Source organism: Dermochelys coriacea, chromosome 2 (genome assembly GCF_009764565.3).
Source record: "Dermochelys coriacea isolate rDerCor1 chromosome 2, rDerCor1.pri.v4, whole genome shotgun sequence".
In the NCBI taxonomy this organism is placed as follows: Eukaryota; Metazoa; Chordata; order Testudines; family Dermochelyidae; genus Dermochelys; species Dermochelys coriacea.
In genome coordinates this window covers 54,480,899-54,608,581 of record NC_050069.1, presented here as the reverse complement: position 1 = coordinate 54,608,581, position 127,683 = coordinate 54,480,899, and the positions used below count along the sequence as shown (strand labels likewise).

The 127,683-nt window shown below is 41.1% G+C and overlaps 1 protein-coding gene and 1 long non-coding RNA gene across 4 annotated transcripts; one reads left to right on the top strand and one right to left on the bottom strand.

Annotated features, from left to right (window-relative positions):
* The first annotated feature begins 53,545 nt into the window (after positions 1 to 53,545).
* ZC2HC1A (zinc finger C2HC-type containing 1A) lies at positions 53,546 to 115,111 on the top strand. Of its 3 annotated transcripts, none has more exons than XM_038393067.2 (10): positions 53,546 to 53,611; positions 76,404 to 76,480; positions 77,754 to 77,870; positions 79,724 to 79,865; positions 82,341 to 82,489; positions 83,897 to 83,993; positions 84,946 to 85,054; positions 98,901 to 99,020; positions 104,750 to 104,860; positions 105,743 to 115,111. In XM_038393067.2, exons 1-10 carry the CDS (start codon positions 53,596 to 53,598, stop codon positions 105,927 to 105,929), a joined length of 1,125 nt encoding a protein of 374 aa, XP_038248995.1. In that variant the 5' UTR covers positions 53,546 to 53,595; the 3' UTR covers positions 105,930 to 115,111. The 3 variants fall into 3 exon arrangements, with proteins under 3 accessions (XP_038248995.1, XP_038248996.1, XP_043363621.1); XM_043507686.1 differs by lacking the exon at positions 53,546 to 53,611 and adding an exon at positions 58,803 to 58,824; XM_038393068.2 differs by lacking the exon at positions 98,901 to 99,020.
* LOC122458648 lies at positions 103,464 to 113,677 on the bottom strand. The gene is made up of 2 exons (XR_006278753.1): positions 113,548 to 113,677; positions 103,464 to 104,450 (listed from the first exon to the last, which is right to left on the bottom strand). It is a non-coding gene; the product is annotated as an uncharacterized LOC122458648 (long non-coding RNA).
* Positions 115,112 to 127,683: the final 12,572 nt, after the last annotated feature.

Genomic DNA, 127,683 nt, shown 5'->3' with positions numbered 1-127,683 from the left:
CATTAACTATGATGCAGCCACTGTTTCACGTTAACATTGGTCCCATGTGTTCTGCCTCCCTTACCTGGGTATGCTGCACTAAGGATTCTGGCCCCCTTTTTTTTTTTGCTCCCTTGTTCAGTTCTTTTATGTTCTCCTTCCTGTCTTTGGTTTTGTTTTTTCCATGATTCCCCCATCTCCCTCTGAAATAGGAAACTGTGATGCAGTGGTAGAGATGGGGGCTAGATGACTTGATTGGTCTTTTTTTTTTTTTAAAACTGATTCTCCACCTTCTTTGTAGTGGGTGGAGAATGCTGTACCACCTCCTTCCTGTGACCTGTACACCAGGAGACATGCTTTGAAGTATCCCCATGGGGTGTGGATATGAAGGAGCTGGGACACAGGGGAGCATGAGGTCAAGTAATAGATGCTGTGGTCACCAAAGAGCACACACCAGCAGCTGGAAGGACGCCAGCTCCTCTTAATGATACCCTTATTAGGACCTTATGCAGAAAATTATATTCCCCAGAGGCGTAGTGGATAGTCAGTGTGACAGACTGACAACACCATGTAGTATCCTGAACAAAACTTAAGGAATTAAGATAAACTTTAGTGAGGTAAGTTAGCCCTTATTGAATAAGGCAGTGGTTCTCAACCAGGGGTACATTTGTCCCTGGGGGTGTGCAAAGGTCTTCCAAGGGGTACATCAACCTATCTACATATTTACCTAGTTTTACAACAGGCTACAGATAAAGCGCTAGTGAAGGCAGTATAAACAAAAATTTCATACAGACAATTACTTTATACTGCTCCATATACTATACACTGAAATGTAAGTCCAATACTTATGTTCAAATAGATTTATTTTGGAATTATATGGTTAAAAATGAGAAAGTAAGCAATTTTTCATTAATAGTGTGACACTTATATGTTTATATCTGATTTTTGTAGTTTTATGTGAGGTGAAACTTGGGGGTACACAAGACAGATCAGACTTCTGAAAGGGGTACAGTAGTCTGGAAAGGTTGAGAGCCACTGGTGTAAGGGTTAACACCTTCAAGGTACATCATATTCAAAATGCAATTGTGTACGTGGTGTATGTGTTTTCACCTTCTCTAGTAGGGAGGGAGATGCTAATGAACTTCCTCCATTAGCAGTCTTTAAAGCCACCCTTTGGGGACATACATATTCATTTGTTCAAAGTGGATTCTCCAGAGACCAATAGCCAAAGAAAAGACTTTTAGATACAATCCTAGGTTGTAAACTGAATCAGGACCTTCTTCCTGATCCAGCAAACGGACAGGACCCTGGGACCACAGAGGCCTTCAATTTTTTGAAGAGGATTGGAAGGACTTGGTCTACTGAGGCCTGTTGTATTCATTTAATTGGAATAAGCAGGCCAAAGGTGTTAATGTAAACCAGTCACTCTCCAACAATAAACAGTGTTAAACAAAGTCTGGGGTTTGGTTTACAGAGACTTCAGCCTGCTTAGTACTATGGCAAACACACCATAAAAAATCTCTTTAACCTTCTTAAAGATACTAAGTGTTCCATCTTTTCTGTATTTGAAAGGCTTTAATTTTAACAGTTCTCATGTCCTTTAGTTTTGACTGTCTCTTAGTTGGTATCAAAGATGGTAACAACTCTCAGGGGAAAAGAAGAAGTTGAGATGAGCTGGAGTTGCTGCTGCTGCTGTTAAAGTCCAATCCTATTTAATCCGAGATGGTGTTTGGGATTCAACTGGAGCCAGTGGAAGTGGCAAATGATCTGAGTCCCTCTCTTTGGCGTGGTCTGGTTTGAACCCATTTCAGAATTAGAATGACAAAGGCTTAGGGTCACAGGAGATGGGAGAGTGGCATTTTGCTTCAGTAGCTTTAGTTCTCTTGCATCTTTTCCACTAAAGTCTCTTTAAGGACCCAAAAAGGGAGTGATGGTGGAATAGCTCATGTCATTATTTGTCCACCAGTTAGGCCTAATATACATTTATTTGGTTCATTAATTTCTGGTCCACATCTTCTGTTTTTACCAACCATCATTTCAACACAGTCCTTAAGATATATCAGCAGGACTTTTTTGTTTAGACTCGTTCAATCTGTCTCCCTTACCTAGCTTTTCCCAACACTTGCTATAGGTTATTGTGACATTTTATGAACTTTCATATACTTCTGAGCTCACAATGAGAGTGAATTTGTAGGCCAATTATCACAGCAGGCCCCTTAAGACTGGATGCTTGTTCTGAGCTGAAGCTCTGACAAACTTGTAACCATAAAGAAACCCTTAGAGTGATGTAATGTCCACTAAGCTTATTAGTATGCATGTAGGTTCTTTTAGTGTTTTAAAATGTTTTCTCTGTAGTGCTTTTTATCTTAAGAATAAAGAAGGAACATGCATAGGAAGTAACTTACAACTGGTGAAAATTACTCGCTCAGTCTTGGAGGGGAAAGCAAGCAGACAGACTGTCTTTGCTGGTCAGGAGGGAGAGAAACAGGTCTCCACCCAGAAAGGCAACAGGTGTGGAGCTGCAAGCTGAGAGTGGGTGCCCTTGCTGAACCCCTGAGGGGACATACACATGCAGTTGCCTTGAACTGTGACAGGGATGTGGCAATGTTGGGTGAGGGGACACCTTTCATGATTAAGCTGATATATGGACCTAAGACTTGCTATAGGTTTTTTAACCATAATTGTGATGTGCTCCATGAGAAAAGCCTTACTGCAACAGTGGGAGTATGATGCATTGCAAAGAAGAATGAAACACTGAGGCTAGATACTCTTAAATGCTCAGGTTTTAATTAGATCAAACAAGAATATGCTGTAAATTAGAATTGTAGCTGGAAACTTTTCCTCAGTTCCTGCATGCTTGCTGACTAAATACCAAACACAATCCTGTTTGCCTTTATCCTGAATTTAAAAAACAACAACAACAGACCTTTGGTCAGTTGATTCTAAATAAAAAAAGGAAAAATTAAAATGAAGACAGATGGTGAAAGTGTGTAATAAATATTCCACTTATGTTTATTCATGCTAATTACTACAACTATTTTGCTGTACATATTGAGGGTCATGTAAATCGCACTATTCAAACAGAAACAGAACTATGGGGTAGTGCACTAATAGCTATTGTACGTGACCATATTTCACAGGATGTCACAACAACTTTGAATTTCAACAGCTGTTTGAACAGGAATCTAAATCTCTCTCTAAATTAACTATTATATATAAAGCAAATAATTAAATATAAAGGTTGAAAATAGTACAGCTGCTGTGGTGGTACCAGCATCTTTTGGAAGCAGCAACACTTCGTCCTTTTGCGGTATGTTCTATGCACATGGTGGAAAGATGGGGTGCGGAAAAGGAAAGGCTAAGTCTTTGATCTCACACACATACACACACACACACACGTCTCTCTCTCTCCCTGCCACCCCAAGACTTTTTTGATAACATTTTATGCTTCAACACAGCAGGGTATCTCAAATGTTTGGAAAAACTTACATCACTATGTTCCAGAGTAGCAGCTGTGTTAGTCTGTATTTGCAAAAAAGAAAAGAAGTACTTGTGGCACCTTAGAGACTAACAAATTTATTTGAGCATAAGCTTTCGTGAGCTACAGCTCACTTCATCGGATGCATTCAGTTGAAAATACAGTGGGGAGATTTATATACACACACAGAGAACATGAATCAATGGGTTTTATCATACACACTGTAAGGAGAGTGATCACTTAAGATGAGCTATTACCAGCAGGAAGGAGGAGGGAAAGGAAGAAAACCTTTTGTGGTGATAATCAAGGTGGGCCATTTCCAGCAGTTAACAAGAATGTCTGAGGAATGGTGCCGGGAGAAATAACATGGGGAAATAGTTTTACTTTATGTAATGACCCATCCACTCCCAGTCTCTATTCAAGCCTAAGTTAAGTGTATCCAGTTTGCAAATTAATTCCAATTCAGCAGTCTTTCGTTGGAGTCTGTTTTTGAAGTTTTTTTGTTGAAGGATAGCCACTCTCAGGTCTGTAATCGTGTGACAAGAGAGATTGAAGTGTTCTCCAACTGGTTTTTGAATGTTATAATTCTTGACATCTGATTTCTGTTCATTTATTCTTTTACGTAGAGACTGTCCAGTTTGACCAATGTACATGGCAGAGGGGCATTGCTGGCACATGATGGCATATATCACATTGGTAGATGCGCCGGTGAACGAGCCTCTGATAGTGTGGCTGATGTGATTAGGCCCTATGATGGTGTCCCCTGAATAGATATGTGGACAGAGTTGGCAACGGGCTTTGTTGCAAGGATAGGTTCCTGGGTTAATGGTTCTGTTGTATGGTGTGTGGTTGCTGGTGAGTATTTGCTTCAGGTTTGGGAGCTGTCTGTAAGCAAGGACTGGCCTGTCTCCCAAGATCTGTGAGAGTGATGGGTTGTCCTTCAGGATAGGTTGTAGATCCTTGATGATGCGTTGGAGAGGTTTTAGTTGGGGGCTGAAGGTGATGGCTAGTGGCGTTCTGTTATTTTCTTTGTTGGGCCTGTCCTGTAGTAGGTGACTTCTGGGTTCTCTTCTGGCTCTGTCAATCCGTTTCTTCACTTCAGCAGCTGGGTATTGTAGTTGTAAGAACGCATGATAGAGATCTTGTAGATGTTTCTCTGTCTGAGGGGTTGGAGCAAATGCGCCGATGTGCATGGGCTGAAATTGTGGAAAAGCAGTATCACTTGCCCCATAACCTCAGCCGTGCAGAATACAATACCATCCATAGCTTCAGAAACAACTCTGACATCATAATCAAAAAGGCTGACAAAGGAGGTGCTGTCATCATCATGAATAGGTCGGAATATGAACAAGAGGCTACTAGGTAGCTCTCCAACACCACTTTCTACAAGCCATTACCCTCTGATCCCACTGAGGGTTACCAAAAGAAACTACAGCATTTGTTCAAGAAACTCCCTTAAAAAGCACAAGAACAAATCCGCACAGACACACCCCTGGAACCCCAACCTGCGGTATTCTATCTGCTACCCAAGATCCATAAACGTGGAAATCCTGGACGCCCCATCATCTCAGACATTGGCACCCTGACAGCAGGATTGTCTGGCTATGTAGACTCCCTCCTCAGTCCCTACGCTACCAGCACTCCCAGCTATCTTCGAGACACCATTGACTTCCTGAGGAAACTACAATCCATCGGTGATCTTCCTAAAAACACCATCCTAGCCACTATGGATGTAGAAGCCCTCTACACCAACATTTCACACAAAGATGGACTACAAGCCATCAGGAACAGTATCCCCGATAATGTCACGGCTAACCTGGTGGCTGAACTTCGTTACTTTGAACTCACCCATAACTATTTCACATTTGGGGACAATGTATACCTTCAAATCAGTGGCACTGCGATGGGTACCCGCATGGCTCCACAGTATGCCAACAGTATGCCAACATTTTTATGGCTGACTTAGAACAACGCTTCCTCAGCTCTCGTCCCCTAATGCCCCTACTCTACTTGCGCTACATTGATGACATCTTCATCATCTGGACCCATGGAAAAGAAGCCCTTGAGGAATTCCACCATGATTTCAACAATTTCCTTCCCACCATCAACCTCAGCCTGGACCAGTCCACACAAGAGATCCACTTCCTGGACACTATGGTGCCAATAAGCGATGGTCACATAAACACCACCCTATATCGGAAACCTACTGACCGCTATTCCTACCTACATGCCTCTAGCTTTCATCCAGATCACACCACACGATCCATTTCTACAGCCAAGCGCTACGATATAACCGCATTTGCTCCAACCCCTTAGACAGAGACAAACACCTACAAGATCTCTATCATGCATTCTTACAACTACAATACCCACCTGCTGAAGTGAAGAAACAGATTGACAGAGCCAGAAGGGAACCCAGAAGTCACCTACTACAGGACAGGCCCAACAAAGAAAATAACAGAACGCCACTAGCCATCACCTTCAGCCCCCAACTAAAACCTCTCCAACACATCATCAAGGATCTACAACCTATCCTGAAGGATGACCCATCACTCTCACAGATCTTGGGAGACAGGCCAGTCCTTGCTTACAGATAGCCCCTCAACCTGAAGCAAATACTCACCAGGAACCATATACCACACAACAGAACCACTAACCCAGGAACCTATCCTTGCATCAAAGCCTGTTGCCAACTCTGTCCACATATCTATTCAGGGGACACCATCATAGGGCCTAATCACATCAGCCACACTATCAGAGGCTCGTTCACCGGCGCATCTACCAATGTGATATATGCCATCATGTGCCAGCAATGCCCCTCTGCCATGTACATTGGTCAAACTGGACAGTCTCTGCGTAAAAGAATGAACGGACACAAATCAGACATCAAGAATTATAACATTCAAAAACCAGTCGGAGAACACTTCAATCTCTCCAGTCACAAGATTACAGAGCTGAGAGTGGCTATCCTTCAACAACAGACTCCAAGGAGAGACTGCTGAATTAGAATTAATTTGCAAACTGGATACACTTAACTTTGGCTTGAATAGAGACTGGGAGTAGATGGGTCATTACATAAAGTAAAACTATTTCCCCATGTTATTTCTACCCCCACCCACTCCCCATTGTTCCTCAGATGTTCTTGTTAACTACTGGAAATGGCTCACCTTGATTATCACCACAAAAGGTTTTCCTCTTTCCCCCCCTCCTTCCTGCTGGTAATAGCTCATCTTAAGTGATCACTCTCCTTACAGTGTGTATGATAAAACCCATTGATTCATGTTCCCTGTGTGTGTATATAAATCTCCCCACTGTATTTTCCACTGAATGCATCCAATGAAGTGAGCTGTAGCTCACGAAAGCTTATGCTCCATTACTATGTTCATGATTCAGATTTTTTTTAAAAAATAGCTCTCTGTTGTACTATATGTATTCAGTCCCTAATGGCACTGAGAACTTATTTGGTGTTTGTTTTAAAAAAAATGAATATAATAGTTCAGACACCATACTCTGATACAAAGTTGTCAAATGTATATACGAAGAGCTGTCACCCCCATCTCTAAACCCAATGGGTATTTACAACAACAGAACACCACCATTCAAAATGTTTTAGTATCCTTCCTTGCTGATGTAACATTTCTCTGTTGTTAATAACTAATTCTTCCTTGTCAAAGCAGTCTCACTTCTATTCCTTAAACTGGATCCACACTGAGATATGCAAAGAAATGCTACTTCCACATGAGAAGAAAAGTTTCTGACCATGGAAGGGCCTGCAATGCCACAGGTTTTATTTACAAAGAGATGAGAGGCCAATCCAACAGTAAATAGAGGGAGAGTGGTGGAGCCCTCCAAGTCTACAGATACGTGTTTTATATCTGCAGATGCCCACGGACGATGTTTGCGAATCAGATGTGGCTACAAATTTTGTATCCGTGCAGGGCTCTAGTCATCATTAATTCAGATTGCCATATTGTTACATCAGTTTGGTCAAGGAGGGAGAGGCAGTCTCAGTGACATTAGGCCCTGCCCATTGAGAGCTTTGCAAATGAGTATCAGGATTTTAACCTATTTGTTATACAGGTGATAGGCAGTGGGCCTATCAGATGGAGGTACTCTGGGCAGTCCGTGTGTGTTAGCCAGGGCTTGCTCCACTGTGCAACAGTTAGAGTTTCTTTAGCATCTGAATTGACTCCCATTGCAGTCATCCGGCCTGGAGCTCACAAACACATGGATCGGTGGTTCTTGTGTGAGCTGAAGGTTTAGGGTTCCTGCCTAGGCAAACAGGAAAATGATATTTTTGTCTAACAATGATATAATTTCTAGAAATACACATTTTAAGGAAGTGCTTTCTGGAAATGTACAAGCTATCATTTAATTTTATATTTATTCTTAATCTGTGTCATTATCAGGATACTGCTGCTTGGATACCAATGGTCCCTCTAAAGATAGAAACTAGCACAAATATCAGTTTGTACATGTTAGCAAAAATGTTCCTTTGTCCCAATGAAGATTCATGAGGGTTTTTTTAATTGTTGCTTTGAAGTTAAAATAACTAGCATGGAGACAAAATTGTAGCCATATCTACCTGCCTTGGAATCTATATGTCACTTTCACCATGCCTCATGTTTCCTATTAGTACCACCAGGTACCACCCTTTGCCTCATAAAATAAATTTAATCATATTTCTGTAGTCTACCCTCTTATCTATACCATTTCCTCAAATTCCCAGCTTTTTATCTGTAGTAACACTTCCTTTGGGATATGTAAGTTAACACTGCAAGTGTACTCATATACTTTACACCGGCTTCATTAACATATACTAACTGTAGAACTGAGCAGAAACTACAAACCTACAAAAACAGAAGCAATTTTGAACTGTCATTTCTAGTGCACATGCAACTTTTGCACAGCTGGTTGAGAAGGGTCCGAGAAGGGCTTGTCTGGTCATTAACACTGATCTGTAACTTAGCGACCCTATAAAGTCCAAATGGTATTAAATACATATATCTATTTTAAGAGAGGGTACTCAGTGCCCAAGTGATATCTTATATCAACATGCCCGACATTGCTTTAAATCTAGTCTTTAGGGGGGATATATCTTAGTTGTTAGTGCTTTCAAATAGGCCACCAAAGAACTTGTACAGATGTTATATTTAGATTTTAGATTGTAAATCCTCTCAGACAGCAACTGGGTCTTCTGTGTTTGTACATTGCCCAGCCAACTAGGGCCCCAGTCCTAGTTGTGCCCTTTTGATGCTACCACAATATAAATATTTATACTCCTAACAGATAATCTCATCATAATGTTATATTTAATTTTGTAGCAAAAGGGTATGGTCTCCCTCAGAGACTGACAGCAAGGGAGAGCCAGATGCCCCCTGGGGTTGGAACCAGGAAGACCTAGGCCACTATGTCAGAAGCAAAAAGGCGGGACAGGAACAGGAAGTATAAAAGGAGGGCCCTGCAGCTCATTTGAGTGGAAGCTTCTGAGGGAGGTAGATGCTTTTTGTCTGCTGCTGGAATTGGAACTTTTGGAAGATTTCTATTGTTTTAAGGACACATCCCAAGTACCAGGACTGCTAGATGTGCCTGATGCTGAGGAGCTGCTGGGAGTGCTACTGCCAGTGTACCCTGGGGAGATGGAGGATGACCTTGGGGGTTCAGGTACCCTTGGAAGGGAAGGGAAGGGAGGAAGTGGCCCAGGGACAGCTGATTGCTGTCTGGCTATGGTGCTGGCTGACTCTAGGTCAGGGTGTTGTGGCTGGATCCCTACTGATCCAGCGGCAAACTGCTCTGGCACTGTTAGGGCCCTGGGCTGGGATGTGGAGTCAGGTGGGCCTGTGTGTCCCCACCACCCCACCTCAGGCCAGGAGGCCTGGCCTAGTCTACTGTCTGGGTTAGGACTGTAGATAGTTTGTAGTGTGCTCATCCCCTGCTGATTCTTTGTTTGGTGCCCTGCCCTAGTTGAGGGCCTGGGCCCCTGAACTATTTGTGGCTCTGCCCTGCTAACTCCTGCCCTTTATTTAGACTGTTGTTTCAGGAGTGTGTCAGAAAAGAGGTGTGGCCTCCCTCAGAGACTGACAGTGAAGGAGACACCACCTGCCTAGATGCTTACAAATCTATGTAACTATTTATAGTGCTGCTTACTCATTTTATTGATAAAGGGGGTTACATATAAGATGCATTTATATTTCAATGAGCTTTTTTTATTTCACAACCCTACATCTAATCCTGCATGAAGTCAAAATGTAGTCTTTGTAACTACTCATTATGTTCATCATTTGCCTAGCAACAAACTGATGTCCTCAATCCCTTATAAAATGTACTTCAGGGAACAATGCATGTTGTCAGGGCAAGGGATGCACCAAATAATTTAAGTCTTTCTATCTGTAATTTCTAAGATTCTTCCAGAGAATTATAACTTCACTCTGGGAGCAAGCAAAAGAACAAGCAACTTGTAACGATAACAGGAAGAACATTTAAAATACCCCCCTGTACTAATAATTTTATTTATTTATTTTAGAAAATTTCCCCCACCCTAAAATTAAACTTAAATTTAAAAAAAATAAGGGGGCAAGGACAAGAAGAACAAATGGTCATAGGCGAAAAGCTCTCCTACAGTGCTGACCTAAACAAATCTGAAGATTTTGAAAGTTTTTTGTTTAAATGTTGTTAAATCAGTAATAAATCTGGAAACTAATAGTTGATTAACAAAACACATCTGCCTCCTGGTGGCCATCTGTAGCATTTTAAGTAGAAGAATTTAGAAATAAAATCCATCTGATGGTGGAAAGGGATATCTAAACTAAAAGGAGGATCCAGGGGGGAAAAAAATCAAGACTAGCTGAAATAATAACAAAATATTGTAAGCCATTTGTCTCTTGTATGTATTCCTTTACCTGGGTCTGATGCCTCACCCAGAGTTTTTCTTTAATAAATTAAAAGATGAAGTCTGTCTCAGACCATTCCCAAAAGTTTTATTTATTTCCAAAAAGGAAGAAACCTTTGCCTCTAGCTTAGGTAGCTATACTAAGTTCAGGAATCTAACTGTTCTGTCTTCATACAGGCTATTGACTGCCAAAAGGGATGACCACAAAATTCAATCCTGCATTCTCTCATCTAACAGCAATTCTCCTCAAATTGCTTTCTTTCTTTGCCACTCTCCCAGCAATCCTTAGGCTTTAGGTACAATGCTGATAGCAAGTTATGAGCTGGTTTTGATTTACCTACAATAGACTTAAAATAAAAGTTTTCCATTGCAATAATTGGGAGTAATGAGACTTGTCATTGGCAGGTAGCTTAATCCCTGACTTCTGATAAATACATAAGTACCATGAGAAATTCTAAATAACAAGCCTAGAAGACGGAAGCATTATTTCAAGAGTAGGATACACTAGAGTGCTGATAAAGGACTGATCTCTATTTCCTTATCCTGGTCACGTGACCAAGATCCAGGTTACAAAAGGGTATATATCTTCCAGACACAAAGTAGCGGCCAGTAATTCTATGGTTGCAAACAAAGTTCTTAAGCAAATCCCTCCATGATCAGTTAGGGATGAGTTTGGAGACCCTCCCAATTTGGATGAGGTACACAATGCCACCAAGCAGATAAAGAACAATAAGGCAGCAGGTCTAGATGGGATCCCTGCTGAAATTTTTAAAGACAGCGGACCAGAGCTAATTTGGCAGCTTTACCTGCTTATCTTTAAAATCTGGATAAAGGAGGAGATACCCAGTGAAATGAGGAATGCCCTGATTGTCTCCCCCTTCAAGAAAGGGAATAAAGTGGACTGTGGGAATTATCGTGGTATCTCCCTCCTAGCCATTGCAGGCAAAGTTCTGGCACAGATCCTTGAAACCTGATTTCTGCCCCTGTCAGAAGAAATCTTATTGGAGTCGCACAGTGGTTTCCAACCATGTCATGGAATTGTGGATGTGATCTTCACAGCATGGCAGCTGCAAGAAAAGTGTCGGGAGCAAAACCAACCATAGTACATGGCTTTTATTGATCTAACTAAAGCCTTTGATTCAGTGAACTGCTGTTCCTTCTGGACTGTATTATCTAAGATTGGATGTCCTGATAAATACATCAATGTCCTAAAATTGCTTCATGAAAGCAACTGTTCTGAGAAGCACTGGCTTCCAGAGTGAACCTTTCAAAGTACAAACAGAGCTGTATCATTGCTCCAACCATGTTTGTAGTTTTTATTGCTGTCATTCTTTACCTAATTGCTACAGAATGAATGGAAATGTTCAGGCTTAGCAGGCTGAAAGCCAAGAGTCACACAACATGCATCCGATGAAGTGAGCTGTAGCTCACGAAAGCTTATGCTCTAATAAATTTGTTAGTCTCTAAGGTGCCACGGGTACTCCTTTTCTTTTTACAACATCTATTGTGGCACTTCAGTATGCTGATAACGCAATCTTTGCCCACTCTGAGAAAGATCTTCAAACTATTTTGAATGTGTTTGCCGATGCTTACGAATGTCTTGGTTGCACTCTTAAAATATCAATTTTAGTCTTGATATTATCAGCCCTCTCTAAATGAGGTATTACATTCCCCATCTATCAAAATCAATGGAGTGGCACTGGAGAATGTTGATTATTTCCTCTACCTTGGAAGTAATTTCATCCAAGGCAGATATTGATGCAAAATTTCAATATTGCCTGAGCTGTGCTAGTGTAGCTTTTTATTGTTTACAGCACAGGGTTTTTGAAGATCACAACATTCGAACAGACACCAAGCTTCTTGTTTATCAAGCGGTTATTCTCCCAACACTGTGGGTTGGACTTTGGGTCCAAAACTTGGACAACCTACAGATGCCACTTGAAAGTCCTTGAGAGACACTATCAATACTGCCTTCATAAGATTCTGAAGATCAAATGGGAAGACAGGTGCACCAATATTGGTGTTCAGGAAGAGGCAAAGACTACCAGTATTGAGGCAATGATCATATATCAGCAATTCTGCTGGACTAGTCATGTTATTGACCGATGTCAGACCATCACCTCCCAAAATAGGTCCTTTTCTCTCAGCTGAAAGAAGGGCACCATAATGTGGGTGAACAATGGAAACATTATAAGGGCTTGCTGAAGGACAACCTGAAGTGTAATATTGACATCAACACTTGGGAGACACTTAAAATGGAGTGAAGTCCTACATGATGGTCCCCTGCATTTTGAACTTGTTTGCCAACAAGCTCAAGAGGAGGAAGGAGAGACTGGTTTCCAGTTATGGTCAACAGCCTCCTGTTGAGCCTGAAAACATCTACCCACATTACAATAGAACTTGTGGTTCAAGGATTGGCCTTATTAGCCACCAGAGGACCCATAACACCCATGAAAAATGCTCACGCACAGTAACGAGTGATTGCCTATCATCAAGGGCCAGAATCCATTGACTTCAGGGGCACCATGCCCACAAGAGAGCAGCTCCTGTTGGGGCAATGAAGTAAAAAGGGAGGTATGTGAGTGCAGAAGGAGAAACTAGGTCATTTTAGTCATTTAAATCAGCCATTGTATCAGAGGTGCTCAGTGCTACAGGATCTAAGAGATGCAAAATGTGTGATTTGACTTATAAAGAAAACTATTAATAGTTCCAGACATGTCACAACATGAAAACAGCAATTGGGTACCTTTCAGTGTGCAATGTAAATACAAAAGTCTCTGCCAAACTATTTATTTCCCCAGGGCTGAACAAAGTCATTCAAACTAATACTAACATCTACTTTGGATCCCTTCCACTTTCTCCACCTGTCCTGGAGCAAAACATCTTTTGCTGACTCATGCACTCGCTTCAGGATCAGCTAAATGTCTTGCCTTTCCCTCTGCACAAAAAAGGAAGAGGCATTTATTCTACTTGCATCATAAAAGACCAAGGGTCCTGAGCTTGAATGTTGACCTCAAGTGGCAGAAACAATTTGTACACTACAAGAAATTCAAAATGGAGTCTCTTAAATACATGTTGGCCACCATCAACCTCTGGGAGTGTCTGGACTCAGACGGAACTTTCCATTGTTTGTCTCCAGTCACACAAACAGTTTTTGAGGGTCACTCTTAGGTCATGGTAATATAATACCAGTACTTCTCCCTTTTGTTCAGGTGTGGGCCTCTTGCATTTTCATCAAGATTCTGACTGTGGTAACTGCAGCTCTGGAAAAGTTCAGGATTCCAGGTGATCACCTCTCTAGATGACTGGCTAGTGAAGGGGGTGTTTATCTCCCTTTTCCATACAACGTAGCTTTTATTGTAACCCACAACCAGTGTTGTCTCAGCTCTGGTGTTTTGTTTTTAATGTGCATCTGATACCCATGCTTTTATTTCTGTTAGAAAATTGTCTGGCCTTGTCCAAAAGTTCTGTGTCTGACACCACTAAGGAATCCCTCCTCACACAATGTGTAATGTCTCCACAAAAATGTCTCTTTTTTGACAATAGGGTCACATGTCTTCAGGGCCGGCCCACAACATTTTTGGCACCCTGAGGCAGGGAGCTCCAATGGTGCCCCCTCACTTGGGCCAAACCTTTGAAAGGTCTCAGTTCTGCCTTCTTCCTGTTTTTACTCCTCTCATGGTACTGCTCTTCTACCTACCTCAATAAAGGAGAACTAACAACTTAAAATGCCTTACTTAAAATATTTAAACAACACTAACTTTCAAATGCCTGAACAGCAAATGTAACTTTTCCTGTCTGCAAAGAAAACACTGGCATTTTTATCTGTTTTGAATAATCAAAGTACCTTCTTGGTTGCAAAGATGTGAACTGCTTCTTGAAGGTACATAGTGTGGACCAGCTCATGATCTATTTAGATGGTTGCAAGGCTGACCAGCCTCTCCTGTGTCATTGTGGAGTGTAGATGTGTGTTTAACTTCAGCTTGGAGAAGCTGCATTCTCCACTAGCAACTGTTACAGGAAGTGTTAGAAGTATGTGCTGAGCAACAGAAGCATTTGGAAAGAGGGTGGTCATATATTCCAGAACAGCCTTTGGAGTTGATCCTGCTGAAATGTCTCTTAAAAGAGCTTTCAGTTATCACCTAAATCACTCGCATAAATATCGCACATGTCATCATGTGTCAACACTGTCTCTAGTACCCTGCATTGCTGGTGTAGGTCTTCAGGTATAGTGAGATATTTGGGAATATCATATAACATCCCAAATATAATGCTGTGTTCCTTGAGCTGCCTGAAATGTTCTTCAGCTGATTGTATTGCACAATCTAGCAGCTGGTTAAATTCATTTCTGAATTGTTTGGGGTCTCTTATGGGATTATCCCGTGCCTTGTAATCAATGTCATCTTCAGTGACTCTTGTATTCTTGAATGGATGGGAAAACCACTTTCAGTGTGAAGTTCCTCTGCCAACTTCTGTGCATTTTTCAGTACGTTTCGTAATCCCTCATTTGACCGCTCGGACTGTAGTATGACTCTGCTTTGTCCAGTTCGATTCTCCAGATATATCAAGGTCAAAGCCTTGGAGTCTCTTGCTTACAACACTTATTTCAAACAGTATGTCATGCCACAACTAAGCAACACAGAAATTTGAAGTTATGTATGTTTCTGGTGATTCCATTTCCCTCTGCCACTGTTCTCCCACAAACAGTTCCTGTCATAGCATTGGCCTCCATAATGGCAACTCCGGCATCATCTATCTTTCCAATTTGGTGTTTGAGAGGCTTTATCACCTCCACTCGACTTTCCCATCATGTGGCACTCAGTGGTTTCAGTGTCGGAGGATGTTCCCAGGTGTGGCTTCAAAATTTGCTATTGGGTTGATGCAGAGAAATTCTAGATGCTTTGAATTACATTTAAAAAAAAAAAAATTTAGCCTCACTAGAAGCTGATGCTACATCACTGCCAACCAAGTTCAATGAATAAGAACTGCATGGGACAAAAGAAGCTCAAAGGTTTAACTCTCGGATCTGTGTCTGCACTCCTCTGTTCTTTCCTCTCATGTCAGCCATCACAATTCCCATATCTTCCAGCTTTTTAAGAAGCACATTTGGCATAACAGCTCCTGTAGTAGCAATGTCAATGAAGCCTAGAAAAGGCTCTGACAGTCACCATTGCAGGGACATTTTCACTAGGTTCCATTACAAAATGCACCATTACAGTCCTGTTCCATATGGCTGATGTCAGGTGTGCAGTCCAGAATAATAGAGTAATATGTTGCTGACTTCAGATCTGGCACAATCTTCTGTTTGACTTTTGTTGCTAGTAACAATATGATCTCATTTTGAATTGTTTTTCCAAGATAGTGGTGGGGTGTAGGTGTGTGCATTTCTTGGGTGGTGACTCTTCTTGGATGCTCCTGGAGTACAGCATCAAACTCTGCCATCAGCTCCACAGTTTTAAGGGAGTTTCCATTGTTTGGCACATAGCTTGCGACCCAAAACCTAGCACTGCATGGCACTTCAGGTCAGCTTTCTCACAATGGTAATAAGCCTTTTCAGAATACTTTGCCAGTAAAGAGACTCTGATGCAATCTTCTCTTGATGCTGATCATCTATGGTGGCCTTTAACCTTAGTCTCATCTCAAGCTCTTTCCACCTATGGAATGATCTCTGGTGATCTGCCTTCTCATGGCATGCCAGATTTTTCCAATCCTTTGTTCCTGTAGAACCCAATGTGGCTGGAACACTACACTGGAAGAGTTTGCAACAAAAACAGTATGCAGCATTCTGGTTTTGAGTACATAAGCCATGGCCTCTCCACTTTGTCACCACTGGGAATTTCACACCAGTAATGTGTTGGCTGGAAACTTCTATTTTCATTGTCGTTTGGGGAAAATAAAGTGGTTTTTCACTTGCGGTGGTCCATGCAGTACAAGGAAGTCCCTCAAGCTACTGCTCAAGTGGGTCCACAGTCCTGGATCACCTAGAATTCAGGAAATAAAACTCGGCAGTAGCTGTTTCTTTCACCTCCACCACACTCTTCTCTGACCTACACTTTTCTTCAGGAAAGTGCATGGTTGCATCCATTTGAGATGGAGATATGGATGCTGCAGTAGCTGCCAGGTCACCTGCACTCTAACTGGAAGATCAGGTATCTCCTCGCCACTCACATCCTCACTGGAGGCCGGAAGGCTCACCATGAATATTTTGTGTCTATGTATCTCAGAAGAGCTCCTTCCTACTTAAAGTTTCCTTTGCTTTCTTCTTCTGAATGCTGCTCCAGAGGGGCGTCTTTCTTCTTTCACTCATGACTGCTGTTCTGTGACAGGTATAGTGGCTTTCAACACTCAATTGAAGGGGACAAATAAGCAGGCTTGTAGAAGGGCCTGAGTGAGGGAAGATATCAGCGTCTTAAGGGCCTAACTGGCTCCTGCTACTTCAGTTGACTGCCTGTTTTTCCTCAAGTGGGTTCAGGGAAGCAGCAGGAAACAGGAAGCTCCCTGAGAAGCTGGTGTTAATCAGCCCAGGTTCCTGGGGGTGCTAGAGAGGTACATAAGAGGCTCATCCTACTCTCTCTCTCCCTGCAGCTCCTGCTGCTTTGGTGTTCCCTCTCACCTTTTTCTCCTGCCTGTTATGTCTCTTGCACCCTCCTTCCTCCAGCACAGCACTCCACCATCTCTCTGCATCTAGAGCAGAGAGAATACATGTGCACCAGCAACACACACTTTGGGTCCTAGTGGGTTTCCCCCTCCTCCTCCCTCCCCCCCCCCCCCCCGGCGCATTCACACTCACTCACACGCAGTCTGGCATCTGAGGTGGCTGCCTCAGTTCACCTCCTGGTAAGGCCAGCCCTACATGTCTTTAGGATTGTGAAATGGTCATTCAAAAGAATTGGTCAAATAGAGAAATAAACTTTACGTGGCAGCCACTATGTTTTAGCAAATTCAGAGTTCCCAAAGATTAAAAGACTACAGTTTGACAGTAATGGTTACTCCTTCTATAACAGTGTCCCCAGATGTTATGCTTAGCCCACTTTCTTGGAAGACAAACATCTCTTAATCAATTGTTACCTTGCTGAACTGGTGCCTATTTTTTGTATTTGAGCACGTGCTTAACGTTATGCAATGGAATTGCTAATGTACCAAAATGTATGCATGTATTTAAGTACTTTGCTGATTTGAGACCCTGGTTATTTTCTTTGACACATTTCAGTCTAAAATATATTGTATTTAAATACAGAAAGCTGAACACACTTTAAGTAAAAGCTCCCAGGTATCTTGACAGTGTGGAAAAAAAAAATATATAATGGATTTTAAATAGTTCAAGCTGTTCCTTCTGCTTTACAAGTAAACTTAATACTCGAGGACTCACTGAAAAAGTAGACCTATTCACCATGTGTGCTGGCCTTGGTGCAAAATCCTTCCACATACTTCGCTATATAACACAAACAGCAGTAAAAACGTTTAATGTCACAGCAGGAAACTCTGCAAAATGTTGCCAAATATTCTGCTGAAAATGTCATAGGTTCTGCTCCTTTGGGTGAATTAACCAGCCTCCTACTTCCCTAGAGATGTTATTTCAAAAGACTAAATGCCTTTAATACAATTGTCTGCAAGAGTAAACAAGGCCTTAAATCAATGTAATTATCTTTCTAGGAATTGCATACAAAGATAATTGTATACATGCTGCTTCTATCAGTATTAGACCTGCAGAGACCTGCTTTCATGTCAGATATTCAAGTGACTATAGAGAATCCTACTAAACACTCACCAAGGAGAGGCCAACAAGGCTGTGAGTGTATATATTAAATAGATTTCCCTCCCCCCCCCCCCCACCCCTTTTGGGAGTTTTGTTTTCCTCTTCTAAAAATACTTCAGTCCATGTCATTTGGGAACTGAAGTCAGAAAACATTTGCACCTTGCCATTTTTATGTAAAACTGACTGCTTTGGTGCTGAGGATTTCAGTGATGCAATAAGTAGCATTAATGCATAATGGATTTTCCTTAACATTTCAGTAACCTCAGTACCTGATTCATTGCAGCACTATTCCAGTTCTACATCACTGGAATTCCAGTGAAAGATATTACACTGGTATAAAACTAGTGTAACACAGTGGTGATTCAGACTGTTGGTGTTTATGGACTCATACCTGCCAACCTGTACTTTAACCCCCAATTTACACAATTAACCCTTAAGCAAGCCAGGTCCATAGGAAGACAGTGCCACATCCAAACTATTTCTGCCAGTCTGGAAGTATGCACTAATTTTTACTATTTTTCCCCATTATGCATAAAAAAAAAAAAAATTGCTCAAACTGGTGTGAACATTTAAGATTTGACCACTATACTTAGTGCTCATGTGAGTAAGGACTTGCACAATGGGGTCCAATCCTATAACTTTGGCTGAAGTGTTGTTTGACAAACCTAGCCATCCTGGCATAATTTTAACGGTGAGAAACTTCTGAGCTTAGTGACAATGGGACACTTCCTCCTACAGCCTAGGTGAGTGCTGTAACCACAGCTGCTCTTCTGGCCATTATGCAACTCCACCTCCCCCCACACCCCCTCCCAAAAGTCAAAATGTTTCAGTAATATCAAAATGAACCTTTTTTTTGTTTGTTTTTCAACTTTACTGAAATACTTTGATTTTTGTCAAAGCTATTTTGTGCACTCAACATGAATTTGCAAATAGTTTTGGATCAATCTGCATTTTTTAGCAGATAAACTGTTCCCTGAAACTTTTTTTTTTGCCCAGCTCCACTGCCATAGTGGATTAGACTACCCTGGGGTAATCCGAACAAAATGCTGCATTACAGGTGAGTGTACATCAGTTAATATAATGACACTAAGATCTTCATTATTATTTTCCATCCCAACTTTATACAGACTAATTTTTTTTTCCATTTTGATTGGTGCAATGGTGCACCTTGAATGGGTGGAGCAAAGGGAAAGGAGGGTGAATGATCACCCCAGGTCCTACCTGCGCCTCTGCCCAACCCTGGGCATCACAGCAACTGCTCCAGCTCCTGCTTTCACCTCCAACATCCCATGCTGTGTGCACAATTAGTGCCTCCCCATGGATAGAGGCATGCCCTGCCCCCACCACTGGCAAGGACCTGATTGGCTGTTTGGGAGATGAAAGCCAATGGGAAAGCAGTAGCTTGAGGTGGGTGGCATGGGGCAGAGCAGAACACATAGATTAGCCCTCCTGCAATAATTCTGTGCCTGGGGTGCTAGTCCCCTGTTTCTGCTATCCCTGGACTGGTGCTGCATGCTTGAATTGAGGTCTTCAAAATGACAATGACTCTTCTCTTGTTTGTTGTGTTATAATCAGCGTGGTGAACTCAAATTATTCCTTCCACAGTGCACTGATCTATATTCATCATTGTGTTTCATCTGCCATGGTATTGCCCATTCCCCTAGCTTTTTGAGGTCCCTCTGAAGTTTCTCAGTCTCTTTTTTTCTAGTCTTGCACAGCCTGAATAATTTGGTGCTGTCTGTAATTGTTTTGTTCTGTTTTTTTCCAAATTACTAACGTTTTAGACAGCACCTGTCCTGTTACAGATACTGTGACCATCCCACTGTTAGCCCCTTGCTCTGTTCAATCATTCATTCATAGTCATTATTTTGTACACCATGGTAGAACTTTCCTTTTCATCCCTTCACTACATAGGGCCAGATGTTGGTCCTGGTTAAGTCTTCTTTGCACTGCTACAGTTGGACAAGGAGAGACTTAAAGGTGCCTTAATCAAGCAGTTGAGGACTTCTTTAGCATAGCAGTTGAAAACAGGTTGTTATACCTGAAGACTTGTAACTAATCTCTGTTCAATTTAAAAAAAAATCCCATAAAAAGATGCTATGTTCATTCTCAGCATTAGAGACCAGTGAGCTTGTCATTTGCTCACCCCACTCTTTCAGTGTAGTGGGCATTCCAAGCCAAGGAAAGTGTCTGAAGACATTGGGGGGGGGGGAGGAAGGAGATTTGGAGCATGTTTTGCCCTGGCAATTCTGGGTCAGGTAGCATACCTTAGAAGCAGCCATCTTGCCACTCTAACCTTTCTCTGTGGTTGGCTTGGCCATTAGCTGCCCTCAGGATCAAAAGGGATGGAAAGGTACTTTAGAGCCACCTTTTCTTCCTCCTTTCCCTCAAATGGACCGAACGTGAGTTCAGCACAACCCAAATCTAACCCTAGATTTCCATAAATAACCTCTTGTCACAGACTCTTTCAAGGGCTTTTTGAAAGTCCAGGTAAAATATCTCTCAGTTCTCCTTTATTCACTATGTTGTGGACATTCTCAAGGAATCCTAGTAGTCTGTGTGTGGGGAGGGGGGGGCGGGGAGTGTTTTAAAAAAAAAAACAAAACAAAAAAAACCCTGTGCTCCCTTCTCTTTTGACTGCTCAGCTCTGACAGGGCTTCATCTTTTTTTACCCAGCATTTTCTTTGATGAAAATGATGCAAAGAAATCACTTTTTTTTTTGTTTTGTTTTTTTGGTGTCCTTGGTATCTTTAATTCCTCCTAGCTAGCACAGTAGATCTACAGTTCTTTCATCGCATCCATATTTTTAAAGAATATCAAACATTTGTATTTTTGTATCGGTCTCTTCAGATTTCCTCATCACTCTCTCCTATTTTTATATCTTATGTTACCTGCCAGAGTTCATACTTTCTATTGGCCTCATCATGTGGCTTTCCATTTTTTGAAGGATACCTGCTGAGCTCAAATAACCTCTTCCTCATCATTTTAACCATCTAATTGGGGTGGTGTAGCCTTCCTTGTGCCATTCTGGTATGTTACACTTAAATTACCTTCTGACTTCAAGAAGTTTTTTTAATTTTATTGCTATTGATTTCAAAGTCTTTCTGGCCTGTTTACTTGCTTTTGTTTACTGCTTCCCCCTTTCTAATGTCCTCTGTTTATCTAATGAATAAGTATATAGTGCAGGAAGGGTCAGCACATACTTTGTATCTTCTCCCTCACCACCCCCTCCCCCCAAGTGAGAGCTCAAATGTGCAGGTCAGATTCCATGACCATTCTCAGCCATCAATTTATTCCAGCTACATTAAACGGTGGTGGTATTTTGTGATGTGGAAACTTGTCTGTTGGGACAACCAACCCATTTCATTAAATAAGGTTTTGGTCACCATCACAGCGTGACTGGGTCCTGTGACTAAAGTAGGTCCAATGTCCTTGTGCCAGAGCAGGGGCTCCCACTCAAGATAAGAGATGGAAGGTGATGCACAGACTGAAGCTGCAGGGAGAGAGGTTCTCCTGCAGTGGTCCCTGAGGAGGAGAGTTTGGTAAGAAAACTCAGTTGAAAGTTTTCTTCTTCTTTTGGGAGAAGACAAAGAAGGTGGGACAGGCCATGCACTTTCTCCAGCTGCTCAGACAGCAAGACAGCAGGAAGGGACAGTACCTCAGGGAGGAATAGTTGTGCCCAACTTAAGGCTCAGTGGAAGGCTGTTTTTTTTTTTTTTTATTCTTTTGTTTTGTGTGGGTTTTTTGGTAACTGTTACAGAACTAGATCGCAAGGAGACCTGTGTTTGGATGAGAGACCCTCAAGTTACTAAGGGGTTATGCTTCTAGGATGAAAGAGGCAGGATGCTGCAGAGCACCCTCTGGTCACAAGGTGGTGTACAGGAGGCTGCTACAGTCACTAATGGCCTGTACTAGATATTAAGAACCAGTAAACTGTTAGTGAAAAGCTCCCCCTCCCATTGCTACCCTGGAGCCATCCACTCCCCTCACTAAGGTGATATTTTAGATAGAATTGTTTTGAATGGAATGGTACAGTCTCTCAAATATGGCAAATTGGTCCAGTCAGTAACTACAAAGCATGCAACAAATGACTCAATCCTTATTTTTTTTTCCAAGTTCTACAACAGGAAAAAGGGATAACTTTTGTGCTAAGCATTAAGGATCATAACAGTGTTAGAGAGGCTCAAACTTTTGTCTTTATTTTACTTAAGTGCTTATGCTTGAATAAATATACCCTGTGAAGATATGGGGTGTTGAGCCCTTGATTTTGCATATACATTGCAGTAGGTAGTATACAATCATACCAGCCTAATGCATGTACATTAATGATGAGAAGGCAATTTTGTTTTGAAATCTTTCCAAGCTGTCAAATCACAGCATGAGAATGAAATATGATTTCCACAAACTGTTCTGTGAGGCTGTACCCCTAAGAAATAGGACTGTCAAGTTAAAAAAACTAATCCTGATTGATTGCAGTTTTAACTGCCTTGTTAAATTTCAATTGGTATTCTATTAGTTTTTTGGATGTTTAGGAAAAAAACTTTCAAATTATATGGATCTGTGTAATTGAAATCAAAAGTGTACAGTGATCACACTGATGCTCATTTTTAAAAATGTTTGTTTAAATTTGTGACTGAACTCCTTAGGGGAGAATTGTCTCCTGCTCAGTGTCTTACCCATATACTGCATACATTTCATGTTATAGCAGTATTGTATGATCCAGCACATATTGTTGTGTGGGTTTTCACAAATCTGCAGTGATTAAACACAAAGAAGGTACCAATGTGAGATTTCTAAAGATAGCTACAGCACTCGACCCAAGGTTTAAGAATCTGAAGTGCCTTCTAAAATCTGAAAGGGATGAGATGTGGAACATGCTGTCAGAAGTCTTAAAAGAGCAACACTACGATGCAGAAACTACAGAACTTGAACCACCAATAAAGAAAATCAACCTTCTGTTGGTGGCATCTGATTTGGATAATGAAAATGAATGTGCCTCAGTCTGCACTGCTTTGGATAGTTATCAAGCAGAATCTGTCATCAGCATGGAAACATGTCCTCTGGAGTGGTGGCCAAAGCATGAAGGGGCACATGAATGTTTAGCATATCTGGCATGTACATATCTTGCACATCAGCTGCAAAAGTACCATGTGATTGTCTGTTCTCTCTTTTAGGTGACATTGTAAATAAGATGTGGGCAGCATTATCTCCCCTATATGTAAAACTTGTTTGTCTTGGTATCAGGGCCTAACCGTGTTAGTCTGATTCCACAAAAACAACAAAGTGCGGTGGCACTTTTCTTTTTTTTTAAAGACTAACAACAACTTATTTGGGCAAAAGCTTTCATGGGTTAAAAACCCACTTCTTCAGATGCATGGAGTGAAGATTACAGATTCAGGTATTGTAATATATGAAGAGAAGGGAGGTGTTATACAGGAGGGGAGTTGCAGCGCCTGCATAAGTGGAGAACCAGTGTTGGTTCTCCACTTATGTTGGTTCTCCACTTATGCAGGCGCTGCAACTCCCCTCCTGTATAATACATGAAGAGAAGGGAGGTATTATAATCTTCACTCCATGCAGCTGAAGAAGTGGGTTTTTAACCCATGAAAGCTTATGCCGAAATAAATCTGTTTAGTCTTTAAGGTGCCACTAGCCTACTCATTTTTTGTTTGTCTAAGCAATTGGCTGAACAAGAAGTAGGACTGAGTGGACTTGTAGACTCTAAAGTTTTACATTTTGTTTTGAGTGCAGTTATGTAACAAAAAATTGCACTTTCACAGATTGCACTACAGTACTTGTATGAGGTAAATTGAAATACTATTTTTACAATAGAAATATTTGTAATAAGTGAGCATCATACTTTGTATTGTATAATCAATATCTGAAAATGTAGAAAAATACAAAAGTATTTAATTTCAATTAGTATTCTATTAACAGGGAAAATAACTGATTATGATTAAACTTGAATTAATTGTAGGAGTTAACTGATTGATTTAGGTGGATGCGTGAGCAAGAGAAGATGTTGTGCACAGCCTTGATGGTCTACAAACACTAAAACATTAGGATCTTTTTTGCTACCACTTGCTTACTCGTAACCTCACCTACACACATTCTGAGTGTGGTAACCTAGATGACTTTTTTGATTATTTTTGGTTACTTTACTATTTACAGGAGTGAAATGAGTGTTTGCTCCAAGCCCCTATTGAGCAAAGCACTTCAGCTTTGATCCAACCTTCCCTACAGCTAACTGCCTCCCATTGACATCAGTTGGCTTAGGGTAAGGCCCTTATGCAGTTGTTAAAGTCTCATTGGAGTTTAAAAATGACAGAACCATGAAAGGGCCAGACAAACACTGGAGATCAGGGCTGGAGTTCTAAGAGCACCTTAAAAACAGTAACATCTATGTTTTAGTGTAAAGGTTCTCAAACTGTGGGTCAGGACCCTAAAGTGGGTTGCAACCCTATTTTAATGGAGTTGCCAAAGCTAGTGTTGGCCCTAGGCCCTAGCAAGTCTGAAGCCCAAGCTACCCCCCTCCCCCAACCTATCCAGGGCAGAAACCCTTGGGCTTCAGCACTGGGGGACCTCCCCACCCAGGGCAGCAGGGCTTAGGCAGGCTCAGTTTTCTTCCCCCCGTCCCCCGCTTTCCACACCCAGGGTCATGTAATAATTTTTGTTGTCAGAAGGGGGTCACAGTGCAATGAAGTTTGAGAACCACTGTCTTAGTACACAGTGATATTGAAATCAATTAATACTAGCATGCTCTAGTGCACTGGAGCTGCTCTTTGGGCCTGTACAAAAGGGGATGTGGCCATAGCCTAGTCTCCCCACTCCCATTAAGGTGTCTTGTGCTAGAGGGATGTGACTGAAAGGAGGTGCCTGCTCTCATGGGACCACAGTTGTGCCTAACTGCTGTGCATCTGTACAGCAGATGGGTACAACCTGGTCCTATGCCAAAAGGTCATCTCAGCAATCTTTTGGTGTCAAGGAGATTTCCCATCTACTTAGCACTGCTTTTTAAGGCCCTGAGCAAAAGCAGCAGAGTGGGCTTGCTTCCAAAACCCTCATCAGGGTATGTCTATGCTGCAGGTAGGAGTATGCCTTCCAGCCCAGGTGGATGGGCATGTGGCAACCCTGCTTGAGGTAGCATGCTAAAAATAACAGTGTGGATGTTATTGCACAAGAGGTGGCTCAGTAGCCACCCAAATAAAAGCCTGCCTGGGTCCTTTTCAGAGGGCTGGCTGATGCCACAAACCCCCACATTGCTATTTTTAGTATGCTAACTTAAGCAGGGCTAGTGTGTTTCTGTCTATCCGGGCCTGGAGCCACACTCCCAGCTGAGGTGTAGACATATCCTTACTGTCTTCCTAGGAACTCCCTTGATGCAAGAGAGCTAGGCTCCCATTCCCTCAAGCATTGACCTTTGAAAGACAATGGAAAATAGCAAGTTTACCCACACACACTCCCTGCAACAGGAATATACATTTATTGATAGCTATCATAGACACATTAAAATTAATTGATTATCTAAATTGTGAATTTCAAGTGTGAGCTGTAGCTCACGAAAGCTTATGCTCAAATAAATTTGTTAGTCTCTAAGGTGCCACCAGTACTCCTTTCCCTTGACTCCTTATCTCTGCACTGTTTGGTAGTATGTATCAGGTTAGAAGGACAAATCCTACTGTTGGCTACGTTGGTGTAAATCCAGAGCAGCAGCACTGAAGCGAATGTTTCATAGTTTTTAAGGCCAGGCAAGACCAATATGATCATGTAGGTATAACACACAATCTCACCCAGGAATTCCTGCATCACCATTAATCTAGGCTGTAATTCAATTTTATCTTTTAGAAAGACTTAAATCTTAATGTAGATCCAGAGCAAATGAACTAAAGTCAGTGTTGTTACTCCTGATTTACACATGGGTGACTAGGAGCATGATCTGGCCCAAAGTTTTTTAGGCCTCAATCGTGCAATCTGATCCATGCAGGCTGACACTTACGCCCATGTAGAGTCCATTTTGGGACCCTATGTGGGTGCCAGATGGCAGGACTGGAGCCTCAGTTTAATGATTCCATGATTTCTATGTCCTTTAGTCAGGTAATAGACTGACAAGGAGCAGCTTCTGTTTTTAGAGTCCACAGAATAGTTTCTTCAGTGTGAATGCCTACCACACCGAGGAACTAGTCTGTGGACTCTAGAAATGGAAGCTCCTGCAAAATAGATAAATTATATAGCAAACCAAATAGATCTTGTTTCAGAGCCACCAGAGGGCTCAACCATTGGGTATGATTTACTCTTAAACCAAAAAGTGGTTACTTTAAAAAATAAAATAATAATAATAAAAACCTTCTCTCTAGTCTTATCAAGCTATTTTAGGGCTAACTTCTTCTTTTGGGTACCTGCATGCACTATAGTTCACTGCTTTCTGCATGAGAGCTGCATGCAAGTGTGCGCATCTGCAAACAGAATATGGCTCTTAAAGTCTGATGTTCTAACTGGTGTAAAAATTAGAAACCTTCATTCAAAACTTGAACTGTACTTTTCTTTTCTCTTTTTTATTTGCCATTCAGTGAGGATACATTACAATGAATTATGGGAGAATAAAGATACTGCAATAAAACACTGGCACAGCATCCTTTTTATTTGCTATTTATAAATACAGGACCCGATTCTGCAACTTGTATTCACATAATAGCACTTACACTAGAATGTCCTGTTACTTCCTATGGCAATGGCCCTTGATAAACAAATATTAAAATATCCACCAGAAGAATTTTGTTATAGATGCATAGACTTTAAGGCCAGAAGGGACCATCAAGATCATCTACTCTGAACCAGGCCACAAAACCTCACCCACACTCCCATAATAGACCCTTAACCTCTGCCTGAGTTTCTGCAGTCCTCAAATCATGATTTAATTACATCAAGTTACAGAGAAGCCACTATTTACACTAGTTAAACCTGCAAGTCGCCCATGTCCCATACTGCAGAGGAAGGCAAAAACAAACAAACAGGGTCTCTGCTATATTTGGGGTCAGGAAGGTATTTTCCCTGGTCACATTAGCAAGCAGTTAGACCTTGAGCATGTGGGAAAGACCCACCTGTCAGAGACCTGGGAAACAATGTGCTGTAGTAACTCAGAGCCCTCCCCATCTAGTGGCCCATCACTGGCCATTATAAGATGGCTAGGGCAAGAAGTGCTGTTATACATAGTCTTCCAAATATTTTTCTTAGCATGAGAGCAAGTGTTCATCCTTAGGAAGGTAGGCAGTGTGGTACTGGTTTGGTTATTTAAGATTATGGTTAGAGGGAGCCATGCAGGCAGCACAAATAAAACTATTTCCCCTTGTTTATTCCCCACTCCCCCTCAGATGTTCTTGTCAATGGCCCACCTTGATTATCACTACAAAAGGTTCTCCCCCCTACCCCCACTGGTAATAGCTCACCTTAAGTGATCACTCTGGTTACAGTGTGTATGGTAATACCCATTGTTCTCTACGTCTATAAATCTCCCCACTGTATTTTCCACTGAATGCATCTGATGAAGTGAGCTGTAGCTCACGAAAGCTTATGCTCAAATACATTTGTTAGTTTCTAAGGTGCTACAAGTACTCCTTTTCTTTTTGTGAATACAGACTAACACAGCTGCTACTCTGAAACCTCACACCTTCTTCTCAACTGTCTAAGTGGGCCATCTTCATTATCACTACAAAAGTTTTTTCCTCCTGCTGATAATAGCTCATCTTAATTAATTAGCCTCTCACATGTTAGTCTGTATTTGCAAAAAGAAAAAGGAGCACTTGTGGCACCTTAGAGACTAACAAATTTGTTAGTCTCTAAGGTGCCACAAGTGCTCCTTTTCTTTTAGCTTCTCTCAGTTTGTATGGTAACTTCCAACTTATCTGTTTATATATTTTCTGTAAGAAAAAAAAGCACGCTTCTAAGTAAACAGCAGAGTCTAATATTTTAATATGGTCAGCTGTACTTTTATTATGGATTTGTCTTTATTTCAGTTTTATTAGGAAATTAGAGCAATAATATGGTCTATTACAATAATGCATTTACATATTATTCATAACATTCAGTCCTTTTCTGTCAGGTAGGTGTCGATGCTCGCGTCCCAGCTTGTTGGAAGTAGCTGGAATGAATTTAAGCGGGGAGGGATAGCTCAGTGGCTTGAGCATTGGCCTGTTAAACCCAGGGTTGTGAGTTCAATCCTTGAGGGGGCCATTTAGGGATCTGGAGCAAAAATTGGGGATTGGTCCTGCTTTGAGCAGGGGCTTGGACTAGATGATCTCCTGAGGTCCCTTCCAATCCTGATATTCTATTCTGTGATATTCATAGAATCATAAAATCATTGAAGATTAGGTTTGGAAGAGACCTCAGGAGGTCATCTAGTCCAACACTCTGCTCAAAGCAGGACCAACACCAACTAAATCATCCCAGACAGGACTTTGTCAAGCCAGGCCTTAAAAACCTCTAAGAATGGAGGTTCCACCACCTCCCTAGGTAACCCATTCCAGTGCTTCACCACCTTCCTAGTGAAATAGTGTTTCCTAATATCCAACCTAGACCTCCCGCACTGCTACTTGAGACCATTGCTCCTTGTTCTGTCATCTGCCACCACTTTGAACAGCCAAGCTCCATCCTCTTTGGAACCCCCCTTAAGGTAGTGAAGGCTGCTATCAAATCCCACCTCACTCTTCTCTTCTGCAGACTAAACAAGCCCAGTTCCCTCAGCCTCTCCACGTAAGTAACGTGCCCAAGCCCCCTGATAGTTTTCATTGCCATCTGCTGGACTCTCTCCAATTTGTCCACATCCTTTCTGTAGTGGGGGGCCCAAAACTGGACACAATACTCCAGATGTGGCCTCACCAGTGCCGAAAAGTGGGGAATAATCACTTCCCTTGATCTGCTGGCAATGCTCCTTCTAATGGAGCCCAATATTCCGTTTGCCTTCTTGGCACCAAGGCACACTGCTGACTCATATCCAGCTTCTCATCCACTGTAATCCCCAGGTCCTTTTCTGCAGAACTGCCACCTTTTCTGCATAACTGCCGGTCGGTCCCCAGCCTGTAGCAGTGCATGGGATTTTTCTGTCGTAAGGGCAGGACTCTGCACTTTTCCTTGTTGAACCTCATCTGATTTCTTTTGGCCCAATACTTCAATTTGTCTAGGTCACTCTGGACCTATCCCTATCCTCCAGCATATCTACCTCCTCCCCCGGCTTCGTGTAATCCGTGACCTTGCTGAGGGTCCAATCCATCCCATCATCCAGATCATTAATAAAGATTTTGAACAAAACCAGCCCCTGGGGCACTCCACTTGATACCTGCTGCCAACTAGACATCGAGCTGTTGATCACTACCTGTTGAGCCTGACAATCTAGCTAGCTTTCTATCCACCTTATAGTGAATTCATCCAATCCATACTTCTTTAACTTGCTGGCAAGAATACTGTGGGAGACTGTATCAAAAGCTTTGCTAAAGTCAAGATATCTCACATCCACTGCTTTCCCCATACCCACAGAGCCAGTTATCATAGAAGGCGATCAGGTTGGTCAGGCATGACTTGCCCTTGGTGAATGCATGTTGATTCCTCTCCAAGTGCTTCAAAATGATTTCCTTGAGGACCTGTTCCATGATTTTTCCAGGGACTGAGGTGAGTCTGACCGGTCTGTAGTTCCTCAGGTTCTCCTTCTTCCCTTTTTTAAAGATGGGCACTATATTTGCCTTTTTCCAGGATCTCCCCTGATCGCCATGAGTTTTCAAAGATAATGGTCAATGGCTCTGCAATCACATCAGCTAATTCCCTCAGCACCCTCGGATATATTAGATCCTGACCCATGAACTTGTGCATATCCCCCTTTTCTAAATAGTCCTTAACCTGTTCTTTCACCATTGAGAGCTGCTCATCTCCTCTCCATACTGTGTTGCCCAGGACAGCAGTGTGGGAATTGGTCTTGTCTGTGAAGACTGAGGGAAAAAAAAATATATATCATTGAGTACTTCAGCTTTTTCCCCCCACAATATCAGTCACTAGGTTGCCTCCCCCATTCACTAAGGGTCCCACACTTCCCCTGACCTTTTTCTTGTTACTAACATACCTGTCAGGTATTCAACCCCTGCCAGGTGAGCTTAGGCAAATCATGTCCATGCTCTGTGCCTCAGTTTCCCCATCTCTAAAATGGGGATGATATTGACCTACTTTGTTAAGCACTTTGAGATCTACTGATGAAAAGCACTATATAAAAGCAAACTGTTATTTGTAGTTTATCCATCTCTTTGGTGCCTGCTATTTTAGTAGCCATAAAGTTAAACAATGGTGATATAAACCAGATATTTCTAAATTGCTTCTGAAGCCAGGAGAAAAACCTACATTCCATGAATTACAATAGCTGCTGTTGAAAAAGGAACAAATAAGTTTGTTTTGACATTCAATGAAGTTGTGTAGCTATGTTTTGCATTTTGTGATAGGACAACATTAAACTAATTCTTTATCAATTTGCATTTTACCCAGACTAGCAAGTGTGTATTAAAGGGTATAATTGCTTTTGTACCACTGTGTGTCACTGGGCTTGTCAGACTTCATTTCCCTCTGATAGTTTAAAGAAATTGTATTTAGATGAATTATGAACAAAGGCAGACTTGTCTTTCTGAAAATGAAGTTAATACCTTAAATTGTCTGTCTATATGCAGGAGAATTGGGTTCGTTGTCTCCCATTTCCAATCTTGGGTGCAATTCTGCAATCTGATCCAGTGACGTGGACTTCTGCACCCATTCAGGGGACCATTGAAGTCAATACTGTTCCACAAAGGTCATGCTGGTAGTCAGTTATAGGATCAGGACTTTAGTTTTCCGTTTGACGCTAGTATAGAATCTCAGCCTCAGTTCTGTTTTAGCACTAGTTTAATAGTCAGTAAGATAACTGTTAAAGTGTCATAGTGAAAGAAAGTGTCTAATATTAAAACAGCAAAACTCTTCTTTCAAACTGGGAGCATCTGTAGGTGAAAAGGCTACAGAATAGGGTAGGCAATGCAACCTGGAAGGAAGAGATTTGCCACAAGCCTATGAGGACAGCAAGGATGAGTTCTGTCTTGGAAGAGTGGGCATGCAGCATTTAAACTGCAAAAGGCGAGTGCCTAAACTTGCAATACAGCAAGGAACAATGTGGATATGCAACATGCATTTAGAGTTACTGTAAACTAGTGCATGAAGTCTTTCTTTTACTGTCACAGTTATGCAGTGGTTCTCAACCTGCGGCCAAATCAGCATCCAGCTGCAGTCCGTGTGACATTCTCAGTGCCATGGTAGTATATATATTGTGTGGCTGCAGCCCACATAACACAGAGAGCTACATATGTGGTGCACAATGTTAAATAGATGAAGAACCACTGGTTTAGAGCAACTGTGCCTGTATTTTCCGTCAGCAGTCTATCAAATGCACCCAGTCTCAGGCTTCCAGCTCCCCAACTCTCTCCTTGGGCCCAGACCAATGTTTCACTCTCTTCTGACTCGGGTATGTCCAGGCTGACCAGTTTCCAATCCCTGCCTTTCCCAGCAGACAGGTTGCCTGAGCTGACCTGTTTGCTTCCTCTTCCAAGAGGAACAACAGAGTGATTGCTACAGATATAGTTTCCACATAGGCTGGCTTAGAAAGAGCTACTTCATTCTTAAGGGGAAAAGCATTACAGAAAAAACAAACAAAAAAAAAAACCACAATAAGAGAACCTACACATGCTAGTGAATTTACAGAGTTCATCCTAACATGGATTCTGGAAGGTCTAATCCTTACAATTCTACCTTAAGATCTGTGGCACTCCGTAAACCAGGAGTCCTATCTGTTGGCTGGATCAGGAAGTCATGAGTCAGTTTAAATTCAGGCTATTTATCCAAAAGTCTTTGTTAGTCTCTAGAGAATCCAGTTTGAACTAGTATGTGCATATCTCTGGAAGACTAGGGAAAAGGAACTTCAAAGGCTGCGTGGTGGGGTGTGCTGTACTCCCCACATTGGCCCTGCAAGAACTGAATTGGCCAGCTGGGCCCAATTAGCTAGTTAGGCTGCAAACGAAGGAGCTTTAGGCTGGGGGCAGCTAATTAGAGAGGCTCACCTGTGAGAGACAGGCAAGGGTTCTACAAGAGACAGGAAATTGGAAGTAAAGATGATATCTGCAGTCACTCCCTTGAAGGTGGGCTAGAGAGATGAGTTGCCTAAAGTTACTCCCTGGGAGGAGGGAATGAAGAGATTGGCAAGCCCAGAAGAATGGAGAGATCGAGGAGTTATAGAAGCGGCGCAGGGAATAGACCCTGGCTGCTGTGCAGAGGGTCCCTGATCCAGAATACAGGGTAGAGGGTGGGCCTGGGTTTCCCTGCCAGGGAGTGGCACTGTGAGGCAATGAAGTGGTAGACTACCCAAGACTGCTGGAGAATAGGAACTTCGGTATTCTCCCTAAGGGGAAACCATCCATAGTGACCTGGCTGGAGGGCTGAGTCACAAAGCGACCCATCACTCTCACAGATCTTGGGAGACAGGCCAGTCCTTGCTTACAGACAGCCCCCCAATCTGAAGCAAATACTCACCAGCAACCACACACCACACAACAGAACCACTAACCCAGGAACCTATCCTTGCAACAAAGCCCGTTGCCAACTCTGTCCACATATCTATTCAGGGGACACCATCATAGGGCCTAATCACATCAGCCGCACTATCAGAGGCTCGTTCACCTGCGCATCTACCAATGTGATATATGCCATCATGTGCCAGCAATGCCCCTCTGCCATGTACATTGGTCAAACTGGACAGTCTCTACGTAAAAGAATGAATGGACACAAATCAGACATCAAGAATTATAACATTCAAAAACCAGTTGGAGAACACTTCAATCTCTCTGGTCACTCGATTACAAACCTAAGAGTGGCTATCCTTCAACAAAAAAGCTTCAGAAACAGACTCCAATGAGAGACTGCTGAATTGGAATTAATTTGCAAACCAGATACAATTAGCTTGAATAGAGACTGGGAATGGATGAGTCATTACACAAAGTAAAACTATTTCCCCGTGTTATTTCTCCCCCCCACTGTTCCTCAGATATTCTTGTTAACTGCTGGAAATAGCCTACCTTGCTTGTCACCATGAAAGGTTTTCCTCCTCCCCCCCCCCCCCGCTGCTGGTGATGGCTTATCTTAAGTGATCACTCTCCTTACAGTGTGTATGATAAACCCATTGTTTCATGTTCTCTGTGTGTGTATATATCAATCTCCCCTCTGTATTTTCCACCAAATGCATCCGATGAAGTGAGCTGTAGCTCACGAAAGCTTAAGCTCTAATAAATTTGTTAGTCTCTAAGGTGCCACAAATACTCCTTTTCTTTTTGCGAATACAGACTAACACGGCTGCTACTCTGAAAAGAGAATACTGTGGTTCCTGGAGTGAGAGAGGTGCTGCAGAGGAGAAACTGCTGGGATGCAACTGCTGGAAGGAGCATTGGCCTGACCAATTTAATTCCCAGAACCTCCAGGAGGAGGTGCTATACCTGCAGCGAGAAGAGCACCTGGTGACAAGCTGATCATGGAGGAAGTACATTATGTACCTTTTCTAGTAGGGAAAGGGATACTAATGCCACAAACATTATCTTTAAAATGCAATTGGGTAACTTTTAATTCAATGAAATGTAATTCCTTAAGGTTTATTCAGGTTATTGTCATTCTGTCACATTTAGCATATCCACTCCCACAGTTTATCCTGCAAGCTGACCTTCCAGGATCCGTTTCCAAGTGGAAATGAGCCACTTATGCCCTGTTCTTGGAACTTAAGAAGCAAGCACAGCAAGAAAAGCAGCAAGTCCCAGATGAGTCATCTACTAAACTGTAGTAATTACAAAAATATGTATGTGGGCATTGTACTTCAAATGGCCCAGCTTTTGGACCTAATTTTTACACCCATTTTTAGATAAGCCTCTCACCTCCAGGTGTTCAGGTGAATTTTTTTTCAGTTTAGCATCCCCTCTGGTCACTGGGGTTCCACAGCAATCTATCATTTTGCATGGCTTAGCCCTCCAGTCAGGTCATTACTCAGTTCATTGCCCTTCCTGGGTAATGAGAGTCTAAAAGTAAACTCAAAATCTAATGACTTTCAAATTCATTTTCTAGAGTCTCTTGACAGCCATGCATCCTCTCCAGCTTCCAGCCCAGCAATCCTCTTCTGTAGGCAGATAGAGATTTTTTTTTCCTTCAGTGCCTCTGCCACTTCCCTCAGTTGCTCCTCCCTTCACCCCATTTGTTGACATCTTCACTATGTCTCTTGACTCTGCTATCCTGGATCTGTGGTTCCCCCTTAACCAGTTAGGAAGGTGCTTTCTTGAAGATTGCTCCCCACCTTTCTCTGCAGCACCTGGGCTGTATTGCAAGCAGTCCTCTGTCTCTCACCTTCAGAGCAGTTGATATCTCCCTCCTCCAAACAGGAGTTCCCCTCAGCCTGGGGTTTGTGTCTCAGGCCTCTTGCCTCAGAATAGTCAGCTGCAAGGCTTTTGCCAGCTCCCATCAGCTGAACACACTTTCACTTTGTATTCACACACAATTAGAATACAAATTGTATTATCCTACTTTTCAAATGCAACTAAAACTGTTTAAGATAAACAGTAATAATATCTCAAGCTTGGACGGAAGCACCAAAATAATGTAATGGAAATTTTTATATATACTTTTATAGCATATATCAGATTATTTCTCTTTCTCTCTATATGTATTGAACCCTGCAATGCTACTCTGGTACTACAGGACAAATATCATTTCCTTCTCTATTCCTACTCCTTCCCCCAATTTTAAGTAGACCTTTCAAAGTATCAGTTCTCCAAATCATAACTATTTAAATAGAAACAAGTAGAGAAAGCAATGGGGGGAAAACAGCAACATGTGTCAGCAAAACATCATTTCTTTGTGCAGTATTACTAAAGCATGACCTCTATGACTTTTCTGCATTTTTACTTACTGCACTTGGCACTGTGTAAAAATTGTTTGAGGTCTTATTGCTCTAGGCAAATGAACATGAAGCTCTAGTTGAAAAGAGAAGTGAAAATACATGGGAGGGAAGGGAGAGAGACAGGAGGCATATAGCAGGAGATATGCATTCACACAGACAAATTAAAATGTGTATTAAAGAGATTATGCACTACTCATTTTACTGCATTTGCCTGAAAGGTTATCATTTAATATCATATACTTTGGAGAGAGAATAAAATAGAAGCCTGGCTTTTAAAAGAGACATAAAATATCATATGGCCACATTATTAGCCAAACAAGCATATTATTTATTCAATATAGTTATTAATTTTGCAAGGTGATTGTGGGAGACAGTCTTACTAGTCAACATAGATCACTCATCTTAGATATGTTTTATAAAATAAAAGTACAGAGAAAATCAAAAAGGGTAACACCAAAGATAAGGAGGCAAAAGCTACAGGGTAAAGCTAAGAAGGGAGTTGATTATGAAAAGAATGAGGTCAGCACCCTATGCAGAAGGAGTGAATAAATGTTGCGATTTTATGGTGACAAATATTGGAGAGTTCTAAACAAGTTGTGGGTGAATCAAAAGGGAAGACTTTTTATTCAAAAAGAAACTTGGTGGTGGAACAAAGAAGTACAGGAAGTGACACAAGATCAGAGAAAAAATTCTGGGAAAGGAGTAGGAGCAAGTGAGGCACAGAGAAATAGAAGGATGTGAAGTTATTGGCCTGGAATGTAGTTCTGAAAGTGAAGATCTCAAGGACCTTAACATAAGACTTGTGGAAGGGGCAAAAGAAGTGTATAGACTAGTGAAAACACAGGACAGAAGTACTAAAGACAAAGGAAGTGAGGCTCATCAAAGAAGAAGCTTGTATGATGTTGACTGAGAGTGACGTAAAGGATCAATGGAAAAGGTATTTTGAACAGCTCTTAAATGAAGAAAACCTAAGAGAGCAAGGCGACTTCAAAATGCTGAACTTTAGTATATTGAAGCTTATAACACCAAATGAAGTGGCAAATGCTATAAAAGAAATGAAAAATAAGGTCTTAGGCCCAGATGGAATCCCTGTTTCCATCCGCTGATATCCCTGCCCAATTCAGTCATAGCAAACCTCCCACTGATTTCAGTGGGAGCTTTGCTTGAATAAAAACTGAAACATATGCATATGGAGATCACCAAGGCTGAGGAAGGAATCCAGCTGGGAGGACTGCAGTAGCATTACCAGGAGAGGAGAAAATGACTCCTTTACATAAATAGTGCTCCATCCCTGCTCCCAACTCATCATCCACAGAGATTTAAAAAAAATGGTACGCAACCCTGGCACCAAGGGATGAGGTATCTTCCCCCCAAAGATGGAGGAGGAGAAGCTATGTACCCCCAAAGGGAGGAGGATAGCGGCCACTGCTCCCAAGAGGAAACGAAGCATTCATCTGCTGGCCCAATATGGCACCCCGGGAGGTATGCTACCTGCCAGGGCTCATATCTGAGGCATTATGCAAGAATTGCCAAGGATCATCCAGCCCTCTGACTACTACCCTGTTCTGCTCATCCATGCGGGCACTAAAGATACTGCAAGGTATGAGCAGATCAGAAGTGATTACAGGGCTCTGGAAGTGAGGATGAAGGAGTTGGGGGCACTCATTGAGCCTTCTGGTCAAGATAGGGGCCCAGACAGAGACAGACACATCCTAGAGGTGAATGTGTGGCTATGCAGGTGGTGTCTCCAGGAGGGCTTTGGCTTTACATATAAAATGATGGGGTCTAAATTATTTGTTACCCAGGGCCGGCTCTACAGTTTTTGCTGCCCCAAGCAGTGAAAAAAACTGCCGCTGCAGACAGCAAAAAGAAGAAGCTGCCGCTGATTTCCTGCTGGGGTGGGCAGAACACAGAAGCTGCCACCAAATTGCCACTGCGGCCGGAGGAACAGCTGCCCCTTTCGAACTGCCGCCCCGAGCACCTGCTTGGAATGCTGATGCCTGGAGCCGGGCCTGCTGTTACCACTCAGGAAAGAGATCTTGGAGTCACTGTGGATAGTTCTCTGAAAACATCCACTCAATGTTCAGCGGCAGTCAAAAAAGTGAACAGAATATTGTGCATCATTAAGAAAGGGATAGATAAGACAGAAAATATCATATTGCCTCTATATAAATCCATGGTAGGCCCACATCTTGAATACTATGTGCAGATGTGGTCACCCCATCTCAAAAAAGATATATTGGAAAAGGCTCATAAAAGAGCAACAAAAATGATTAAGGGTCTTGAACAGCTTCTGTATATGAGGAGAGATTAACAAGACTGGGACTTTTCATCTTGGAAAAGAGATGACTAAGGGGGGGTATGATTGATGTCTATACAATTATGACTGGTGTGGACAAAGTAAATAAGGAAGTGCTATTTACTCCTTCTCATACCACAAGAACTAGGGATCACCAAATGAAATTAATAGGCAGCATGTTTAAAACAAACAAAAGGAAGTATTTCTTCACACAGCGCAGTTTCAACCTGTGAAACTCTTTGTCAGAGGATGTTGTGAAGGCAAAGACGATAACAGAGTTCAAAAAAGAACTAGATAAATTCATGAAGAATAGGTCTATCAATGGCTATTAGCCAGGATGATCAGGGATGGTGTCCCTAGCCTCTGTTTGCTAGAAGCTGGGAATGAGCGACAGGGAATGAATCACTTGATGACTACCTGTTCTGTTCATTCCCTCTGGGGCCCTTGGCATTGGCTACCATTGGAAGACTGGATACTGGGCTAGATGGATCTTTGGTCTGACCCAGTATGGCCATTCTTATGTTTCTTGACTATGGGATGCTGTTCCGAGAAGGACTATTGAGCAGAGATGGAGCCACCTATCAAGGAAGGGATAGAGTATCTTAGGATGCAGACTGGATAACCCAGTGAGAAGGGCTTTAAACTAGATTTGACAGGGGCTTGAGGCAAAAGTCCACAAGTAAGTCTAGAACATGAAGACCTTGGTGATTGGTTGAAATCTGGGGGAAAGCAGGGACAAAGGAGACACAAGGGAATATAGAAGGGCAATCTAATGCACATCTTAAATGTCCGTATACTAATGCAAGAAGTATGGGGAATAAACAGAACTAGAAATACTAGTGAATAATCATTATTATAACATAATTGGCATCACAGAGAGTTGGTGGGATAATTCACATGACTGGAATATTGATATAAAAGGACAGGCAGGGAAAAAGGGAGAATGTGTTGCCTTGTATATCAAAGATGTATATACTTGCACTGAGGTTGAGATAGAAGTGGGAGCCAGACGTGTTGAAAGTCTCTGGATAAGGATAAAAGAGGTACAAACCTAGGGTGATCTCATGGTAGTACACCACCTAACCAGGAAGAAGTGGATGAGGCTTTTTTAAAACTAATAAAATCTTGCAAAGCACAGGACTTGGTGGTGATGGGGAAAATATACAGGAGGGCATAAACTATCCAACAGGCTCTTGGAATGCATTGGAGACAACTGTTTGTTACAAAGGGTGGAGAAAGTGACTGGGGATAAGCTGTTCTACATTTGATTCTGACAAATAGTGAGGAACTGGTTGAGAAGTTGAAGTTGGAAGGCAGCTTGGGTGAAAATGATGGAGATGATAGAGAACATGATTCTAATGAATGATAGGAGGGAAAACAGCAGAATCAGACAATGGACTTCAGAAAAGCAGATGTTAGCAAACTCAGAGAACTGTTAGGTAAAATCCCATGGCAAACAAGTCTAAGGGAAAAAAAGAGTTCAGGAGAGTTGGCACTTTTTAAAAGACATTATTAAGGGCACAAGGGCAAACTATCCTAATGTATAGGAAAGATAGGAAATATGGTCAGAGACCACTCTGGCTTATCCAGGAGACCTTCAAAGACTTCAACCTCAAAAAAGACGCTTCCAAAAAGTGGAAACTAGGCCAAAATATGAAGGATGAAAAAAGGCAATGCAAGCAAATAGGGACAAAATGATAATAAACAAGCTAGGGACATAAAGGGCAATAAGAAAATGTGTTACAAATACATTAGAAGCAAGAGGAGGACCAAGGACAGGGCAGGCCCATTACTCAATGAGGAGGGAAAGACAATAGCAGAAAATGCAGCAATGGTCAATGTTAAATGCCTGTTTTTGTTTTTCACCAAAAATGTTAGTATTGATTGGACAACTAATGTACTGAACATCAGTTTAAATGGGATAGGATCTGAGGCTAAAATAAAGAAGTTGAGAATTAATTAAACAAGATAGATGTCTTCAAGTCAGCTAGGCCTGACAATATACAAACTAGAATACTTTAGGAACTGACTGAAGAGATTTCTGAGTCATTAGCGATTATCTTTGAGGAATTATGGAGGACAGGAGAGCTACCCAAGGACTAGAAAAGGGCAAATATAGTGCCTATATATAAAAAGGGGAATAAGAACACCCAGGGAATTATAAACCAGTCAGTCTAACTTCAGTACTTGGAAAGATAATGAAGCAAATAATCAATTTGCAAGTACCTAGAATAAAATAAGATAAGTAATAATCAACATGGATTTGTCAAGAGCAAATCATATCAAACCAAACTATTATTTTTCTTTGACAGGGTAACAAGCCTTGTGGTTTGGGGGAAGCAGTAGATGTGATATATCTCAACTTTAGTAAGGGTTTTGGTACTCTCTCACAGGACCTTCTTATAAGCAAACTCTCATGTTTTGTTCCAATTGCTAAATAAAATACTTTGTTTTAAGAAGGCTGTTGGTCACTATATCACTGGTCACAGGTTCCCGAAGGAAGGAAATGCAGATGCCTGAAAGCCAGTCAGACCTGCAGGCTGATAAGTGTACACAGGATAGTGTACTGGGTCCTAACTAAGAGTAGAAGAATTAAAAGGTTCAACCCTGAGACATATAAGGGCAAGAGACTGAGCCTTTAAGATGGCTGCGCTTAGAATACCAGAAAGGAAACTGAGGCACTATTAACCCCATAACCATGGCAAAACATAATCTCCAGGGAAGAAGCTACAGTGTGGTGTGTTTAAAAAACACAAACAAACAAAATCTCCACTCTTTCTGGGATTCAATTTCATAAAATATTTGTTTGTTGATATAGCAAAACTTCCATTTTTGAAACAATCAGTAATTATAGACTTAATTTTAATGATCATTTAAAAGTTTCCATTTTTAAAATAAAATGTACACAGGATGATATTCCTCTGTGTGCAGAAAACTTGGCAATAGGACCTCAACATAGTGTTTAAATGGTACCCAAATGAAACAAAAGTCTTGGGTGGGACCTCTGCACATTGGTGGATTTCATCCATACTGTGTTCATTGCATTTTAGCAATATATAGAGGGAGCCAACTTTCACATCTTTACCAAAAAAAGTTATTCTTCTGAGTAAGCAAGAGGAGGACTCAAGCACACAAAATGCTTTGCAGACCTCACTCATATGAAAGAGCATACAAAGGTCAACTGTATTACTATTGCTTTGCTTCTCTCTGTAATGTTTCAGTCCTTCTAACTTGTGTCATAACTGAGAAAACAAAGCTGTATCCTAAATAACAAGGCATAACAAGCTTCAGAGTGGGAGTGTATCAGAAATAAAATATAAAGTGTTCATGGCTGAAAATCTAAAAAGGAGATTATTGTAGCTCATTCTGTTCACTCTTTAGCTTACATGTATAAAGTCCTGATTTACATATTAATTATTTTTATATAACTATAATACTAATAGAATTACATACAAAAAACTATGCTGAAAGTATAGACAAGACCTTAATGTCTGTATTCATCTTTCCAGCTTCAATCTATGAAGCATTGTTTAATTTCACACATGCAGACACACGCTACTTGGTGTTTACAACATCATGGTTCACCATGATGATGGAGCTGCTCACAGGACAGGACATCTCATTTAGCATAAATATTGGAAGTCAAATCCTGAGGAAAACTGAATGGGGTATAAACTCTGGCAAGTCAAGTGTAAAAGTATAATTAAGCAGGCCAAAGAAGAATTTGAAGAGCAACTAGTCAAAGACTCAAAAAGTAATAGCAAAAAAATTAAGTAATCAGAAGCGGGAAGCCTGCTAAAGAATCAGTGGGGCAACTGGATGATCAGAGTGTTAAAGAAGCAGTTAAAGAAGACAAGGCCAGTGTGGATAAGCTAAATGAATTGTTTGCATCACTCTTCACTGCAGAGGCTGTGAGGGAGACTACCACACCCAAGCCGGTCTTTGTAAGTGACAAATCTGAGGAACTGTCCCAAATTGAGGTGTCAACAGAGGAGGTTTTGGAACAAATTGATAACTTCAACAATAAGTCACCAGAACCAAATGGTATTCACTCGAGATCTGAAGTAACTCAAATATGAAATGGCAGAACTACTAACTGTGTATGTAACCTATCACTTACTTCAGACTCTGTACCAGAAGATTGGAGGATAGCTACTATAATGCCATTTTTAAAATAAGGATCCAGAGACGATTCTATCAAGCCGGTAAGCCTAACTTCAGTACCAGGCAAATTGGTTGAAGATATAGTAAAGAACAGAATTATCAGACATTAGATGAACACAATAGACTTTTGTAAAGGGAAATCATGCCTCACCATTCTATTAGAATTTTTTTAAGTGGTCAACAAACATTTGGACAAGAGTGATATAGCGTGGATATAGCGCACTTGGACTATCAGAAACCCTTTCATAAGGTTCTTCACCAAAGGCTCTTAAGCAAGGAAGCAGTCAGGGGATAAGAGGGAAGTTCCTTTCATGGATCAGTAACTGGTTAAAAGATAGGGAACAAAGGGTAGGAATAAATGGTCGGGTTTCAAAGTGGAAAGAGATAAACAGTGGGGTCCCCCAAAGTTCTGTACTGGGACTGGGACCGTTCAGCTTAGAAAAGAGAAGACTAAGAGGGGTATGATAAAGGTCTATAAAATCATGAATGGTGTTGAGAAAGTCAATAATAAAGTGTTATTTACCCCTTCACATAACACAAGAACCAGAGGCCACCCAATGAAATTAATAGGCAGCAAGTTTAAAATGAATATAAGGAAGTACTTCTTCACACAATGCACAGTCAACCTGTGAAACTTGCCAGGGGATGTTGTGAAGTCCAAAAGTATAACTGGGTTCAAAAAAGAGTTAAGTTAATGGAGGATAGGTCCATCAATGACTACTAGTAGCCAAGATGGTCAAGGTCACAACTCCAAGCTCTCTGTGTCCCTTTTACTCTAACTGCTAGAAGTTGGGACTGGATGACTCAATAATGGATCACTCAATAACTGTCCCTGTTCTATTAATTCCCTCTGAAGCATCTGGCATCAGCCACTATCAGAAGAAAGGATAGTGGGCTGGATGGACGATTGGTCTGACCCAGTATGGCCATTCTCATGTTCTTATCATTTGGCTGCCCCACAGCAACCCAATCAAAACTCTAAAAATTCATTGAGAAAAACTGACTTGATAAACTGATTGGCAGCAAAATCACAATACTCCAACCCTGAATACAAATCAGAATTATAACAAAAATAAAATAGCACTTTTCCAGTTCATGGTTCATAAGTAAATCTAGATCATTCAAGGAATTGAATAGAATAATTATTTTAGCATGGAAGTAATAATTCTTCTCTATAGCCCACAATTAGCTTTAAATGTAAGATTTTTTTTAATTGTAAAATCCCCCTAGAACAGGCATATCTGATGCTCCAGGCTGGTTTCATTGCAATAGTATCAATTAGTATTCCACTTTGGGAAATCCCTCCCTATGCAATATTCATTATTAACGTAAAAGTTAAAAGATGTTGAATAGCTCATGATTTTTAATAAAAAAATTAGTCATTACAAAGAATCAGACAGTGAAAGAGAGCATTTGAAATGTTAATTGGCTGTTTATTCTTACTGGATGTACAATCTCTGTGAACATTTTATGCTCAAATGTATGAATGGCACAGCTCTGCAAAGATCCAAAACAAGTTACTGTCAAACACTAGGTACTAAGGCCAACCATTTCAGAAATAACTGATGATGTTGGGTGCCTCAATTTTGGGGTTCCCAATTTAAGGCTCTGTAAAGGGACCTGATCTTTTGAGGATGTTCACACAGCACTTTCTGAAAATCAGGGCCCTTTCAAAACTCAGCTTGGACATCCAAAATCTCTAGTCAGTCTTTCTCACAAGGTGATACTGGCCCTTTAAGGAGGGCCAGTGTTCCTATGCCACATCCACTGCCTCCAATTTGGGCTTAAAAAAGGGAACCTGGGCCCTAGTGAAGTGAAAGGCCTGTTGAGAGAGACTTGTAGAGTCAGGACTGTCTATGAGGAGATTTGAGATGCCAGAGAGCGTGTGTGGTTCCTGGGGAAAGGTTGGAGAACTGCAAGATGTGTTTGCTGGCTGCCATCCCCAAACCAGAAAGTCAAGGTCAGAGAGATGGAGAGGGTGGAGGGCCAGTGAACAGCAAAAGGAGTTGCTTACTGGCTCTGAGTTGAGGAGCTGAAGCCAAGGGCAAAAGGCAGAGGAGCTGTATAAGCACTTGTAACCATGCCTCCGTGGGTCACAACTGCGAATACCAAATTCAGGACAAACTGCTGAGAAATAGGGGGGGACACACCCCAAGCTAGTGATTATTCTCCCATGAGATATACCAAACCAGCAACAAAAGTAAACTTCTATTTCACTACGCTGGCTAACAAATCATAAAAACAGTTTCCTTAGGCATTCTAGTCCTTGACTCACCACCAAAACCACTAGATTTAAAGATGAGTGGTTCTTTAAAACCAGTTTAATCAAACAAAGAGTTCTTCTGATCCAAAAGAACCAGCCACACACCCAGGTCAATAGACAGCTCAGATCTTACCCAAACATCTCACTGTTGCCAATTCTTTAGTATCTAATATCTAAAGGTTTATTTATTAAAAAAAAAAGAAAGAAATGTGAGTTAAAATTGGTTAAAGGAATCAAATACATACAACAATTGCAAAGTTCTTGGATCAGGCTTGTAGCAGTGATGGAATAAACTGCTGTCTTAAGTCAAGTTTCTGGTTGCTTCCAAATCATTGAAAAGTCCTCGATCCCTTGGTTAGAATGCTCCCATTAGTATGAATCCATAATCCAGAGGTTTGAGCAGGAAAGAGGCAAAATGGAGATGTTTCCAGCACCTTTTATAGCTTCTGCCACATGGAGGGAAACCTATTGTTTGAAACAAAGCCCTCAGCACAGCTGGTGGAAAATCACAGGTGACAAGATGGTGTTTGGAGTCACATGGACACATCATATGTCCATACATGATTCTGCTTCGTCACAGTAGAAGTCATTAGCTATACCTCAAACAGCACGTTCACAGGAAAGTCCAGTCAGGGTAGGTGGGCGTCTTTCATTGCGAGTTAAATGTTCTTTCGATGGCCCACTCAATTTGAATAGTCATTTGAACAGATGTGCTGGCTAACTACCTTGTGGGTGCTACCCAGGAGTAAACATTCTGAAATACAGGTATAGAGCCAACAGTCATATTTCAAATACAAAAATGATACATACATACAAATAGCATAATTATATTCAGCAAATCATAAGCTTTCCATAGACACCTTACTTGACAACCTTTGTACAAGATTTGTTGCTATTATATAACAGTTGTAGCAACAATGATCTACATGATCACATTTTAATCAGATAACATCACAGCAGTTACCTGCTTACATCTCCAGGACAAGATAGCTGGACCCAGAGGAACAGGGAGAGGACTGGGGGAGTGAGGGATGCTCCCAGCAGACAGACTGCGGAGGAGGGTTTGCATTCCAACTGGAAGGGTTAGGGTGGCTCTCCAGGGATAGAAGAGGACTGACCAAGAGTCTGGATGTGACCAGAGGTACTGGAGAGTATGTATGTTACCTGGGATTCTTTCAACCCAAAGCTCTTGGTAACTTTTACTCTGTGCGAGGTGGAGTCAGGAAATAAATCAGGGGAGAAACGGCCGTCCGACCAATAGATGGCTGGCACAAACAGGACAACACAAGAGTGCTTTCATTTAAAGCTAAACTTTACTTAGTCTCAAGCACTAACACACATCCGCAAAAGGTTAGTAAAACACCCCCAACTCTTGATAATTACCAAAGCTGAGTGTGGCTCTTGAGTGGCACAGCGACAGGCTTCCGTTGGCCAAATCTTCCATCTGCCGGTGGGGACTGCAAGATGTATCCAGAGGGAGAGTCCAAAAAGAGACCAACTACCTCAAACTTTCCCCCCTTATTTATACATTAGTAATAGAATGACATGGCCCTTAAAGAAAACTTGTTAAATAAGCAGTTTCAGTAGTCAAGCAAGAGGTTCCTTCTGAATATCGATTAACCAGGTGTGGGTTTTTCCAGAGTTTGCAGCCTTGAGGCCCCAATCGATATTGCTGGGGCACATCCTGCTCTTCGAAAATGCATGTATCAGCCACTTCAACACAATTCTTATCAGGAAGGACGCGCGGGGTCAAGCTGTCCTTTCTGTGGCACCCAAAACTCCCGCCCACCCCCCACCACTCCTGCCTTGGTCAAACTGAGAGTGCTGAATGGCCAATTTACAGCCTGCTGACTTGGCTGCTTTTAGCAATAAGCCATAGTGGTTTCAGGCACTTTACTGGTTTGCCAAAGTCTCCCCGTACATGTAGGGCCTTGAGGAATAAGATATCAGGTGTTCTTAATAACTGTTTGCAGTGGGGGTGATAAAGGGATTTTATGTTGGGACTTTTTTTATGAACTACTTCCATGAGGTTTACTAATAATTCAGCCCCCAAAGAGGGATATTATTGAGAGAGGAGAATTTGCATGAAGTTATTGTTTTACCTGAGAGGGGAAACTCAGGCAGGAGGCCGCTGACCCTGTTACAGTCTTGAAAAATTTGGACTAGAGGAATAAAAATAAAAGACTCATGTGTAAATTGTGACCAGGCCTAGGTATGTTGGGGGAAGATTGTAAGGCTCTTCATAACTTAATGTCCCCCTACTTCTCCAAACTTGTATCTTCTCTCATAGGCCCCAACCCTCTATTCCTCAACCATGCCAAAATTCACATTCATTTGTCTGCTTTTCCCCACAAGTACCTATAAAGCATAGAAAGCCCTCTATGAACTATTCAATAATACTATGATTCTGTCCCGCATCAAGTCCCTCCTCAAGAACCACTTCTACCATATTTATGGGAAATGGCCAACTGATAATGATTAGATAGATGGCAAATAGGAGTTTCTGATGTTTATCTTATTATTTGTGTTTTATTCTGTGCTTGTACAGTGTCTAGCAGAATGGGGCTCCAATCCTGACTGAAGAAATTAGGTGTTACCATAATATAAATTTCCAGAATTGAAGCCTACACTCGAGTGCATTGCCAACAAACTACATGTGAGCAAGTGAAAAATATGATTGTGAGTATAGATAGATCTCTTATCCTTGATATATTTGATCCCAAGACACACTTATGTATACAATTAAAATATACTACTACTATCATTTGTGTATTAATTTATACACTTTTTATTATATGGGCAGACCCAGAAGTCCTATTGAAGGGGGTTTTCCATACATGAGAAACTTATTAATGCTATGGAGAGTATTGCACACTTACAACAAGAGGGCATCATCCTGGCACTAAAGACCACTCCTACTATTACTAGCTCTGCGACAATCTCACTCTGTGATGTTGGATGATTCACTTAACTTCTCTGTGCCTGTCTTTTCCCCATTTCTGTAAAATGGGGAGTAGAGCACTTTGAGATCTACAGCTAGTGTGTGCTAGCTGAGTTTTAATTATTTCATCTTCTGTTGTATAATGAACATGTTACTGAAAACAGTGTGCCAATGAGATTGTGGATTTTAAGTGATGTACATACAGTGCATTAATGGATTATTTTAAAACAAAATACTATATGATTACTAATGAAGTAAAGGTATCTTCTCAGTATAAAACAAGTACTGACATGGTTCCTGTGATCTGAGCCAGACTGCTCAGTGCAGTCATTTTCTATTGCCTTATCAAGACTTTGCAGGCAAAGGAGTGAGCAAGATGCTAAGAATTATTTTGTGTTGAGATGCTTTTGTGGAAAATTTGTGGAAATACTATATTTTTCTTATGCTTACTAATGTGTTAATGGTAAACATTCATGTCCCTTATAAAGAATGCAAAAAGAAAAGAAGTTCTTGTGGCACCTTAGAGACTAACAAATTTATTTGAGCATAAGCTTTCGTGAGCTACAGCTCACTTCATCGGATGCAAGAATGGTTACATATAATAACTGAGGTTCTTTGAGAGGTTGTCTGTGCAGATCCCCCTCTAATTGTAAATGTGCCCCACACACAAGATCAGAATCTTTGAACAGCAGTGTCTATTGGGCCCTGCCTGCACTGTGTATGTCATTGTGGCTCTCTACACAATAGCATAAAGGGCGGAGTAGCCACAACTGTCCTTCAGTTCACTTGCTAACTCAGAATGCCAGATAACAACGACTGAAAAAGTGGGAATGAAAAGTAAGTCATGGGATCCATGGAGATAACAAATATCTGAGACCCACAGTTACTGAAAGGTAAGTAACCATTCGTATTTCCATCAGCGATAGGGAAGTGTTATTACCATTGTACAAGGCACTGGTGAAACCTCATCTGGAATACTGTGTGCAATTCTTGTCTCCCATGTTTAACAAAGATTATTTCAAACTAGAACAGGTTCAGAGAAGGGCTGATCACAGGAATGGAGAAATTACCTTACAAGAGGAGACTTAAGGATTTTGGCATAGGTGCTGGAACGAGGGGTACAGGGGGTGCTACAGCACCCCCTGACTTGAAGTGGTTTCCGTTATATACAGGGTTTACAGTTTGGTTAAATAGCTCACAGCACCCCCACTGTAGAAATTGTTCCAGCACCCCTAGATCTTGGCTTGTTTAGCCTAACCAAACGAAGGCTGAGGGGAGATATGATTGCTCTCAATAAATACATCAGAGGGATAAGAATGAGGAAGAGAAAGGGGCTATTTAAGTTAAGGGCCAGTGGTAGTACAAGAACAAATGGATATAAACTGGCCATCATCAAGTTTAGACTTGAAGTTAGATGAAAGTTTCTAACCATCAGAGAACTGAAGTTCTGGAAGAGCCTTCCAAGGGGAGTAGTGGGGGCAAAAAAACTAACTTGTTTCAAGACTGAGCTTGATATGTAGGGATATCAAGCAATTAAAAAAATTAGTTGCAATTAATCAGTTTTGATTGCACTGGATAAAAAGCCATTATATGTAGCTATTGCAAAGCTAAGTTCCAATACCATCAAAGTACTTCAAGTCTGCAGTACCACCAACATGCTAAACATGCTTTCACCTCCAGTTCTTGTGCTACAGATAACCCACTGACAGCAAATGAATCCCACAAGCTGATACAGAGTACTCTTACAGAGTTTCAGGATCGCTACAAGCCCATGGATCAAACAAAATACAACAGCTTAACCAATTCTATTGCAAAGTGGATAGCTATGGACAGCAGACCACTCAACACTGTAAACGACAGAGGGTTAAGAGATGTTATTCTAATTGAATCTTCCAATCAATCATACTGCTTGTCCTCCTAAGGAACCATTGCATCACAAATACATGACCTATATCACAACGAGAAGAATACACAGTTGGAGCTTCTGAAAAATGCACTAGCTGTTGCTTGGACTGCTGTTTACAGGACATCCTTGAGCAATCACAGCTCTCTTGGAGTCACAGCACACCTGATGGATGCTGCATGAACACTGCAGTCATTTGCTTTAACAGTATACTGAAGAGAGACATTATGCTGAAACACAGAGCATTTCTTGGAATTTGTGAAAGAATGGAATATTTAAGAAAAGGTAACAACAACAATTAGTACTAATGGTGTGATCAAAACTGCGATTAATCACGATTAATTTGTTTTGTCTTAATCGTTAAGTTCATTGCAATTGACAGCCATAGTGCACACAATGCTATTGGAGGCACTAGAGATCCTATGTCCAAGTGTGGTTTCTGTAGATTTCTGGGTGACCAGGCTACAAAATGGCAAATGAAATTCAATGTTGATAAGTGCAAAGTAATGCACATTAGAAAACATAATCCCTGTGATGTTGTACCCCATAATGCTTTATAGAAATATGCTTATGAGTGTAAATATGACATAACTGGAATATGTTTTATGCTAGATATGCCATGTAACATATCTTTGCAAAGGTTATGTTCTTCTGCATGTATTCATCCTATTTGTATGCATGTATCATTTTTGTATTCAAAGTTATGAATATTGGCTATGTACTTGTTTGATTTTAAGTAGCCTCAGTGAAGCATTTCATCAGCTTCTTGAGAAAAGACTATTTTCAGTAAGTGCCCAATCAAGAAATACTTAATCTGATAGATGCCAATCCACATCTGAGCTTTCCTGGGAACATTCCTATCGAGTTCTGAGTCATGCATGGACATGTGACTTGCCCATGTGACTCCAAACCTCCATTTTGTAGCTACACAAGGGGGGGGGGTTCCACCCAGAAGAGAGAAACTATATAAAGTCCTGGGAGACCCCTCCATTTTGTCTTCAGCTGGCTCAAGAGAGAACCTCTCCACCCCCAAAGGATACCTGAAAGAAACTGAAACAAAGGACAGTAACCATAGAGGTGTGAGTGATTGCTGGACCCAGACTAGAAGGAGACTGGCCTGTAAAAGAAACTTTTTGGAACATCTCTGAGGGTGAGATTTCATCTGTAATCACTTTCTTACTGTATTAGGTTTAGACTTGCGTGTTTTGTTTTATTTTGCTTGGTACTTCACTTTGTTCTGTCTGTTATTACTTGGAACCACTTAAATCCTACTTTTTGTATTTAATAAAATCACTTTTTACTTACTAATTAACTCAGAGTATCTATTAATACCAGGGGGAGGGGGGGAACAGCCGTGCATATCTCTCTATCAGTGTTATAGAGGGCAAACAATTTATGAGTTTATCCTCTATAAGCTTTATATGGGGTAAAACAGAATTATTTGTGGTTTAGATCCCATTGGGAGCTGGGCACCTGAGTGTTGGAGACATTTCTTAAGCTCTTTTCAGGAAAGCCTGCAGCTTGTGGGGGATGTGGTTCAGACCTGGATCTGTGTTTATAGCAGGCTAGCATGTCTGGCACAACCAGGAAGGGTTCTGAAGTCCCAGCTGCCAGGGAAAATGGGCTTAGAGGTAGTCTCAGCACATCAGGTGGCAGTCCCAAAGGAGTTTCTGTGATCGAACCCATCATGATCCCAACTATACATACAAAATGATTGAGTCCAAATTAGCTGTTACTGCTTAAGAGATCTTGGAGTCATTGTGGATAGTTCTCTGAAAACATCTGCTCAATGTGCAGAGCAGTCAAAGAAGCGAACAGAACGTTAGGAATCATTAGGAAAGGGATAGAAAATAAGAGAAATATAATACCACTATAAAAAGTGGGTATGCCCCCACCTGGAATACTGTGTGCAATTCCAGTCGCCTCATCTCCAAAAAAGATATATTAGACTTGGAAAAAGGACAGAGAAGGGCAACAAAAATGATTAGGGATATGAAACAGCTTCCATGTGAGAAAAGATTAAAAAGACTGGGACTATTCAGTTTAGAAAAGAGACAACTAAGGGGGATATGGTAGATATCTATAAAATCATGAATGGCAGAGCCATCCCTTGGGTAGGGCGAATCGGGGTGATCGCTCTGGGCCCTGCGCTTTGGAGTGCTCCGCAGGCTGGTGTGATTGGCAAGCGCGGTTGGTCCCAGAAGACATAGGCATGGGAACCAGGGGAGCAGGAGGTGCTGCAGTACCCCCATGCTCCCGGCTGCCAGCCCCGCACCTGGGGTCTCGGCTGCCGCCCCGTGCGCCCAGCCTCCCAGCTGCTGCCTCACACGCCCAGGGCTCTGCTGCCACCCCATGCGCCAGGGTCTTGGCTGCCACCCCACTCCTAGGGTCTCTGCTGTCACCCAAGATTGCTGCTGCTGCCCTGCGACCGGGGTCTCAGCTGCCGCCCTGCGACTGGGGTCTCAGCTGCCACCCCGCACCCAGGATTGGCTGGCTCCATGTCCAGAGTTCTGAGGCCATTCTGTGCCTAGGGATCTGCTACCACCCCACACCCGGGGCTTTGCACCCAGCCTCAGCTCGGGGCGGGCGGAGTAAGGGGGCTGGCTTTCGCCCCCCATATTAAAAATTTTCCAGCGCCACCGCCAAAAAATGAACCTGTCACTTCTGCCAGGCCTGCTATCTTGTTGGCAGTTAGCAGAGACAGCACCCAGCTCATCTGCTGGCATTTTGGTGCAATGAGTCCCCCACCCCAGCTGGAGCCCTGAGCTACCATAGGGCTATGGCCAACAATGGTCCCGCGGTAGGCACCAGCAACTGCCAGCAGCAGTAGGTGGCCCAGCACCAAGCTGGTTCCATCCCGCCAACCCAGCCGCTGATGCAGAGCAGGGCCCCCAAGAGAGCTGATTTGTCCCAGGCCCTGAACTTCCCTAGGGACAGCCCTGATGAATGGTGTAGAGAAAATGAATAAGGAAGTGTAATTTACCCCATCACATAACATAAGATCTAGGGGTCACCCAATGAAATTAATAGGCAGCAGGTTTAAAACAAACATAAGGAAGTACAGTCAACTGGTGGAACTCACTGACAGGGGATGTTGTGAAGGCGAAGACTATAACAGGGTTCAAAAAAGAACTAGATAAGTTAATGGAGAATCGGTGCAACAACGGCGTTTAGCCACTACGTCACGGACAAAACCCCATGCTCTGGGTGTCCCTAAACTTCTGACTGCTTAAACGCTGGGCGTGGATGAGAGGGGATGGTTCGCTCAGTACACCTCTCTGTTCTGTTCATTTTGTCTGCAGCATCTGACTCTGGCCATTGTCAGAAGACAGGATACTGGTCTAGCTGCACTATTGGTCTGACCCAGTATGGCCATTCTTATGTTAGCAGTACTTATATCTTTTTCTACAGGTGCATTGAAATTCATTATCAGTCTTTAGGTACTTTTCTGATGTCTGTAAATGTAACAGAAACATTGCTAAAATGAATAAAGGAGGGAGAGGACTGAAAAATATCTCTGAAAAAAGGGGATTCTGTAGTACCGTGATTTTCCAGCACCTTCAGATAGGCTGTTAGCACTTCCCACATTCTCTCTAGATTTTTAGCCGCTCCAAGAGCATTAATCATAATTAATGGATAACATGCTGCTGTAGAGGGATCTGTGGTGTGAAGCAGGAGGGAGGAAAATGATGTAAGGAGATTTGGGATGGAGTGTATAAGACTACAGGGGGATTTGAGGGTAGAGGGAGAGTTGACACAAGGCAGGGGTCAAAGTAAAATTGAGCTCTTACCAGTACAGGGCCTGCTCTGCCTCCCCCACCCCACTCCACTCCACTCCCCCAGAAGGGGCAGGGCTTCTGGTGGAAGGGGCCTGGCCTGCGCTGCCCGGGGCTCCTACAGCGATTAAAAGGGCCTGAGGCTTTTTAAATCACAGCCCCCAGGGTAGCTACTTCTTTTCAGAGGCTGCGGGGGAGGAAAAAAGGGCAACAACATTAAAGGGTACTTTGCAGCAGGGCCACCGATGGGGGGCGCAAAAGGGGCAGTGAGGTTAAAAGCACTGCCCCGGCAGTGCTTTAAACTCAGCCGTACGGGCCGGTACTGGTGGCCACTTTTTACCGGTACTCTGTACTGGACCGTACCTCCTTACTTTCATCCCTGACACAAGGGGACAGAAGACCATAAGGACGGCCATACTGGGTCAGATCAATGGTCCCTCTAGCTAGCACAATAGCCTATCTTCGGACAGTGGCCAATGCTTCAAAGGGAGTGAACAGAACAGGGCAATTGTCAAGTGATCCACCCCGTCATCCAGTCCCAGCATCTGGCAGTCAGAGGAAACTTGGGAGGTATGGGAAAGAGTAGCAATGTACTGGGATTTGGGGTGGGGGGGTGCAGTAAAAGATATACAGGGATCTGCGGGAGGATTCAGGAGGATGGAAGGTAAATTGGATTTGGGGACAGCGGGACTGCAAGGAAATTGGGGGGAGGAGGCAGGGGTATTTTAGGAGATCGGGGGGAAATCAGAGATGCGGGAAAGCTGGGGGGCCACCAGGGGGATTTAGAGAAATTGGGGGCCGTGGGGATTTGGGAAGGACTTGGAGATGGAGGGGGACTAGAGGTCAGGGGCATTTGGGGAGCGATGAGAGAAGCAGCAGATTGAGGTTTGCGGGGTGGGGAGGCGGCGAGGATGCGGGGGTATTTGGGGAGAGCTCAGAGGAGCAGGGGTAGGTGGCCAGGGCTAGGGAAAGGCGGCAATCGCGGGGCAGCAGGCAGCGCCCCAGCCCGGCCAGGCCCGACGGACAGGGGGGCTCGGTCTCCCCCTCCCCCTCCCGCTCCCGCACTGCGCGCCGCGCCCGCCCGGGGAAGCCAATGGGAGCGGGGGATGTTAGCGGTCGGGGGTGGGGCCGTGTTGCTACGGCAGCGGCAGCCGGGGCCGGAGCGCGCCATGGAGGAGCTGGAAGGTGAAGGGTGGGGCGCGGGGATCAGAGACCGCAGCGGGCCCCCACCCCGGGCCGGGCCGGGCCTTTGTGTGTGTCCGGGGGTCTGGGAGGGGAATATGAGACCTCAGCTCCGCCTTGGGCAGCGCGTCCCTCGCCCCCCTGTAGGGAGCCGCGGGGTCGGGACGAGGGGCCTGGCACCCCGCGCTGGCTGGGCTCCCTGTCAGCTGGCTCCGGGGTAGCAGAGCCCGCGGGCCGGAGCTGCTGCCTGCGCCTGGGCGGTGCCGGGCAGCGAGGGGCGCTGTGTGCCCGCAGCGGGGATTCTCCGCGCCCGGGGACATAAACCAGCAGAACAGCCTTGTTCCCTGCCCCCGAGAGAGACTTCACAGCCGCCAGGGCGGCACCTTCCCCCCGTGAGGGGGGTTTGGCAGCCAGGCTGCGAGTGCTCTTAGTAGCCAGGTCACCCCTCCGGTGTCTCTTCCCCCCCACCCCCCCGTCACCTTGTCGGGCCAGTGCTGGCTCCACAGCTGAGCGCTCAGTGTTGGTCTCTTGTGTTTAAACGTAAAAAGCGGAGCAAGTCCCTGATTATCTCTGCAGCCTTTCAAGTTCCCAACATAAGGTTCCACCTTGCTGATGTGCTGCAGCGGGCTGATGGGGATGACTACTGCATTGTTTTGGGTGGTGCAAGCATCCTTGTCTGTCTGCCTTTTTTAACAAGAGGATTGTGCTAGATCGTATTGCAGGCTTTAAACACTCGCTTCGGGATTGCCACGGTGACTAAGTATTTCTCAGATATTGTAAATGGTTGGTTATGCACTGGTCTGCACTACAAACTTACGTTGATATAACTATGTCCACACTCCTGAGCAACATAGTTATACTGAACTAACCCCCAGTGTAGATGGCGCTAACGCTATAGTTACTTGCGTCTTGGGAAAGTGAAGTACCTACGCCAAATAGGTAGTGATCAATGGCTCCATGTCTAGTTGGCAGCTGGTATCAAGCAGCGTGCCCCAAGGGTCAGTCCTAGGGGCCGTTTTGTTCAGTACCTTCATTAATGATCTGGAGGATGGCGTGGACTGCACTCTTGGCAGTTTTGCAGAGGACACTATACTGGGAGGAGTGGTAGATATGCAGGAGGGTAGGGATAGGGTCTAGAGTGACCTAGACAAATTGGAGGATTGGGCCAAAAGAAATCTGATGAGGTTCAACAAGGACAAGTGCAGAGTCCTGCACTTAGGACAGAAGAATCCCATGCACTGCTACAGACTAGGGACCCAATGGCTAGGCAGCAGTTCTGCAGAAAAGGACCTAAGGGTTACAGTGGATGAGAAGCTGGATATGAGTCAACAGTGTGCCCTTGTTGCCAAGAAAGCTAATGGCATTTTGGGCTGTATATATAGGAGCATTGCCAGCAGATCGAGGGACGTGATCATTCCCCTCTATTCGACATTGGTGAGGCCTCATCTGGAGTACTGTGTCCAGTTTTGGGCCCCACACTACAAGAAGAATGTGGAAAAATTGGAAAGAGTCCAGCAGAGGGCAACAAAAATGATTAGAGGGCTGGAGCACATGATTTATGAGGAGAGACTGAGGGAACTGGGATTATTTAGTCTGCAGAAGAGAAGAATGAGGGGGGATTTGATCGCTGCTTTCAACTACCTGAAAGAGGGTTCCAAGAGGATATATCTAGACCAGTGGTTCTCAAAGCCGGTCCTTATTCAGGGAAGGCCCCTGGCGGGCCGGATCGGTTTGTTTACCTGCTGCGTCCGCAGGTTCGGCCGATCGTGTACACTGTAATGTTCACTCTTAAAGTATTGCTGTCATTCTTAAATATGATCCTGGTATTTGAAAAATGAGTATGGCTAAATCATGGTGTCTCATGCTTTATCAAATGATGCCCTTTTGGGCACTAAAAACTAATTAATAAAGCTAAGATTTTGTTACGGATATTTTTAGTAAAAGTCACAGACAGGTCATGGGCAACAAAGAAAAATTCACAGAAGCCTGTGACCTGTTCCTGTCTTTTACTAAAAATATCCATGACAAAATGGGGAGCCAATGTGGGGCGCCTGGCTGGGAGCTCCAGAGGCCCCCACCACATGTGGGGGTCTTGGAGCTCCAGGGTTCCTCTCCCCCCGCAGCGGTGGGAGTTACGAGGGCTGGCCAGGAGCTGCGGGGTCCCCCACCATGTGGCTCAAAGCCCCCCAGTGCCCACAGCAGCCAAGAACTGCGGGGGTCCGCCGCTCCACCCATGGCAGCCAAGAACTGCGGGGGTCCCCCTCGCCACCCACGGCGGCTGGGAATTCGTGGGAGCAGTGGAGGGCCCCTGCTTCCCTCTGTGGTGGCCAGGAGCTCAGAGGGTGTCCCCACGCTGCTTGCGGCAGCCAGGAGTTCCTGGGAGCTGCAGGGGACCCCTGCCATTTGCAGCAGTCAGGAGCTCCAGGGTCACCCCTGCTGCTCATGGTGGTGGGGAGCTTTGGAATACCCTGTGCCATGTGCAGCAATGGGTAGCTGCGGGAGGCCCCCGCTGCCCATGGCAGCCGGGGGGTAGAGGAAGTACCCCTGCTGCAGGTGGTGGCCAGGAGCTTGAAGGGGGCCTCCGCCTCCTCAGGTGGTGGGAATACCCTGCAGCTCCCATCTGCCTGCCCGCTGACGTCATGGAGGTTTTTGTAGGTCATGAGTCCATGACTTCTGCCACCTCCGTGACAAAGTCTTAGCCTTACTCTTTAAACCTTTCTCGCAGATACTTCTATGGCCAGATTCTGTCTTCACTTACACCTGTGGCAAATTTGTACCTTCCTAATTTGTGAGCCAGTTGGGGGTTTCATGCAGTGTTAATCATGGTAGAACATTGCCAACTGTCTCTCCATCCAAACTAGTTTGGGATTGACCGGAAACAAAAATGTTTCAAATTTTTCAGCGACTTGGGAAAAAAAATCATTCGGTCTGAACAAAATATTTCATTTTAGATTTTTTTCAATTTGTGTTTTAAATACAATTGAACCAAATTTCAAAATGAAAAGTTTTAATAAAAACTTTGTTGTTTAATAATAACAACAATCAAAACATTTTATTTAGAAAATGTCAAAACAAGAGTTCTGACTTTTTTTTAAATTTATTTTATTTTTTTCAGAATTTTTTGGTTCCCCCCCCACTGAAAACATTTGGCAAATTTGGAAAATGTTTCAGTTGACTCAAATCTGCGTTTTTCAGATCGGTATTGTTAATTTTTTTTAAAGTTACTTTTTGAAAACAGTATAAGACCTGACTTTTAGAGGTGCTGACTAAGGACATTCAGCTCACGTTAACTTCAGTTGGAGTTGTTTATGCTCAGCACTTCTTAAAAGTAGGTCCAAACTTCTTCAGAGTCAAAGATGGAAGTACTGTTTGGCAGAACCCTCTATCAGCTAGGGAGCAGAAAGATTTTTATCATGAACTTCATAAAATGTTTTATGAATGCTGACATGCTTGCATTTCAAGAATTCTTGTGCCATCTTGAAGGGGCACTGTCAACTTGAAATCTAATGAGGTTTAAAACATGAGTTTAAAGTATTTTCATGTAAGACACTGGCCCCTGAATCCTCTTCCAATTTTTGTGGGTTTACAATCACATTTTTCTTTTTAAATCTTTCCCTCTTTCTGTTGCTGCATGAAAGACCCACACAAACATGAGAAGCTATATGTACAAGAGAAACAGCTAAACTGACAAAATGCTGTCAAATGCACAAAGTTTTTAAAACATAAACAATTTTTATTTAGTTTCTGGTTCATAATAATTGTTTGCAGCAATAGTAGGTAAAATATTTTCAGATAGAAGTGTGTGTTTTGTTTGTTTTTTAAAGCTGATTTTGTCCCTTAAGTGAGAGAGAGAAGTCTCTGCACTTTTATAGTGCAGTGGAAGACAGTTATGGAGTTCAGTTTCAACAAGAGTTTTAAACGGTTATTTTGTAAAAATCGCATTGAAGTAGCAAAAAGAGCACTATATGCATTTTTCATGGATTGATCAAATGGAATTGATTAAAAAAAGAGTTTAAAAATCACCAGTTTTTGCAATTTTTCACATTTATCTCACTTTTCTTGCGAAAGGATAACAAAGAAATATAAAACACTTATCACAGATATTATTCTATTGTGTAGAATACTTTGTGTAACACACTGGCAAAGTATGTCAAGTTTTCCAGTGGCTGGTGTAGAAAAGGACTAGCAGTTACTCCTGAAGCTGAAGTGGTAAGGGCTTCTCAAACCCTGCTGCTGATCTTTGTAGGGGATTGATACAGTTAAAACAGATTCTGTACTGAAAAGCTACGATCTGTAAATTGTGTGTAAATCAACAAAATATACATTTTTGTTACACATCAGAAATTATACAAATACACATATCAGAAATCTGTCATGTATTTTGCTTGTGTGATGCTATGGTCAGTTTGTATATTAGAATCCTCCTCTTGCTTGTATGACGCCATGGTCAGTTTGTATATTAGTCATCCTCCTCTGTGCACAGAAGATGTGAGTCTGTGACAACTCTCATTTTGAGGGTCAGGCTCATCAGTACAACCTCTTTAGACACATGCTTCTAACTCTGGCAGTCATTGGTTCAGTCCCTTATGGTGGCTGTTGCACAGATGTCCAACATTGGTATGTTTGTACGCTTCATACTGTCAGACGGGGCTTAGAGAAATGTGGAGCACAATAGGCAGGCCTGCTGGTGTCATGCAGGCACATGCATGCTGTTGCTGCAGCCACTTGTCTGTATTCAATTTCCAGAGGGTCATGAGAAGCTACAGAATGTTTTGGGAACTGCACTGCACTGAGCGATGACACAGACTCCTTTGCAAAGGTTCCCTCCAACTGACAGGTTACACTGTAACTTTTAAACATGAAGAGTTTTTACTCATTACTAAAAAAGCAATAAATATCTCAATTTAATCAAACTTTACACTCTGAAACAAAACCTTAAGTGACCTCAGCAGTGTTAAGGTAGCATAATTCCTGTCACAGGGTAGTTGGCCTCTTTAACGGGAGTCAGGGCCCAGTCTACCCATTATTGGCCTTTTTATAGCAAACAACTCCATCTAGCAGTTAATTAACTAACGAGCACCTGGGCCTGATAAAATGCCATGAGAGCTCAGTTTAGAAGAGTTGCTCTTAGCAACCTTGAGGGGAGCACCTTGAGACTCTAGCAGCGAAAGGATGAAAGAGGTCTGTTAACCCCTCCAAGCTGATAGATGAAATGAGTGAGTAAAGAGGAGAAGCTGATTGAGGATTACAGCTGGCCTGAAGCATAACCCAGCTTTGGGAGGAGGGTTGGGGACTCCTGAACTTGGGAGAGGATGCTTGTTGGCATGAGCACCAGAACCAGAAGAAGGGTTGGACTCGAGGGGCCAATGAAGGAAGGGTTTTCTTGTATTCTGTAAAAGGAGTCAGTAAATGAGACACCACGAAGGAAACATCTCGTTCTCGGTTCCCAGTTCTGAGTACATCATTGCCAGACCAAAAGAGGGGAGCAGCCTTGCAAAGCCCCGTTATGTATCAAGAGAGTGTGCTCGTAGGCATCAGCCTGTCTTGCTTCCCCAGTGCATGGAATATCTGACAATCAGATGTGCTGATTTGTGGATATAATTATTTTAAAAGCATATGGGGTCAATGTAAGGGTTTTGCACTAGAATTGCACTAGAAGCTGAGGTATATATTGCTTTTTGGTATCTGTTGGAGATGGAAAGGAAAGCCTTATGGTGTACTGTAGTACATTATCAACTGCACTAGCAATATGAAGATGGAAAGGAATGTGTAAGTCCTTCCTCTTTTGAATTCCATTCTTTTCAATTTTGGGTGGATAAAGTATGCTCTGCTACTAACATTTTGTTTGCTAACTGCATTCTAAGTTCAAAGAAACTGGCCCCTAACTAGAAGTATTAAGGAAGTATTAAGAAAGGATGGGTATTGAGAAGAAAGAACTTATTGTGTTTGAAGCATGCTGGCTCTTTGAGCATTTATGCATCTAACTTCTGAGGCAATCTAGTGAATAGTTTATCTAAACTGGAATGATGGCCTTAATTAAATGAAGTATCCGCTTAAAATTTCCAGCAGCAGCTTAATTGTAACTAACAAACATACTTCAACAAGTTTCAGAGTAGTAGCCGTGTTAATCTGTATCCGCAAAAAGAAAAGGAATACTTGTGGCACCTTAGAGACTAACAAATTTATTTGAGCATAAGCTTTCGATGCATGCATCCGATGAAGTGAGCTGTAGCTCACGGAAGCTTATGTTCAAACACTTTAACAAGGTATCCACTGTTGTTAGTTACAGCATACAAAGGATTTTATATTCACACCTTCTCCCTCTGACTTGATCATATTCTACAAATGTAAGCATAGATAGCATATGTCTATACAACATTCAAATGGAGAATTTGAAAAATTGGCAGCGCAGTTTATTAGGCCCAATCAAATTCACGGTCCATTTTGGTCAATGTCACGGTCATAGGATTTTAAAAATCATAGATTTCATGACTTCAGCTATTTAAATCTGAAATTTCATTGTGTCATAATTTTAGGGTCCTGACCCAAAAAGGAGTTGTAGGGGAGGTTGCGGTACTGTTACCCTTACTTCTGCACTGCTGCTGGCAGCGGTGCTGCCTTCAGAGCTGTGCAGCTGGAGAGTGGTGGCCGCCAGCAGGGAGCCCAGCTCTGAAGGCAGAGTCGCCGCCAGCAGCAGCACAGAAATAAGGATGGCATGGTATGGTATTGCCACCCTTACTTCTGTGCTGCTGCTGGTGGGGCACTGCATTCAGAGCTGGGCACCCAGCCAACAGCCGTCACTCTCTGGCCACCCAGCTCTGAAGGCAGCGTAAAAGTGAGAGTAGCAATACCATGACTCCCCTAAAATAACTTTGACACACACACCCCACAACTCTCTTTTGGGTCAGAAACCCCACTTTGAGAAAGCTGGTCTCCTCTGTGAAATCTGTGTAGGATAGAGTAAAAGCACACAAAAGAACAGATTTTTACAGGGGAAGACCAGATTTCATGGTCCGTGATGTATTTTTCATGGCCATGAATTTGGTAGGGCCCTATTTATTAGCCACCTTTAGAGAGTACATCCCTCATTTTAGTCATCTTAATCTTTTAAACGTTTAAATATGCCTTCCCAAGAAGTGTTTTGCAGATGGCATATTTTACATGTGGTCACATTGTCATTTTTGTATGACTATTGCTTGTGCTATTAGTCAGTCTCTGCTTCTGTTACATAATATAGTAAAATTATAAATAAAAATGGCATCCCAGACAACACTGATCCATGGAAATTTTGGCGCTCAAGGGACTGTTGTCTGAATCAATATCACAAGATCACAATATCTTTTCAAATCAAAACAATCTGAAGTGTATAAGCACTGAGATTCCTCCCCCTCCCCCCCACAACTCAAGTGGATGGAATACTAATAATAGCAGGGAAAAATGCAAATGTTTTGGAAAAATTATGTGAGGAAGCAGTGAAATTTGAAATTGTGTGGGAATACTCTTGTCAGCCCTTGCATAAATGTTTGTGAATTTTTAGAGATAATCTGATGCATCTACATCATATAAAAGGAAATGTTTATACTAGAGAGTTTCTGCAGGTTTGAATGGAGTTTTGGTTGCCACAAGTGACCAAGATTTTATGTCAGCACAGCAGATGAATTTTGAAGGATAACCTATGGCATTTCACACAAATGTCAAACTGCTACTAATAGATATAGTACATACATTTTTTTCAGTTTAGACAACAAATTTTATCTAGGTTTGCGGACAAAATTTTAAAAAGAGAAAATTTATAATACAATTTCAATTAAAAATTAGGGCTGTCAAGCGATTAAAAAATTAATTGCATTAATAGAATACCATTTATTTAAATATTTTTGGATGTTTTCTACATTTTCAAATATATTGATTTCAATTACAACACAGAATACAAAGTATAAAATGCTCATTTATTTTGATTACAAATATTTGCACAAAAAACAAAAGAAATCGTATTTTTCAATTCACCAAATACAAGTACTGCAGTGCAATCTCTTTATCATGAAAGTTGAACTTACAAATGTAGAATTATGTTAAAAAAAAAAAAACCCTGCATTCAAAATAAAACAATGTAAAACTTTAGAGCCTACAAGTCCACTCAGTCCTACTTCAGCCAATCGCTCAGACAAACAAGTTTGCGGGAGATAATACTGTCCACTTCTTGTTTACAGTGGCACCCGAAAGAACACGGGTTTCCATGCCACCGTTGTAGCCGACATCACAAGATATTTGTGCCAGGTGTGCTAAAGATTCATATATTCCTTCATGCTTTAACCTCCACTTCAGAGGACATGCGTCCATGCTGATGACGGGTTCTGCTAAATAACGATCCAAAGCAGAGTGGACTGATGGAGTCTCATTTTTGTCATCTGAATCAGATGGCACCAGCAGAAGGTAGATTTCCTTTTTTATTGGTTTGGGTTCTTTAGTTTCTGCAGCATAATGTTGTTCTATTAAGACTTCTGAAAACATGTTCCACCTCGTCCCTCTCAGATTTTGGAAGGCACTTCAGATTCTTAAACTTTGGGTCCAGTGCTTTAGAAATCTCACATTTGGTACCTTTTTTGCCTTTTGTCAAATCTGCAGTGAAAGTGTTCTTAAAATGAACAACATGCGTTGGGTCATCATCAGAGGCTGCTATAATGTGAAATATATGGCAGAATGCGGGTAAAACAGAGCAGGGGACATACTATCCTCCCCCAAGGAGTTCAGTCAGAAATTTAATTACCGCATTATTTTTTTAAAGCGTGTCATCAGCATGAAAGCATGTCCTCTGGAATGGTGGCCAAAGCATGAAGGGGCATACGAATATTTAGCATATCTGGCACGTAAATACTTTGCAATACCCGCTACAAAAGTGCCATGCAAATCCCTGTTTTTACTTTCTGGTGACATTGTAAATAAGAAGAGGGCAGCATTATCTCCCATAAAGGTAAAACAAGCTTGTTTGTCTTAGCGATTGGCTGCACAAGAAGTGGGACTGAGTGGACTTATAGGCTCTGAAGTTTTATTTTATTTTGTTTTTGAGTGCAGTTATGTAACAAAAAAAATCTACATTTGTAAGTTGCACTTACACAACAAAGATAGATTGCATTACAATACTTGTATGAAGTGAATCGAAAAACACTTTTTGCTTATCATTTTTACAGTGCAAATATTGTAATAAAAATAATACACACTTTGATTTCAATTACAACACAGAATACAATATATATTAAAATTTAGAAAAACATCCAAAATATTTAATCAATTTCAATTGGTATTGTATTGTTTAACAGTGCGATTAAAACTTTGATTAATTCCGATTAATTTATTTTAGTTAATCACATGAGTTGACTGCGATTAATCGACAGCCCTAATAAAAATTTAATGACACCGAAGATGCTCCTCCCAAGTATCAGATCCAGCCACTGGAGGTGAAACACGTTTGAGAAGCAAGCATTTCTGGTTATTGCTGCGGTAACTGGAGGCAGCTGAAAATTTGGGGAGCATTCTCCAAACACAACTGACAGAAGATCTCCTGGAGCATGAACTTTTATAAACCAATGATGATATAGCTGCTCTAAAACTATCTCTGATTTCTTTTACCCAGACAGCCAACGTCTTATCTAGGTAGAGCTCAGCCAGCTTATTCTTTTTCAGGAATCAATCTCTACCAGGTACTGGGAAAACCAGGTGACTGTACAGTTTGGGTTCAGTGAAATGGAGATTTAGAGCTGTGTGGCGTAAGCATAGTGGTGCCACTTCAACCCGAATCATCTTGCTATTTCTCTCCAGTGTCCTGCATAAATCTTGAACAAGGTGGGTCAGGATGGAACATTGTAATTCTCTACATGAGATTACTTCAGATCGATAATTTCTACTCTGTCCTCTTGGAGAGAAGTATATCAAGTCATTTAACTCTGACTTTATTTTCTTCTACACATTGCAGATGTGTTAACTGTTTGTGGTCCATGGTATCAAAGGAAGCTGATTGCAGATTTTTTAAAAAAACATCTAAGATGCTGGATCTTTATTCAACTCCTGGAGATTAACCAAGGAGACTATTATAGTCTCCATACCATTCCCAGACCTCAAACTAATCCGAAAGGAAATCTGAATGCTCTAGTATTGCCAGAATTGCCTTGCTATACCCTCACTGATCCTTTTTAAAAAAAAAAAAAAAAAAGAGAGACAGACAGACAGTTGGAATAAGGACCTGGTTTCTCCAGCAGGATCGTTCATTTGAGAGATTCTGCTGCCCTCTCATCCTCATGCAAGGGATTGGTAATATTCAGCAATATTGAACAGTGTTTCCCTGTTTGATTTTGTCAGTAAGGAAGAACATGAGTCTTTCATCTTTTTATTCTGTGTTTGTATAGAGCCTAGCACAATGGGATCCTGGCCCATGACAGAAAATAAATTATAAATCTTAACTTATGGCAAAAGCTCAGATAAGGGTTCTGTATTTGTCCTCCTTTCCAGGTAGAAACTTGATCTCTCTGAATTTCTGTGTAACCATTTTGCTTCAGGCTGTGCTGGGAATAGAGACAATAAAGATGAGATACTTTCACAAGTAAAATTACAATATTAATGGCATAATATACTATAATCCATGTGGAGATAAAGAAACATATACTGCAAGATATTTTAACATTTATACAGAAAAAATATAAGTAGACATTAACAAATCACCCTCAAAAAAATCTCAGACACAAATTATAAAATTTTAAGGGTAACAATTGAGACAGTGAAATGCAGAAAACTTGCAGAGAGCATGATTAAGAACAGGGAGAGCTCAAAGGTGTTTTGAATTTCTGAAATTGGATCCAAATAGTCTTAGAAAAGATGGCAGCATATCAGCAGTGAACTATATCAGCATATAGCAGTCCTGCTAAGATGCAGAGAATTGAACTAGAAGTTCCACTAGAAAATGCCTTCCAACTTAATTTAGTTTGTGATCCATCAATGTTTCATTGATTCTTCTCATTTTTAATTCCAAACACTCCTATGAAAAGTACTTCTTGAGGAATTCTTTGCCACTGAGCACATGAAGAATTCATGTCCCATGCAGATTTTTTTTTCTCTGCAGAAAATACATTCTGCTGGAGAAGTATTGAAGTTATGCCTCTTGCCCACCAGGGGCTGCTGTGGTGCAAGCACAGAGGGTAGCTGCTCACCAGCCATAACAGTCAATAGGGAGAGATCAGAGACTGCGCCCTGCCCACGGGACCAGGTGAAGAGGCACATGAGGGGTGGGGACAGACTGGAGTGGGGGTGCAGAGCGACATGAGGACAAGTTGGGAGTGCAGGGCCACATGGGGACAGGGACAGATGTGCCGGACTGACTGCAAGAGGTTAGGGTTTAGTAGCTTCCTAACAATCCCTGCCTCACACCCCTCCAAAAACCCCTGTTTCATGCTTCTCCCACCCATACCCAACAACCAGGTTCACTCCCAGGCTTCTCAGCAATTACCTCCCTCTCCCTCAGCTCCTTCATTACCTCTGACTCCCCGAAGCCTTTTCAGTGCTTCTGAGAGGTGCGGGAAATTCATTTCTGTATTGTAGTTTAAATGAATTATTGCTCGAAGTTCTGTATTATTAAAGAATTTGTCATAAAAACCATTTCCTGAATCTTTTTGATCGTCTGTTGTTACAGACGTACTTGTTGACAGCTATTTTGAAATAAATTGCCAAAATAATTGAAACTGGTGTGATTATATTGTTATTTTGACAAATAAAATTGGCAGAATTTTAAAATATTGTGTGCAGAATTTTAATTTTTTGGCACAGAATTCTCTGCAAAGTAGAGAAGATACAGTATCACTGGATAGTAATTTTTTTTGGAAGATAGCACAAGTAATGTGGACTGTAATATAGCACAGAGGCTGATTTCAGACCTTACTTGTATGTTGTGCTCTATGCTCTCTAGAAAACAGACCCATTGGTAAAGCATGTCAAGTGCCCTGATAGCGCCTCATGCTGCATCACTGAAGTCAGTAGGAGATTTGCCTTGACTTCAATAGAAGCAGGCTGCTAGCGAGTGGTCGTGTAGATGAGACACTCCTTTATGTTAAGTGGTAGGAGTCTGTGCTAGGGATCTGAAGTAAGTGGAATTGATTTAAATCACCAATTTTAATCACTATTTAAATAATCATTTTAAATTTTGTTTTGCATTTGCACTTTTTAGTTATGTTTCTAAAGAAAGGTTGAGTTTAATTGGTGAGTAACCATTGAAACACGTTGATTTGCAACTAAATACAGCCTTTACTCTAAAGTTGGTACTACTTCTTGCTATCCAGGAGGTTACACTATATCAATACACATTTATTTAAGCAGTTACATTGCTTAACATACATTTATTCAGATTCTTAATTTTTACATGTTTGTATTATGTTAGAAAATGGTGAATGATGCATTTCTTTCTTAGATTAGTTTTTTACTTGTGATTTGTGTCAACGTCTATTTGGATGAAATTTGGAATTCAATTAAAAAATGTACGAAAACATAACCTTTAATATCAGTTAATAAAACTACTTTAAATGTGCTGGATGGTGGAGGGGGAGAAGGAGTTTCTCAAACCATGTGTGGTGCTAGGCAAGTCCGAAAACCAAACTTATCACAGGTATACACTAATTGTGTTCCTTATTTTCGAGCGCCTGATTTGAGACCTGGGGCCTAATCTGCAGAAGTGCTTAACACTCACTGCAGCAACGGAGGTCAATGGGAGCTATGCTTTGAACATAGAAAGTGCTACAGAATGCTAAGTACTCTGAAAAATCAGATCCTAGGCATCTCAAATTGGGCACTCAAAACGTAGACATTTTCAAACGTAATTCTTAATTTCTTTGTCCATAAAACCATGTTTATTACACCCAGTTGCATTTACACAGATTCTACAATGCAGCTTTTATAACTTCTATCATGCTTTAACTTTCTGTACTATTTTCTTTTATGCTATATTTTGAAAAGTGTTTATAAGCATTGGTTATTGTGATTAGTATAAAATATTTAATAGATGTCTTTAGCTTCAAATTGTAAATGGCAGGTTGTAAATCTGAGGTCCATTTTGGCCAAAAGGCAAAAAGGGGCCTTATCAAAAACAAGACACAACTTTTGTATAAGACACCAGTTATCAAGATGATCTTTGCCTTTTGGAAGAGACAGAAAAAGCTTAAGATACTTGTTTTAGAAAGAGTCCTTGCTTTAACAGAATGTAAGAATGTTCTTTTTATGAGCAAAGATGGCTGTGGTGTCTGTTTATTTAGCTTGTAAGCTCTTTGGAGCAGGGACTGTCTCCTTGCAGAGTTTTTCTATATACGTCTTAAGGCTAAGCTGTGAACTGTCTCCCCGGAACTTTCCCTAGAGACCCTTCTTCCTAGCAGGTTTCCCCACTGTCTTGTCTCCCCTCCCCAGGGACTCGGACAGCTTCTCTCAGGGGACCTCCCTGCTTCTTATAGGCATCAGGGTTCTCTCAGAGTGTCAAACTTCCTATTCCAAGCACACAGAGAAAAGCTACCCAGAGGCCAATTACAAGTTCATTTTATTGAAGCTAATATCATAGATCTGGCACATTCTGGAATGCAGCCAGGGCATGGCATCGCTTTAGTGGCAATGACAGATGATCTGTCATTGGATAGAGGGCAGACATCCATTCATATCCTCCTGGACCTCTCCGCAACATTCAATATTCCATTAATACATAATGCTGTAGTGGCAGCTCTGCACACTGCCCCATCCGCAGGCAGTGCCCCTGGAACTCCCATTGGAGCCCGGAGGAGCCTATTGGTAGGTGTAGGAGCCAGAGCTGTGAGAGTTTAAGCATTGTCAGGTAACTGATTGATTACCCAATTAATATAAAAATTCTGTACTCAAATGGCTTCTTGCATTAGTTACCAGTTATAGCGAAATCATTAGGCTCCATAGTGGTACAGTAAAAACCTTACCGTTTACATAACAGTGATATTGGGAAGTTCTTGGATTAGCTGATTACATTTAAATGATAAAACACTTGCAAAAGTATATCTCAAAAGAGATTTTATGCTATCTTTAAGCATCTAAGGAGTTACAAGATTTGGACTATTGAGAGAAAATGCGTTAGCAGAAGTAAATGACATCTTCTGTAAAACATTTTTCAACCATCAATGTTTTTCTTAAAGTTTGAAGGCCTTAGAGTGCTTGTAGAAGAAATTATTTTCAATAAGAATTTTTTAAGGGTTTAATTGAGGTTTTCGTCTATGAAGGTGGAAGGGGTGGGCAGAAAGCCCATTTTTATGACTTTGACACAACTTCTTATTAGTAATGATTCGTATAGTAGTATCTAAGGGTCAACTGAGGATGGGGCCCCAGAGTAATAGGCGTGGTACAAACCAGACTAGTAGACAGTCCCTGCCTACTAATAGGGATCCCCTGCCTCGTTCATTACACACCTTTTGATTTCTCCAAGAGATGAAGCAGGGGTCCTTCAGACAACAGTCTCCTTTGCTACAGAACCAGGACTCATCCCTAGTGCAGGGCCATCCCTTGCACCCAGTAAGGCAGGTGTCATATGGAAAAACTTGTATGTATATTTCAAGTGTGCCTCATAATGCATAACAAGGGGATGCAAATTAAGATTGCCCAGGCAACCTTAATTCTAGCATTTCCTAACTTCTGAATGCTTGACTTTGCAATCTTAATTATGTTGTTTTAACACAGTTATTTTTTGTATAATTTCTTAGGTTTGTAAAAAGGCAAACTGAAAAAACAAATCCCATCAAGTGGCTTCATATTGACACTCACTTGGTTCCTCAGTAGGGTGGAGCCTTTAAATATATTGCACAGTTGTCTGCCACTTGAGCTAATGGAATAAAAGATAACAATAAATAGTAGGTGGTCATCCTCTGTGAACTAACACCAGAGAACAATGAGACTTTTTGTCAGAGAGTAGGACACACATTTGCTGACATCAGAGGAATGGTGAGATCTTGGGTTCCATTCCAGGCTCTGGAGGATAGTATATTCTAGTGAGCACACTCTTTTGCCTGTTCCCTCACCAAGGTTGATACCTTCTGCTTTGTCTCTTCCAACTTGTCCCTGCCTTGCTCCTGGTCCCTACCCCAGTCTCCACTCCTCAGGCTTCTTATCTCAGAGCCAATCTCCTTGTCCAGTCGGTCCTAGCCTCCTGCGCCAGGCTTTCTTTCCAAGTATGGTCCCTGCCATTCCCAGTCTCTTTGCCCAACCAGTCCCAGTGCCCTCTTGCCTTGACTGCTTGTCCCCAGTCTCCTTGCCCACTGAGTCCCAGTTCTTCACCCCTTGGCTCCTTGTCTGATCTGTCTCTCCCCTCCGACCTAGCCCCCAGCCCCATCTTCCTTCCCCCCTCCAACAGGCTCCCTGTCAGTTTTTCTCTTCCATCCATTCCAGTCACACTGTCACACACTGAGGTGTAGGTAGTGAGATCTAGTGGTCAGAGCAGGAGTCTGTCCTCGTGGTTGGAGCGGAATCAGATGGTAGAATTGGAGGCTTGGTCAAGAGACAAGTCTGTGGTTGGAGCCTGGTTTTAAGAATCAGGAGATCAGAGGTAGGCATGGACTAGGGCGGTAGTGGAGGAGGCAAGCGGTGGAGCAAGGGCTTGTGGCCCATAGAAGTACTTTACTAGCTATTATATCCTACTAAGCCAGCCAGCCATATCAAATAATATGTTTCTCTTTTTGAATTAATCCATTTCATATATGATTTTAATATTTTATCAGTATTAACTCCTATGAAATTAGGATGTGTTGAGGCATATGATGTTTCTTAATAATTATACAGAGAATAAGTTTTGCTGAAATGCAAGAAGCCTACTGGCCTGTATCCGGTAAGATCCGTTAAATAGCTAAAAGTATAATCAGTTAAGAATAAGTCAGCATAAAAGCGGGCAACCTTTGGCACAGATAGAAATGGTCCCTGAACTTTGGGGAACCAAAAGGAGGAACTACACACAACACTGAACAGATTTATCCGGCATCTGCATCCGGTTGGTAACCGGAGGGTATACCACAAACCTGGAAGTTGCCAAGAAACCCTAGGTTGGCAGTTTTTGGAGTAAAACAATCCTTATTAAAATTTAGAAATTAAGTGCCATAATCCACTAACCTATAGGATAAGGGTACCCATACATTTCGGAAATAAGATTTGGTAGGTTGGGCTTGAATTACATAGCATCAGGATCCTATAACATGTAAGGATATCTTAGGAAGCTCTTTCTTTTCTATCTTCTATCACGCTATCAGCTCAGCTTGTGTAGTATAATATAACTACTCAACATTGCTAACTATTGGGGAAGCCAGAACCATCGTGTAATCAGGCATGCCAGGCATAAGGCTGGTCCTTCACCTCCTATTACCGGGTCCTCAAGGAAGGGTGTGAGTATGTTAAGTTAAGGTACTTATAATAGGAATGTTACCACCAGGAGTTTTGGAATTCTTTTACTGTTTTGCAGTCATAAGTTTCATAGCATTTATTATTGTTTTGTTAATCTCAATAAAGTTGTATCAGTTTGGTATTGTCCTCAGTGTAAGTATTTTTGCCAAGCACCCCGAGAGTCCTCTCCCGATATAGAACTCTCAGACTTCTCAGATCCTGTAGTCTGAATTGGACAAGAACCTATAAATCTTCTGGTCGCATGCGATCGGTGGTGAGCCATAACAACTAACCCATAAAATTCAGGTGAACAGGCTAGACAGGAAGCAGGTCTGGCGCTGCTGCAGCTGTGGAATGCATTGAACAGTCACTGTGCTGCTGTTGTTACAGTGCTTAAATTGTGATCTGTTGGCTCTTCTGACCAGTCATGGAGCACAGTAACTTATTGGTCCCAATGAGCTCATTGGGTTTCTAGGCAACTAAGCAGCTGAGTTCCTGACACTTACTAGCAATTTGTCCCAATGTGTTCTTTTCCCTTTAATTGTTGTTCCATGCCTGGGTCGAACCAGGCATTGGAACTGAGGGGAGGGAGCCTGTATCTCTTGTGCTCTCAAAGGGTATGTCTACATCACAGTTTAAGACTAGGTGGTTCAAGACGAGCCCAGGTTCAAGCCAAACCCCCCTTGTGTCCACAATACAATTGTACTAACCTAGGGCTCAAACCCAGCATCCCAGGACCCTGCAGGGTCTGAGATCCATGTTAAACTGGGATCCAGGGTTTCCTGTTTCCCCTTAGCCATGGCTTGGTCAGGTCCCAGGAGTTCTCCAGGTGTGTCCACAGTTTCTGGCAGCAAAGTAGCAGAGCTGCAGGCAGCTAGTGCAGCTGGCTGGAAGTGCCATTATTGTCTGGTCGAGCTCATTCCCCCTTCCTGCTCCTTCTGTGGCAGCAGCTCCTGCTTCTCCTCGCTGCTGCGTGGCACATGGCCAGAACAAGGAGCAAAGTTGCCAGGTGGGAGGCAGCTCCTGACTGCTGGGATATTGGGGGTCATCCCTCCCCGGGTAGGGTTGAGCCAGGAACTCAGGTGCTCCTTATGGAGTCCCATCAATAGCACCATCATTGTTAGGAAGCAGGGTGGGCAGTAGAGTTTTCCCACAGTGCACCATGTTCCTAGGGCTAGAGTGTCAACATGGGGGTGGTGCTAGGCACTCTGGGATGCAATTACTTTGACTTGGGTCTGTGCACTGCAGTGTGAATGCCAGAGCCCTAGGTTTGAGCATAGGCCAGAAAATTCTTATCCTAGGCTTCAAATACAGTGCAGATGCTCAGGTCCAGATTTCTCTGACACCAGTCAGCTGACTTGAGTCCCACTAACCCTAGGCTTACATTGGTGTGTAGACATAGCTGAAGGGACTAGCACCCAGGATACATTGAGGAAGAAGCTGTCTGATTTGCATGCAGAGGGGACAAGAGCCAGACTGGGGAAGGAATTGCCTGGTCTACCGGGACAAAGTCGGGTGGAGCATGTTTCATCATTCTCTTGAGGTGGCATGTGTGCAATTCTGTTAGTTCACAGGAATTGTGAGGAAATGGAGCATGCTCAATGATGGAAAAAATTTAAAGACTTTTCAAGACTAAAACGCAAGTCTCTACTGAATATGTGCATATGAACTTTTTTCAAAGGCTTATTACTTGCAAACTTTGGGTGGATTTTTAGTGTCGACAAAAGACATTCCTGATACAAAGGCTGCCCAATGCCAAATTGCAAGTCTCTGCTTCAAATCATGGGGGCACTAGAACTTTTGAAAGTCAAAGACACTAGATTTTTTTTCAATTGCAAAGCATTGTATTTTCCTCTAACCTTGTTCTCAGAAACAGCAGAACTGTTTTGGCTGAAACTTTAAAAAATCATCCCTCCTGAGGCAAACACCTGGCATGGAAAACTTCAGCCCTAAAGTTTAGTTTGTCAGAGTTACAGCTGAAACGAAGTCTTATACTGGAAAATTTTGGGCATCCTTAATAATAGGTGATGCTACCAACCGTGCCTATAATACTTCTACGTCAAATTGTTTTATGTACTGCTAGTGTTAAATTTAATACCTTACGTCACTATTGGTGAAAGGGATTAAAATATCTTTTATCAAGTTTGTTTGTGTGGATTTGATAGCACTTATTGTCAGCCATTTTTCCCTATTGTTGTGTGGGTCTTTCACATAGCAACAGAGAGATGAAAACATTTTTAAAAATAGGAACGTGATTATAGTACCTCAAAAATTGGAAGGAGACTCCAGACATGTTTGTTTTTAAGTGACTAGATTACAAATTAATGGTGTGTCTAACCTTTGTCTGGGTGGATAGTAGAGCTAGTAGCTCGTTTGAGATAAGTCTTCTTAAAAAAAGACAGGGACAGAGAAGTGGGGTGTAGCACACTGAGATGAGTGGGAGGACATATGCAGCACAGTTAGTTGTAAAGAGGCTGATCTATCTACTTCAGTTAGAACTGTGATCCCCAAACTGTGTGGTTTTCCCCCCTAAGGGAGCGTGGAGGAATGTTTGGGGGGATGTTGTCGGGCCTGTGCCAGCCCCCACGGGGGCCAAGGAGGGAGCATCACCCAGCCCCACTTTCATAGAATATCAGGGTTGGAAGGGACCTCAGGGGGTCATCTAGTCCAACTCCCTGCTCAAAGCAGGAACAATCCCCACTTTTTGCCCCAGATCCCTAAATAGCCCCCTCAAGGATTGAACTCACAACCCTGGGTTTAGCAGGCCAATGCTCAATGAGCTATCCCTCCCCGAGCACTTTGCCCCCCGCTCTGCTCTGGACCCGCCCCCAGCCACAGCACCGGCTCCTGGTCCTGCTCCCAGCCTCGACCCCTGACTGCAGCCCGCCTCAGTTCCACTCCTGGCTCCAGCCCCAAACACGGCTCTGTTCTCAGCCCCCCTCCTAACCCCAGAGCCGCCTGCAGCTGTGGACCCAGCTTCGGCTCCCTTACCTATATCACCCCCCCTCCCGGGGGGGGGGGAATGGGGACATAACCCTGAACATTTTGGGGCTCACTGAGTTAGAATATCTGGAACTTTCCCTGCTAGTTTAAAAAACTGCATTTTTGTTTTCTGGGTGATTTTTGGCAAAAGAACTTGCTCTTGGGAAGTATTTTTATTAGTTGGGTGTCTAACAGCAGCAGTGAAATGTTAAGAATGCTAGAAGGAAATTCACTACTACTGATTCTGCAGCTCCAATGAAGAATAATTGGTGTTCATTATGTAGAACTATATTATCATTTTGCCATGGGCTTGTAACAATACTTCTAGGTTCACTGAGTGTGTCCAACCTAGTCTGTTATTTTTGATGGTGAATAGTTGGTTTCTGAAAAGTATTTGTTCTGCTATTGGGAAATATGGGGTGTGGGAGAGAATGAGTGGCTCAGGGGTTTTTCAAGGGAAAACACAGTATGACTTCAGATTTACTGATTGTTATTTGCTGCTGCTGACTTATGTAGGAAAAATGCTGGTTTCATTCCTTTTCCTGGGGGAAAACCACCCTCACATTTGGCACTCTTGATGGCAATTTCAGAAAGAGACTAAGGAGTACATTGGAATGTGGACTTTCTCACAATTTCCTTGGTCAGGGTTGAAGCACCTTGGCAGGAGTGGGAGGGATAGTTCAGTGGTTTGAGCACTGGCCTGTGAAATCCAGGGTTGTGAGTTCAATCCTTGAGGGGGCCATTTAGGGATCTGGGGCAAAAATTAGGGATTGGTCCTGCTTTGAGCAGGGGGTTGGATTAGATGATCTCCTGAGGTCCCTTCCAACCCTGAGATTCTATGATATGAGGAAATCTGAACTGTGGCTAAACAGAGGACTTCAATGTTTTGTGCTGTCAATTAGATTAATTCACTAAATTAAAAAAAGATCAAAGGGAAATGAGGCTTGTATTTTCCATATTATTGACTGAGATTCTGGGGAATGGAGAATAATCTATATAAAATGGCTTCGCTGCCTAGCTCAATGTGAAAAATGACAAGGGCTAATCAAACCATCTAGACTGCATATAAGCAAGTTATGCATGTTTAAGGATCAGGCCCTTAAGTTTGCAGCATCAGGCCCTTAGAAAATTGACTAAAATGATTTGATTGATAGATGTGAAGACAATTTTCATCCGATTTGCAACAGTATTTTTTAATCAAAATCAAGCATCCTAGTTACTGTTGTTGCTGTTTAAGTGTTATCTGATGAGAATACCATGCTACTGTGTGGCATTTGAGTGATTTGGCTGAAATGCAATTATATATTTGTTAAATGATGGAAAAAGTAGTTTGAGTATGACTTATGTCATTAAATATATCTCAAGATTGCTGTCAACATTAGTTTTACAATAGGAAATGTGGGTCACATTATGCTGGACCTGCTTGTGCATGGTGCTCAAAAATATTGTTTCTTTCTGAAAAGTGGCAAAAGTTAATGAGCTAAAAATGTGAAATATAGAATCGTAGACATGTAGCACTTAAAGGGACCTCAGTAGGTCATGTAGTCCAGCCCCTTGCACTGAGGCAGAGCTAAGTGTTATCTAGACCGTCCTTGACAGGTATTTGTCTAACCTGTTCTTAAAAACCTCCAATGATGTAGATTCCACAGCCTTTCTAAGTAATTTGTTCCAGTGCTTAACAACACTTACAATTAGGAAGTTTTTCCCTATGTCTAACCTAAAATCTCCCTTTCTGCAATTTAAGCCCATTACTTCTTTTCCTATCCTCGGTTATTAAGGAGAACAATTTATCACCCTATTCTTTATGACAGCCTTTTAAATATTTGAAGACTGTTATCTTGTTCCCCCTTCTCCATGTCCCCTTTAAGTCTTCTCGTCTCCAGACTAAACAAACCCAATTTTTTCAATCTTTCCTCCTAGGTCATGCTTGCTAGACGTTTAATCATTTTTGTTGTTTCCTCTGGACTGTCCCCAATTTGTCCACATCTTTCCCAAAATGGTGCCCAGTACTCCACTAAAGCCTTATCAGTGCTGAGTAGAATAGAAGAATTACTTTGTGTCTTCCTTACAACACTCCTGATAACACATCCCAAAATGATATTTGCTTTTTTTTTGCAACAGCATTATATTGTTGACTCATATTTAGTTTGTGATCCACTATAACCCCCAGATTTTTTTCTGCAGTACTCCTCCTTAGGCAGTCATTTCCCATTTTGTATTTGTGTAATTGCTTATTCCTTCCTAAATGTAGTACTTTCCATTTGTCCATATTGAATTTCACCCTATTTATTTAAGATCATTTCTCCAGTTTGTCCATATCATTTTGAATTCTGATTTTGTTCTTCAGTGTGCTTGCAACCCCTCCCAGCTTGGTATCGTCCGCAAATTTTATAAGGGTACTCTTTATGCCATATTCCAAATCATTTATGAAGATATTGAATAGAACCGGACCCAGGACAGATCCCTCCGCAACTGCACTCGATATGCCCTTCTAGCTTGATTTCGAACCATTAATAACTACTTTCAGAGTATGGTTTTCCAACTAGTTGTGCACCCACAGTATAGTAGGTTCATAATCACGAATGGCTCAGAGATCTCTTCAGCCAGTTCTTTAAGTATTCTAGGATGTATTTCATCAGGCCATGACAACCTGAAGATATCTAACTTGTCTAAATAATTTTTAACTTGTTCTTTTTGTATTTTAGCCTCAGATCCTACTCCCTTAACACTTATGTCCACTGTGTTGGTCATCAGATGGATATATTTTATCTACAAAATAGTCTTGATATAATGATTAACTGTCCCTAAAACATCGTGTGCCCCAAATTGGTAGAATAGTGTGAATAAATTTTGCCTTTTTCAGCTGCCATCTGTATTTAATGTTCTTACCAGAAATCACTTTAAAAATAGTGGTATTGACTTTACACTATTTTATTCTCTTATTCAGAACTTTCTAAATTACTTGAAACATGACGGTTGGATTCTGCTTGTGCTCCCATTGAAGTCTTTGGAAAATTTCAAATTGGCTTTCATAGTTTCCCCTACTGATACAATGGATAAAGTGATATTCTAAATCCAGACACTAAATCTTCTCTTTATTAAAGAGCAGTGAAGCGAATTAGTGTTCTGACTTAAAATCTCTGATATGTTTGTAGCTTTCTTTCTTTCTTGAGTTTCAGCTATTGGATTGCCAAAAAGAAAAATAAATTCAAAATAAATTGTCTTGTAATTACAGTGTTCTCAACATTTCAGATGTTTTTGTATAATGAAAATGTTGCTTAGTATTTAAGGTCAGCGAGGTCTGGAAATACTTGGTGGAAGATAAGATATTTACATAACTAAAGTTGGCTAAAGGTTGAAAAATTCAGTTTGCTTATAATAAATATACATGTTTTATTTTAATTTTTGTTAGAAAATGATGATATACTGCCAGCTGGAGATCTGTTACCATGCAAGATTTGTGGAAGGACATTCTTTCCAGCAGCACTGGTGAGTAAAGTGATCATTTTTTCTATTTGCTTTTGGAATGGGTATATCAATCGGAGAACCCTGTATTGATACCTCTGACATGGTCAGTGCCGCGAAGCATCTCCGTTTAAATTTTCAAAAGTTACTAATGATACTGAGTTCCTGAATTTTTTAGGGTGCCCAATTTGAAACACCTTAAAGGAACCTGATTTTCAGAGTTGCAGTGCCCAGCACTTCGTGAAAATCAGGCCTCTTTAAAGGCACTTATAATTACTACTCACTTCTGAAATGTTATAGCAGTTTTGGATGATGACCCAGCACATGGTCATTTTAAGAACACTTTCACAGCAAATTTGACAAAAGGCAAAGAAGGTATCAAATGTGAGATTTCTAAAGCTAGCTACAACACTGGATCCAAGGTTTAAGAATCTGAAATGCCGTCCAAAATCTGAGAAGGACGAGGTGTGGAGCATGCTTTCAGAAACCTTAAAAGGGCAACACTCTGCTGCAGAAACTACAGAACCCAAACCAACAAAATTGAAAACCAAACTTCTGTTAGTAGTATCTGACTCAGATGATGAAAATGAGAATGCATTGGTCCGCTCTGCTTTGAATCATTATTGCGCAGAATGGTGGTTGAAGCTTGAAGGGACATATGAATCTTTAGCACGCAAATGTCTTGCGACGCTGGCTACAACAGTGCCATCCGAAAGCCTGTTCTCACTTTTGGGTGCCATTGTAAACAAGAAGTGGACAGTATTATCTCCTGCAAACTTGTTTCTCTGAGCGATTGGCTGTAGTAGGATTGAGTAGACTTGTAGGCTCTAAAGTTTTACATTGTTTTATTTTTGAATGCAGGATTGTTGGTTTTGTTTTTTTTTTTTTACATTCTACATTTGTAGGTTCAACCTTCATGATAAAGACTTGCACTACAGTACTTGTAATAGGTGAATTGAAAAATACTATTTCTTTTGTTTTTTACAGTGCAGATATTTGTAATACAAAATAAATGAGCACTTTACACTTCGTATTCTGTGTTTAATTGAAATAAATATATTTGAAAATGTAGAAAGCAGCAAAAATATTTAAATGGTATTGTATTATTAACAGCGCGATTAATCGTGATTAATTTTTTTAATCACACTATTTATCACGATATATTTTTTTATAACTTGACAGCCCTAGTTATTTTTTGTTTCATGATGAAATAACTGATAAGGAAGAATTTCATGTTGTTCTCTATCCAAATGTAAATATTACATACAATAGATTTTTCCTCTTCTTCTTCTTATAGAAAAAGCATACACCCATTTGCCAAAAAACTGCTAGTAAGAGAAGGAAGACATTTGATTCCAGCAGACAGAGAGCAGAAGGAACTGATATTTCCACAGTAAAACCTCTAAAGCCACGGGTAGGTAGATAACCTCTGAATATTATCATTTTTGACAAAATACCATACATGGGCATGTATTATGTGGTTAATTAATTGCTTATGTGCAAGGAATGCCCCTGCTGGTAATGGGTATCTGGTAAACATAGCTAAAACATGCAGTTAGATCAAGAGACCAGTAATAATTTTAAGGTCCACTATCTTTCAAAAAATTTAAATTAGATATAAAGTAGTAACCCTGTGGCATTTAATAAGACATTGGCGTCTAAAATCATATTGGAATTGAAATATAGGAAGAAAAAGGTTGTAATCAGAATGACAAAATTCTGAAATCTAATGGACCAGTACAAATGTTTTCAAGATTAGTGTACTATTCAAAATGCAACAGCCTGTCCCAGTTTCCCTCTGGATGGCTATGATTGGACCCAACCACTGGGTCCCACATGTCTCTAAGCTAACTGGGTCTGGGCAGATTCTGGTCACTATTCTAGGTCTGGGTCTGTAAGACACGCTCTGAAGTTCAGATCCCTTGTCTGAACCCTACCTTAAGATTCGGTGACTCTCTAATCAGCTGCCCCAGACTCTGGAACCAGTGCCTCAGAGTTTCACCTAAGTGTGGGCAAAAACCTTTCAGGGATAAGATTACAGGAATGCAAGGAACGCTGGCTTAGCCAAGTCACTTTTCTCTTAAAAAGTATTAGAAAATTACAAATCTTTGCAAAATAAAAAGTCCTGAGGTGCATCCCTGCTCTGATCTCCCCCTTCTACAAGTCCTGTCAATGTTTGAGGTTAGGCCACATCCCTCCTGCCTTCTTAGTGGATGTCCCCTCTTAAATACAGTCTCTCTACTTTTGCCATGTTCTCTGCTGAGCAGCTGCAGATCTACTGGCCATGCTGATGCTCCTGTGTAGAAAATCCATTGTTCCATGGAGTTGGACCAGCAATTGAGACACAATCAAAGTTGCTGGTCCTAGATTGCTCTGTGATGGCTTCTCCATGACAGTCCTTGAACAAGATGACAAGCACCTTTCCTGGACAGGGTACATCATAATAGACTTTCCTTGGGGAAAGTTATACATGTGTTTAGCACATAACACATAATAGAACAGGGGTGGCCAAACTTACTGGCCCTCCGAGCCGCATACAACAATCTTCAGAAGTTCGAAAGCCGGAGCACACCTGCCGGGAGCTGGGGTTTGGGGTTTCAGCTCCACTCCTGCTGAAGCCCCGAGCCCCAGCATGTGCAGCCTGTAGGCCTGAAGCCATGAAACCCTCCTCACTTCTGGACAGAAGCTCCTGCCCTACCACACTTGTGCAAGGCAGAGATCCTGAGTTCGCTCCCCACCCCAGCTGGTAGATGGAGAAAGGGGGAGCGGAGAGGGCTTGCAAGCCACACTTTAATGGTAAAAAAGACACATGTAGCTCACGAGCCACAGTTTGACCACCCCGTAATAGAAGTTACAGTATAAAATGAAGTTGGTATGTTGCTGCAGACATATCCCACTATGTCACACTAAACATTGGTTCTGGACTAGGGATCAGAGAGAAAAAAAGAATATCAGAGATCAAGTTTTCAGGAAATAGCAATCATGTTGCTGATAAAATTATTTTGCTGTTTATATATCTGAAACAAAATCTTTTGCCATCCTTGTGCTGAGACTGAATATCCAAGTCTCTTTTTTTTTTTGTCTAAGGTGTCAGCCGTACTCTTCTTTGTAAACCTGAGAGCTATTTGTCTTCCTTAGCTTTAGTGTCAATTGGGATTTTAAATATAATCGTATTAAATATTGCATAATAAAATCAGAAATGTATTTATTGTAAAATGAAAGAACCCAAAACCCATAACAATGGTTTTTTTTCTGTTGGCTTCTTAGCCAGAACCCCCCAAAAAACAGTCCAATTGGAGACGAAAGCATGAGGAGTTTATAGCAACTATACGAGCAGCCAAAGGACTAGATCAAACTCTCAAAGAGGGTGGAAAACTTCCTCCCCCTCCTCCACCTTCATATGATCCAGGTATGTGAAATAGTGAAGTGCTGAAGATGTTTGTAAATAATTTTGATATGTTGTATGTGTTGAATTGATAAGTAATGTATTGGAATAAAATGTTAATGAATGCGTACAGAGAACTATCATCTGATAACAGCTAAGCAGCTGATGAGTTGTGGTTACTTATTCTGACTGGCTAAGAATTGTTTACGTCCTATTATTTTTGTTATCCCATTTTCTCTGACTTTTCTTTTCACTTTTAACATGTATGTCAAAGTGTTATTGAACAATCCGGCAGTTGGCTAAGGAGCTGAGGGAAATAGATAACTTTTATGAGATTAGTCAGGTTTTTGTTTCCTTTCTTTGGAAAAGAAAATCTTCCTTTAAGAAGTAGGCCCCCCTACAAAATATGAGGATCATACATAGATCTCATGCTGTTATACCTTTTTTTTTCTTTTCTGATAGCTGCCTATAGTCAAGTGAAGACTTCACATTTATCTGATAATATATGTGTATGTCCCAAGATTTGAACTGATATGTTATATTCTTCTGGACTACTGTGCCAAATTTAAAGTCAAGAAAATTTTAATTAACATTATGGATAATGTACATCTTGTTTGAAATTGAGGTCATGCAGAATATCACTGGTATAGTCCTGTACTAGTGTTTTGTTGTGGTCCTTTCAGCAAGCCAGTGAACAATAGCCTGATGGGGCTGAAAAAGCATCTTTATTGGAGCTATTTATTTGTATCTGCATCAAATCTGGGGTGTGCTTTGCTGCATATGTTTATGTCCGCTTGTTTTGATTAAGTTACATGTCGAAAACCCACATTCAACCACTGCAATGCTACAGAACAATGAGAACTGTATTTCTCCTAGCCAGGTGGCTTGTTTGTTAAAAACTTCAAAAAACAAACCAACCAATTACAGTTTGGAAAGGATACAAACCCTGTTTCTTAAGGACTTAAGCTAACCTTTAAGGTTCTGATTTAAAGCCTATTGAAGTAAATGGAAAGACTTCTGTTGGGTTTCAGATCATGCCCCCTCAGAGGAGGTTGGGAAGAATTCTTCCCTGTGAGTAGTTTCTTCTATAATTACTCATTCAGAATTTCTGGCACCATCAGTACTGGCCAGTGTTGGAGACAGGACACTGGGCTAAATGAAGAGCTAGTTTAATCCAGTATGGTAATTCTTATGGTACACAGCTTGGGCACTGCCATCATTTATTGTTGATTTGATGGTATTTGTGTAATTTTAAAGGTAAGCACCGATGCAGGACACTCTCCTTTCCTTCCTCACTCAGCACTTATGTGAAGAGGCCTACCAGCCTGTTAAGTTGTATGTTGCTATAATGGACTAATCTCTTTTTATTACCATTCCTCTGTGTAAGGTCAAAACATTGAAGCTATGTGAACATTGACTGCTGTAGCCTGTTGAGTCTGGCATCCATATCTCAAAGGGTAGTTTCAGACATGCTGAATGTTTTGCAGCTTTACCTCTAAAGACCCAAGTATAGTTGCTCCTTGAAATTTACCATCTCTAAGGAAACATATTTGAACATAGAAGCCAGGATTGTCTTTCATTGCTATAAATTTTAGCGTAGCTCTTCCTAGCTTTTGCAAAGCTAACAAAAGTTGTTTTTGTAAAGTAAGAGAGACTGTAGTCACAATGGTGATTAAGTTTATCCTGAATTACAACACCCCCACAAATTAGCCTGTTTAAGAATGACTCTAACGTGAGCTACATTTTCCCCTTGATTTAGTTTCCCCTGTTCCATATGTGACCTCATTCTTTGGTATTGCCTTCAATATGCACGGTGGATTATTCACTTGCCTGAAAGCTATCAATGAAAACTTGAAATTGCAGTTGTTATCTTTTGGAACATAAGTAGTAAAGGTTTTGAAAATGTATTTCAAACCTCAACCATAACTAAGGGCCTTCAAATGCAAAGGGGCGTACTGGCTGCAGGGCAGCTGTAGACATGATATATCTTGAATTTTAAGTAGGCTTTTGACACAATCCTGTAGGGCGGTGTTTCCCAAACTTGGGACGCTGCTTGTTCAGGGAAAGCCCCTGGCAGGCCAGGCTGATTTGTTTACCTGCCATGTCTGCAGGTTTGGCCGATCGCGGCTTCCACTGGCCGCGGTTCGCCACCGCAGGCCAATGGGGGCTGCGGGAAGCGCCACGGGCCGAGGGATGTACCAGCTGCCACTTCCCTCAGCCCCTATTGGCCTGCAGCGATGAACCGCGGCCAGTGGGAGCCGCGATAGGCTGAACCTTTTGACGCAGCAGGTAAACAAACCTGCCCGGCCCGCCAGGGGCTTTCCCTGAACAAGCGGCGTCCCAAGTTTTGGAAACACTGCTGTAGGACATTCTGATAAGCAAACTAGAGAAATATAGTCTAGAAGAAATTACTATAAGGTGCGTGCACAACTGCTTGAAAAACCAGTCATTGTTCATGTCCCCTTTTTCAAATTAAGGTGCTTTTTGTTTTGTTTTAAGATTACATTCAATGCCCATATTGCCAGAGAAGATTTAATGAAAATGCAGCTGACAGGCACATCAATTTCTGCAAGGAACAGGCAGCACGTATTAGTAATAAAGGAAAATTGTCTGCTGATGCAAAAGGGAAGCTGCCTGCTCGAACACAGGTGAAATATAATACTTTCTTTGACTGGTGATTTATGTCTTTGTGATTGTTAAGCCAAGTCAGTTAATCATTTTAGGTGTATCACAAAATGCTTTATAGAGTTAAATAATACAAGTCCAGAATAACATAGCTGTGGGAGAGAGAAATCAAGAGGCGTAGACAAGGGAAAAGTTTGGGTTTTTGGATGAGAGTTAATCAGGTGTAGAGATGCAGAAAGACTTTCCCAGATGATAGGAGTCAGAGAAAAGAAAGCTGTATCATAAATATAGGTGGAGATTATGGGAAATGGCAGAGAAGTAGCTCTCCAGACTTCTGCATAAACAAATTACTGAAGGTTCGTGGAAGCATTAGGGTGATGAGTACAGAGAGGCAAGGTTTGTAAACTAGGTTGAAACAAGTTCATAGAACATCATAAAAACAAGAAATGCAATTTTAACTGGATTCTGAAACAACTGGAGAGCAAGTGAAGGTACTAGAATATGACAGTTATGGTTCTGCTTCATGGGACATATGAGAAGTTGGAAAGCAGTATTTTATATATCCATTGTCTGTGTAGCTACTTGAGCAGATTACTGAGATGGGAGTTGCACTTAGTTATTGGGAGGAGATGGAAGACCTACAGTAAGATTACATTCGGTGCCCACAGACACACAGTAAGAAAAGTAACTTACATATACTTGGTTGTCTAGATGATGATGGGCAGATTTCTGGACATGAGAGATATAGGCGGAGAAGGAAAATGCTAATGGTCAAGAACGATGCTAGGTTTACAGTACAGGAAGCAAATGGGAGATCGGAGTGTATGTATTATGTCTTGTTCTTTCTATAGTACCTTCACCATGGGAGCTAGGTGCTTTAAGTTCAAAGGGTGAAATTCAAAATAAATACAAACTAAAACAGTTAATAAAAAGCTAAATAAAATTAGTGAATCTTGCATTATGTCCTGAAGGTGACTAGGCTCCAAGTCTGTGCAGAAACTGGTCCACCATCCAGCTGTGTGAATGGAGTTTGGAACAAAGAAAAGAGGCTACTTTCCTGAGCACTCTGCTAAGAGAGGAAAATTTTAGTTGTGGCGTGATAATATTAGGGATTATTAAAAGAGATGAGCAGTGGGAGATATTGGGGGAGGGGAGAGATACAATGGGGTACAATTTAAAAGTTTCTACCAGTTAGAACTGTTTTTAATCTTTTCTACAGTATTTTACATTAAATGGATAGGAAATGTCTTTTTCAAACCAGTAGAAACAATTTCTTCATCCACTGTTCCAGAAGCAATGCTGACTGATGATAATTTCAGGAACTGGGGTGGGAAGACAGGCTAACAAACTTTCATGTTACATTTAATTACTTGATTAAACAGCTAAATAATTAATTATGTTATAGTTGAGTTTTATGTCCATTGTTACAGTACAAGCCTGCTACAGTTAAAAAGGCACCTTCTGCAGGATCAACACCATCCTCATCACGCTTACCACAGCCAACTAATGTTAGCAAAACTGTTGTAGGTATGAACTGGTATTTTGAATTATGCAACTACTTTCTAAATAACTAATTTCAAACTATGAAATCAAGATAATATAATTTTAGTAGCTGTAGAGTTCTGCAAGTGATGCACACAGAGAAAGACAGGACATAAAAGTTTCTTATGGGGAACTCATAGAACTCAAACAGTAGCACATAAGTGAATTAAATGGCGACTGGCTTTTACTTGCATACTACTTCCAGTTGCTTTTACTAGTTTTTTGTAATCTCAGGCCTTTGGCTACATTTGTGATGAGCACATATTATGATGATCATTTGTAAAGTTATTTATGCAACAAAAATCAGTTAAAGTAAAGATTTAGTAAATGTTCTAAAATAGGGATTTCAGTCTCAGTTCATCAAGACGCTTTAGCACATGTGTATCTTTAATCATTGTTCTAGTGAGGTCACTGGGACTGCTTTCATGCTAAATTACACATTGGTTAAGTACTTTGTTTAACTGGGACCTCTGTGAACTGATCAGATTTGAAGTCAGATTTTTCTTTTAGTTGGTAAATTCTCTAATAAATTTGTACACTGCATATACTAGTAAAGAATTAAAAAATGTATGTATAGTAAAAGCAAATTCTATAAACATTGGGCCCTATTCTAGTCGCAAATAGGCACCTAACTTTTATATCTGTGAAATTCATTATTGCAGTTATGCAGGCCCTCTGCATTATAGAATTTTCTTAAAATGCAGAACACACCAACCAATGCCCCATATTTTAGAACACAATAGACCTTATTGTCTCAGAGTGCTTCTGTGAATTTTCTATGTAATGATTAGTACTTTTGCTCATGCCATTATATATTCAGAAATTATTTTTACGTAGTAGTGTAATGATTCCAAAGTGGGCAGTACATGTTGTTATACAAGAATACTATTTTTGCATCTAGGAGCAAAATCTAATATTAGCTTCTTTATATCGTAAGGTACACCTACGAGTAAAGTGTTATCTACAGGTGGGCCTTCTGGAAGCAAAATTCAGACCTTATCTCCAGCTCATAAAAATTCAGTGAGCATGACAAGCCCACAAGCAGGGTAAGTCCACATTAATTTTATAGTTAACGTTTGATTTGTCCCTGGTGATAATTTTGAAAATGTTAGTTGTTCACTGTGCTATCGATATAATTTAAACTAATTACTATTCTTTCTATTAATGATAGAGATGAAATGGGCCAATTTCATCCCTGATTTAACTCTGTTGACTTTTCTGTGCATGAACCATAGATGAATTTGGCATGGTATGTTTACATAGCACGCTATGTTTACAGTTTAGGAAGTGGTAAGTTTAAGGGCCATCAAGCTTGACAAATGCCTCCTTGACTATGTAAACAAAAGGATATGATGTTGAGAAGGCTTAGCCCCCTATGGATCAGCTCAGTTCCCAGCCATTTCCATAGCTCCATCCGCCCGACCTACCTCAACCCAGCTTCTCCTCCCCTATTCTGTGGCATCCTTTCCTAGTTCTTCCCTCGTCCAGCAGCTAGCTTTGTGGGCTCACTGTTCTCTGGAGTGTTCCTGTCACAGCCTCATACAGTTCAAGAAGCAGGGTAGGTGTTTTTTGTGTATGCCTTAAAGGAAAGGATAAGCATGTACAGTGAGGAACATGATGGGGGAAGCATGAAGGGATGTGTGAAAGAAAGAGATGGGAGGTAAAGACAAAGAAATAAGTACGGATACAGGAAAGGGTAAGAAAATAAATGAGAAGTAGAAAGTTGAAAACAGAAATATGAAGAGAAGAGAGAAGAGGAGAAAGAAATAAGGAAATAGAAGGAGAAAAAGAAAAGGAAGAAATGATGCCAACTGTAAAGTTAGAAATTGTTGCTTTTATATTATTATTATTTGTATTATCATAGTGCTTAAGAGCCCCAGTCATGGACCAGGACCACATCATACTTCGCACTGTAGAAACACAGAACAAAAAGACGGATTCCACCCCAAAGAGCTTACAGTCTAAGAGATAAGACGAGACAGTTGGATACAGACAGACAGAGGAGTACCAAGAAATACTGAGACCATATTGGTCAGCATGATAGGCAGTGATATCCGCACACTAGTGGTCTAACTGTTGCAAAGTTTTTTTTGTAGGCATCATGGAAAAGGAGGGTTTTGAAGGAGGATGGGCAACATGGGAGAAAGCATGAAGGTGCTTCTTTGAAAACTTAACAAGTGGGCAGTGAAAGCTGATATCTTAGACATTTTGATAGTAAATGAGAGATGACATACTCAGAGTAATCATCAATGGTTTGCTGTCAAAATGGGGGGGCATATCTAATGGAGTCCTGCAGGATCAGTCCTTGGTCTGGTACTAGTCAATACTTTAATTAATGAATTGGATAATGGAGTGGAGGATATTTTTATAAAATACGCAGATAACACTAAGCTAGGAAGGATTACCTGCACTTTGGAGGACAGGATTAGAATTCAAAAAGACCCTAACAAATTTGAAAATTGGTCTGAATTCAAGATAAAATTGAGTAACAGACAAATGTAAAATACTTCACTTAGAAAGAAAAAAAAATCAAATGCACAACTACAACATCTGGGAATAACTGGCTAAGTGGTAGTACTGCTGAAAAGGATCTGGGGGTTACAGTGGATCACATATTGAATATAAATCAACAATGTGATTCATCTGCAAAAAAGGTTATCATTCTGGGGTGTATTAACAGGAGTGTCATATGAAAACATGGGAGGTTAACTGTCTCACTCTGCTCAATGCTTGTGAGGCCTCAGCTGGAGTACTGTGTCCAGTTCTAGGCACCACAGTTTAGGAAAGATGTGGACAAATTGGGAAAGGTTAAAAAAGCCAGACATGTTTAGTCTTGAGAAGAGAAGACTGAAGGATGACCTGATAACAGTTTTTAAATGTGTTAAGGGCTGTTATAAATCAATAAATCAATTGTTCTCCATAGCCACTGAAGGTAGGACACGAAGTAGTTGGCTTAATCTGCAGCAAGGGAGATTTAAGTTAAATGTTAGGAAAAACTTTCTAACTATAAGGGTAGTTAAACCCTGCAACAGGCTTCCAAGGGAGGTTGTGGAATCGCCATCATTGGAGGCTTTTTAAAATAGGTAGGACAAACACCTGTCAGGGATGGTCTAGGTTTACTTGGTCCTCCCACAGTGCAGGAAGTTGGGCTTGATGATGTTCCAACAGTACATTTCTATGATTTTATGACAATAAGTAGGGTGGTGATAGGCCGTGTAGGGCCCAGGAAGTAAAAATAAGTAGCTTATGTCTGATGTGGTGGAGAGAGGATGTCATTGAGGAGATTCATATAGAGGGTTGGCATTGTCAAAGCAATGGATGAGGAGAATCATCTTTGCAGTAGTAATCTGAATGGATGTGAACGACGCAAAGTTGGATTTGTCAGGGCCTGAGAAAACGGTGTTTGTTGTAGTGATCAAGACATGAAATGATGCAAGCCTGAATGAGAGTTTTAGCTGTGTGAATGGATAAGAAAGGCAGTCTCTGAAAGATGTTATTCAGAAAGAATCAAGAAGACTTTGACATAGTCTATATGTGATGACCTAGAGTGAGAGGTCCAAGTCGAAGGTGACACCCAGGTTATTGGTCTGAGTGACATGCAGGAAGTGGTGTTGTCCACAGTGATTATGAAAGTAGGTAGCGAGGAAGACTTAGGATAGGGGTGGGAATATTGGGAGCTCTGTTTTAGCCAAGTTGAGTTTGAACTGATGGGTAGACATCCATGAGGAGATGTCAAAGACAGAGAGGCTGAGATTTTAGTTTAGATAGAAGGAGACAAGTCTGAAGTAGAGAAGTAGATCTTTATTTCTCAGCATGAATGGTAGTTGAATTTATGTTTGCAGATGAGATTACCCAGAGATAAGATGTCGAGGGAGAAGAGATGGGGACCAAGGACAGAAGTGTGTGGAACCCTCACAGAAAGTTTGACAGTGGATGATGACGATCCTCCAGAGGACTGAAGGAGTAATTAGAGAGATAGAACAAGAACCAGGAGAGGGCAGAGTTACAGAAGCCAAATGTGTCAAAAGCAGCTGACAGGTCTAGGAGGATGGGGATGGAGTACTGGTTCTGAACTTCAGCTAGGAAAAGGTCATTAGAAACTGTGACGAGAGCAATTTCAATGGAGTGGAAGGGGTGAATGCCAGATTGGAGTGGGTCTAGCATGGAATTGGAGGAGAGGAACTCCAGACAAGGATGGAAAACAGTGCACTCAGTGAGCTTAGAGGTGAAAGGGACATGAGGTGGTGGCTGGCAAAGGAAGTGTGGTTAAGGTTTCTGTTCTTTTTTTCTTTTTTTTTTTAAGAAGGAAAAATTCTACAGCATGTTTGTATTGTGAGGGGAAACAGCCAAAGGGGTTATGATGGGAGAGAGGGGCAAAATAGTTAAGGGTAGAGAAGAGTGAAACATGGAAAGAATCAACAGCCGTGGAAGAGGTGGGGAGAGAAAGCGGAGAGGAGGGGACTGAGAGGAGACAATGAGCCATCAGTGCTGAAGGACTGGAAGTCATGGAAAGGCTGACTGACAGGACCTGAGAGCAAGGGTTGGTATGGGAGGAATACTGCTGAAAGAGACCAGGTGATCAGTTTGGAGAGGGGGAACTCAGCCACAGAGAGCTCAGAGAGAGAGAGAGAGAGTGCACCGTGGTTGGTGAAAACCAAGTCAAGTGAATGGCCTTCTTGGGGACTGGAAAAGTTGATCTATGGCTGCAGGTGGAATGAAAAGGTTGAGGGAACAGCCATGGGCTAAGGAGGGTGAGGAAATGTGCAGCTAAGGGGTCAGGTGGGCCATTAACATGGAAGTTGAAGTCACTGAGGATGAATGTGGGAGACTGTGCGGAGGAGAGAGAGCCAGGAGTTGAAATTAGGGAGAGAGGCTGAACATAAGAATGGCCATACTGGGTCAGACCAAAGGTCCATCTAGCCCAGTTTCCTGTCTTCTGACAATGGCCAATGCCAGGTGCCCCAGAGGGAATGAACAGAACAGGTAATCATCAAGTGATCCATTCTCTGTCACCCATTCCCAGTTGTTGAGAAGTTTGGTGGGTGATAGATGATGGCAGCATAGAGGAAGGAAAGAAGAGGAGCCACAGAAGTGATGTTCAGAAGAGGAAAAAGAGTGGGAAAGGGGAGGAGGAGAGTGTTGGAAGTGAAGGAATGGGAGAGGAGAAACCCAGTACTCCCTCCCCCCCAGTATGATCCACATCAGGGAGTGTGTAAAGAGGAGAGGGCAGCTGCAGAGGCAGTACCAGTCAAAGGGATCCAGGCCTCTGTGAGAGCCAGGAGCTGAAAGGAACAAGATATAAAGAGGTGGTGGATAGCTGTGATTATTTTAGAGGTGGAGTGGGCATTCCTGAGAGAGCAAGAAAAGGGGACCAGTGAATGGGGATCAAGGGGCCTAAGTGTGAGGTTAGGAATGGTGGAATGAGGGGGGTCACACATAGTGCCAGGAATGAGTGTGGGAGACGGAGTGATGGCTAGGGTTGGGGCAAATGTCACCAGAGGTGAGGAGGAGGATGAAGATGTAGGACCTGAATTTGTAGTGGTGGGAGGCAGGAAGGAGTTTGGGATGGAGAGGGGAATAGGAGTAGCCAGAGGTGGTGGAAACTGTAAAGGAGGGTGGATAACCAGGGAGGGGAGATGGAGCCAGTGTGGGGAGGGAGGAGGAGGATAGATGCCATGATGCAGAAAAGTGGTATGGTGAGTGGCAGATGGACAAGATTACAAAATAGAAACACTCACAGAAGGTATGATCTGAGCCTGGCTCTGAGTCCCTCTGTTTGCAATGGTCCTCTTCTATGGGCAGAGCTTTCCAATTATAAGCTCTCTTGGTGATGAGGTAACAGGTCCAGGCAGTGATAGAGTGGCTATGATGGCTCCTGACTCAGCACTAAGCCCAAGCTATCTGTCAAGAGGTCCCCTGCTGTGGGCAGAGCTCCCCAGTCAGTCTCTATTGGTAAGGTGACCAGATGTCCAAATTTTATAGGGACAGTCCCGATATTTGGGGCTTTTTTTTTAATATGGGCTCCTATTACCCCCCACCCCTGTCCTGATTTTTCACACTTGCTATATGGTTACCTTGTCTATTGGTGACGAGGGGGTAGGTCTGACTCTTCCATCTTTAGAATTCCCAGTTGAACTAATTTCCCAGTTCATTTGCTTACTGAGCATGTTTCCTTCAATCTGTCTCTGCTTTAGGAAATGTAGTGGGGAAAGGAAGAAAATAAAGGAAAACATCTTCCATTTCCTCTTCTGATACTTAGGGCTTGTCTATACTTATGGCTAGATCTGGACTGTTACGACTGATTCAGCGGTGTCGATTTAGTGGGTCTGGTGAAGACCATCTAAAGCAATGGCAGAGCATTCTCCCATCGACTCCTGTACTCCAGCTTCCCAGGAAGACTAAGTGAGTTGACGAGAGAATGTCTCCCGTCGATACAGCCCATTGACCTAAGTTACGTCAACTTCAGTTACATTACCATGACATAGGTCGACTTACAGCTATAGTAAAAAGAAAAGGAGTACTTGTGGCACCTTAGAGACTAACAAATTTATTTGAGCATAAGCTTTCGTGAGCTACTGAAGTGAGCTGTAGCTCATGAAAGCTTATGCTCAAATAAATTTGTTAGTCTCTAAGGTGCCACAAGTACTCCTTTTCTTTTTGTGAATACAGACTAACACGGCTGCTACTCTGAAACCTTACAGCTATAGTGTAGACCAGCCAAGAAATTAAAGAACGCCTGTATGGCCACTTCAGATGAATGCCTTAAACAGCATCTTGCATATGGCTTGGAGCAAACTTTATTTAGAAAATTGCATAACTGACTAGACATTATTTTCAAGCAGTGAAATGAATTTTTATCTAAAGATACGTTTTTAAAGCAGAGCAATTTAAAACTTGCACAAATATGCAGTGGTATTCCTTCCAACTTACGATTCCTTCAGTTTTTAAAACTTTTAAATATAATTCTCAGAAATGTCATTTAGCCTGTGGTTTTCCTGTTGATTCCCTTTTTTCTGCTCCTTCCATAATCTTTCTAACTGTGGTGTGGATAATTCCTGTTTAAAGTTCATGCTTCTAAATAGTTGTAAGTTCTAAAAGCACATCTGTACTGGCTGGTCTGCATAGAGGATAACAGCCTACTACTGCTACCAGTTATTCTGTTAGTTTAAGAGGTGGAGGTCTGTTCTCTGAATCTAAAAGTCACAGACCTGCTGATGACCCTTATGGATGTCAATAAGATGTTCCTAGATGAACTTTGTTTTTACAGAATTTTTTTAAACTTAAATTACATTGGAAAAATACTACATTAAAAGAACATTATTAAGGTTTACAAAGTCAAGCACTCAGAAGTTGGGGAATGCTAGAATTAAGGTTGCCTTTATTTGGCCCACTTATGTGGACACTTTAATTACATAATGACATACTGTTTTTTTTCCCCACGGTCCCCTGCCTCATTCAGTACACAGTATAGACCTGATTTGGGCATAAACCAGGGTTATACAATGAAGGAGACTTCACTGTAGGACCCCCTGCTTCATTTGTTGCAAATGAAGGTGTGCAGGGAGTGAGGCAGGGGATGGCAGGAAGAGAAAGGATGGCCTCATGGTTGAGCCAGTTGAATGCCCCTGCTGAGAACTTGATTCTATCTGTGCCTCTGCTAAATAGTTCCTGCGTGATGCTGGGCAAGTCACTGAAAACACATTTTTCACATCTTGCCACTGATACTGTGTTCCTCATTTTCTGGGTGCCCAAATTAAGACCCTGCGGATTGATTTGCAGAAGTGCTAAAGTAGCCGTAGCAGCAGATGAAGTCAATAGCAGCTGTGCTTTGAAAATATAAAGGGCTATAAAAGTGTTCCGTTCTCTGAAAAATCAGGCCCTAGGGATCTCAAGTTGGACGCCCAAAGTTAATGGACACAATGACAATTTTGGCCTTAATCTCTCTGTAACTATAAAATGAGAATAATGTAGCTCTTTCTATGTAATATCCACATAAATCAGAACAGAATATAACGAGAGAAAGTCTAATGATCAACATTCTGAAAGGGTAAATTAAAATAAAGTTTCTATCAAGATGAAACATTTTTCATATTAAAACATTTATTATTTAAAATACAACTAAATTGCATCCAGAAATATAGAAGAATAAATTCCTTTTAAAAATACAAATGGAGCTTTAAGACCTTCAAAAATTACCTTCATAAAGCCAAAGCATAAGAGTTTATTCTCTTATTTACTTTGTTATGGATTAGTAGTTTAAACAGTAAAAGAATGTTAAATACCTTACCTTTAATTTTACTATACTGTTCTGTGCTTTCATTATACCAAACAAGATAAATTCAGGCATAGTTAGTACTAGGGTGACAGACCTCCAAGTAACATGCTGCAGGAAGTGTCACTTTTCCCTCTGAGTCAATACTAAACCAATTATTGAGCATGGAGTTGTGGGACAGTGTGCTGTTTGAAGTAGTATATTTCAAGTGAAACATAAAACGAAGATCTCGATCACTTTTCGGCATTAAAGGATCCACACAGTTTTCAGGAAAATAAGCAGATGAACCCCAATGTCCTGGCCATATTCCAACTTGAATAATTGTATTCACTCTAACTAAATCAAGCCTGAATTTTCAACTAAATACAGTGCTCTTCACGTCCTATGATAAACTGTGGAATAGTGCTTCTATATAATATTAAACAACCATTTCTGTGTTAGATAAAGTGGTCCCATACCTGTTACAAAGATGTTGTGGGGCTTAATTGATTCACAATAATAAAGTGCTTTGAGGTCCTCAGATGAAAGATACAGAAATGCAATGTATTATATGTAGTTCAGACAATATGCCTCTCGCTACTAGAATTACAGTAGGTATTTTGTGTGGTAGAGGGAAGGGAGCACAGATAGCTAAAATTAGAAGAATCTACTAGCAGTTAAAAGTAAAACACATAAGGATGCAGCCTTACTCTTGCCCTCTAGGTGGCATTCCTTCACTGCTGCATGAGACTTGTTAAAAAGAATTGCTATTCAGATAAGGCAATTAACCACAACTGTTTTAAAGGCGATTTCTAAAATGCACTGTTGCTTTTAAATAATTTTGTAATAAGAAAATTCTGTAGCTCCATTTTATGTTGTAATTCTAAACAGCGGAGTAAAAAGATGTGGTTAGAGGCAAAAGGGCATCCTTTAAAAATTGGAAGTCAGATCCTACCGAGGATAATAGGAAGCATAAACTCTGGCAAGTCAAGTGTAAAAATATAATAAGGAAGACCAAGAAAGAATTTGAAGAGCAACTAGCTAAAAACAAAAAAACTAACAACAATTACTTGTAAATATATCAGAAGCAGGAAGCCTACCAAACAGTCAGTGAGACTACTGGACAACTGAGGTGCTAAAGGAACACTCTGGGAAGACAGGGCCACTGCAGAGAAGCCAGATAAATTCTTTGCATTGATCTTCTTGGCTGAGGATTTAGAGGAGACCCCCATACCCAACCCATTGTTTTTTAGGAGGAGGAACTGTCCCAGACGGAGATGTCAGTAGAGGAGGTTTTGGCACACATTAATAAATTACACAGCAGTAAGTCACCAGGACCAGATGGTATTCAACCAAGAGTTCTGAAGAACTTAAATATGAAATTGCAGAACTACTAACTGTGGTATGGAACCTACTACTTAAATCAGTTTCTGTACCAGAGTGGGAGGAGGGATAGCTCAGTGGTTTGAGCATTGGCCTGCTAAACCCAGGGTTGTGAGTTCAATCCTTGAGGGGGCCATTTAGGGATCTGGGGCAAAAATTGGGGATTGGTCCTGCTTTGAGCAGGGGGTTGGACTAGATGACCTCGTATTATCCTTCCAATCCTTATATTCTATGATTCTGTGACTGGAGGGTAGCTAATGTAGTGCAAATGTTTAAAAAGGCTCCAGAGGCAATCCTGTCAATTACAGGCTGGCAAACCTAACTTCATACCAGTCAAATTGGTTGAAACCTCAGTAAAGAACAAAATTATCAGATGTATAGATGAACATGATGTGCTGGGGAAGAGTCAATATGGTCCTTCTAAAGGGAAATGCCAGTATACTAGAATTCTTTGAGGGGTCAACAAGCATGTGGACAACAGTGATCCAATGGATATAGCAGGTTTCAGAGTAGCAGCCGTGTTAGTCTGTATTCGCAAAAAGAAAAGGAGTACTTGTGGCACCTTAGAGACTAACAAATTTATTAGAGCATAAGCTTTCGTGAGCTACAGCTCACTTCACTTCATCGGATGCATTACATACATTACAATGCATCCGATGAAGTGAGCTGTAGCTCACGAAAGCTTATGCTCTAATAAATTTGTTAGTCTCTAAGGTGCCACAAGCACTCCTTTTCTTTTTAATGGATATAGCGTACTTGGACTTTAGAATGCCTTTTACAAGGTCCCTGAACAAGAGCTCTTAAGCAAACTAAACAGTCATGGGATAAGAGAGAAGGTCCTCTCGTGGATCAGTACTTGGTTAAAAGATAGGAAACAAAGGGCACAAATATATGGTCAGTTTTCACAATGGAGACAGGTAAATAGTGTGGTCCCCCAAGGATCTGTACTTGGACCCGTGCTGTTCGACATATTAATACATTATGTGGATAAAGGGGTGAACATAGAGATGGCAAAATTTGCAGACAAAACAAAATTGCTCAAGATAATTAAATCCAAAGCTGACTGTGAAGAATTACAGGGATCTCACAAAATCGGGTGACTGGTCTACAAAATGGAAGATGAAATTCACTGTTGATAAATGCAAAGTAATGTACATTGGTAAACATGATCCCAACTATACATACAAAATGATGGGGTGTAAATTTAGCTGTGACCCTTCAAGAAAGAGAGAGTTTCTCTGAAGACATCCACTCAATGTGCTGGAGCAGTCAAAAAAGCTAACAATGTTATGAACCATGGGGAAAGAGAGAGAAGATAAAACAGAAAGTATTATGATACCACTATAATATATAAAAATTTTCATGGTACCCCCACACCTGGAATATTTTGTGTGCCATCACTCTAATTCAAAAAAGACATATTAGAATTGGAAAAGGCACAGAGAGGGACAATGAAAATGATTTGGGGTATGGAACAGCTTCCATACAAGGAAGATTAAACAAGACTGGGACTGTTCAGCTTAGAAAAGAGACGACTAAGAGAGGACGTGGCCGAGGTCTGTGACATCAGGAATGGTGTGGAGAAAGTGAATAAGAAAGTGTTATTTACTCCTTCACTTAACACAAGAACCAATTAAATTAGTAGGCAGCAGGCTTAAAACAAACATAAGGAAGTTGCAGTCTGTCTGTGAAACTCAATGCCCTGGGATGTTGTGAAGGCAAAAAGTATAAACCGATAGATAAATTCACGAAGGATTGGTCCATCAATGTCAGTTAGCCAAGATGGACAGGGATGCATCCCCACGTTCTGGGTGTCTCGGTAAATATCAAGAAAACAGTAAGATGATTATCTTTTAAAGCTCTGGGAGCATAAATGGAACACTAGGAAGATAAAAGGGAAGCCTGGGTAAGGCAAAACTCTCGTTGACTTTACTAGGGCTGGGATAGTATTACCTAGCTCTTGTATATCTAACTTTTCATTCATGGGTGTCAGAGATGGAGGAACTGAGGCACACAAAGAAAGTGATTTGCCCAGGGTCAGCCGGTAGAAGAGCTAAGAATAGATCCCAAGTGTCCGGAGTTTTAGTCCTGTACTCTAGCCACTAGGCCATGCTGCCCCTCTAGCAGGTTTTCACCCATTTACAATTTAAGACCTGGAGAAAGAAAGTTAACCCTAACAGCAGTAGACAGGTTCATATTTGGATAATGAATCAGGCTAATGAAGCCGCGAGTTAGTTCCAGTGCACACTGGAAAGGAGCTCGAAGTAGTGGTGTATTATGTCAAGTTCTTCATTTTATGGGAGGAGGAGATTCCTGATAAAATGCCTGGAATACTCAGATCTCCAGTAGAGCAAACTCCATTGGTCCCAGAGTTTTATTTCACTTCAGGGCTCAAAAATGCTAAGTCTTGCATGACAAGACATGATACCAGAAGTGTGAGTGGCCAGCCAGCGATCAGCTTATTTTATTGCACAATAGACTTTTTCCTGGATTTGTGAACCGGGGTTGGAAAATGAAATGGTGATAGGATTAAAGTTTATTATGTACATTGAATTAGAGCTGGGTGGTGGGAAACGGTTTTCCCATCCCATGAGAATTTTTGAGACTTCAAATATTTTTCCCATCCCAAATCAGGACAAAAGGTTAAAATCTCAGTAATAGTCATCAATCAACCCTCTCCTACTCCTCTCCTCCCCCCGTTTCTGATCCGGTTAGAAGAAACATCTCATTTAGATAATTTTGAAACATTTAATGTTGATTTCAATCTTTTTTCTTTTTAAATTTTTTTTTACTATACATTCGCTTATATTTTGAAACCAAAATGTATTTCTGCCTAAGAAATGAAACTTTTTTCATTTAGAATATGTCCAAACAGGACATTTCAACAACTTGAAAATTTTTTCCAAATATTTTTCAGATTGGGAAATTCTTCAAATTGATCCTTTCTGGCAAAGGGTTTCACTTTTGTCAAATTGGCATTTGCTAACCACAAACGTGTTATCAAAAATTTTATAATGGTAAAAGTCAGGTCTGTTGGAGGTCATGCCTGATGTTGGCAATAATGCTGTCTGTTGTGGCTAAAGCTTACTGTGTGCAGATTCTGAAGACCTATCCAATCCTAGAAATGTCTTCACAAGCAGTTCTGCCACAACCTTTTTAAAATCCCTTTGTTTCTGTCAGCTATTTTAGTTAGTATTTAAAATACATTTATACACAATTCTTACACAGCTTTAATTCTCTATTGAGGACTGCTTAAACGCATACACTTCCTGATCAGTTCCACACCTCCAAACATCATCTTTCTGACTGTGCTGACCTCAAGTTCCTACCAACAAAGTAAAGGACTCAATTAGCTTGGATTTTTAAGGTCAGCTATATTGCCATGACAACTGTATTTAGTATTGTTGATCGTGTTATTTATTGTATAGCCGTTTCTGCTGACCTCCATTGAGGTAATGTGAGTTTCAAGAGTTGTGCAAAGCCTTACTGCACTTCTGTAGTATCTTGCAAACCGCATGAATTCAGCATCTTTAAGATGATGATACTGTAGAAATGATTGAAGGACAATATTCATGTTAGAGAGGTATACAAGGTAAATAACTAATTTTCATGGGTTATTAAAAGCCAGAGCAAAGCTGAGGGTATGTTGATGAATTAAGAGGCTATGAAGCCAATACTAAAATTACATTTCAATGCCATGAACTTTATTTTTAAAAATCTTATGGAGTTTGGTAAATCATTTTTGGCACATAACAAAAATAAAGTTTTTTTAAATGTGCATAAAGCCTTCAGCCATTTTTGAAAATAAAGGGGTGGTGATGGGGGAACACACTTTTTCATTGATTTTTTTTTAAAGCATGACTCTTTGAATAGTTCTAGAACATTGTGGTAGATGATAGCAACTTCAAATTTTGCAGGGACGTATTTCCTGTGTCTCAGATGAGCCTTTCACTGATCTGGTGAAAACTGATTATGCTTTGTCAAAGATATAAAAGTTTTGCAATGCAATCTCTTAATATTCTAACAAGATTCTGTTCATTCTGGGAATGCATGCATAGTTTGAGAGTAAGTAATGCCTGTTTTCTCAGGATTAGTTCTCCTCTATATCTGACTATTTGAATCTCTAACACTTTGGATGGAAGGCAGGAGACCTTATTTCTCTTGGAATGATGGGCTCCAGGTTTGCATGACACTGAGAGGAAGGAGAATAGAAGGCATATTGCATTGTTTTAGAGTCATGCTCAGGAACTTCTGGAAAGGGAGAGGGAGAACAGGCCACTTCTCCCTTTACAGGTAACCTTTGACTGGAAGAAGATAGCATTTTCCTCATCCCTTCCCACCATCTTATCCAAGGGTTTGTCTACACAGATGTTTAGTTCGCGGCAAGCTGGAGTGTGAATCTTCCCCACAATAGCCAGCTGCATACTAACTGTCGTGCACTAGCAGTTCTTTGGAGTGCTTTGATCTACTCCTGTTTCAAAGCAATGTAGATCAAAGCACACCAAGGAACTGTTTGTGCATGGCAGCAGGGTCCACATAGATAGATAGTGAGCAGCTGGTGAGTATGGGATAGATTCATGCTCCAGTTTGCCACAAATTAAATGTTTGGGTAGACAAGCCCTCAGTTAAGTTTGTATGAGTTCTGCCTATGAGCTCTCTGGTCTGCTTCATTGCCATGATGAATTTTACTTTATAATGTTACAGTGGACCCAGTTTATTGTGAAATTGTCAATCATTAAATAACATCATTTGAGATAACCTAATTTTAATAATCTGCATGACTGTTGGAGACACTAGTCCTAATAAACTCTGAGACTTGTGAAGGAAGTGCCTTTTGGAAGACCAATGACTTATATGTGTGTGTGTGTGTGTGTGTGTGTGTGTGTGTATATATATATATATCTATATATCTATATATCTTTTTACTATATGTTCCATTCTATGCATCCGATGAAGTGGGCTGTAGCCCACGAAAGCTTGTGCACTAATAAATTTGTTGTTCTCTAAGTTGCCACAAGTACTCCTGTTCTTTTTGCAGATACAGACTAACATGGCTGCTGCTCTGAAATCTGAAGTTAATCTGTTCACTAAAAGTTTGAGGTCTGACTGTCCCAGATAAGAATAATTCAATTTCAAAAGTTAGAGTTCTGATGAGGAAAATGAATGTTTGATTGTGACTACTTGTTTGAAATACTTGCAATAATATAAATAGCAAACTAGCCAACTCCTTATGGGTACACCTTTATATATTTTAATAGTAAGACGGACAAGTTAGGCCCACCACTGCGAACTGGAAGAGATGTGCAAAGGTTGTATGACAGTGATACAAAAACAGACAATACCATCAAAAGACCAAATGAGTTGTTGCCCATTAACAAGTAAGTATTGCAAATCAGTGTGGTTTATCTATTTTTCAGATATGATCCCCAAAAAGGGTTGGAATATTAAAAGCATTTTGTGACTTTTGAAATATACAAAGCTTCCTAATGACGTTGTTACCTGATTACATTGTAACAGACTTACTGTTCCCTTTTTTTGTGTGTCACTGTGAATCTCTTGATAGACCAAAACCAGTGTCTTGTGGGGAAGGAGGAAATTAATATGTAACTTAGCACATTATGGCTTGTACAACTTTCATATTGGATATAATGTTTTATGGTAGGACAGAAAACACAATATAATGCTTGCAACTGAAAACATTTTCCATCGCCATATCTTCCTTCGTTGACTCCAGTTTATATTTACTCTTATTTCATGTTTACAGTGCTGGTATAAAGCAGCTATATACTAAGTGTTCAAACATATAGAACAATTAAAAAAAACAACACAACCATAGGCATATCACATAGATAAGTCATTACAATAAGATAGCTTATTGGTTGCATTTAATTTTCAATAGCTATGAAAAGCCGACACATGTATCATTGCTTCAACATGGTAGAGAAATATTCTATATTTCATATATCTTTTGAATAGAAAATAGATGCAGTGTCCTAGATACCACTTTCAGGTAACTCGGCAAATGCTGATTTTTAAATGGCAAACACTTTATCTGTAATATTTTAAGGTAAATTGCTAAGGAAGAGTTAGTTACAAATGGTGACATGTTGGGAAAATACCCAAGAAAAGAATATGACTTATTAAGGGAATGCTTTCAAATAATAAAAATTTTCCTACATTAATTGTTCTCAGATGCCGTTTTAATTTTTAAAATGTAAACTAAAACATTTCCAGAAGACTATTTCGACTAAAATATTCAGACTTGAGTGCCTAAAGTTAGGTACCAGTAGGAAAAAACAGTGGCCTTTTTTCCTGAGATGCACAGCATCTGCATCTTCTGTTGGCTTCAGCTGGAGCTGGTAGAGTGCTCAGCATCTCTGGAAACCAGGACACTTTTTAAAAATAAATTTATTTAGATGCCTAATATTAAGCATGCAAGTTGAAAAATCAGGTGCTAGTAATTTGCAGAGTGAACATGCTTGCATAAACATGCCTTGTATTAACAAAGAGGATGTGACCTGGAAGAGAACTACTGGTGTGGAAGGTATGGACTTTTTGGCAGTCCCAGGAGTCCTACCACTGACACTGACATTTTTGACCTACACATGTACCGTTGTAGTCATAGGATAATCAACTGTTCTTACTGGAGAGCTTCTTTTGAGAGCTTGGCATCTAGACAAACTGCTATTATAAGAGTTTTTATTGTCCTACTGTGAATATTCCAACCATGTGTAGAAATATCACTGTTATGATTGTGTCCATTCAGCTATCCAAGCAGATCATGTAATTTAAAGAAACTGTGGTGGCGAAAGTGGGCTCCATAAATTCTAAACTCCTAGCGCACTGGATATAATCCAGGTTGCCCAACAGTTCCCATTATAAGCTCCCTGTTTTCAGTTACTTATAACTTTTGCCAAAGTTCAACCATTTGGGCTGAAATGTTCCATTAGAGGTGTCTGCCTCAGGCTGCACTTTTTTTGTTTAATTTCAGCAAAAACTGTTCAGCTATTTCAGAGAATGAGGTTAGAGAAAATCACATTTTGCCCTTTTAAACATTTTTTTGCAATTTTTTCTTAGAAAAACTCCACTGCCTCCATACTTTGGAACAGAGACAGGAAATTTGGCAAGGGGATAGCCTTTGTGATACTGATGTGCTTTTGGACAGCCCTATTAAAAATCTGCTCAAATTTGACCAAGTTAGAAGGTTTTGAAAAAAATCACAGTTTGCACATGCTCAGTGCAGAATTGTTTAAGAGCAAAAATCTCCAAAGATTCCATCCTCACTGACCAACTGACTCCACTTGGATTGGGAGCTGTGGGGTGGAGGGGAGATTAGAACCGGTTGGAAGAGAGGTTGAGATTGGGGGCTGTGTATAGGGAACTGGTTGAGGTTGAGTAAGGAGGCTTGGAAGGTATGAGAATACTGGTACTAGCTGAAAAAGGACACTGGGAGCCACTGAGGGAGACAGCTGGGGACTGGGAGCCAGTCGGTTGGCCTGGGGTGGGTGCGGAGCAGCAAGATTGGATGATGTGCTGGGTGGAAAACGGACTGGCTGGACCAGGAGAACAAGGGTGTGGGGAATTGGGAAAGGGGAGACAAAACTGACAAGGAGCTAGGTTGTGAGGGGGAAACCTTGGCCTGGGTGGACAAAGAGAGTGGGTAGACAGGATGAGTGGTCTGGGGAAGGAGACTAGGACTGGGACCAGTGGTCGTGAGGAGGAAAGATACAAACTGGATGAGGAGCCAGGAAAGGAGAACTGAGACTGACTAGGCAAGGAAGGATGGATCTAGGACTGGCTGTGCAAGGAGACTGAAACTGGGATAAGAAGCCTGAATGGAGAGTGGGAATGGGTGGGCAAAGAAAACAGGACTGCGACAAGGAGCTGGGGAGAGGTAGAAACAGGACTATGAAAGGTTGGAGGGTATAAGACAGAAGAGGACTAACTTGGGGGAAATGGGCAGAATAGTCTGCTCATTAGAGCAGAGAGGTCTATGCAATGGATCTACAAATTCTAACCCTGTTGATGAACAATGTGGGTGTCAGTATGATGCCACCTGAAGAAATTTCATTTTCCAGTTTGCTGTTTTATATTGTGCACAAAAAATACATTAAAAGACATTATTGAGGTTGCAAAGTCAAGCACTCAAAAGTTAGGAAATGCCAGAATTAAGGTTGCCTTTGTAATTTGAATTTACCCCCTTGTGCATATGCATTAGTATGCAGTCTTTAATTATATGATCGAATACTATTTTTTCCAAAGGACCCTGACCTCATTCAGTTCACAGGACAGACCTGCTATGGGGATGAATCAGGGTTGCATGTTAAAGGAGGCTGTGGTCTATAAGATGTTGAGGAAGTAGAAGATGCATACTATTTGTAGTACTGGGGCAAGCGGGTATAGGCCTGCCCAAAACTAAAGGCCTGGGCTACAGCTGATTTCTGCGGACAACAACTGAAAGAAATAGGATTCAGAGTGAGGTCAAAGATTAAAATAGAGCCAGAGGGAACACAAAGCAGAGAACCCCAGACAGCGCCCTCTGCTCCTCAACGGCTTCCAGAGTAGAAGGTATGTAGTGAATGAGGCAGGGGATAGCAGGATGAAAAAGGAGGGTCTTATCATCGAGACAGTTAAATGTTCCCCTGGAGACCAGGATTGTATCCTTGCCTTTGCCACAGAGTTCCTATGTGATGCTGGGCAAGTCATGTAAACCAGACTTTTTGCAGGTGATCACTAATTGTATGTTCATCATTTTCTGACTTCACAACCTGAGTCTGTATTTTAAAAAGTGCTGAGCATTCACTGCTGCAACTGAAGTCCATGAGAACTGTGCTTTGAACAATCAGGTCCTAGGTGTCTCAAATTGGGCACCCAAAATTAGGGGATATTGATTACCTTAATGTCTCTGTGAATCAAGTTCCTTATCTGTAAAATGGAGATAATAATTCCTTGTCATCTCAGAGGGGTGGTGTGGAAATATATTCTGTAGTAAGAAAAGGAGTACTTGTGGCACCTTAGAGACTAACAAATTTATTAGAGCATAAGCTTTCGTGAGCTACAGCTCACTTCATCGGATGCATTTGGTGGAAAAAGCAGAGGAGAGATTTATATCTATAGGAGAGATATAAATCTCTCCTCTGCTTTTTCCACCAAATGCATCCGATGAAGTGAGCTGTAGCTCACGAAAGCTTATGCTCTAATAAATTTGTTAGTCTCTAAGGTGCCACAAGTACTCCTTTTCTTTCTCCTTACAGTGTGTATGATAAACCCATTGTTTCATGTTCTGTGTGTGTGTGTGCGTGTGTATAAATCTCTCCTCTGCTTTTTCCACCAAATGCATCCGATGAAGTGAGCTGTAGCTCACGAAAGCTTATGCTCTAATAAATTTGTTAGTCTCTAAGGTGCCACAAGTACTCCTTTTCTTTTTGCGAATACAGACTAACACGGCTGCTGCTCGGAAACCTGATATTCTGTAGTGTTTATGAAGCACTTGTACTATAATGATGAGTGCTGTAGACAAGTTGACAAAGACATTAATAATTCTATATTCAGAGTAGGATTTGAAGAGTAAATGAGGCCTGTGGTCACACATTGAATGATAAATAGTTGCTCATAAATTCATCACTCATGCACTGAATAAGGCAGGGTTCCTGTAGGAAAAAACAGTATGTGATCATGTAATTAAAGACTGTATAATAATGCACATGCACAAGGGGACTGAATTAAGGTTGCCCAGGCAAACAATTCTGGCATTTCCAAAATTTTGAATGCTTGACTTTGCAACTTTAATAATGTACTTTTACCTAACTTTTTGAGTGTAATTTGCACTTATATTTTGGCTTTTTGATTCCACAATGCTTTTATAAAGTAATCCTTACAATGCTGTTGGTAAGTAGGTAGGAAAACAGCCCATCCTACAAACAGGAGCACTAAAGGAGAAAGTTTGTGACCAGCCTGCTTTCACAAAGTCAATCTGTGAGTTGGGGCTATGGGCCAAATTACTCGCTGGCAAAAGTGGGTGGCATACTTGTGTGTTTAATTATTAGGCCACTCCCCTTATTTTGGGTTTTTCACAGCAGTGTTCAGGCCACTGGGTCCAAATCACAGGGGTCAAGAATCCTGCCTTAATCTGCCCTTGGCTATTACTGATGAAGGTAAATTTTTTTAAAAAATAAATACATTCTTCAACATACTGTCCAGTGTGTGGTAAATTTTTGGAACAAGATAACAGAACTTATCTTTAATCACTGGTAGTGAAGGGTGCTTCCGCCTCCCTGTTCCTCTTGATGGTGGCAATGCTACTCAGGGATAACACTCTTCCTATCTGTGCTCAGGAATAGCGGAGCTTGTCAGTGCTCTGATGTTTCTCCACTTCTTCAAAGTGAGCAACTGTCTGGAGATTTGAATGGGACAGAGCAATCCTTTAGCTGGGTATCACCACCCAACTTCCCTTCTTCTGTGTGGGGATTCTTGAGAGAGCTTTTGCCTCTGTGTTGCTGCACTATTGAACTGAGCATTTGACAAGCCATAAAAGATGGGTGCTGCTACCCAGTTGGGTGAAAGTTATTTCCCATACCCATGCTTAGGTTGAAGAGGCTGGACCAAGAGGGCATCACTGTCCTTCCTAAGCAGGGGAGTACAGCCACCTCCAATGGCTGTTGTGGCTGGGTTCAGTATTATGGGAATGAGAAGGCTGTGGCCATGGCTCACCTAAGAATGAATGTGAAGGGGTGCAAGGCATCCATCTGCCTAAAGAGTCTTCCACCTCTTAGGCCACCAGTTAGTTGCTTTTCACTCTTCTAGCAGTCCTAACAGAGCCATAAAATCACTTTTAGCCTGGGAGCAAAGAGGTGATACAGAATGAAAGATTGGGAGTATGAGTGAAATGCTTCTTCACCATTAGCCAAAAGGGTGCAGTGTTACCATCACTGGTCCAGGTTCTGGCACTCTGTGGTCCACCGACCTTCCTAATCTTGCTATGGCTCTTCACTCTGTCATTGGTGGGGTTAATGAGTTTCTACTGTTTTTAAAAAGTATTAGTAATATTGTGCCCTGGTGGTTTGTTGAAACTGTTTGTTTAATTCATTGAATATCTACTCTCTTCCAGAGGCACTGTGAAAACTCGAATATCAACCCCTCCAAGTATGGCAAAAAACATGGGCACAGCTGCTCTAGCAAACAAAAGGAAAATCTATAATGCAGAAAGTTACTCAAGCAGGTAGTTTTTAACTTTGTAATCTTGTAAGTACAGTAAATAGAAACATTTTAGGGGAGTACTCTCTACAGGAAATGATGGGAAGGGTCGTACACAGACAGTTATGGGAACCTCTTAATTCAATATTCTTTGGTAGATTTAACAATTTTAGTATGCTTTGACTGTAGGTTCAGCATATTTAGTGCTGTAGCTTAGTGTGAAAGTAAAATTTCACTCATCCAAGTGTGTATGGCTGAGCATTAGAAGTTTCAGTACACTTGTGAAAAGGTTATGAGAGAATGGGGTGGCTCTTTCAACCTAAATTTAAGTCAATTACTGCTAACTGAAGAAGAGAAAATAGGGAGTTTATAGTTCTAACTCCACATGATCTGAGGGTGATAAGGTGGGTGTGATTTTCTGAGATTCTCAGTGCCATACATTTCCTCTGAAGTTAAGTGGAGTTGTGCATGCTTAGTGCCTCTGAAAACTAGGCAGGAAGACTGTCTTTAAAAAAAATACAGTGCTAATATTTCTTTGACTCTATACTTTCATTTGTTAAAGATATATTTAGGGTTACTTTCCAACAAAACCTTTGATAGGTCAGTGATAGAATTTCTAGTTAGATTAACTTGTGACTTGAATGTTTCTTCCTGCTTCTAGGATTCTGGTGTGAGTTTCCTTTAGCATCTCTCTTTTTGTTTCAAAGTAGGAAGCACTTTGGAAAGGGTGCACAATATGATATTTCAAGTAGGTAGGCTGATTATCCCTTTTATGGCACAAACTTTAAAGTAAACATTTGTCAGTTATTAAAAAATAGTAATTCTTTGTAAGGGATTAGAATGGGTACTTATACCAAGATGCACTGTATTAAATTATATTATGAACATTTGTTATCTAAATTTTCAGGTCTGATGGTAAAATTGGGTATGATAGTGGAGACTACTCATCCTCAGTGAATGGAGGAAGTACAAAAAGCAGTGATGAAAATTCACCTGTACAGTTATCAAAATTTTGCCATGAATGTGGAACCAGGTACCCGGTGGAATGGGCAAAGTTCTGCTGTGAATGTGGAATTCGAAGAATGGTTGTGTGAATGCATTCTTGAAAGCAAGCAAACAAAAAACAAAAAAATCCAGAGCTTCAGTTGCATATTGCAGCACCTGGAGCACTCCTTCCTGTTAGATTTCATGCTGCAAACATGCTTGAAATACCATGTTGTAGTAATTTACTGAGTGCAATCCTTTTGGTTACATAGTTATTTATATATAAATATATATACTGTATATAAAAATAACAGGTACCTAAAACTGTGCCATTCAAGGATACTCTAATCTCTGTTGGAAAATGTTTTAAACTAAGTAGAAATGTGTTTGGTAACTTAGCAAATAGAAATGGCTCTTTTTGTAGAACCTTGGTATGTAATATATTCTAGCTATGAAACATTTGGGTTAAAAAATGTTTCTGAGAAGGAATCAGATATACTTATGGGACACTAACTAAGAAACTGTCTTTTAAGGAAGTATGAAAACTGCATGAGCAGCTCCTATAACTTTCTAATTAAAATAGTTAAAGATTGTCTTTGGTTAAAGAGATTAAAGCATACTATTCCAAAGAGCTTCCATGGTTATTTTCTGGGACTGCTTCTAAAATATTTGTTAAAGCAAATGGACTGAAGTCCTGTGTGAAAGTATTGTTCACCTATGTAAAGAGTAATAGAATTTGAATAAGAACCAATGAAGGTTATTACATATTTATAGCCAGCAGTATGGGACCAGGCATTTTTTAAAAAAAGCCATGTTTTCCATAATGATGTACTTTCCTTTTCACAACTGTGCACACGAGTCTTATCCAACAGCTCCCATCTCTCCTTCCAGAGATGTCTGCAAGTTCCTGCTCCCTTCACTTCCTTCCTCTTTCTCCAGAAGGAAAGACAAAATAATTTACTCAAAAAAATTTTTAAACAGTTTCTTGGATATGTATTGAGATTTTCCAGTGGATGGCTTTAATGGATGATTATCATAGATGATGAAAATAATTTGTACATCAATTTTTTAAACTGTCCTTATAATGTGTCTGACGTGATGAGGTCCGTATAGTTATTTGAAACTGGTACTGTACGTTTTGATAGGAGTCATCACTTCCTTTATTCTTATCCCCGTGCAATAGGCAAAGCAATATGTTTTATGGAGCAATTATGCTTCATGGGATAGTATGTGAATATTTAATTATTCTGTCTGCAATTACTACATTTTCTTGGGATGGGTACTGCAGCCATTGAAGTCAATAGCAAAACTCACATTGACTTCCAGGGGAGCAGGATCAGACACCTTAGCTGTTTAACTTTTGTAATATGATAACCAGAAGGACAGTTTAAATAACCAGGCAAAAGCTGAGTTTCTTAGTTTGTGTCTGAATTTAAATGTTTCTGTTATGTGACGTTTGCTTTGAAGTATTTTAAACTATCTAAGGAAGGAATCTAATTGTGCCTTTCCCAAATTAACTGTGCTGTCTTGTCCAGAATTGTTACTTTTAATTCATTGCTGCCACTAGTATAGCATGTGTATGATTTATGTTAGTGGTATATTGAAGCTTTTTGCCACGTATGGTATGACATTGCAATATTTTCAATTAATGTAATCCAAAAGCACTATTCATATTTTTGGAAAATACAGATAATGGGACCAATTACACACAAAATGTAGTTGATATCCATTTTGTGGATACCCTTCTCTGATTTTTGTGGATATCTTTAGGGACTTGATGCTGTCATTTTGTGGGCCCTAAATTATTATTGTTATTTTAGGATGACCAAGTTCAGTGGTACAGAATTGTTTTGTAATCTTTCTGAGAAATTAGGTGCTTCTAGGAATTGTCCCTTTACCTGGTGTATTGACATCGTTTCTAATTCTACAATATGGCCACTGAGCTGTCCGTGTTTAGTGTGCAAGAGTGGATAACTATTAAATGTGATGTTGTATAATAGGTAGACTTGATGGACTTTAACTGAATTTGGGTGCTAGAAATCAAGGTGTATAGAATGGCCTTTTGGCAGTTTCATATATACACATGGGAATTACGATTCTGCATCCCTTGTGGACATAAACCCCAAGGGAAAATCTGCTCCAGAATCACATTAGGGTGTCCATTGTCCTGTGGGCCTTCTACTGTAGTATGAAATGCCCAAGGGATGTAAGAATGAGCCAAATATGGGTTCAGCCGAGGGACGTTGAAGGTTCATAGGCCCAATATCTGATCTATTTAGTTTCTGTTCTTATATCTGTTGGCAAATTAAATGTTATCCGTTTTAAAAAAAAAATAAACAAATGGTAGCAGCCCAGGACTCATCATGAGCAAACCTGTAATAACAGCAATATGTGCGTAAAATATAAAGGGAAAGTTTAGTAAGGAAACAGAATAGTTTCAAGCTTACAAGGATTTTATTGTGAATAATGAGAGGAGTGAAGGAATTATCTACAGAATTATGAAAGTCTGTCCTTTGAAACCATAAATGCCAGGTTTCCCAATTCAATGCATACAATATGTGGATTTATATTCACTGCTCTTTGAGCTGTTGTGTAATGCAGTGCTTCAAAGTCAGGTTTTAGAAAAATAGAGTTATGCACCATTTATTTTCTTTTAATTGAAATTTTGTGTGTATTATTTTAAAGTTTAATTCAGCATTACAACTAAGTAAATTTAAACCTAGATTATTGACAAAATGTAACATTTAATAATATGCACGTTTGAATCTTCTATAATAAAGACATGAAAACACTAACATAAAATTTGATTATCCAGTTTGTTACTGCTTACTGAGGCTATATTCAGTATGTTCAGGTTTGTTTATCAAAATGTTTTTATTATCTAATGTATCTAGTGCTATCTAGGGTGGACTGCATTGCACACTATAACTGCACAGACTACTGCCTTTCTATCCAAATGTATGTTAGCAAACAAAAACGGAACGGTTTTCATAATACTTATTGCAGATGCTGTTTAAATGGAATATGAAACACATAAGGAGCCTAATTAAGTATCATACAAAAAGCAAGAAATAAGCATGTTGATTGAAGGAAGATTAGTGAAGAACTTGAAAGCTCAGTGTACATCTCTCCAAGGCTATGTATGAACATATGTTCTGTGTGAACTCTTCAAAAGTTATTATCCAAAATTAAATTAATAAATCTAAACTAATCATTTTTAATTAAAATGGGCAGAACACTAGAGGAGGATTATAAACCCCAAAACTGATGAATAACAACATGCACTAACTGCACATTTTAAAAATCTCTGAATAAGTTTGTTGGTGTAATTACATGGTTACAGCATTACTTTCGCTTCCAGGACCTTGACAACTTTTACTATCCACCATATATATTGCGCTATTAGTTCTCTTGCAAAGATTCTCTCATTCTGCAGGAGAGAGTCAGTGGAGGGTTCTTGCATGAAGAGCCAGCTCTGAGGTGAAGGTTAATGGTAGGTTCCACAGTTACCAACTTTCACATGGTAAATAAGCACCCTGACTTTCTCAGTAAGCCTACAATCAAGCTAATCCCATTTCAGAACAGGGCCAAAACAAGCCAGTCCCTAAGAAACCCAACACTCTATGTGACTAGATCTCCCCCAGCCTGCAGTCTAGGATTGTGGTGGGCCCACTGTGCACCTCTGATTCTCTCCCCCCTTCACACCTGCTTGCCCCCCCCTTGCCCCTGCTTGGCGGGAGCTGATCAAGAAAAAGAAGCAATAAGCTACAACAAGCCAAAAACTAGCCAACAAGCAATTCACAAGCCAATGAAGCCAAAAACAAGCCCAATTTCTGTTTTTTTTTTCCGCGGGTTTAGCCTGCGAGCTATCTTCCCTGTCCTGAAGGTGTTGAGTGCTGCTCTTTTTAGGATTTAGACCACCAGCACCTAGAACTAGGGCCATGAAAAACATTTCTGTGCCCGAGAAAGCAGACACCGGACTTAGTGTCTTGCCTTCCCCTCTGCCTCTCCATTCCCCGTTTCCTTTTATGTTATCACTCTCCCTCATTCTATCTCACGTTTTTCATTAAAAATTGAACTTTTAGGCAGAGCTTTTTAAAGGGATTTGGACTTCCCATTACATTTCCCTTGGTGGATTTGAAAATCTCAATCTTTAAGGTTTGTTGCCCAGTAATGAGACCTAGCTTGATGTTAGGAGCTCTCCATGGTGCTCTGGCACGGAATCTGCTCCTACAATGCATCTAATTATCAGTCTTTCATTGCACATGGTACAGCGAGTGAGGGAAACAGAGTGCCGACTGCAAAGTGCATTTCAGCAATAGCCCCAATGATAGAACATCATGGAGTGTGTCTGTTCCTGAGAGGAAGTGGCTCAGTGTTGTGATGGTGTAGTGGTGGTGGGCAGGGAGGAATAGATAAAAACTATTTTTCCCGATGGAGATAGCAGAACAGTATCTCTTTGCTGTAGCTTAAATGTTGTGTGCTGGCATCCCAAATGACTAGTCTACTGAACATGAAATCAAATAATATTGTCTGAATGCTATAAAAATCCCCTAGAAACATTAGTTATCAGTCACATTTATTCCTCATACAGTACAGAATCAAACACTCCTAGAAGAAGCTTTCTGAAATCGTTACTGGAAAAATTGTGTTCCTAGAAAAGGGGCTATTTTACTACTTAATTTTATTGTTTTAGCTAAGCAGTGAAACTTAAATGGGAACAAGGTTTTGTGCTTGCAACTGTGTGTCAAACACTGAAAATAAATTTATAATAAATTTATTTGCTTGCCCAAAAAAATATTACTCATTCGGGGCGAGTGAGTGAGTAGAATTTTTCAAGGCTTATTTATTATTAATCTGTGTGTATGTATCTTTTAAATTCTAAACATAATTGAGTACAGTTCTGTTGCATTTCGATAAGCACAGTTGATTTAAAACCAGATTAGCCTGTGGGGTGTTGGTTTCTTTTTAACCCAGTAGTCAAGTTAAATCATGGCCTCACTTTATCCAGGTCTTACAAATAATATTTGGTAGGATATTATTTGCAGTGTTTAGTAAGTTAGCGCTCACTCAGCTCCTTGAGACTTTCTCCTAGATGTACAATGCACACTATGAGGTACACTGGTACATATTTCCCGATGATTTTTTTTAAATTGTTTACACATATTAAGGTGCAGACATGTTACCATGCTCATGGGCACTAAATAGAACCATTGAATATGTCACAAGCAATTGAAAAACTTCGATTTTCCCTTTACAAATATGAACATTCTTCATTTGATATATACTAATTGAAAAGTATTTTTCCCCATGTAAATAATAGCCCTTGAGACTTAATCAGATGTATTTTGAAGTTTCATTCAGTTCAAAACCACTAGTGCAAATGTAGTTATAGAATAACAGCGGTCTATGCACCATTTCTGGTGTGGGCTTTTGGCAGAAATAATGTGGGATTTGCACCTGATCCAGTGCTGTGCACTTAACAGCTGCTCTGGCGTCCAGTGGAATTTGTGTGTGCTTGTCCTTCAAGCACTGTCCCTGTAGGTGTCTCTTATATGCATCTTCATAAGCCAAAGCACCCATTTATTTATTTTTATACCAATGTTTCACCTGTTTTATATAAATGGTTCATTATTGTATCTGATATTATTAAAGTTGTCATTACTGCATCTGTTATTGTTTATGCCTGGCACTTTAATGCACTGAATACTCTCACATTTGTCACTATCGAGAGTCCTATTTCTATCAAATGGTTTGAGTTTCTTGATCACTTATTTGCTATGTGAAGTTTGAATTCTCAAGTGTCAATTCCATTTTAATTTGCAAATGTAATTTGTAAATAGCTCACCCTATACAATCTTGCCACTTGTTAACAATAAAGTAGATATGCTGGATAAAACTGTATGTTCTCTTTTATGTTTCTGTATTGTCAAGTGTAAGTTGTCTAAAAAGTAGCCTAGCATTGTTTTGTTTAGTATTGAGTTTGAATCATATAAATAATTTGAATTCCCAAGGTCCACAGGAAATACACTATGCTTGGGCCATATGTAATGCCTGCTCCTAACATTTGGGCCATCTACTGTCTTCTTCTGTGAGTTGAGAGACAGCTGAAACACTGCAAGTAAAACTTTCAAAAGCATGTACATGAATTTTATTGAGAATGAGGCTACCAGGTGTCTCAGTCCATTTTGAAAATGGGACTTACGCTGCTAAATCACTAAGAACTTCTGAAAATTGTATCCTGAATTTTAGTTAGTGTTTGTACAACTCTTGGAAGATGTAAAGTTCTGTCTAACTGAGAAGAGGTATCTTCATATTTATATACCTACTATTGAGTATGATCAGTTTATATAGACCTTTTAGGCTTCTGTTTTGTTTTTTTTCTGACAATATAAAGGAGTTGTTTTAATACACAGCCAATCACTGATACCTGTGTTGTAAATGTAAATCTCATCTATATTCTGACCATTAAGATTATAGAGTCCATCCTTTTCAATTTATATATCTAATCCAGACTATTAGATGTAATCAACTATTTGCATAGCCAAACCCTGATATAGGTTTATTCTTCCATGCAAGATAAATGCATTGCTTGGATGTTTGTAATTACAGCTACTGGCAGTGAAATGATTAAATGTTGAGTTTCTATACTAGAAGAACCTGAAGCTATATTTTTCCTGTGTGAGATTCTTTGATGTGAACAGAAGCTGTAATTCATAGGATTTTTTTGTCCAGTCCAGCTAAATTGAGACAGAGTTCCTCTTTTCTTCTTTATTCCCCCCACACCCCTAATTTCAAAGCTGCTCCAATTGGCATTTTTTTCTGGCCCCACCACACCCTCCTCAGGTCCTATTTTTGCTGCAGAGAGAAGTAGATACTTCCTCTTCTGTACTCTGGGTGAAACTCATTTCTGTATAGAGGGACCACAGAGGCCTATGCACCATTTAGATCTACTGGAGCCCTATTTTGAGGACATAAGTTGTGCATAGGCCATGGATGGATGCTCTGCATAAGGTGAATTGCATGCTGCCTGGGTGAGTAACTTGCAAAAGATTCTTTTCCCTGGGGAAATGAGTCTTTTAAAAATTCTCCCCTAGGAATTCTGCGTTTTTGGAATTGAGTGCAATGCTTTGGGGTAGGTTTTGCCAAGTGCTCCCCCTTGCCTCTAAACCAGTGAGTTTCAGCAGCTCCTCACCTGCTCTAGTAGCCTTTGGCTTACCTGTCTCATGCTTTGTTGCATAAGAGGTTGGGGGAACAACAGGGATTTCAGTAAAGTGGATTTAGCACCTGAACTTTGGCTTACCCTCCTTCAGGATCACTATCGTACTTCCATTGTGAACCAGCCCTTAATTTTGCTGATGTGTGGTGGGGACAGCACCAGAGCAGCTTTTGAAACAACACTGCCACTGTTCCCTACCATAATTTGTGTCATGCTACAAAGCCTGCAGGACAGTTCAGGTTAAGGGAAGGAAAATGTTCTCACTGAGGCCCCGCATAGACAATTACTACACTGGCTTCTTTTTGTCCTGAGGACTTCAGAGAGGACCCTCACCTTGAGACCAATTCCCTATCTGACCATTCAGTCCATCACAAGAAGGACCCTAACCACATACCCTTTTTGTGCTGACTATGCTGCTCACCCAACCGCGCTAAATTACTAAAACCCTCTTGTGACAAGACCACTTCTTGTCATGCATAGGTTTAGTTTAAAAAAAAAAAAACCCAAACCTGGTCATCCAGAAGAAGCTGCTTCTGTCACCCTTTAATCTTTGTCTTAGAAATAGAAATCTGGAAATTGATTTGTTAAGTGGTCTTTGCAAAATTACCATTTATAGCCCATTTACTGTGAAGCTGTTCATTCTTGGGGGCTAGAGAAAGTTATAAACTGAAAGTAAACAAGTCAAAGAATGCAAGTCATCGTGACAAGCAGCACTGGTGAATAAGTGAATAATCTGCACCTGGAAATAAGATACAAACAGGCAGGACGTTTATTAAGAAAAATGGTCAGCAAACAATTTTATAGTTTCTCAAGTCAGAATTATGATTCCCACCTGCTTGCAGACCCTTGTTATATTAATTTTCATGGAGTAAGTGGGCCCAGAGAGTCAAAGGTGCTAACGTGACCCTGCCGCTGTACAACACTAAACTGTTAAACAAGGTTTGAGGGTTCCAGTACAGAGACCTCAGCCTGCTTAGTCCCATTGAAAATACTCCATTAAAAATCTTCATAACCTTTGATTAAAGATACAAACAAACAAACAAACAAACAAGGAAAGACAGTTCAATCGTAAATGTACAGTATGAAGTAAGGCTTTCATTTTAACTTATCACTTTTTTTTTCTTGAGAGGTTTTTTTTTAATAAGGGAAACTCCCCTGTTTGAGAATCTTTTAGTGATATTTAAGATGGTAATATCCTTTTTGAGGAAAAGAGAACAAGTTAATTAAAAGGGGCTGGAGCTGCTGCTGCTGTTAAAGTCCAATCCTGCTTCCTTTAAGACTAGACAAGACACACACATCCACAAGGGGGGAGAAAAGATAGAAAATGCAGCTTCTGACTTTGGTGCTGATTCTTACTTTCAGCTGTGCTGCTGCAGAAACACAGGCACAGTCCAATCAGCCACCCCGAGACCTGGCAAACTTGTATCAGCTCACAGCATTCCCGTTAGTTGCCTCATTGGTCACGGGGCTCGCAGCACTTCTGAAAGAAACGCTCTTGACCAGCTAAGCCAGGCTTTTATTAAACAGAAGGTAAAAAAGAGATGGATAGGAAAGAGGGGAAATAAGGTAGGGGAAGTAAAAGGATACATGAGGGAGGGAGTACTAGCAGGAACCAAAGTCTGATATCTCAGCTGATGTTTAGAAATTAACCCATGCTGGTGGAGGTGGTGACGTAATCGGTTTTCTTCTCTCTCTCTCTCTCTGGCGCTGGTCTCAGGATCAGGAGACTGAAGGCTGAATGGTGTCATAGTGGCTCCTGGGATCGCAGAAGATGGTAAGGGTGACAACCATGATGGAGTGGCTGATTCCTTTTTGTCCTGCTGTCCTCTGGCCTGTTTGATCCTCTTTTTGAAACCTTTTTTAAGGACCCACAAAAAGGAGTGATAGGTGGAATAACCCATCGCCTCATTATTTTGTCCACCAGTTACACCTAATTTCTGGCACACCAATTTTGGTCCATTAATTTCCAATTCCATTCTCTTCTTTGGGTGGTATAAGTAGACCTTTTTGTTTGGACCTATTCAGTCTTTCTGTCTTTAAATTTGGCTAACTTTTATAAACAAGTTTATGTAACTGGCTGAGTTCGACTTTTGTTACCATGGACAACGTAGAGTACAGGCCTTGCTATACCTATATTTTGACTGCTACTGAGGACCATGCCAAAACACTGCACTTGTCCTCTCTCCAGTAGGCAGCTGTTTAGGCCGCCTATACTTTATGATTTCATATTCCCAGTAGTGACTAGTTATCCATTTATGCTTTTTCCAGTTAGTCCCTGGTAGGCTTTCCTTTGCTAATAGCAGCGATTATTAGAAAATTGGTCCTGGCTTTAGACTGTTGCTGAATTTTCAAGGAAATTCAGTTGCTCCTTCCTCAGAAAAACCAGCTGTAACTGATTTATTTTGAAAACTTTTCAGATTAGTTTTACAGCTACATCAGAAAATGAACGATTGTTTGGCTATTTCATTTACCAAAGGTAATTGAAGCAGATATTTATGAAGTAATTGGGAGGTGAACTATCTCCATTTCAACAGGTTAATCATTAATATTTGGAGGATTTTCTTGCAATACTGTATTAGGAGGAGAACATCACCCGACAGACATTTAAATTGTTTTATTTAACTAAAACAACAACATTATGTATTCTGGATTTTTTTCTTCAACAGAAAACATAATATTTTAACAAAACAAGCATATGAATTTTTGAATTTAGTTAAACATTCAAGTTTTTTAAAATCAGGTTTGTTTTTGTTAAAATTGTTTTTAACTTAAATAGTTAAATGAAATACTTAAAAAAAATTAAATCAACTATGTCAGCCAGGTCAACATGAGAAACTTAAAATATAGGCTTCTGGAGGTAACTTAGTCATCTTCACCTTCATTTTCCTGTTTGTTCATAATCTAGAAATGAAAATCAAGCTTTCCTGCTTTTTCAGTCCCAAACGATTTCTCAATTTGGAATGAATTGTTCCAAAGGAAGAAAATGTTCTTTCTACACCAGCAGAAGAAGCTACTGCTGTTAAAAGTGAGATGATCACTTCAACAGTCTCTGAATCCAAGTGCTTAAGTGACTTCCACCAATTCACTGGTGTGACTTTCTTTAAAACATCATCTGCAAACATATATTTCTTGAATGGTTCACCCTTAGCTCCAAAGTTTATTATAGTTGGCATTATGGAGGGATGATTGCTGGATGTCCATGTTCTAGCCAACTCCTCTTCTTCAGCAGTTAAGGTTTGACCCTGGTACCGAGTATTGAGAATATTTGCAAGAAAATGAGCTGGAGATAGTGCTTGTCCCATTTGTCTTTTTTAATGCTTGTAATTTAACTCTGTCATTGCGTATTTCTCTTTTTAAGATCTCACTCGGTTCCTTCCAAATTTCAACAGCGTCAGCAAGAAAACAGCTATTTCCCTGCATTTTGTTCAAGGCTTCAGAAATAGGCTTCAGGGTATTTGGCATGTGTTCAGCATTTCTCTTAAGCCCAATGTTGAGAACTTTGGCTGTAACAGTGCCATCTATTTTTTCACGATTTTGTTCACAGACTGTCATCAGATTAGGCCAGTTCTTGATATAGTGCTCAAAACAGTCCACTACTGAGTTCCATTGCACGTCTCTTGTGGGAGAGTCAGCTTGGTTCCTTCCACTTTTTTCAGAGCAGCTGCTGCAACGCGGTTGTTACAGAAGTGTTTTGCAATTTCAACAACATTAGCCTTTATTTCTGGAACACTGAAGTGTTTGGCTAGGAGATGCAACTATCTGTTATTAGCTTGGGACTCTCTTCTAAATAATTTCTTCTCATCTTGGATACATTTGCAGCATGGTCTGTGACCAAGCTGCGTACTAGACATTTGAATTTTTTTTTACAGTTTGTTATAGCTTTTACTGCTACTTCTTCTACTGTGCGTGCATTTCTGATGTATCAATTGTTTCTGTAAGGAAGACATTGCCTTCTTCTGTTGTCACACAAGGACATACAACAGGATCATTGTGGACATTGCTCCACCCATCAAGACTCAGGTTAACAATAGCACCTTGTAGACCTTTTGCACACTGCTCAATTTCTCTTTCATACACGTTATCCAGCAATTTGTCTGTGACATCTGCTCTGTTGGGTGAACTGTATCCTGGTCTGAATGACTGAACTATGTTAATGAAGTCTGAGTTCTCAATCGTACAGAAAGGAGAGTTTGTTGCATAAACAAACCGGGCAATTTTTTCATCAGTTACCTCTTTTTGTAATCTGCTGGTTCTTATCACAAACTTATCTGTTGTTTCTGGGTGATAGAGATTTTTTTTCTTTTTGCCACAGGTGATATACTGTGGCTATGTGACATACATGATGTGACTGAAACAGTATCATTAGCAGATAACTCTGAAACTATAGAAAATGATGGTGATCTTGAAGGTGGATAGTCTTCAGAATCCTGTATGTTGAAGATGGATTCTCCTAAACAAAATAAGTCAATGCAGTTATTTTATTATTATTACCATAATGCTCATTTAGTATTACTCATTGCATTCACTGACACTCAGTACTACTTTAAAGGTGAAATCGTAAAAGGAAGATCTATTTCAACTATTTGTTGTTTATCACAAATGCATCTAAAATGATAGTACCATAGAGTAACAACTATATTTTTTGCTCAAACATGAGAATTCAAGAATAGTCCAGAAGGAAGACAGGCAGTCCTTAAGAAAAAAGTATGAAATAAAAAAGTTTACCAATGTGAAGATCCTGCATGTTTAGACATGAACATAAATTCCATCGTGGATGGTAAAAGTATGGTCAGGTTCTTGGATTATTTTAGTAGTAGTTACTGCTTGCTGTGGATCTTGAATTTTTCCCTTGTCTGACTCTGCTTTTCTGGAGTTCTATGTCTTTATTTGAGATTTTGTAGGGAATTTCCTTTTTGGAGATTAGTATGGACATTCTTACATCTTAGTCTGGGCGACTGATCTGCAAGAAGATCTTAAAATCCTGAAAAAAAAATAGAAGTATTGGCTTGGAGTTAAAAGGATTTTTGAGGAGCAATTCCATTGGGATGAATCAGGAACTGACAAGTCTTTGAGTACATTCTGCGTATTTCCACTCTTGGGGATGTGCAGATCCAGTGCAGCTAGATGGTGTAACCTTCTCGTAGTATTGCCTATTAGACATCCCTTGTCGCTCCCTTTGTGTCCCTAGCACTTGTGGCAGACATGGGGCTTGGCTATAAGAGTGTTGGCACTATCGCCACCTCAATTCCTTCCAAAGGCTGCAGCATTAGGATGTGAATCATCTGCCATCTGCTTCTTTCTGCAATTAGTGCTGTAGTCTAACTCCCCAAAACACTCGTATAATAAATAAATAGGATAGTGATCGTAATAAGTTTATATGAGTAATGTAGTAACTTAGTAGTTACATGATTAGTATAGTTTATAGTTTTAAAAAGAAATTTTTTTCTTAATTAGATTAGAAATAGATAACAGCTATGATGGACATTAGCACAAAGAAACAAGGCTTCAAGAAAAATGTGTTGTGTCCAGCAGTCTTTCCTTCCTCTGATGCGCAGGTACAGTGCTTGAAATGTTTGGGTGAAAATTACTCACCAGCATACTGCCAAATATGCAGCACGCTTGCGCCCGAGCCGGGAAGGGACACCCTGCCAGTCTTTCTGTTACAGTACATGTTAATTGCTATGCCTACAAGATTCAAGACTTCAAAGGGATCAGGCAGAAAAAGTAAGAGACTGGAGTCAGCTCAGTCTACTTCTGCATCCAAGAAGTCATCAGGATCCATGATGAGAGCTTCGGTGCCAGGCTCCTATTCCAAGTCAACTGAGACTCTGATGGTGAGATCCTCGACTTTGACCTCTGCCAAAATACAATCTACACCAACCCTGGATCCAAACAGGAGTTATACGGATCTGTGAGATGTGCACAGAACATGTTCTGCAGTTCCAAGGAAGAGGAGGCTAAGCATGTCTCTAGCAGTTCTTTTGATGACTTGCATGGGATGGAATCAATGTTCAAAGGCTCCAGTTCCAGACCTATATCCAAATCTGTGGGCCCAAGATCAAAGCTTGCGGATCCATCAGCAAAGGACCAACAAAGCATGATTGAGCTGACAGCTCAGATTCAACTGGATATGCACCCCTCAGATCCAACTGAAATGCAATTTCCCCCAGACAAGACACCTAGACAAGAGAGTCTCAGAGAGTCCCAGTTTTACTGCCTCTTCCACCTCAAATCCCTACAGGGTCACCAGGGAAAATCTTTTCCCCACCTTCTCTGCATCACAGGTCTCACCAATGGCTTCAGTGTCGGACCTGAGATTTGATCTGAGGTTGGAGTTAGAGCTGGATCTGGTATGGGTGTCAACTGGACAGTTGTTTCCTGGAAGATGTGTTCTAAGGAGGGATCCTGAATTTCCTGAGTATCCTTTGGAGACTGCTATATCAAACTGGTCAAGCTGGCAGGACTACCCTATACCTCCCCGGATGCCATGGCCCATTGGCCAACTCTTTCTCAATTTTCTTGGCATACTAGAAGACTGGACTTTGCAAGGGTAGAATAAATTCCACCATCTTCTATGGAACAGAGAGGTAAGGACCCTTCAGCCAGGGATCAAAGACTGTCAGATCCTCCTCAGCCTGCAGAACAGGAGGTAACTTCAGGAGAGGAATACCAAGAGGGACTTCCATAAATTTTCTTATGATTCAGGAGAGTTGTAGAGCAGATCATCTCCTGATGACAGTGTTGGAATGACAACAGCCTTGTCTCCCTTTGAGGATGCAATTCCTTACTGTGAGTTAGTGGATAGGATTGCATCAACCCTGAATTTACCATCAGTTGTTTTGGAGGAAACAGCAAATCCAATGTTTGAAATTTAGGGTCGACAATGAAACTTAAAGTCTCTTTGCCCATAGTAGAAGGGTTATGGCAACTCGCTAAGTCCATTTGGTCCAAACCCTCTTCATGTCAACCAGTTTCCAAAAAGGCTGACAAGCTGCATCAAATCCCAGAATAGGGTTTCTTTTGTTTTCATGTGCATCCTCTCTTACCTCTGTTTCCCTAAAAGCCAACCCAGGGTCACACTTGTATTAGTTTTATTACGCTGCCGCTGTTGGGTCAGACAGAAAAGGGATGGAGCTTATTCATATGCACACACTCACCGCATTCATACCCTCCTGCACCCACACACTTGCACAAGTGGAGAGTTATCGAAGACAGCATGGGAAGCCGAGAAGCCGAAGCATGGTAGAAGAAGCAGGGGGCTTGTGTGCATGCCTATCACCATGCTGGAACTGAGTGGCTCCTGTCACGTACACTGAGTTTTCCTTCTGTTTCCATCACCGAGAAGCATTCCCAGACCAGTTCCTTTCATGCATACCAGGTTCTTCTTTTCTTTACAGCACCCCATGATTGCCTTCTCAGTGAAGATTACGTCAGAACACCTGTCTCCAGACTCTTTTTCTCCTTGCAGTTCCTCTCCGCCCAGTCCCACATTCACTCCCTTGTTCATACTCCCTTATCTCCCAAACTCCCTTGTTCACACTCTCTCTGAATAGTGCAAAGCTTGGAGGTTCATACAAATGGTAACTGAAAAGGTTACAAAGCTTGCAAAGGTTACAAAACTTAAAAGGCTATGCTAACAATAGCTGGACTTACAAAGTCTGCAAAAAGGTTGCAGAACTTAATGGTACAAGTTACATATATTACAATTACATTTGAGTGGAGGCTTACGGCTTTGCATAACATCCTCAACTGAACTCCCTTGTCGTAGCAGCTACAACATTTCAAAGACTGAGATCTGGCTTTCAACCTTCTATCCCATTGGATAAGAAAGGAAGAAATTAGCCTCTTTGGGTAGAAAGTTGTCTTGTTCCACATCTTTGAATATGTGTATAGCCAGCTACCTAGTTGTTGAAGACTAGATAACAGTTTGGATTGTTGGAGAAGATGATTCTTTTTACCAAAGTCTGCTAGAGGACCAAAGGAAATGAACATCAACCATTATTAACAAAGGCCAAAAGGTGGTCAAACATGTCCTTAAGGAATGTTTGATGTGTCTGATACTGCCTCTGGAACCAGTGGCGTAGCCAAGTGGAAAAAACAGGGGGAGCAGAGATTTAAAAAAAAAGGCACCACCCTCTGGTACTAACCTAGTGGCACTCTGGGTTTTCAGCAGCACTTCGGCGTCAGGTCCTTCACTCGCTCCAGTCTTCGGTGCTGAAGGACCCACCCCCGCCACCGCAATGTCGCTGAAGACCGGAGCAAGTGAGGGACCCGACACCGAAGTGTAAAAGGCGCCAAAGAATTATAAAGGCACCACTTCCGCTCGTTAGGGAGGCGGCCCTGCTCCCCCCTAGCTAAGCTACTGTCTGGAACTCTCTTGCAATAGCATTATCTCTTTATAGACAAGCCTGGCTACATTTATCCTGTCTCCCACTAGGGACCAGGGCTAAAAAAGAAGGAGATGGATTATTTAGCGTTCAGACAGATGATACATTGGGTAATTAAAGAAGACTCTGTCCACAGCTAGGTCTCTAGGACTTATGTCACTTTACAGAAGATCTTCTATCTGTGTACCATTATCACAGGCAGTACATACCATCAACTTCGTCTGTGTGACGGAGTGGACTAGGCTCTGAGGCCTCCTCCTGGAGGCCTTGTAGCCTTGCCACACCCAGCTCTAGAAAAGGGCAGTAGAGAGGTCCTCCAAGCTGCCTAGAATGGCTGTGTGGGTAGCAACCAATCAGGGCCCAGCAGGGTAGTATAAGAAGAGGTGCAGGGCCAGACTGAGAGCAGTTTCTTGCTAGATCTGGAGGAGTATATAAGAACAGCCATACTGGGTCAGACCAAAGATCCATCTAACCCAGTATCCTGTCTTCCGACATTGGCCAATGCCAGGTGCACCATGAACAGAACAGGTAATCATCAAGTGATCCATTTCCTGTCACCCATTACCAGCTTCTGGCAAACAGAGGCTAGAGACACCATCTCCACCCATCCTGGCTAATAGCCATTGATGGACCTATCCTCCATGACCTTATCTAGGTTTTTTTTGTTTGTTTGTTTTGTTTTGTTTTTTGAACCCTGTTATAGTCTTGGCCTTCACAACATCCTCTGGCAAGAAGGTCCATAGGTTGACTCTGCATTGCATGAAAAAATACTTCCTTTTGTTTGTTTTAAACCTGCTGCCTATTAATTTCATTTGGTGACCCCAAGTTCTTTTGTTATGAGAAGGATTAAATAACACTTCCTTATTTACTTTCTCCACACCAGTCATGATTTTATAGCCCTCTATCGTATCCACCACCTTAGTCGTCTCTTTTCCAAGATGAAAAGTCCCAGTCATCTTAATCTCTCCTCATATGTCAGCCATTCCGTACCCCTAATAATTTTTGTTGCACTTTTCTGAACCTTTTTCAATTCTAATATATCTTTTTTGAAATGGGGCAACCACATCTGCACACAGTATTCAAGATGTGGGCATAAACATGGATTTATATAGAGGCAATATGATATATTCTGTTTTATTAGCTATCCCTTTCTTAATGATTTCCAACATTTTGTTCACTTTTTTGACAGCCACTGCACATTGAGTGGATGTTTTCTGAGAACTACCCACAATGACTCCAAGATCTTTCTTGAGTGGTAACAGCTAATTTAGACCCCATCATTTTGTATCTATAGTTGGGATTATTGTTTTCCAGCGTGAATCACTTTGCATTTATCCACATTGAATTTCATCTGCCATTTTGTTGCCCAGTCACCCAGTTTTGAGAGATCCTTTTGTAGCTCTTCGCAGTCTGCCTGGGACTTAACTATCTTGAGTAGTTTTATATCACCTGCAAACTTTGCCACCTCACTGTTTGCCCCTTTTCCCAGATCATTATGAATATGTTGAATAGGACTGGGCCCAGTACAGTCCCCTGGGGGACACCACTATTTACCTCTCTACATTCTGAAAACTGACCATTTATTCCTACCATTTGTTTCCTATCTTTTAACCAGTTACCAATTCATGAGAGGACCTTCCCTCTTATCCCATGACAACTTACTTTGCTTAAGAGCCTTTGGGTAGCCATGTCAAAGGCTTTCTGAAAATCTAAGTACACTATATCCCCCTTGTCCATATGCTTGTTGACCCCCTCAAAGAATTCTAGTAGATTGGGGAGGCATGATTTCCCTTTACAAAAAACATGTTGACTCTTCCCCAGCAAATTATGTTCATCTATGTTTCTGATAACTTTGTTCAATATGATAGTTTTAACGAGTTTGTCCAGTACTGAAATCAGGCTTACTGGCCTGTAATTGCTGGGATCACCTCTGGAGACCTTTTTAAAAATTGGCATCACATTAGCTATCCTCCTGTCACTTGGTACAGAAGCTGATTTAAATGATAGGTTACATACTACAGTTAGTAGTTCTGCAATTTCACATTTGAGTTCCTTCAGAACTCTTGGGTGAGTACCAATGTACTCACTCACTCACTCAATGTACTGGTCCTAGTGACTTATTACTGTTTGTTCCAAAACCTCCTCTAATGACACCTCAATCTGTGACAGTTCCTCAGATTTGTCAGCCAAAAAGAATGGCTCAGGTTTGGGAATCTCCATCACATCCTCAGCCATGAAGACTGATGCAAAGAAATCATTTTGTTTCTCTGCAATGGCCTCATTGTCCTTGAGCGGTCCTTTAGCATCTCGATCGTGCAGTGGCCCCACTTGTTGTTTAGCAGGTTTCCTGCTTCTGATGTACTTATTTTTTTTTGTTATTACTTTTTGAGTCTTTGGCCTTCCTAATTATATTTTTACACTTCATTTGCCAGAGTTTGTGCTCCTTTCTATTTTCCTCACTAGAATTTAACTTTCACTTGTTTGATGATTCCTTGTTGCCTCACTGCTTCTTTTACTTTGTTGATTAGCCCCGGTGGGACTGTTTTGGTTCTCTTATTATGTTTTTTAATTTTGGTTATACATTTAAGTTGAGCCTCTATTATGGTGCCTTTAAAAAGTTTCCATGCCGCTTGCAGGGATTTCACTTTTGGCACTGAATCTTTTAACTTCTGTTTAACTAACTTTCTCATTTTTGTGTAGTCCCCATTTCTGAAATTAAATACTACAGTGTTGGGCTGTTGTGGTGTTTTCCCCACCACGGAGATGTTAAATTTTTATATTATAGTCACTATTACCAAGTGGTCCTGCTATATTCAGCTCTTGGACCAGATCCTGTGCTCTACTTAGGACTAAATCAAAAATTCCTCTCCTCCTGTGGGTTCCAGGACTAGCTGCTCCAAGAAACAGTCATTTTAAGGTGTCAAGAAACTTTATCTCTGCATGAGTGTGGATGGTGTGTGGCTTGGTGAGGGAGCTGCAGAACCCTGTACAGGGCAGTGCTGCCAGAAATCAGGGAGAGCGAGAAGGATCCCTGAGCTGATTGCGGGGACTGCATTAGGAAAAGGCCCCAAGGTAAGGGTGAAGACGCTGCGGGGAAGTGGCCCAGGGAATTAGAGAAGCCATGTGACATAGTTAAAGGGACACAGCAGACAGCTGCTATCTACAGGGTCCCTGGGCTGGGACCCAGAGGAGTGGGCGGGTCTTCACCAACCCCCATAAACCACTAGGGGAAGTGGCCTGGACAGAGGGGGGGAACTGAACTGCAGCGGCCCAGCTGGAGAGTTGTGGCTGGAAAGGCACTAAGAGGGGGAAGACTGTCACTGGGGGAGTGGGTCTGTGGCAGTGCTCTAACACAGAACAGGGACAACTTGTGACAGACATTACAGGGGGCACTGAGAGAGACCCCGGTTGGACTTGTACCCTGGAAGGAGTTTTGCTTTGCTTTCATTTCATCACACAGACTGTCTGTGTGCGACTTGGCCAGAGGGCAGAGTTACCAAAGGCAGACCACAGATGGCGGGAGGGACACTCGCAAGAGATGAGTGCGTCCCATTTCAGTCTGCCTCCTAGCAGAGGAGGCAAAGATATCATCAGCACCAGGCCTACTTACAGACACAATAGGAAAAAACCCTTCAAACCTTGTAAGAGGACAAAGAATCCCTCAGCCAGCCCTAGTTAGCCACAACTTGGACCTCAGATTTGACTAGTTAAGAGCTTTGAACCGGTCCTAGCAAACCAGTTTGGAGACACTGTCCAGATTTTATAATAGATGGACAGATTTCACCTTGGTTCTAGGTTTTGGATAGAATAAGAACTCTATACCACCCAGTTCAGGTAATTTCCCCCGTACGCTCCCCCCCACATCACTCCCTCACTCTTTGGGGACCACTCTCATTATAGACTGTTAGAAACAGAGGTACAAGTACTTCTGAACATGGGAGTTATAGAACAAGTTCCCATGACAGCCGAAACAGAGGCCCTAAAAGCATTTCTTCCACAGATACGCAATTCAGTTATTCAAGTGGCCATAGAAAACATGACTGCAGTTTATTATGTAAACAAACAAATGGGACTCATTTGATCCACCTATGCAATGAAGTGATAGAGATATGGGATTTGGTGCATACATTACAACATTTACCTGATAGCTTTACACACTTTGGCAGAAAACAAGGAATTGGCGGATCATCTCGGCAGACAATCATCAGATGCATGATTGGTCTCTAAAAACCGTGGTAATTCAGGTATCTTCAAACATTGGGGGTTCCCTACTCTAGATCTGTTTGCCACTAGTCTAAATACAAAATGCCCTTCCTTTTGCTCAAGAGCAGGAGCAGACAACCAATCTTTGACAGATGCTCTTCTCCTAAACTGTGGAATGGCTCCAAAGTATACATTTCCCCCATTCAATTTGATTTCCAAAATTTTAAACAAAGTAAAGCAAGATTCGATCAGGATGATCTTAATTGCTCCAGAATGGACAAGACAACAGTGGAACACCAATCTACTCCACTTACTCAAGGGCAATGACTGGACTCTACCATTATTGACTGATCTTTTAAGACAGTAACAGGGGAAGGTGCTCCACCCACACCTCAAATCTCTACAATTAACAGCTTGGGCAATAGGACTTTGATGGAAGAGTTTCAGCAAATTCTTATTAATGCTAGAAAACACTCAACGAGAAAGTGTTATGTCTGCAAATGGAAAAGATTCACTATATTGGTAGGAAATAGGAATGTAAATCCAGTCTCAGCCCTGATTCAAATGATCTTAGAATATCTATTACACTTTTAAAAAGAGGGTCTATCTGAGTCATCTATTAGAGTATACTTAGTGGCTATTTCATCGGTACACCCACAGCTTAGATACAACCCATTTTATTATATAACATGGTAAAGAAAATTTTGAAGGGTCTATTGAATCTTTATCCACCCACTAGAGATCCTGTCCCTTTGTGGAATTTAAATTTAGTATTGACTCAGTTAATTTCTGCCCCTTATGAGTCATTATGAGATTGCTCCCTTTTTCACCTTTCAATAAAAACAGCTTTCATTATAGCAATCAGTTCTGCTAGAAGAATATGTGCATTAATGGATGATCCTCCCTATGCTATTTTTCATAGGTACAAGATGGTCCTTAGGTTATGTCCCAGATTAATTCAAAAGGTTGTCTCCAATTTTCATGTACATCAATTTATAAACCTGTATTTTTCCCAAAACCTCATATGCATAATGGAGATGCTAGATCACATCCCTTATATGAAAAAGAGTTCTCTCATATTATTTGGATATAATGAAGGTCTTCAAATGTTCTTCTAAATTGCTTACCTCTTTACTGTTTCTTCAAAGAGTAGGGCCCTTTCAGCTCAGTCACTATCTAGATGGGTCAGACTTGGTATTAAGGAGGGTTAAAGGTGAACTTTGCTTTCCCTTCCTTCTTCTCTTAGAGCTTACAGTACTGGGGTGGTGGCGATATCTACAGCATTTCACAGACATGTTCCTATTGTTGTGTTTTGCAAGGCCATTACATGGGCTCAATATGTACTAGATTTAGAATTTGTGACCAATGCTTGTTTTGGTAGGGCAGTACTTCAATGGTTGTTAAATTAGGGCTCCACCCCTCCTTCCTTATTGAGGTACTGCTCGCCAAACTTTCCCAAGAGTAGGTATATTCAGATGGCACTGGAAGAAGAAATGGAGGTTACTTGTAACTGGAGTACTTTGAGATGCACTCTGCATATTCACACTCCCTGCCCACATTCCCTGCTTCTGCAGAGTCCTAATTGTATCTTTACTTAGTATTCCGCATTAGCATTTGGAAGGAACTGAGACAGCAATGGCACCAATGCCTCTCCTTTAGCCACATCCCGTCTCTGATGCGAGCTCTAGGGACAGTGAGGGGCAAGTTTTCTCTAATAGGCACTGTTACTAGAAGGTACCACCATCCTAGCTGCACTGGATCGGCACATCCCCAAGAGTATGAATATACAGAGTGCATCTTGAAGAACTCCAGTTACTAGTAACAGGTTTCAGAGTGGTAGCCGTGTTAGTCTGTATCAGCAAAAAGAATGAGGAGTACTTGTGGCATCTTAGAGACTAACAAATTTATTTGGGCATAAGCTTTCATGGGCTAAAATCCACTTCTCTAAGGTGCCACAAGTTACTAGTAAGTACCTTCCATTTCCTATGACCAGACTTGAAGCTGGATCAGGCTGTAGATGTGATATATGTTGATTTTAATAAGGCTTTTGACACA

What these genes read in the sequence shown, in the direction of transcription:
- ZC2HC1A (XM_038393067.2), top strand. An exon ending in TAAAACCTCTAAAGCCACGG is followed by an intron (nt 77,871 to 79,723) that starts GTAGGTAGATAA and finishes TTGGCTTCTTAG; the next exon opens with CCAGAACCCCCCAAAAAACA. An exon ending in GAGTTGTTGCCCATTAACAA is followed by an intron (nt 99,021 to 104,749) that starts GTAAGTATTGCA and finishes ACTCTCTTCCAG; the next exon opens with AGGCACTGTGAAAACTCGAA.